The sequence below is a fragment of the Ornithodoros turicata genome, chromosome 7 (assembly GCF_037126465.1).
Source record: "Ornithodoros turicata isolate Travis chromosome 7, ASM3712646v1, whole genome shotgun sequence".
NCBI lineage: Eukaryota > Metazoa > Arthropoda > Arachnida > Ixodida > Argasidae > Ornithodoros > Ornithodoros turicata.
Window position 1 is genome coordinate 3,098,148 of NC_088207.1, and position 139,499 is coordinate 3,237,646.

General features: G+C 46.9%; 1 protein-coding gene and 4 long non-coding RNA genes across 6 annotated transcripts; 4 read left to right on the forward strand and 1 right to left on the reverse strand.

Moving 5' to 3' along the window:
* Positions 1-19,499: 19,499 nt before the first annotated feature.
* On the reverse strand, positions 19,500-20,281 carry LOC135399458 (uncharacterized). Its single transcript, XR_010424278.1, has 2 exons — positions 20,153-20,281; positions 19,500-19,675 (listed from the first exon to the last, which is right to left on the reverse strand). It is a non-coding gene; the product is annotated as an uncharacterized LOC135399458 (long non-coding RNA).
* Positions 20,282-33,685: 13,404 nt separating this feature from the next.
* LOC135399459 (uncharacterized) lies at positions 33,686-34,482 on the forward strand. Its single transcript, XR_010424279.1, has 2 exons — positions 33,686-33,830; positions 34,302-34,482. It is a non-coding gene; the product is annotated as an uncharacterized LOC135399459 (long non-coding RNA).
* A 26,713-nt stretch (positions 34,483-61,195) lies between these two features.
* On the forward strand, positions 61,196-69,350 carry LOC135399460 (uncharacterized). Of its 2 annotated transcripts, none has more exons than XR_010424280.1 (4): positions 61,196-61,240; positions 63,149-63,199; positions 66,987-67,019; positions 69,309-69,350. It is a non-coding gene; the product is annotated as an uncharacterized LOC135399460 (long non-coding RNA). The 2 variants fall into 2 exon arrangements; XR_010424281.1 differs by lacking the exon at positions 61,196-61,240 and adding an exon at positions 61,847-61,896.
* A 3,012-nt stretch (positions 69,351-72,362) lies between these two features.
* LOC135399703 (uncharacterized) lies at positions 72,363-85,128 on the forward strand. Its single transcript, XM_064631436.1, has 9 exons — positions 72,363-72,434; positions 72,513-72,554; positions 73,043-73,084; positions 73,598-73,639; positions 76,058-76,087; positions 79,991-80,059; positions 80,986-81,027; positions 82,725-82,760; positions 85,018-85,128. Exons 1-9 carry the CDS (start codon positions 72,363-72,365, stop codon positions 85,126-85,128), a joined length of 486 nt encoding a protein of 161 aa, XP_064487506.1.
* A 2,903-nt stretch (positions 85,129-88,031) lies between these two features.
* On the forward strand, positions 88,032-102,930 carry LOC135399461 (uncharacterized). Its single transcript, XR_010424282.1, has 9 exons — positions 88,032-88,063; positions 90,651-90,692; positions 91,742-91,774; positions 93,545-93,580; positions 95,311-95,346; positions 96,076-96,108; positions 98,182-98,223; positions 98,391-98,426; positions 102,846-102,930. It is a non-coding gene; the product is annotated as an uncharacterized LOC135399461 (long non-coding RNA).
* Positions 102,931-139,499: the final 36,569 nt, after the last annotated feature.

The following is a 139,499-nucleotide window of genomic DNA, read 5'->3' on the forward strand; positions in this document are numbered from 1 at the left end:
TCACTGGGTGCTCAGGTTCAAACAAAAACCATTCCTGCGATCCTATGTTGACTTCCATCATGAACTACGCAAGCAGGCAACCAATACCTTCGAACGTAACCTGTACAAGTGTTTAATTAACTCCGTATATGGGAAAACATGTATGAATGTACGAAAGTTCGTCGACTGTCGCTTAGCAACTTCCGAGGAGCAAGTGTTGAGATTCTTGCGTAAACCGAACCTCAAACAATTCAGGGCTCTAAGCTCTAACGTAGTCTTGTTTCAGTTCGCTCAATCGATAGTCCGTATGCGACAGCCTCTGTACCTGGGGTTCACTATTCTCGAGCTGTCTAAAGTCATGATGTATGACTTTTATTATAACAACTTGCTTCGGGTAGCCCCGGACACAAGGCTCTTGTATATGGACACAGATTCTTATATCGTGATGCTGAGCGATGAGAAGGCCCTTGCGGAGCTCGCCGATACCCACCTTAATACATCTGGTCATTCTTGTGATGACTCGATGTATTCTACGAAAAACAAGATGGTGCTAGGAAAATTTAAGAACGAAATGCCCCACGACCACATCCTAGGGTTCTGTTGCCTGAAACCAAAGCTCTATGCACTAGACCTCCATAGTAAAAGACGATACAATCGTGCTAAGGGGGTGAAACAATGTGAAGCCCAGAAGTTGCATTATTCAATGTACATAGACTCTCTGAAGCTTGGTGAAGTGTACAAAGTTTGTCAGAACCTCATTGTGCGCAAAGAAAATATAAATAAAAGTGTATGTGATACGAAAGTAGCTTTAAATCCCCTAGACACAAAGCGTTTCATTTGTGAGGATGATATCCACACGTTACCCTTTGGGTACGCATCCAATGGAAAGATGTAGACAGTTTTTATGCATATGTTGCCCTACCTGGCTGTTGTTGTTGTAATGCTGTTTTTTATATATATATATATATAAGATTGTGCCTGTAACGACATGGAAATAAATACAATTTTATTGTGTCAAAGTACACTGCAACATGACATGTTGTCTGTCTTTCTTGGGAATTGCTTCCGTACAAGGACGGGTACCAGCTTGTCGTTCAGTGTGAAGTTCGTTGACGAAAATCTCTGAGTGCACTCTCGGAGCAAGAATCCACAAGCGAGCATGTTGCCTACATACAGGCAGTAGAGGCCACATGTAGCTGATCCATAGCCCTGAAGTATTTTCTTGTTATAGTAAAATGACCTGGTAGGATGAATGAATTGGTAGAATTCTTTGTAGACGGGCTGAATGCCGTAACTATCAAAATACGTAACCACATTGTCACCGGAAACATAAGTCATGGTCCAGTGTTCACCGTTACTGCTCCTTGGAGCTGTGTTAATCACATAAATCCCGGGTATGGCTTCCTGTCTTGCGATTTCATTGCATGCAAAGGTTCCCCGAAACAGTTCTCTGGTGCAGTAGTGTCTACTGAATGCTGCATAGAACTGCCACTCCTCCATGTTTATTTTTCAGACAAATTTCACTCGTCTGTCTTTGTTGATTTCTAGCATACGTGGTGTTTCGGATACAAACAACACCGTAACTGCTTCTGTTAGATTGGCAGCAAACGTTAGGGTCAGACGAACGTTGGCTTGAACAACAGGACAAAGAGCATTCACTTCTGCATCTGGAGTCAGATGGTAATAAAGCATAAATGTCTCTTTTGCATACGCAGCTGGAGCTATTGGTATATCCTTGCGTTTTAGTTTGTGAAGCAGGTGTATATAGGCTTTGGAATAGATGTCTCGTTGGAAGTCGAACTCATCCGTGTACTGTTGTCCACCAACGTCCAGTAGTGCTCGTTTTAGTTTGAAGTTCTCAAGCTTGAATGGGTTTCGTGGTCTGCTACCTTGGTAGGCATCGCTCCTGACCATCAATACTGTTAACTTGGAGGGAACTCGCTCGCTGTACAAGTCGTCAAATATCACCTGAGATTGGTTAGGGGCGATGGTTCTGTACTTAATTTCCAGTCCTCGGAGAACGTATACTGCAGGTGTTGTTTGAAGTCTTCGTTCTATACCAACAAGCATACTCGGCGATAACTGAACACGTCGGAGATACAGCACGATACGTGACAATTCCACAGTGTGCTTTTCTGTTGCACCATCAGCTTGCAAGAGACGAAAATCGTCCGACGCTTGACGTAGCACAACTCTTATGTCGGTTCCGTTAAGAATGAGCTTCTGTTGTTGACATATGTCGCTGAAGATTGGGCTGTACATGTCACACAGTGCCGATCCTTTGGTTCGCTTGTAACGAGCGAAAACTCCTTTTGAATCAGATGTGGGAGCATATACCTCACTCGTGCCTAAAGGGTCTGGCTCGTATAACATTGCTGAAAGGGTGTGTGTCTGAGTTACATTGTTGGCATTCGTAATGATGTCCAAGTAGGAACGGTAGCCATAATGTTCGAAACTCGAAACCAAGGTTGAATTCAGGTAGATATGTACGTGTTGAAACAATGATGAACCAAACGCTTGGACAGGTATGACTGCATCAGGTGTTGTTGAAGTGCTTGTTGTAGTTACCGCTGGATCTCCATTCTTTCGAATGATCTTGCACTGAATATGCAAAAAGCTGGATTGAAGATCAAAGAAGCCCCCACCGAGTCCCGGAACATTGTACTCGATCAATCCGCTTGATGTCGGAGCAGATACTGGGAAAAACTCGACGTATTCAGACTTCTCCAAAGCAAAGTTTGTAGGTGGAAGAGAGAAGAGTTCCAGCTGGTTTGTAGTACACAGACAGGAATCTTTATGCACTACTGCAATAGACATTTCTTTTTTTTTTCTGTCAAGTAAAGAAGTCAGATTTCCTCCGCTTCTCCGCAGGTCGAGCTTTTTTAACGGCCTTGCGTTTTCTTCCTTTCCCTGTGAGTCTCTGAAGTAACTCGTCACGAGTTTTATGCACTGTGCGGTCTACTCCTTTCTTGACGGCTTCTCGAAATGATGCTCCTTGCTGGACTTCCTCGGCTATATGTCTTCCAGTATCAAGGAGCTTTCTTCCAACGTATGGCACTACCTTCTTGGTCAGTATGGGCAAGAAACCCCTCAATACGTCACCAAATATGCCTCCTCCAATCTGATAAAGCTCGGGAGCAGTATAGTGTGGTAGATGCTCTCGCTTTCCTGCACCAAAATGTGCTATGCAACATGGTGGGTGTGTTATATACATTTACGTAGGTGGATCGTCAACCCGACACGTCCAGAGCCAGAAATGAATGGAATGAAATCACCTATCTCGTTTGCCAACTCGATTTGAATGGTTGTGAATTCCTTCGCAGATACATATTTATAGTACAGGTTTGTGAATAAATAAGACATCACATCATTCCTACCCTGGACTCTGAACGGTATCGATCGAAGAAGTGGTGCTGTCACGTCACCCACAAATTCGTTCTCGATGACATCGCAGTATATGAAAATATAGTTTTGAGCAGGGAATAGACAAACGTCTCGTTCGGCGACTGCATAACTTGAGAAAGTTGTCCTCTTTCCGAAGCCCAACATCAAAGCCAAATAAGGATGAAAGGTCACATAGCCATCGTTCATGCGTTCCAGGTGACAAATTCCGTTGTATGGGTTACATACGAGGAGACGAGCATATTGCGACAAATGAAGTTTTGTTCGATAGGCATGGTTAATGGAATTAACGAGGTCCTTCCCCGATTCGTAGTAGCCTTCTGGAACTTCATACTTTACCGTTCGTGAACGATAGGTAACTATGTTAATCGTTTCTTCCGTATCCACCTGGTATTTGAGTAGCTTCACGGGTGACCCTCTGTCCAACTCTCCACAGCCGATTATCTTTTCAGCCATGCCAAGCTTAGCGGCAAGAGTTGCGCTAATTTCCAAACCATAGTTCAGAGGAAGTTGTATCTCATAATGACCGCTACCACGTATAATTCTTGTCTTATACTGCAAATGTTTTGCTAAAAATTGTCTCAAAGACAAGAGAATGTTTTCATTAGCGTTGAACTTGACCTTCTCTGTTGCTTCAATCGTAGAACCAAGGAATGTCGTTTCCGATATACTATTGACTGTGTTAGTTAAATTTTTAATCGCAAAAGGGATGTTGATTTCTGTTAAAGCGGCCTCCCACCTACCCTCCAACGTCTGTGGATGGGCTAGCTTTACTCGGAACGTGCTCATTGTGTTGTCGGGAAACACATCCAAAGATGCATTTGAGAGCAGGTTCACATAGAACTGGTCAACCATGTTTTTTTTTTCTTTTTCTGATGAAATTTCTACGCGTACGCTTAATTTATATCGCCAGAAAATGCGTTGACGTTGTCACAGCGAAACTAGCGTGCTGCGGTTTGAAACCGAAATTACAGTCGGTCAATAGCTTGAAACCAGAGGGCATCTGGCAACACCTAGGAATTCGAAACTGAAACCAGAACTACACGTGGAGCAACCAAGCTTGGCGTCCATTCATTTAAAACCGAAACCGAAACTACAGACGGCCAAAGCTTGAAAACTAGAGGGCGCTTGGTGGGAACCGAAACTACCTGGCGCTCTGACGCGGCAACCAAACTAGGTGACGGACTGACGTCAACCCGATCGGAAAAATACTATTAAATGTCATCAGATGTTATTGCCTGGTATTAAATGTCATTTGTGTGTTATTACATGTCATTTGCGTGTTATTACATGTCATTGTGCGTTATTACATGTCATTGCGTGTTATTAAATGTCATTAAACGTGCATCCAGGTGCCCATCAAACACTATCGACACGTGAGTTCCCATTGTTTACCTGAGTTAACCGTTACCTTATCCTGGCGGCGCATGTTATTGAAACCTGGGAACCCATTGTTCACACTATCGATACATGATTTCCATTGTTTTCTGATATATCTTATCGTGCGTGTGCGTGTCGCATGTAACCTGAGTGGCCCATTGTTAACAAGTGCTATATCTATCACTACTAATATGGCATCGCAAAAAACAATGTTCTGCTGTCTGAGACATGCCACAAGACGGACAACCGTCCGTCCGACACATCCGAAAACGGTGCAAACGTTCACGCAGTGGGAGGACACCATGGGCCAGCTTCCACTGGAGACTAGCGCGCCGTGCATCAGGCCAGCCAGCAGTGATACGCCGCCAGGCGAATTTCGTTGGCACCGCTGGCCTTGCGGGACCCGGTCGCATTTCCCTGTAGGCGGCGTAGAAATCACGGACGCTCCACAAGGAAATGTCTTCATCTGGGCATTCGACACGCAAGCGCCGCACGACAGCAACACAAGCACACAAATAAGGAGGGAGTACTACCGCCCTGGGGCGAAGCTTGGGACTTTCGAGGAACCACCTGGTGGCGTATCCTAGGAAATACTGCACTAATGCGCAGGCCGGGTGCTCTGATGCACGGAGCGCCTCAAAGAGAATACGCGATTGAAGCGCCAAACACCTTTCTGGCACAGCCGGTACTCCCAAGCCACCCAGATCACGGCTTCCGTGGAGTTGAGACCTACAGACCCATTCAACGGATCCGCCCCACAGGAAGCGGAACGCGTGTCGTGTGATAGCTGCTTGTATTACCGCTGGCGGGGATGAAACAGCCGCTAAAAACCACAAGCGACTGTAATACCATGCTGCTAACAGCCGTGCCCGGAAAGTGATTGGCAGTTCAACAAACTTAAGTTCTCGCAGCACAGCACTACAGCGGCTGAATACTCGAGGCCAGTTGACAGCTGAGACCCCTGCACTGTCAAAAACAACTCCCAGGATTTTAACCTGAGGTCTTACAGGAACTTGAAATGGTGCAGCACAGGTTGGCTGAACATTTAAAAAAAGAGCGACACTTTTGGACCTATTCAATCTTGCCCCAGAAACTGTACCGTAGTCTTCGAACGCTTTCAACACTGGCTCTAGGGAACTCTCGCGCGGTAGTATGACGGAGACATCATCAGCGTACGCAAACACAGGCGGTGGGCATCTAATAGGTAGCCGTAGGATAACTGAGAGAGAACAGAGCCTCCCGAGGAGAGGGTTGATGGCAAGGGCATACACGGCGGGGGAGAGAGGGCATCCTTGTCGGACAAACGTAAACGTGTCGTCAAACGAAGACGATAGACCACCAGCTACGGAAACGACACTTTTTGCGCCTTTGTATAGCACCTCAACGAAGCGCACCCAACCATCGGCGAAACCATATGCCCTCAGTGTTGAAAATAAGTACATGTGGCGCACACGATCGAGTGCCTTCGACTGATCGAAGGAAGCCACCACTGCTGCTGTGCGTGAACACATTATCCAATGGATGGCATCACGTAGCGCAATCCTGTGGAGGTCTGACGACCTGCCAGGGACAGAACACGCCTGGCACGGGTGTAGCACCTTTTCTAAGTGCGGCGAAACACGCAAAAGAAGTGCCTTGGCTAAGATTTTGTAGTCGCATGCCACTAGAGTGATAGGCCGGTATGCATCCGGATCTCGTTTTCTGGACGGGTCCTTGCACAAGAGGACAACAACTCCACTCTGCATGCTAGAACATAGCATTCCTCGGGACAAGCATACATTAAATACCCGAGTCAAGGAGTTACCAATTACCCGCCAGAAACGTTTGTAGAACTAAACTGGGAGGCCATCAACGCCGGGACACTTTCCGTTCGGCATTGAGGAGAGAGCTGCTAGAATCTCTTGTTGCGTGAGCGGCCCTGAGCCTACATGCTCTATCTTTTCCTCCGGCAGCGGGCACTTTCGGCTGATAACGGGCTCGTCGGGTGATGACTCCTCGTAAAGGGCCGCCCAATGCTCACGCATCGCTGCTTGAATGTCATCAGGCTCGGTTAGAAGTCAGCCGTCAGCTGACCGAAGCTCGGATATACTCGAGCCCGGATTTCCTGCCACATAGCGCCGCAATAACATGCGGGAGCAATAAGCTTCCCGACACCAGCGCTCGACGTTTCTTTGCGCTACGAACTTGCGCCAAGAGTGCATACGAAGAGACGCAAGGCGCCTTTGCACATCCTCTATCTCAGAGGCAGTATCATGGCTGCGAGAGCCAGGGTGGCGAAGAATAGCTAATACCTGCCTGAGTGCATCTCTACACTGTCGATGTTCACGCGCACGCTGTCTCCCCCAAGACCGAAGACGGTGTGCTGCTCCCTGCTTCAAAGCCTCCCAGTGATCTGGCCCAAAATCGGGTGCGGAACACTGTTCCGATAGCCAATCTTGCATATCACTTCTAATTTCGGGATCCTCGAGCAAGGACACGTTCAGCCGCCAAAAACAACAACCAGATCGAAAATTTAGCAGGCCAGATAGGGACAAAAGCACGCCGTGATGATCTGTAAGATCCCCAGCAGGTCGGGTCGCACAACTAGAGATGAAGTCTACCAAGCCTGGCGAGACATAAAATCTGTCTAGTCGGCTGTGATGGCCACGTGTGTTAACCCAGGTGAACTCATATGCGTTACCATGCACGTGGGACCAAGTATCAATTAAACCAATCGAGTTCACCAGGCGCTCCAGCTCTCATCATCCAGGTGTGTATTGTCATCAAGCAGGAGAGCTACCTATCGAGGTTATCATCCAGGTCATCGTGACATTGTTAGTGCGACGACTGCCGCAAACGCTGTGTTTCAGCCTGCCCACTGCTACATATTATCAGTGCTAGTTATCCAACTTTGCCGGTGCGGTGGAAGCTTAACAATAAAAGTGTTCGCCTCTCACGCCACTTAGCGGTACGCAATGAAGACGCCATTGTACTTTTGAGAACTGAAATAGCTGTTGATAGTGGTGTACCCTGAAAAAATGAACTTCACCACATAGCACGCACGCAGCCAACCATCATGCCCAATGACATCGCTCTTTCCCCTGATTTGCTGAAAACGGGGGCGTGCGCTTTCTTTTTTTTTTTTTTACTTGATGACAACACGCCATTTTTTGCACAAAAGGCTTAAACGAACCAGGAGCGAGTTGATTGTGACAGCGTACAGTACAGATTTTTTGCATAAAAAATGGCGTACGCCGTTCGTTTTTCATCAAATCAACCGAAACAACGTCGACATACAGGATGGTGGTGGTGGTGGACGTGACGTTTATTAGGAAGAGACGCCTGCAGCAGTCTGCCTGCTCAGAATAGTGGCAGCAGTTACATTTCCAAGGGAGGGGGGAGGGGACGAAGAGATTAAGCTAACACTTAGGAAAGAGGAAGGAGAGGGAATAGAAGGAAGATGGGGGTTGTCGAAATAGATACGAGGACCTGATTTGGACCTGGTTTCGCACACGCTCTTCAGAAACTCCTCAAGCCTCACATTCCACTGCCTAACTGACATGTCGGAACCCGTACAAACTCCTCTTCAAAGGGCAGACGTCATCTCAATTTCCTTCATGAAACATGTCTGGTAAAAGCTCTGGAAACAGAGCCTGATATTCAAAAAACACTCTTGGCGGACGCCCTTGAACTTCCGGTTATGTACGAAATACGCGTTCCTCCACCTCGGAGGGCGGCAGGTGCAAGACCTCATAGGTCTGCGTCCTGCTGTTATGCCTATTGATATCTATGATTCACCTACACACTCGTTGGCCAAACTCTCAAACAGACGTTGCTGCACCCACAATTTATGTTGCAGAGCGGCATATCGCGAACACGTTGCAGGTAGCTTGCTATAGGAAGATGAAATCACTGCAATGTTAAAGACATGCACTGGCTTGTTCTGGGGCCGTGTTTAGTTATGTATTCCCTTGTCACAAACCAATGGGCTCTATGCACCACCCTAACTCCGAACAGGCCCTTTTATGCGTTCAGGCCCAATTACTTTTCCACTACTGGAAAGAAGATGGCATTGGCAGGAAGTAGTGGTGTATCTCGTAAATTTGGCTGCAAAGTTGAGCACAAAAGTAGACAACATCATCATCACCAGCAAACATTCCTCCCGATTTTCAAGGCTGGATTATTGGGCTGCCAACGAGTGTGTCGGTGAATGATTGATATCAATAGGCATAACAGAAGGCAGACCTATTGATCCTTGCTCAATAATTTGTAATTGTCACTGCATATAGACCTTGTCGCGTTACTCTCAAACCACCAGTCTGTGTGCGCTCTGTAGCCTCGTTCCCAGCGACGACACAACAGGGGTGGACTGCAAAAATCACTCTTCCCATTGGGATGAATACTGGTGGTCGCCGTCTTTAATGACACTAATGAGTATGATCGATAAAAACGTACCATTCCCTATAACTAGTCATCTGGGCAACATCTGAGTAGCGTTCGAAACATCACGGAAAAAGAAGACTGCTTGCTTCCGCGTGCGATATGCACACTTGTTCACGTGAGGATATCTTTTCTACACAGGTTCCCGAGCGGGAGAAAATGAAAGGACATGAAATAAACACGAACGGACACGGAAATGAACGAAAACACACACGGGAAAATGAAAAAACTCGGCAAACGGCAGTCCAGATGTGCACAGTTCCTATGACTACCACGGGGTGGCAGCACTAATGGCGGCGCCCATTCGTTGAATCGCGTTTTTGTGTATACCTACAAACTAGGGCATGAAGGGGTAATGCTGGCCCCGAAATTGATTGCGGTGGAGACACACAGCACAGGTCACCGTCACCCCTGGTGCACCGCCTAGAGAAGGTGGTAAAGCTTACACCCACTTAAGCCACCCACCCACTTTGTTACTATACCATGTGATGAGAAATACACTCTTTCTTGTCAATGCGTATCTTTAAAAAATAAAAATATGCTGTCTCCTGATGAAAAGGTAGCCAATCTACAAACAGGTACGTTTCGTGTTCAATCCATTCCCAACAGACGCAGATTCCGTTCTTCAAGCTGCTTCAGTCGAGGCAAGCAACAATATTTCAGTTAAATCAGAGAACTTTTATGCCAGCAAAGCTATTGGCAGCGCGCGCAAGGCGGCAGGGACCTCCACATCTCTTTACTTTTTTTCTTTTCTTCTTAGCTGTGTGCGACCTCCGAACGAATGATATTCAAACTCCTCAAGCACAAGGAAGAAGATCCTCAGTTCCTCGCGCAGGCCACAAATGATTCCAATTGTGCGTATTACCGTAGAAGGTTTCCCTTGCGTTAAGTCACCTTAAGAGGTGCATGCTTGGCCGTAAAATTTCGTGATATCTCGAAGCTAGCTTTTGGTCATGAACTCTGCTATGTACCTGTATCAATACCAGATGCTGGTGATGTTCTCAGAGTTATCGAGGTTCTTTGATGGTGGATCTTCACCGACGCCGACAAAAGTAAACAAAGGCTCCCTCCGCTGTACACGACGACTTGTCATTTTCTCACTACTGCGTATTCTATGCGCTACCGATTCGGCACGTAAAACCATACGGGCGTCTGCATACTGCTCCTATACACACTCCACAGGCCCCAGCGTAATTAATTTCGTCTTGATGGGGCTCGCGAATGACATTCACCAGCGGGGGAGCTTGCTTATCTCAATGCAAAAATACTCCAAAATCTGGGAGACGACATAACTGGACAAAAAGGTAGAGAACTCCGACTTAACATAACAAAATAACAAGTTTTACTCAGTCGTTTCGTCCGTCATGGGACGGACATCATCAGTGCCAAACTGAATGAGAGATTATACAACAGGCCGCTATTTAAGGAGATGGGAGTATTGTTCGGGAAGGGGGCCACGGTTTTTGTTACAAACCGAGGCTGCACAAATGATGAGGATGATGTTACAAAGCCAGGATGCCCCTTGAGGCCTATTGTCTCGTTCGTTGGGTCACCGACATACAACCTATCCAAATACTTGGTGGAACTCATAGCTCCGGTCACCGGTAACAACAGCCTGACGGTTCGCAATTCAAAAGAGTTTGTAGAGTTGGTCCGGACGCAAGTTCTCAACGAAAATGAGGTTATCCTTTGATGTGGTGTGTCTGTTCACCAACGTTTCTAAGGGTCTTGCGGTTCAGGTGGCGGAGGCACGACTACGCCAGGACAGAAGCATGCCAACTCGAACATCGCTCACAGCTGAAGAGGTGGTTATTCTTTTGCGGTTTTGCCTCAGTCAGACGCACTTCAATTTCAACGGCAGGACTTACCAGCAGATAGAAGGTTATCCCATGGGTAGCCCCGTGTCAATCACTTTAGCTAATCTTGTCAAGGAGCTTATTGAAGAAACCGCCATGGAACGATTTTGCCATCCGGTCAAGTTCTATCGCCGCTACGTCGGCGACACGTTCGTGATTCTCAACAGTGGCCACGTTGGTGACTTCCACTCGGTTCTAAACAGCATTGCGCCATCGATCAATTTCACTTACGAGACGGAACAAAATGGCAAGCTTCCTTTCTTGGATGTGTGTGCGCGCCGATGTAGCTCGGGAGATATTCAAACACGTGTCTATCGAAAGCGTTGTGATACCGGCAGTTTCCTTGGGTTTGACTCACATCGCCCCACGGAGCACAAATGGAGTGTGGTACGAACGTTATTTCATTGATCTGAACAGTTATCATCCTGCACTGAGTTACAAGCTTCTGAGGACGCGACGATCACCGATTATCTGGACAAACGTGGCTACCCACGCAGGTTTATCGAGGACACTCGCAAGCGCATTCAAACATCTGGACCGCGCGACGGGAACCGCACCCGCCATACACGCGTTGTCATCCCCTATGTCGAAGGCGTTTCTCAATCTATCCGCCGGGCTTCGCTTCCGTTGGATATTAGGACTACGTTAAAACAGCATGTTAAACTTCGAAGTGTCATATCGAAACCGAAGGACCCCGTCCCGCCGGAAGACCAGTCTGGAGTAGTCTACAAAGTACAATGCCAAGACTGTGACACGTGCTACTTTGGCGACACAGGCAGAAAACGGAATACTCGTTTCAAGGAACACAAACGGGACATAAAGAGCAAGACCCACGCCACACGGTTTAGCTTACAGAGCATTGGTGGAACACGGGACATTATTTCGACTTTGACAACGCGGTGACCTTTGCTCGCGAGCAAAGATGGGGACCCAGGAAGCTTCTAGAGTCGTGGCGCATACGTGGTGACCCCTCGGTTTGTAACAAAAACCGTGGCCCCTCCCTGAACAATACTCCCATCTCCTTAAATAGCGACCGGTTGTATAATCTCTCATTCAGTTTGGGATAATGTCCGTCGCGTGACGGACGAAACGTCTGAGTAAAACTTGTTATTTTGTCATGTTAATTCGGAGTTCTCTACTTTTTTGTCCAGTTATCTCAATGCGCCGCATCATCGTTCATTTCATCGACGTCTTCTTTCTGTCGCACACCGATGTCTGTCCACTCCGCTTTGAAACACCGTTCATTCAGTTTTCGACATTTCAGCGCACAACCACTGCGTACTCTTCGTTGGGTAACGAACACCACCACGCCAAACAGATATGCACTGCGCTTCCTTCCCAAGTAAGCAAGCAAGAAAGCATACAAGGCGTCCGCTGCCGTCCGCACAGCGGCACAGGCCAACAGAAAACAGCCGCTCCCTTCCACGTGTACCTCTTCACTCTCCACCAATCAGCTGCATCCTTTTCCTCCCTGCGCTCTGCTCTTTAGCAGATCCAAATACGCCCCCGCGTGGGCCCTGTCTTTGAATGCGAGGCCGACAAACGGATCGTCGGGACAGTACCGTTTGTGGGGCAGATTTTTTTAAAAATCAAATTTGTTATCTCCTCCTTTACAGCCTTTATCCATTCGGTTCCGTCAGGCGCTGACAGTGTTTCTTCTATAATTCTTGGATCTAGCACGAAATCGCTTATTTTTACTGCAAAGCACGAATAACTTTGTTTGAGCTTGGTGGCTAGCAGCTCGGAACGCCTGGGCAGCGCTGACTGCGGACCATGTTGAGGGCATGGACGAGTGACGACGTCAACAGTTGGAGGGCACACGTCTGCAGTCGCTGGCGCAACCTCCGGCGGTTCCATTAGCGCTTTCGTTAGGTTTTTACCGTCAATGCTATCACAATCCAAGTGTAAACTCACGGCACTCTCGCTGAATCCAGGTTTACAAGGTGGGGCCAGCGTGTCGTTTATGCCCTTACACTGAAAGCAATTTTTGACAAAGAAAACGCCACGGCTGACGAAGAAACTGTCGTTTTCTCTGTCCGCCAAGTTGTACCCTTTTACGCCCTCGGGGTACGCGGCGAACAAACATTCTACTGTCTTTGGGTCCAGTTTGGACCGTCGATGCTGCTTCTTCATGGCCCAGGGATCTGCATCCAGATGCCCTTATGTGGCCGCTACGGGATTCTTTGCCAAACCACAGCTGGTCTGGCACCTGCCCGCCCACCGAGCTGGAGGAACACGTATTTCGTACATAGCCGGAAGTTACAAGGGTGCCCGCCCAGAGTGTTTTGGGAATACCAGACTCTGTTTCCAGAGCTTTTACCAGACATGTTCCATGAAGGAAATAGAGATGACGTCTGCCCTTTGAAGAGGAGTTTGTACGGGTTACGTCAGTCATGCAGGCAGTGGAATGTGAGGCTTGGGGAGTTACTGAAGAGCGTTGGCGTAACCAGGTCCAAAGCGGATCCCTGTATCTGTTTCGACAACCCGCATTTTCCTTCTATCCCCTGTCCTTCCTCTTTCCTTTGTCCTAAGTGTTAGCTTAATCTCTTCGTCCCCTCCCCCTCCCTTGGAAATGTAACTGCCGCCTCTATTCTGAGCAGGCAGACTGCTGTGGACTTATTTTCCTAATAAACGTCACTACCACCACCACCACCACCATCGTGTATGGCAGCGTCGTTTCCGTTGATTTGATGAAAAACGATCGGCGTACGCCATCTTTTGTTGACGCAAAAATGGCGTAATTTCATCAAGTAAGTGAAAATAGCGTACGCCCCCGTTTTGTGCAAATCAGAGGAAAGAACGATGCCACTGGGGCTGATTGTTGGCTACGTGCGTGCTATGTGATGAAATTCATTATTTCATGGTGCACCCCCCCCATGATCAGCATTTATTTCAGTTCTCAAAAGTGCAACGGCGTCTTCATTGCGTACCGCTAAGTGGCCTAAGAGGTGAACACTTTTAATGTTAAGCTTCTACCACACCGGCAAAGTTGGATAACTAGCACTGATAATATGTAGCAGTGGGCAGACTACAACACAGTATTTGCGGCAGTCGTCGCACTAACAATCCTAGGCAGCAGACAATCTGAACAGGAGACGACATTAGTGTGATATGGGCAAGCTTGTCTCATGCTACAGTTGGCAATACGAACCACGAGACGATAAGGATAAGTTACACAGCTCATCTAATCAGTCAACAATAAGCAGGAGACGGATGTGTACCGCCCTGTAGCACTTTCGACTACCTCTTCTTCCGTGGCTCATCTCATAGAGTCAACAATACAAGAACTTTAGACTTGAATTCTAGCCAGGACACTTCTCCTACGTGTTTCGCCGCAGTTGGAGAAGGTCTTGCACCCATGGCAAGCCTGTTCGGTCGCCTGGTGGCAAAATCACGACGGACGCCGAGGGGAGAATGTGCGTCCAGGGCAGGTCCTACGGTTCTCGGCAGGTCATCGGTCCTCCATTGGATGGCCTTTCCTGACACCATCCAGTGGTTAAACCTGAGGCAGCTAGCAACGGTGTTGGCGTCGTTCGACCAGGCAAAAGCTTTTGACCGAGTGCGTTATTCGTATCCATTCTCCGTGATTACAGCTTAAGGATTTCATGAAGCGTGGATTCGCTTTGTGGAAGTGTTGTACCTCGGTGCGAAAAGCCTGGTCTCGGTTACGGGTGGTCTATACCGTCCAATGGAAATTACAAATTCCAAAGATGTGCGGCAGGGCTGTCCCCTTTCTTCTGTGTTGTACGCTGTCGCAATCAACCCCCGCTCCTGGCTCGTTTAAGTTCCCTACCTGTCGTTAGATTTTCTGGTGGTTGCCCCTCCTGTTTTCGCGTATGCAGATGATATCTCTCCCATGCTACCAGGGGAAGCTCCCCTTCAACATGTGCTGAGACTTTCGAGTATTTTTTAAGATGTGTGGCGCACTACTCTATCGGTCTAAGAGCGGTGCCCTCCCTCTACATCAATGCACGACCTCCTCGCGTTGCTACTTGTTGCGTACCCTCCAAAACCCTATTCAAAATGCTCGGTGTTGCCTTCGATGTTAGTGGGGTACCTCGTGTAAACTGGCCTAGAGTACCTAAACATTCTTCCGCGGTTTTCCGTTAATTCAAATCTGTAGACCTGGCCCTCACTCTCTGCGCCTGTTTACTGACCTCTTGGTACAGCAGCCGTCTGTGGTTCTTCGCCGCTGCATGTCTGCCCCCTGCAGTAATTCGTGTCGCCATAAATCGCAACGCCATCCGCCTCATGTGCTCTGCTTCGGTTGAATGGGAGTAGGAGGTCACATCTGCATGTCACGCGTGATCGGGCCGGGCTGGGCCTGCCGGTTAAAACGGAGCTATGTCTAGCACTTCAGATCCGTGGTCTCTTTGAGGCACTTCACAGGCCTGATCATGCAGCGTGCGCTTTTGTGCAAAATTTGCTACGTCATGCCGTCCGGTGGTTCACCGATAACGTTGACAGCCATTCGAGAGCAGTGGCTCCTTCCTCGCCTTTTCGCAGCTTGTGTAGATGCCGTCTGCCGCGTACGTGAGATGTCCCTGGACGTTGACGTCTCTCTCTGGGAATCCAGTGACTTCTACACGACACTCATAGAGGCAGTGGTGATTCCCTCCAGTCCTGGTGCCGTGGGTGGACATTTCGTGGGTGCCTGGCGATGTATCACACATGGCTGGTTGGAAGCTCGTCGTGTCAGTCTGCAGTGGAAGCTGGCTCATGGTGTCCTGCCGCTCTGCTCCTCCTCCCTCATAAGCGTTAACACGTTTCCTCTTGATGCTGTACGAGGCTTTTCAAGTCCAGGTGTGGTCTCTCCCAAAAGTACCACAGCAATATCGTGTGTCACTGAGGCGTCAGTGTTTTTAGAGTGTATACTTTATGCTTTAGCAGGCAAAAAAAGGTGGCCCGCGCATCAGATCGACATTGCGGCCGTCCACCTGAACGGGTCGTTGCAAGAACGCATCTACATGGAGCAAGCAGCGCAGTCTCATGAAGAAAATTGAGATGACGTCTGCGTTTTGAAGAGGAGTCTGTACGGGTTACTCCATCAGGGTGTGGAATATGAGGCTTGACATGTTTCCTAAGAGCGTCGGTCTCACCAGGTTGAAATCGAATCCTTGTATCTGTTTCGACAACCTGGAAGGTATCGTTGTTGGAGTGTATGTAGATGACACCTTAAGCGTAGCGCTGAAAGGATTTCCGGTTTTCTTATATGAAAATCAATATGGCGGTCACGGCACAGTTACGTCTACCTAGCGCTAGGTAGCCGTAGGTTGCGTCCTTCCAGATCGAGTCTCGATTCTGCGTCAGTGGCACCCCCAGCGGTAGGTTGATGCGACTGTGCTACACCGCTATGTCCCATTGGGAAAACACGGAAAGAAGTTCGCGTTGCTAACGATTTTATTGCGTCAAGTTTGGCTATCACGGTATTTTCTGTTCGATTTGGACCGCGTAAGTGCACCGTCGTGCGCCTCCGCAAGTTCGTACGGTATGCAGGGAACGGGCTATGCGCGAAAATGTGGGGCTACTTTATTTGCACCCGCCCTGTATTATTCTGGCGTCATAAGTGTCCCACTCCAGTGCACATTCAAACATGTGCGCAATATTTTTTTTTACATCCGAAATGGCAAGTTACAGCAATAGAGAGAACCTCCCAGGCTTTTGAGTAGCTCCCGAGAATGAAGTCTTCCCGGCCTATTTTACTTCTTCAATGCGACGTTTCTTCCGATCACGTTCTGCATTTCGTTGCTGTTTCTACCCCCGTTTTTTAACGTCTCCTCATCTAAACTGGCCACGTATACTTAGTATGCGCAGAACCCTTATTAGGAAATTTAAGAATAATATGCAAAAAAAAAAATAGCGTGACGCCAACGCAAACACAAATAAATCTCCTCTTCCTCGTTACTCAGTTACCATTCTTCCCTTCAGGACATCCCCGTATTTCGAGCTGCATTTCGCGCAACGACTGCCATCTTATAGAAGTGGTTCTACGGATTCATCCACCAGGTGGGTCATGGACGCCGATTACCTCACAGTGTGTCTGTTCTGAAAGAAAATGATTTTCTTTTCATATGACCCCTAGCATCTGAGCGCGTACCTGCCACATACATCTGATGTCAGTGCCAGCTGCATGTTTCACCCCTCTCTGAAGTACATACAGCCACATTCTGATTTGCCGCTTGCATGACATTTAAGTATCTCACGCTCAATCGGACGTCTTGGCTACTTCCCCTGTGTGCTTCGTGGGCGCGCACCCTCAACTTTTATGCAAATAGGCAATGTGGTAACCAGGAGGACAATGTCACGATTGATGCCCTGAGGGAATGTCAGTCCTACTCTGACTTAAGGGAAATGTCCCGACATATGTCTGAAAGCGTCTGACGAAAACTGAGGGGATGAAACCTAGACAGCCCAGCCGCCGGCACCTCTGTGATGCCGACAATGACGAGTCCTTTAGCGAGCACTTTTACTGTGAAGCTTCTACCACACGGGCAAAGACAGATAACTAGCACTGATTATATGTAGCAGTGGGCACATGTAACACAGTGTTTACGGCAGTCGCCGCACTAGCAATATTTAGGATAATAATAGAGCTACCTACAGAGGCACGCTTCCACGTGTGTACTAGCGTACCTCTGTAGGTAGCTCTCCGCACTAACATTCGACTATCGCTTGCGGTAGTGGAGAGGAGCCCCTCGATAACGCGGTCTGCCCCCGGGTAGGTCGTGTCTTTGCGCGGCCGATAAAAAAAGTTCGTAGAGGCAGTACTGCTTGCGGTGCTGTTCCGGAAAGATTTTTCTTCAATCTTTCGGTACTGTTTCCGGAAAAGAATTTTTCTTTTGACTACCATCTCATAGAGTACTTGCTGAGTAAGGTACTGTCACCAAAGTTGCTCGCGTGACCTTCCCTCAGAAGGAGCTAGAGGGTATTGAAACGGGCAACCGGCGCGCTCTTATGAAAATGCGCACCCCGGATCCGAACTTCATAAGTGTGTGCATGGTAAACGCGAGACCGTCTACTATGACGGTATGAAACGAGTTTGGCGCAGAGGGTCACTTCAAAAAAGACTGCGCGCTCCCAGTGTGTGCTCGCTGAGGTGATTTTGGGCACGAGAGGTGCGATGCTTCGTCTCTAAGCGCTGTGGTAGGGATCACGCTCTATTCGAAAGTTTGGCTACAACAGGGGCATCCTGTGTTTCTGGTAGCGCTGTGCTATCAACTGCTCCCATTGGAGCACCTCCCGTGCAGGCGCGTGCGGACGAGAGTGTCACGGCTGAGGTGGTATGTTCAGCGGGAGTGCCTCAAGACACCGTTACTGTTGCGGAAGAGCCTTTCGCGGTTCGTGCTGGCAGTCAAAATGGTAGTGGAGACGCAGGTAGTGGTGACGGTGCCGATACCGACGACACCGTCGCAGGTGTCTCGTCTCTGCTGTTAGCGCCGTTACCAGTACTGCTGGTGCTGTAGTAGTCAGTTGTGGTGCCCTTGATGCAAGAGATGCTTCTCCAGTTGAGCACGCTAGTGCTGTCGCTGGTGGCGTTGTGGCAGTGCGTAACTCCCACATTACCGAAGCTATCAGCGACGAGGATGACAGTATTGTGTCCTCAGACTCCGAGCGCTTGGTGATTGATGAGGACCCTAAGATAGTGCACGTGGGAGATAAGTTTTTTCCGGCTTCTGTCGCTAAACGTATGCGTGTGTCCGACAGCTCCCAAGTGCATGGTGACTCTCAAATGGACAATGAGTCATACTTTTAAATTCGCTGCATATCCTTTCTTAATGCCTCTGTTCAGTCCTGCAACCTTAAACGTCCGGGGGATTGGAAGGGAGGCAAAGCTTATGGAGGTTGTCGATTCGGCAAAGCTGGCAGGTGTGGACATAATCTTTTTTGAAGAGAGTGGTTGCCCTTGCGGGCGGGCGATCAAGTCCCTTGACGATTTACATGGACTCACAACTTTGTTCAGTCCTGGCTCGCTACACAAGGCAGGCGTGGGTATTTTAGTGTTCCCGTCATTCCGTGGTACCGTCCGATGGTTCGACACAGTCACCGAAAGTAGGGTTGTGGCGGTGGTGTTAGAGTACAGCAGTAGTGCGTTTCGCATTGTTAATATTTACGCCCCTGCCCGTCGCAGTCAGCGCTCAGATTTCTTTCGCACAAATAACCCTTTTTTCTATGGTAACCAAAATTTAGTCTTTGCGGGCGACTTCAACTGCACGATAGACGGACAGCACGGAGTAGTAAGTACTGACCACGTTTATCCGGAAACGCACATCTGGCCTGGACGCCATTAATTAGCAATTAGAGCTAATTGGGACCCCCCACATTAATCAGCACCCTCCAGGGAGCCATCACACTAATTGGGGAACGTCTATCTTGCGTCCAGACCAAGATGTGCGTTTCCGGATAATCGTGGTCATAAAAAATAAAAAAATAGGCAGAAAATAAAATAAAAAGATAGAAATAGAGTAGAGAGAAACAATTTATTCGAAAATCAACGATGCCGCGGCGAAGAAGCCGCTCCGCAACACCCGAGTGACCAGCGTCCGCCATGTTGGTAGTTTGCACCCAGCAGTTGCAGAGATCGACGACAGGTGGCCACTTAGTTTCAAGGCATCACACCAGATGGCGCCACCATCATAGCTCTAGACGAGAAAGACAGAACAAGATACTAGCGGCAGGTAAAAATGACAGCACTGCTAAGCAAGTCTAGGCATGCGAGAGAAAAGGTCTAACCGCTACTGCTAAAACAGAAAACAGTACACATCGCGGGAAAAAGGCTTACGGGGGGACGATCGCTTAGGCCTAACCCCAACACTACGCAGCTAACACAAGGCGGGAACCACATATCGCTAAACATGCGAGAAAAGGCTTAACACGAGCGCGGTCACCGCTAAACACGGCAAACATACGAGGAAAGAGGCTTACGGGGGGCGATCGCTTAGGCCTAATCCCAACACTACGCAGCTAACACAAGGCGGGAACCACACATCGCTAAACATGCGTCAACAGGCTTGGACACCGCAAAACAAGTCTAAACATGCGAGAAAAGGCTTAACACGAGCGCGGTCACCGCTAAACACGGCAAACATACGAGAAAAGGAGCGCGTCAAATCACTCACCTTTTCCCCCGCGGCAACTTCCAGGCAGAAACTGAGCGAGCGCGGAGAACATACGTCTGCTCCCTACGAGATCCAGCCAGCAACTGAGCGAGCGCGCGGAGCGCACGTCCGTCTTCCGCGACGGTCCGAGAGAAACTGAGAGAGGCGACGCGCGCGCGCCCTCTGCTCCACCCGTCCGCGCATGCGCGCGCGCGCGCTGCTAGCTCCCTCTGCGCCGGCCGCGGGTGTTTTCGGTTTCGGCTCTCTGCTGCGCGCGCGCGCGCTCCTAGCGGCGACGGGTGGCTTTTCAGTTTCGCTTTCATTCTCCGTTCTTTGCGCGCGCGTTTATCTCTATAAAGGCAGCGCGCACCGCGCTCGCGTCATCACTACGTGAAGATGTTCAGCTACCACTCTTTACAAAATTGTTCCCGCACCCACGCTTCTTGGGAAGAAGTGGAGAAGGAATGTTTCAACGGCGAAAGTCCCCGCAACGAGCTCGTCATCACTGCTTTTCGCTACGTGATAGACATGGTAGGCTTTGGCAATATAGGAGAGATCTCGCCGGGGCCGCTGCAGGAGATGGTGCGTCGAATTTACGCCCGTTACAAGAACGTCTGCATAACGGTTCCTGACGGACCCCTGGGACTGATGAGCGAATTTGTGAGCTTGGCCAACGCAGAATTCAACTACATCGCTGCAGACATCGTGGACCTTCTCGCTCGTGCCATCGCTCATATTAAGCACGCCCTGCGGAAGCAGCGACATTTGCAAGCAGTCTACATCGTCAACTTCGTCACTGATTTATTGAAATACCGCTTGGTTATTGACATGCAACGCATTAAACAGTCCGAATAACTTTGACGAGACTCTGTGTGTTCTTTCACTGAAACATCTTTATTGAATACATGCAAAGGACTTGGTCGATAGATGCCTGCACCCTCCCTGACTTGCCTCAAGAGAAAGGATATGGGGTATCTTCATCCGAGCGTCGTCATTGCGCGGGTCACTGCGTCAGCACGATGACGGAATGGTCATTCTTTTCGTACACCCATTCCGCTACCACACTGCCACGATGTCCCGTGCTGCTCCTGTCTGCGAGAGAGAGAGAGAGAGAGAGGGATGTCTCGACTAGAACTTTTATTCTCGATTACATGCGCGTGCAGCTCTTTGTTCCGCGGTTACTCGATGCCTGACGTCGACGGTCTCGGGCTCTCTTCCGGGTTTTCCGGTGCTGCAGAAAGAGGGAGTACTATCGTAATCCTATACGCGTCAAAACACTAGGAAAGCTTACCGTATTCGCAGCTCCCATAAGGGAAGGAGTGTACGGCATCCACGAGATAGCGTTTGTCGTCGTAGGGGACCAAGCTCTTCTTGAGTCTCGAAATGGTGTACATCGTTTGCTTTATACTCTGGATGGTGCACTGCTTCTGAGAGACCGCCTTTTCATTGAACAGAGAATCTCGGTACACTTCGTGCAATAAATGTTTCCTCACCACGTCTTTCTTAACTCCTTTGGCTCTCGCGATCTGTTTGTGTGTCCCAGCCAAGAGAATGCTGTACATTTTCGCTCGGATGGCTACGACTTCCTGAATAACTCCACCCCCCGTCTCGTCTTTGAAGTACCCCATCTGATTCGCGTGCTCGTCGTTGAAAAGTGGGTGGTCCGGCGGATAGGAAGACAGATCTAACTCACTCTCAATCTTCATCAGCTGCTCTTCCAGGCTTTCACACGTGAGAGAAAAAATTACGCTGTCCGTGTCGCTATAGATCAATTGCACTGGACATGTCAAGCGAGAAAAGAGCGACTCGTAGATGAAGCTGTACATTCGGACTTTGGATATTTCAAGAATGGCAAAGCCCACGTAAAGGGGGTGCGTGCATTTGATGCGGCGTTGTTTCATCTCGTACAAGATGCACTTATCACTCAGAATGTGAAAATGCTGACTGTCGACGGAGCTAGCTTTTCGGAGCGCGCTTTCTTTGTCGTAGGCTAGGGCATACTTTTTCATCCGTCTCACATTTTGTATCGACTTACCGAACGTGCTGTTCGACATGGTTTTGTACAGAAGTCGCTCGAATTTCGTGCTCGCGGCATTCCTCAACGCGACGTTTCTCTGCACGAAGGTTCGCAAAAAGTTGTCTTGGCGGAACGAGAGGATGCTGTGAACACGTTTTATTTTCATGCCCAACCTCACGTACAGAGCGAGCAGTGCATAATGAACGACGTAGCGTTCTTTGTCGTAGCACGTCAGCAAGAGTTTCGTTGTGGAAGGGGCGTTCAGCGCCAACGCATCTTTCAGGTGGCGTTGGTAGGGGGAGAGTTCGTTCTCGTCCACGCACCTGTGTTCGGGTGCCAGGGGAAAATCCCTAGTGAGCGCGTGCAGTTCTTCGGGATATGACAAGTCTACCACGTACACGTAACCCACTTCCGAATCGTGAGGAATGTTGAGAAAATCGATCTCGCTCCACCTCGAAGGATCGACCCACTCAAAACCACCTGTCGGGAGATGGAAAGTCATCGCGTACGGGTACAAACTGTTCACGTCGAGGTACTGGATAAAAGTCTTTTCTTGCTGGGGATCGTAATCGTCGCACCCCTCGTGATTAGCCCGACAGTATCTGTGGAAGCTGTTACAAATGCCTCCCCTGATTCCCTTCTCGATCGTTTCGTACATCTCGCGATCGCTCATGAGCTCGAGTTTGACTTTGGTGAGCTTCAGAGCGCTGCTCCACGCGTAACTGGCGAGGGACACTGTGCGTAGGATATCTAACCCATCCGTCTCTAGCGCAATCTTCCTGAAATACAGTACGACGTCGCAGAGCTGACAGGCGTCGAGCGTGACGTAGAGACGCGTGTAACCGCCGAGGTTCTTACATTCGAACAATTCGAAAATCTCGAGGGCGTACTGATAGTCCTCGTCCGTGATCTCTTGGTCGTTCAGGTCGCTTTTGAAAGCTTCCTTTGGCGGTAGTGCGGGCAAATTGTACGCTTCGAAACTGTCGACGAAGGTGTACGGGTAAATGCCCTTCCTGAGGAGGCGTCGGAAACGGTCACCAAACATTTGACGGGTACAATGAAACGCGCTTTCACCACCGCTGGCGAGCAGGGTTTCCACCAGGTTCGACAAGGAGAGGTTGAAAAACTGCGTGGTATCGCGGAAATGGAGATCGCCAATGTTGAACCCTCTTATCTTTTCCGAGCTCGAAGCTAAGATCCACGGCTCGCCCAGATTTAGAACGTGCATGTGGCGGAGAAGGGAGCTCAAATCGTACTGCAGGTTGTGCACGCACACGACGAGTTCTTTGGTGTTACGACACGTAAGGTTACACGTATCACACAGCGTCGCGACAAAATTCGAGAACCGGGACTCTACGAAGCGGGTGTGGTCGTGATGCGATACCTTCCGCGTATGTCGGTTAAATTCGATTCCACAAAATTCGCAGTGTGTAGCGCTCGCGTGCCGAAAGTGGTCTTCCATACTCATGACCAACGGCGCGGGACAACTGTTCAACCTATCGATTTGATCACTAAATCGCTTGAGCGAGAGCAAGCATTTCTCTGCCGCGTTGGGTCCCAAATAGCCATCTACGTCCATTATTTTCCCATCACAACTTCTCACTAGCACAATGCTGTACGAGCTCATCCTGTGCACACTCGAGGCGTCCTTCACGAGCGCGTTTTTTTCCAAAACGCTCTCCGTGTCCAACACCGCGAAATAGGGGTAGGGATGCATGTACTGTATCTTGTTGAAGGAGACACACTCCCCCGCTTTTGGCATTTCGAGAATCACTTCGTTTACGTCTCGACACAGACGTTCGTGTTGCTGCAATGCCTCTCTCGTTCCGTAACCGGACGTGCATTTCTCGCAATAAAAGTAGTCACTTCGTCCCATGAAAGTGCTAAATTTTCGGATCCCATAGAAATGCTCCCTAACCTCGAGCAGGTGGACTTTATCCTTATAGAGCGTGCAGGGAACCCGTCCGGTAGATATCGAACTCGTCTGCTCGTCGAACACGTAGATGTAGACGGAGATTTTGTTTTTTCTCTCCCACAGGGTAATGTCTTCGTAAGTGACTGGGAAGCAGGGCGGCCAGTACGTTACGCGCGTCTCCGGATGGGAAGGATTCATGTACTTGTGGTATCTTACATGCAGGTTTGGTTTGCTCCTCAAAGGATGTAAGAGTGCCAGCACGCTATACTTGAAACACTCGTTTTCGTGATTCGGCGGAAGTTTGACGTTTGTGAGAGTCTTTGTTTTTCTCTTTAGCAGCTCGGGAAGCTCGATCGTGCATCCTATCCGCTTCGGTTTTAAGCGCGTTAGTTTTAAGTCGACACATTGGACGTCGTTCGAGGTGAAACCAGACCCTTCTCTCGCATAGTTTTCAACGCGTTGCGAGGACTCTGCGATGGCAGCATTTATCGCGCCTTCGATTTCTTGGCGGTTATGAACGACTCTCATGTGAAGGTTCACGTGAAGGAGATGCGAAGTCAACCCATCGGCTCCGTCCTTAACCATGAGCGCCTTCGAGCACAGACAAAATTTGAAAGGCATGGGATAAGCTTCGAGGACGCGCGTGATTACTGGAGCTATGCTCGGTAGATAGAGTCGCAAATCGTCGACGTTGTCGTCGTGCGGGGAACAGAGAAGCGTGTACCTAGTAGCCGTTCCGTCAAATGCCTCGTCTGTGACAAAAAAAGGAAGGAATCGTCTCTCCGTGACGGAGGGATGATTCTCTACGACGTGTTCTCTCAATTCAACGATTCTACGACCCTGGACAGGCTCAGCTTCGTTTCGAAATTCTGGGCTTGCATCTGGTGATTCATCTCGAACCCTACCAGACAGAGGAATGAAATCTGCATACGACTGATCCCCTTCCCACATGAGCAATTCGTCGTCGTCGTCGTCCGTTTCAGGTATTACGAAAGGCGGACTACTGACTCTGTCGTCGTCGTCGTCATCTGAAAGGACGACTGGGCTATTACCGAGATTCTCTATTCTAGCTTCGTGCTCTCTTTCTACGGCCACGAGCATGGCATCGATGGGGTCGTACTGACATACGAGACAGCGCGGCACTGCGGTCAAACAAAATCAGTACGAGATTCCCCCTCACGAAACAATGCTCACTTTTCCCTTCAGTTGAGGAACGCTTGAGATTGATGATGATGATGAGAGAGGATGGGATGAGTCCCTGTGGTCAGTGTCATGCGGTGACAGCGGCTATTGGTTCCTGAAAAACAATGTCATACATAGAATACACTCTCACAGCAGAGACGGTCAACTTACATTTTGGTCCACGAAACGCCTCGTGTCGTGGATGGATGGATGCCCCTCGTGGGCTTCCTGTCAATCGTCGTAGAACCAGCGCACCTTTTATAGTCGCTACACCGCTCTCCTCCTCCTCCGCATTGCGACGGTGTCGTCTGTACTTTGACCACCCCGCCTTCCGTCTTTCGCGCCTTTTTGCGATGTCGCATATGACAATGATAATACCATCGACGTTGAATAAAACATTACACTAATTTCTAGCTAACACTCTGGGACGACTTGTACATGACGACAAGAAGACCCAGAGTGGGATTCGAACCCAGGATCCTTCTACACTGGGCGCGACGCACTAACCACCAATCTAATTCGTACTGCGTGACGTTTTTCGTATTGCGGGGTTCGTGTCTACACACGTCACAACATGTTCAAACACGTTCAAACATGTTCAAACACGTTCAATGACGTCATAGAGAGAGAGAGGAAGTAGTGTGTCCAGGGACGACTTCGTCGCCTGTGTCTAAACACGTCCAAACACGTCCAAACATGTTCAGACACGTTCAATGACGTCATAGAGAGGGTGAGAGAGGAACGAGTGTGTCCAGGGGCGACTTCGCCGCCCATGTCCAAACATGTTCAAACACGTCTTAACATGTTTAAACACGTTCAATGACGTCATAGAGAGTGAGAGGCAAAGCTTTACTATAAATGTCGAAGCGAACGTTCGATCGTCATTCCATCATGATCAGCTTGGTAGATCCTCGTAAGTAATACCCATGACGTCATCATCATCGTCGAAATGTTTGAAGAGTTTCGTTTCCAGTGTACAACACTTTTGCTGCGCGTGAAGTCGGTTTTTTCCCGCCTCACATATTTCGGGAGATTGGCAGGGCCCGCTTCTTCTGCACCAATTGCGGTGGATTGTGGTCCAAAGGTACGCTTCCTCGTTATTTTTTTAATACGTTCTATAATCGTTCACATTTTTTTCCAGAGCAAAAGCATTGGACGGACCGATTGATTCGCCCGTTTCTCGGCTGTCGGACGGTACCGTTCGACGTACGTTGCGAAGGACTTCGACTATTGAAGGAAGATGGAGAAGATGGACCATCAGTGTCACTCTGTGACTGAAGAAGATTGTACGTGTGTGTTTGAGATATAAAAACACGCGTTTCTCACACTCCTTTCGTTGCAGATTACGAATGGCTACTGACGGGAGATCTACCCCTGGTCCTAACCTTCAAGCCTCCTCCAAAGACCTTCTTTTTGCGAATCGGCGATCAACTGACTACCTGTCGCTGCGGTGGACTCTGGTCGAGAAACCCCAGCCATTGGTTAGACTCGAGCCTTCGTCCGTATTTGGGCTGCCTTCCCGGCTACGAAACCAAAGCTGGAGCCTAATTCGTGTGTAACGAGAAATAAAGGTTGTCTACTCTCATTCCGTCTCAGTCATGATGACGCCCGAGCAGAGGTTTGCCACCTTTGTGCAAACGCGAATGTATCGGGACTTGCTGCGATTACGCGATTATATTCACGGCGATAGCTGCGAGGGAGACTTTCGCTCGATTCTCAAGACGATACCCTTACGTCTGTTCACCGTCAGTGGGAAGATTGCAAAGAAAATGAAGCGTTTCGTAGATTACAAGCTCGAGCTGTTGGAAAAGTATAGACGAGGAGAGACAGTCGACCCGTGTCTCATCAACGCGGGTTTCAACCGACCTATCGTCCGTCGCTACTGGCTTCTCCACACATCCCTCGACGTCACGGTGCAGACCGGCGACGACGGCGGTGAGCGTCGGGTCAGCACGTTGGAAGATCGTCTCGCAAGGGTCTTGTGTATGTCGTGAATAAATAAATAGTCTATTTTTTACGAAACGAGTTCGCTCACGAGGAGACGTTTTATTGTTTCGTCATTCTCTTCGAGGTTACAGGAAAACATGGATACACAACTTTTCAAGCTGTAGCGTTTCGACATGCGCGTGGCTACGTAGATACAAAAAAGCCCGCAGTAAGGCGAAAAAGGCGATTGAATACACTTGTCGTTATACTCGTCCACTACAGGTAAAGTCCTTCGAAGGTTTGCTTCGATGGGGGGAAGTCCGTAGCTGTCGAAAAACACGGCAGACCCGTCGTAGTTTTTCAGGTAGAGCACCCAGTGCTGCCCGCGTCTTCTTCGCTCTTCCGTATTGATGATTAAATAACCGGGCTTGCGTAAAACGAAGGCTTCGTTTGAAGCGCAAATGCCTCTCAGCATGGAGGAAGCGAGGGGGTTCAGGGACACGAGTTCCAAGATGTCGCTCTCGTACATCTTTTCTTTATGGGAAGGTGACCGTACGGTCCTTGTCGACGTACATGAGCTTGGGACACTCGGAAATCAAGAGGACGGTGACCGCGTGTGGAAGGGCTTTAGCGAAGCGTAATTGCAGGCGAACGTTTCCTTTTCGCCACTCGTTCAAATGCGAAGGAGAAGAACACTTGTCCACGTCCAAGTTAAAGTAGAGAAGGAACCCGTTCGTTTTAAATCGCTCGTAGCTATACTTGAAATGTTTCTCTCCCAGTTCTTGCAAGAAGTTAAAGTAGGGAATTTTGACGAGGTCGTTCTGAAAGTCGTACTCGGCTCGCACTTGCTGGCCGTCCACGGAGAGCATCGAATGAGACAGGTCGTAATGACGGAATTTGTAGGGGTTCGATTGGATGTCGCCGAGAAAGTCGGACGTGGCGAGCAGGGCGACGCATAATTTGGAAGGTACCCTTTCGGGGTAAACGTTTTCAAAGTGAGCGTCCAAGCTCCCGGCACTCAAGCTCCGCACCTTGGTTTCCAATCCGCGTAACACGTAGATGGCCGGCGTGGTCTGAAGCCGCCGCTCGTATTCCAAAAATAGGGAAGGTGCCAGCGTCACCTTTTTCAAGTGTAACGTCATTTCTTTAATGTCCACCTCGTAATTGTACGTTTTCTTGTCTTTGGGGACCGATACGAGTTTAAATTCGTCGTTGTTTAACAGGAAAACGACGCGAATTTCGACGGCAGGTACCATCAGGCGCGGCTGTTGAAACAGGTCGGTATTGATCTGACCGACCAGGTTAAAGTATTTTCCACCCTTCGTCGCTTCGTAACGTTGTTTCGGACCGCGAGACGAGACGTCGTAATCGTCCTTTAAATGTTCGTCGTCCTCGACATAGAGTCCAGCCGCGTGCACTGTTTCTTGAGCCGCGGGCGTGGAATGAAGCACGACGTCCAAAATACTCCTGTAGGCGTACAACTCGTTGGAACTGACGAGCTTGTTGTTCGCATAAACGGTGACCGTCTTAAACATGCCGCTCAACAGGTGGTTTATTGGGAAAACGACATCTTTCTCGTCCATTTCTTCCCCGTCGTCGCGAACAATGCGCACGGTCAAAGACACGAAACTGCCGTAGAGATCCAAGTGTGCCCTTTGCAAATTTTGAATACAAAACTCGATCACGGAATTATTTACTCCGTTGACCGGATAAAAAAGTTGGTACGAAGTATCTTCCACGCCGTATTGAATGGAAGGGGGTTCGAATATCATCACATCACTCGTTAGACAGATCGGCGTCTGTATTTTTCCTTTCGTTGACGTCATGACGGAGCGCGCGCAGCGGATGTGTGACCTTCACGGCGTACCAAAGATATCTGCAGGTGCGTCGTGTGTCGGCGCCTTTTGTTGTCGTTTGCGGCGTTTCTTTCCATTGTTGTTGTTTCCAGAGCCCTCCATGGAATCCAGCACGTCTCTCCCCGTTGCTATGGCCGTCTTTTTTACTGCGCGCGATATTCCTTCGCCATCGGCCAAATTCCGCGCCAAGCGCTTCAACGTTCTCTTGGCGATCGGTTTTATTTGCTGCCAGATGGGAACGATAAACTTGGATATGTTGCTCAACACACCGCCCCCTCGTTGGAAAAGGGGTCCCGTGTACACGGGAATTATTTTGGGGGAATTACGGTACATATTTGAAATGCAACGTTAGATTGGTTCTGCCTTTGGACCGCAACGGCAAACGTCTTCCCGTTTCGTCCGCGAGAACGATCGTCACTGAAGGAATTTCGAATTGAGACAGGTTAAAATACTGGATGTTATCTAACGTGTAGGTGACGACGTGCTTGTCTTTCTCGTAATAAAAGGGTAGTATTTTTAATATCGGTTTTTTCCCGCTCCCCACGTACGTGGGTTCCACGATATCCGTGTACACGATTATGTTGTGAAACGGGGGTTCCAGGAGTACCTCGACGGAGCTCGTAGCATCCTCATCCCCCGTGAACACGGTACGCGATTCGAAGCCCAAAAGCACGGCCAGGTACTCGGAAAGTCTTAGGGTGGAGGTGCCCTCGGAAAGCCGAATTTTACATTTCTGTTCGGTTCCGTCGAAGCTGAAGCGCGCGCGTTCGCCTACGCGCTGATTAATCGCATTTAGAAGTGCTTGCGGCGTCGCATAATAGCCGGGAGGCACATGTACTTGCAAAGATCGAGGAATTTTCGTCTTGATCGTGAAAGAAAATTGACGCGCTATGGGGAGAGAGACGCGTAGCGTTTCTTCGTGTCCCTCGACGGGTGTGAGATGTAGCAGCTTGACAAAGGGTTCCGGTACGTGCAACCCTTTCGGCGTTTTCAGAGAGTACACGTTATCCGCGAATTCTAGCGAGGCGTCCAGCTTGTGCGTCTGGAAATACTTGTTGAGTGTGTTCCGTAGGGACGTGGTTTCCGAATTCAGAGTGACGTCGCCGAAAGCGACGGGTGCGGCGTGCTCCAATAAGATGGAGGTGGCTTCGCGTTCGCTCAATTTGGGGGGTTTCACCGCACGACCTGCTTCGCGGGACGCTAGCGAGGCGTCGAGCGCTTGCGCGAGCCGAGGGTCCAATTCCACGGCTTTCACGTCCACGGGTAAGACGAAGTCGTATCGCGATTTATTGTACGCGAAAGAAACGTCGAATTCCGAAAGGGCTTTTCCCAAATCCCTCTCGAGATCCGAGGTGACACGAAAAGTTCTGCCGGCTTCCACCGTGTCCTCGAAAGAAACCTCGATTTTCGCATCTTGCCTTTCGTACCCGATATTTAAAAAATCGTTACTTATGCTGAGATCCATCAGACCGACTTTATACCGATTCGAGAGCTGAAGCGGACTATCGAAAGCTACCGTGAAGGCGTTGAGTTTATTCGAGGGAAACTTATCCATGCTGGCGTTCGAGAGCAGGTGGACGTAGATGTCCGACATCATTTCCCAATCTTGACCACGTCGCTGCTCGGAACCCAACTGTCGTGTTCTTTGTCGTAACCGAACCAGCGAACCAAGGAGAAGCTCTGACCGTTCACCTGCTTCTTCCTCAGCACTTTCGTTACTGGCCAAGGCTGATTGGCGTCTCGGGTTACGACGAGTACCTCCTCCGGGTAGAAAGATCCGTCCACTTCCTTACCCCGGTAATCTTCCAGGTGTACGACGGGAGGAGAGGTGTCTCTCAGGCGGGAGACGGTGAAAATCTGAGGCGACCAACTCCCTTCCGAGCTCTTATGAAAACCTTTTCTGTGAAGTAGGACCCTCACTTTATCCCCCAGTTTGAGCTTCTTTTTCACGGAGGGTACGACGGGCTTCCCATTTATCTTATTGAACAGCTCCAATTCGTTTTCGGGCGTGACTTCGGACGGGCTGATGCCCAAAGTCCTGTGTTTGGTGGTGTTGTAGTCGCGCACGATCTTGGGAAGCGCGGAAACGAAGTGGTATTTTCCCGTTACTCTAAAATAACGGAATATTCTGTCGCGTAAAGTGCGTATGACGCGCTCTGCCTGCGACGCTTTGATTACTGGAGAGAAGGTAGAATACATCTGTACCTTCTTTCGTGAGAGATACTCCTTGACGGTCTTGTTGTAGAATTCCCCGCCTCTGTCGCAAAAGATGCGTGTAGGTACGTTACCTCCCCGAAAAAGTCTTATCATGGCCCTTTTCATTTCGGCGGGGCGCTTCGTCTTTAGCGGGAGGGTGCGCAGAAAGCGGGAGAGGGAATCGATTGCCACGAGAATGTAGCGGTAGCCACCGTTGAATCTCTTGTATTTTGAAAAATCGGCGAGGTCCATTTGCCACACGTCGTTGATCTTGAGCGCGATGATGCGTCTCCTATTAAACTTTCTTCTGACCGGATGGTGAAGCGTGTAGGCATCCAGCTTTCTGAGAATGGCGAGAGCCTTCTTTTTGCTCAAGTGATGCGCTTTTCTATAGCGTTCCACACCCCCCAAACCACCCTCTGGTTTCTCATATCCCTCCATAAGTCGTCCACGCAATGGAGGCCTGCTGCTGCTGCTGCTGCTGCTGTTGAGGCTCGCGAGATTTGGGTAGAGAAATCAGACGCAATAGTTTCGAGACTTTGGGGAACCAGGAAGGTTTCTTTCCCGTCTTACGTTGCAACAAATAATTGACGAGTTCGTAAACGGAGGAGTGTCTGATGGGCTTGCCCGACACGGAGACACAACCCTCGCGATCCCAGGAAAGAACCTTCTTTAATTCCGAGACGACCCTTTCCGCTTCCTCTTCGTCCACCTCTGGAGAGAGGAGCGAATAGTCAAAGTCATTTGTAGCGTCGGACGCCTTGTTTTTATTGTCGTAGGGGTCAAATCCGTACTGCTTGAGTATGCGATACAGTGCTTGCAGTATGAGTTTCACTTTGACGTCGTCACTCTCCTTCGAGGAAAGAATGTTTCCGATGGAGGTGGTCACTTCAATTCTCTTGGCCATTGGCGAAAAGGTTCAACACGGCGGAAAGCAGGAGAGGAACCACCGACGAAAGAACGCCCTGTCCTCGCTGCTGAGACAGATAGCGCTTCAAACGTTGCGGATTCTTGTGAATCTTTTTGTAGGCGAGCCGTCGTAAAAAGCGTTTGTGCTTCTTCAAACGCGCGAACGTATCTGGAGCTAGAGCCACCTTTCCGTTCAATACATTGAGGCAAATTTCGGAGAGGTGTTTCATGTCGGACGAGGACGAACGTCTCAAGACGTCGCGGCGGCGTGGAGGGGGTAGAGTGGAGAGTACTTTGAGTAAAGTGAGGTGAGGGCGGAGATTCATTTCGGAGCGTAGATATATTGACGTTCTCCCGGAAAGATATTGCTACGCAACCTGTGATCCTCGTGCGTATAGTTGTGAAGATCCACGAGTAAATATGCGTGGGGCGACGACATCGCTTGTTTATATGCGTCCAGAAAATACTCCAATCTTTTTCTGCCAAATAGCTGTTGGCCGAAATGTTCCATCTGGTGCACGCTGCGCACGGTGCGCCACAGGACGACGTAACTGGCGTTGTAGGATATTGTTCTAAAATGGCTACTGTCGAAAAAGATGTTTTGAACGAGTAAGAAGATCGACGCGTTGGCGTGGTGAGAACCCCGAATGAAAAGATCGGTCACCTCCTTCAAGGAACCGGCGTCGGTCATGTGATCGTCGACGACGATCAGCGTAGCGCGCGACGTGTCCCACTCTCGCGGTAGCTCCTTGGTAAATTTTACGGAGTCCCCGAATTCGTCCTGCATGCTCGGCGAAGCATATTTCTGCACGTAGAATATTTGTGACGGAGGCTTGTCTACCACGTCGTTCAGGTTCCTCAACACGTTAGCAACGAACGTAGATTTGCCGCACATGGAGGGGCCGCTTAAGATACAGCGAAAGGGATGACGGAAACGAAAAGGTTCGGGGGAAGACATGTTGCGTGCGTACACGTTGCACGAAGAGAAAGAAGAGACTGAGACTCGAAGAGAAATGCATCGCTTTTTATTTACACATCCTCGTCGTCGTCGTCCTCTACATCGGAACTGCGTTCCCAATACAGATTGTCCAGGCTAAAGTTGGACTTCTTTTTCGCCAGTCTGTCCGCCGCTAAGATGCGGTCGAGCGTCTTCATCTTGTCCTGACACATTTCTTGACGTGCTTGCAACCATTCCAGACGGTGGACTTGAAAGGCTTCCTCCACGATGCCGCGTATAAATTCGCGAAGTTCTTCGTTTTTTGTCTTTTCCTTGCGACGACGAGAAACGCAGGAGAATAAACCACACATGGCGTTTTCCACGTATCGGTCAGAATGATGACGCGAGCGCGGTGCGCGCTGCCTTTATAGAGATAAACGCGCGCGCGCAAAGAACGGAGAATGAAAGCGAAACTGAAAAGCCACCCGTCGCCGCTAGGAGCGCGCGCGCGCAGCAGAGAGCCGAAACCGAAAACACCCGCGGCCGGCGCAGAGGGAGCTAGCAGCGCGCGCGCGCGCATGCGCGGACGGGTGGAGCAGAGGGCGCGCGCGCGTCGCCTCTCTCAGTTTCTCTCGGACCGTCGCGGAAGACGGACGTGCGCTCCGCGCGCTCGCTCAGTTGCTGGCTGGATCTCGTAGGGAGCAGACGTATGTTCTCCGCGCTCGCTCAGTTTCTGCCTGGAAGTTGCCGCGGGGGAAAAGGTGAGTGATTTGACGCGCTCCTTTTCTCGTATGTTTGCCGTGTTTAGCGGTGACCGCGCTCGTGTTAAGCCTTTTCTCGCATGTTTAGACTTGTTTTGCGGTGTCCAAGCCTGTTGACGCATGTTTAGCGATGTGTGGTTCCCGCCTTGTGTTAGCTGCGTAGTGTTGTGGTTAGGCTAAGCGATCGCCCCCGTAAGCCTCTTTCCTCGTATGTTTGCCGTGTTTAGCGGTGACCGCGCTCGTGTTAAGCCTTTTCTCGCATGTTTAGCGATGTGTGGTTCCCGCCTTGTGTTAGCTGCGTAGTGTTGGGTAGGCCTAAGCGATCGTCCCCGTAAGCCTTTTTCCCGCGATGTGTACTGTTTTCTGTTTTAGCAGTAGCGGTTAGACCTTTTCTCTCGCATGCCTAGACTTGCTTAGCAGTGCTGTCATTTTTACCCGCCGCTAGTATCTTGTTCTGTCTTTCTCGTCTAGAGCTATGATGGTGGCGCCATCTGGTGTGATGCCTTGCAACTAAGTGGCCACCTGTCGTCGATCTCTGCAACTGCTGGGTGCAAACTACCAACATGGCGGACGCTGGTCACTCGGGTGTTGCGGAGCGGCTTCTTCGCCGCGGCATCGTTGATTTTCGAATAAATTGTTTCTCTCTACTCTATTTCTATCTTTTTATTTTATTTTCTGCCTATTTTTTTATTTTTTATGACCACGATTATCCGGAAACGCACATCTTGGTCTGGACGCAAGATAGACGTTCCCCAATTAGTGTGATGGCTCCCTGGAGGGTGCTGATTAATGTGGGGGGTCCCAATTAGCTCTAATTGCTAATTAATGGCGTCCAGGCCAGATGTGCGTTTCCGGATAATCGTGGTCAGTACTTACTACTGCACGGCAGACAAGCAAATAGATGACTTGCGCGCTTAGTATATTCTGTTGGCTTCATTGATGCTTTGTCACACGACAACGGGAATACCTATGAACTCACCTGGGTTGCTTCCCGGGGCCGCCACAGCCGATTGGAGAGATTTTATGTCTCACCAGGACTGTCGGATTTCATCTCCCGCTTTGTGACACGACCTGCTGGGGATCTCACGGATCATGTTCGTGTTCTGTTATCTTTAATTTGGCCTGCTAAATTTTCGCTCTGGCTCCAGCTCTTGGTGCCTGAACGTGCCTTTGCTCAACGACCCCTAAATTAAATACGACGTAAAAAAGTGGCTTCCGGATCTTTGTTCCGCACCCAATTTCGGGCCCAGTCACTGGGGGGCTCTGAAGCTGGATGTAGTACGCCGTTTTCAGCATTGGGGCAGACAGCGCGCGCCTGAACACCGGCAGTGTCGAGGTGCACTCATGCAGGTGTTGGCTGTGCTTCGCAACCCTGACTCACGCAGTCCTGAATCTGCGTCCGTTATTGAGGACGTGCGGAGGCGCCTGGCCTCTCTCCGAATGCAGCCCAGACGCAAATTTGTTGCGCAACGCTATGTGGTGCGCTGGTACGGGAGCCATATTTCTCCCGTGTGTTACTCAAGCGCTATGTAGCAGAAAACCAGGACTTACGAATTACTGAGCTCCGGTCAGCTGACGGCTCAATTCTCACTGATCCCGGCGACGTTCAGGAAGCAATGCGTGAGCATTGCGCGTCCCTTTATCAGGAGTCACCTCACGACGAGCCTGTTATCAGCTCAGAGTGCAAACTGCCGGTGAAACTAATAGAGCATATTGACTCAGGGCTGCTCACGCAGAATGAAGTTTTTGCGTCTGTCTCCTCAATGACGACCGGAAAGTGCCCTGGGATTGATGGCCTCCCAGTTGAGTCTTACAAGCGCTTCTGGAGTCTGATTGGTTCTTGCATGACTCGGGTTTTCGACATCTGCTTAACCCACAGGTTGCTATGTCCTAGCATGCAGAACGGTGATGTTGTTCTTCTGTGCAAAGACAAGTCTCGAAAACTGGACCCAGATACTTATCGTGCGGTTACTTTGCTGACGAGCGATTATAAGGTCTTAGCTAAAACTCTTCTATTGCGTGTTTCACCTCTGTTGGAGAAGGTGTTACATCCTTGCCAAGCATGTTCCGTCCCCGGCAGGTCCTCAGACCTTCATAGAATCGCTCTTCGTGATGCCATCCACTGGGTTAACAGTGGTCATGCCCCCACTGTGCTGGCGTCCTTCGATCAGTCCAAAGCATTTGATCGTTTGCGCCACGCTTACCTGTTCTCTCGGCAGAGGGCTCGGATGGGTTCGCTGTTGCTTGGGTCAGGTATGTGGAAACGTTGTATAGGGGCACTAGAAGCCTTGTCTCTGTATCTGGCGTAGTGTCGTCCCCCTTTGAACTTGTGGGGTCCGTCAGGGATGTCCTCTCTCTCCCGCCTTGTACGCCATTGCCATCAAACCTCTACTCGAGAGACTGTGCTCGCTTCCTGTTACATTGCCGCTGCCCAATGGATGCCCCTCACCTGTTTTTGCGTTCGCGGACGACATCTCTGTGATCGTTTCTCGTGAGTGTTCCCTAGGGCCTGTTTTGAAGGCGTTTGAGGATTACGGAGCTGTTTCAGGGGGAAGACTGAATAGATGCAAAAGTGCAGCACTGTTTTTGAACCTCCAGCCTCCCTGCGGGGCTCTTTCTGTGTTCCAGTGAGGACAAAAGTCAATTTTTTTGTTTATTGTTTATTTTGAGGCATTGCACACTCCCGAACACCCGGCCAGCCTTCAGTGGAAGTTGGCCCACGGTGTTCTTTCTCTTCGTGAGCGACTACTCCGTTTTCACATCTCTCGCTCTGACGGTTGCCCGTCTTGCCGGATGTGTGAAACCGCAGAGCACTGTCTCATGCGTTGTCGTGTTCCTCTTTTACCGTGGTGCAGAGTAACCCAGATATTTCAGCTGTCTACTGTCGCCTGGGCCACCGTACAGTTCTTGGAACCGTTGCAAGTTCCGCGCAGTTAATTACCGAGATCAACTTTCAAATTTGGATTCGTCGTTGCCGGCTGGCTTTCGGTGGCCCATACTTCGGAGACGCAGCCATATTTCAGGCTGTCAGGGCAGGGCTTCGTAGCCACATTGTCCGTGAGCAAGCACTGTATGGTCTTGTGGAGTGCTCTCGCTGCTGTCTGACGTCTACTCGTCTTTTCCGCCACGTTCACGGTGAGTGGAAATCATGTTCTATCCAGCTCGCTAGGATCGTACTGCACTCAGCAGCGGCTCTCCCGTGTTTGGATTGTTCGCCTGGTGTGGTCAGTACGAAAAACAACAGTAACTTCAGTACCTGATCAACTTTGCCAGCGCAGTGCACAAGTACTCACTGTTCAAGGTTGCACGGTATTATACGTGATACACAGGCAGACAACATAATGCATGAATTACCGCATTTCTTTTTTGTGTGGTGCTTGCCACCAAAGTGAAAATGCGAACCTGCAGTTACTGCAGGAGGTAGTACTCTACGCGATAAGATTTGGGGTTATCCTCTACAGAACACCCTTTTTTCCAAATGATGTTTTCAATGGATTACGCCCCTAATAAAAGTGTTGTTCTTAAAGAACCTATTGTAGGAGTGATTCCTATATAATATCCTTCAGTAAACGCCGTACAAAATACACCAGCCACTGTGGTGTGAAAAAATGAGTCAGTTATAGGACAAGCAATTTGCTCAAAAAAGGTGTGAATTATTCACTGTGATATGCGCGGCATTATGTAAGCATATGTTCGATAGTCTCGTAAAACAGGACTTCACCGCATATAGCACGCACTCAGCAAACCACCACTTTGGCTAACACCGTTCTGGCCAATAATTGTTTAAGGACGGGCGCGGTACCCCTTTTGCTGACACTATGCAGTTATGTTAGGTGCCATAAAAGAGCATCCGGACCCGCGGATTACATAAATTCGGGGGGGGGGGGTTATCACGAAATTGGTATTCTATGACTCTATGTGTTCCAGCCTCAAACATCAATAGTCTCGTGGTGGTTCTCATTCTGTGCAATGGCTGAACTTCACCGTGCTATGTGGTGAAGTTATGTTTTAAGAGTGCAGAGTGCAATGACTACAATTTCTCTTCGTAATAAGGAACATTCACCACGGCGCCGTGTTTATGAGTAAAACGTGCGCTAGTGACGTGTAAATACCGTGTACGGCCTGCTTAAAATATCCAATTTCGCGCGTGTTCACTTTATATACGGGCTGCCAACACGTGGACAGCAAACACCGTTGAAATTACCCTGTGGCGTTAACATCGCTCAGTATAACAGCAACTGCTCAATAAAGGACGAAAAGAAATTGGGTTCGCCCGGCTGACGTCACAACTTCAAATTAGTATATTCGCGTTAATGCGCAACACCTGCGTGAAGGGAAACGGCGAGCTCGTTTTAATAACTCACTCACAAATGCAGTAACCGTTCTGCAGGGCACCCCTCTTGAAACACGTTTAGATTTCCTCTCGCTGCGTGGCATAGAATTTTCGTCATGTACGCTTCGTTACTACTGCTCTTAGTGTGGACACTCATGCTGGTAAGAAAAACTTGAGAAGATTAGGTTCAGAGGATTCTAGTGGTCGGCTGTACAAAGCAATGTTGAAAGATGGAGGTCACCGAAAAGACTAGCCAGCTGCAGGACTCGAACCCACATCTTCTGGATTACCGGTCCAGGGCTCTACCATGCTTAGCTCAATTGGTAGAGCCCTGGACCTGGTAATCCAGAAGATGTGGGTCCTCACTCTTAATTTTTTACACCGTTTAGTGTGTATTAATGGTGTAATCCAAAAGTGCGATAACTCATTCCCTTTAGGGTGTAATATAACACCCTTTTCCACAGGCTACACCCTCCAAAAAACAGGCTATAACGTTTGGAAAAAGGGTGTTATAGTGCACCCTCAAGGGCGTGAGTTATCGCACTTTTGGATTACACCCATAATACATCGTAAAGGGTGGAAAATATTAAGAGCTATACAGCTGGCTAAACTCTTCAGTGACTTCCACCTTTAATCATTAATTTCTTAGGTAATTGAGGCTTTGTATGTATTTGCCCTGTCCATATGTGTTCTAGCGTCAGAACATCGATTATCTCAGTGTAGTACGTACGCAACGCCGTTACCGTAATCGAAGCGATACTCTATGTTCGGCAACGCAGTGTGGGTCACGATACCTTTTTTCTTTTTCTTTTTTTTAGTAGATACCGGAATAGTATTTCGGCTACAAATTTGTGGTTACGCGATCTCCGTGTCGTTACCGATACATATACTCTAATAGTGCCCCCCCTCCCTTATTCACCGGCCATATTTCTTACTTTTATTCATTGTCAGTGGTTCGCCTGGCGCGTACCAGTGTACGGTTTGGAGAAAGCGTAGTAAGACGGCAGACGAGGAGTTTGAGCGATCCCTATTGCAAATACCAACCAACATATCGAAGAGTCTGTATATGCTTTTGCGATTCCAGTTTTAAAAAGTTCCGAAGGCGGAAGAATGTTTCCTATATGAGTTGTGCCGTTCCTTGCAACGGCGTTATGTAAGACACTGGTATATACTACAGGTTTTCCCGGCGATTTTAATCCAAGTGCCAGCTAAATTAATCCATGCCCCATAAAGTTTGCATGGCACGTGGATTAATTTCGATGGCACTTGGATTAAAATCACTGGGAAAACCTGTAGTGTCTTTAGTAATGCATTGACCTAGTTCATACCTGCTTGTGCACAGGAAGTACATGAATGCGCGCGAGCGCGAACGTTTCTTCTTCTTCTTAATTTTCGGGGATACCATGTATTCTAACTCGTTTTTACCATCCTGATGATCGCACCTCATTAGTCCTGGCCAATCTCCCTTACGGGGAAGCGCCATCCCGCTCAAGGAGCAACAACAACAACACCAGCGACGTTCCCCCGGAAGCGGAAGATGGGAAAAGCGTCATAGCTTTCTGATGTCACGTGAGCGCCAGCGCTCAACGTCATGTCTTCACGTACACTGCTAACCGTGGGGAATATCCTGCTACACAGCCACCAGATATTCCGCAGCAGACGACAGGAAAGCACGCTGACGGTGTCGTCTGCTAAGCGTCGTCTGTTAAATACGCAGTACGCCACTCCAGATATTCCGCACCGTGTGAGTGTTCAACATAACACGAGACGGACTTCGGCTCTGTGAGAAGTGGTTTGGCTTTTTTCTTTCACTAGAATAATCCGTGAGTATGTCGCTCGTATGAATACACGGATGAGTTATATTTTTAAAGAACAGGGTGTTTATGGAGATGGGTAGAAATCCAGCGAACCGGTAGAGATGTAGGAAGGGAGTTGCCTCAGGACAGAAGCCGCCGATATTTCGAACAGAGCCTGTTCTTCTTCTGGGCCTGTTCTTCTTCTGGGCCCAGAAGAAGAACAGGCTCTGTTCGAAATATCGGCGGCTTCTGTCCTGAGGCAACTCCCTTCCTAGGGTGTTTATGGAGGTCTTTAAATCTTGTTATATTGTGTCTTGTGCTGTCGACCTGCTTTTGTATGTTGCGCTCTATATTATTTCGCTTTAAATTTCTTTCACAATTTACAAAGGGGTGTGGTAAGAGCGTAGTTCGACGAACATGTCATGATCATAGGAAGGGAGTTGCCTCAGGACAGAAGCAGGCTTCTGTCCTGAGGCAACTCCCTTCCTAAGTTTCTACCGGTTCGCTGGATTTCTACCCATCTATGTCATGATCATGTCTTTTGTACTCATGTAATTGTTGCCAAAGGGGCCCATGAGAGAGGGATTATACCCAACGACGGCAGGTGGCTGGTCATATGAAGATGGCGCTTTGCTACTCGACGTGAAGGCGTCATCGCGGGCCCAGCGATCCCGTCGGGAGACACACGAGAACATAGACGTGCGAAGTAGGAAACCCACTTCTACGGGCTGCCATTGTTGCAAGGACGCTGCGGACGATAGAGGCTCTCTTGGTATGTGGCGGCGGCGGTAACTCAGGGAACTGGCATGGGCCTGATGCACTGAAGTTTCGCTCGGCGACCGCAGCGCGAACTCCCTCCTCATGTGAAGCGCCCCCTTTCTAAACGGTCGCGTCCGGTGCGTCCTCTGCCTTCGCTGAGCGCGGATGTTATCCCTTTTGTGGAAATCATTGTGCCACGATTTTTCAGAGCCGCAGTTTAGGCGATGCATAGAAACAAACACGCACAACAGGATCCTCAACTTGCGGCAGGCCCCAGGCAACATGAGGCTTGTGTTGTGCTTGTCTGTTTCCATGTTCCAACCTCAGAACCCAAGATGAGTCATTTACAACCATAGTTTTTGGCGCTCTACGGTCTCAGTCGCTTTTGCCCCAAAAACCTCCAATTATCACCATTGTTTAATTGTAGACTGACGACTGTTCAAGATGAACGAGGCAGGTTTAATGAGAAAGGAACGAATGTGTGCGTGAGCGCATGCACTAGTGCGCATGCTCCTTAAAAGGGGCGTCGGTTGTCGGCTTCTTCCAACACCCCCTCTCGACAATCAGCCCTAAAAGACGCTCATACGGTCCCTGTGCCCCTCGAACCGTGGTTTCGGAAGAGGTTTGGTAAAGATGTCCGCGACCATGTCGCTGGTTTGACAGTACTGGAGTTTGACAACCTTTCTCTCAACTAAGTCTCTCAGGTGGTGGTGCCGTACGTCGATGTGCTTGGTCCGTGCGCTAACGCCCTCACTGATCTAGAGCTTGACGCAGCCCTGGTTGTCTTCATACATACAGGTCGGCTCGTCGTCCCTATAACCGAAGTCCGCTAGCAGCTGTCGAAGCCACAGCACCTCCTGTGAAGCGTGTGCGGCCGACACGTATTCTGCTTCCGTGGAGGAAACAGCTACCGAAGTCTGTTTCTTGCTGGACCAAGACACAGGACTACTCCCCAGCCTTACAAAGTACCCGCTGGTTGACTTCCTGTCGGTGACGTCTCCTGCCCGGTCTGCACCTGCGTAGCAGACAAGCATTGCTTTCGACTCCCCTGAGAGCCGCAACTCGTAATCGACGGTTTGCTTAACGTATCGAAATACCTTCTTGACTGCAGTCCAGTCACAGTGGCGTGGGTGGCTAACACGCTGGCAAAGGTAACCCATGGCGCAAGCTATGTCCGGCGTGTTGTCGTGCTCAGGTATAGCAGCTCTCCGACCGCTTGACGATAGTGGTCCTTATCTGGTAGCAGCTCATCACCCAAGAGCTTCGGGTAGTCTGTATTTATGGGAATGGCGCTCCCCTTGGCGTCATCAAGCCGGTACTTTGCTAATAGTGTGGTGATTTTATTGCGCTGATGAAGAAGAAAGCAATCATCACGTGGTCTCTCGATTTCAATCCCTAGGTAATGACTGATGGAGCCAAGATCCTTGAATTCGAAGTGCTTGTTTAATCTTTTCCAGGTGTCGGTAATGGCCGAATCAGCTGGATGACAAATCAGCATGTCGTCCACATATAGGAGAACATACGAGAGCTTCCCGTCAATCCTTTGAGAATACAGGCAGAAGTCGGCGTCACTGCGTTTGAATCCCTCCTCCAGAAGCACCTGGTTGGCCTTGATGTTCCAGGCTCTAGCTGCCTGCTTCAGTCCGTACAGCGATTTTTTTTAAATCTGCAAACTAGATGCTCCTCGCCTGCTGTAACAAACCCTTCAGGTTGCTTCATATATACATGCTCCTCTATGTCACCGTTCAGGAATGCAGTCTTGACATCGAAATGTCGAACGATTAGCCTATCCGCTGCCGCTATGGTCCAGAGGACACGCAGTGTCGTCAGTTTCGCTACTGGGGCAAACGTATAGCGTCATAGTCTTCCCCGTATTTCTAAGAGAAGCCTTGAGCGACCAACCTCGCTTTGTACCGGTCCACGTTCCCCTGTTTATCCCGTTTAGTCTTAAAGACCCACTTGCAGCCGAATGGAAGCTTCCCTGATGGTAACGGCACGAGATCACAGGTGTTGAGCTGATGCAGCGAGTCCATTTCCTCCTTCGCTGCTGCTAACCATTTCGTCTTTTCGCAGTCCGGCAATTTCTGCATCTCCCTCCAGTTAGCTGGATCACTGTCGAGTTCAGTCTGCGTAGTGCTGTAGGCAAGGCGTACAGGCGGCACCCCTTCATTGGATCTCGTCGACCTCCTGGGTATATCCACGGCGTGACCTTGGCCGACAGGCACTTGGACAGCGGGCTTCTCCCGTCCCTGATCACCACTGATAACAACTTAGACCGTCTCAACTCCATTAAGCGGTGTGCCAACACTTGGCGGTGCATACGTTGTCAGACACACGTCCACCATAATGTCATTGTAAGGCCGCCCAAACTCGCAGCTTGACAGATCTGCGGTGGGTTCCTCGCATTTCAGGTCGCGTCGGTGTGTGGGTGCTAGCTGTGATCCCGATTCTCGACAGAACCTTTCCATGACAGGGCCTTCATCAAAGACGACGCTCCGGGCTGTCTTAACCTTATTTGTGCCGGCTACCAGTATCCTGTATCCCTTCTGTGTATCACTGTAGCCGACCAGTGTTCCTTCAGTAGCATGGGCATCCACTTGTCGCGGTGCTCCTTTGGGACGTGCACGAAAGCCCTACTCCCAAAGATCCTCAAATGACCCAGGCTTCCATAACTCATATGGCGTCCTGTCTACTGCTCTACCTGGGACCCTGTTCTGAAGGTAGCATGCCGTGAGAACAGCTTCACCCCAGTACGTCTTCGGCAAACCCGCTCCGAAGAGCATACTTCGAGCACTTTCGCAGAGCGTGCGGTTCTTTCTTTCTGCGACGCCATTCTGTTGCGGACTGTATGGCACTGATGACTGAAGTACGATACCGGTCTGCCAGAGAATTTCCCGTGTCCGTCCCTCAGTGTACCCCGTACCGTTGTCAACACGCAGGATCTTTGGATATCCGCCAAATTTGTTACAAACGTACGCCAGGTACTCCTCCACCTTCGCAGGAACTTCATCCTTAGACCTGAGCAAGTATACCAAGGTGTACCTAGTGAAGTCGTCTGTGAAGATGATGACATACTTGCTCTTGCTTGGTGTCATCACAGACATTGGTCCGCAGACGTCCGTATGAACTAAGTCTAGGGGATGTTCTGACCTCAACGAAATATGCTGAGGAAATGATGCACGCTTCATCTTTCCTTTTATGCAGCTGGCACACTGTAGCAGTTCCTTACACTGCTTCACTACAATTCCATCCGCTAAGCGTTCCTTTTGTAGCCTCTGTACTGCCGCCTGGTTGCGGTGTCCGAGGCGGTGATGCCACACGTGAATGCAGTCATGGTGCCTGTGATGACTCGAACCTCTCGTAGTGCGGGCTGCCCCCGGATCGGCTATCACAAGCTTATAAAGGTTTTTGTGAGCCTCACCTCTAGCGACTACGCGGTCCTCTCTTGTAACGACGCAGTGGTCCTCTCGAAAGGTCACAACGTTCCCCTGCTCAGTTACCGTGTTGACCGAAAGTACGTTGCTCTCCAATGACGGAACGTAGAGAACACTCTGTACTCGTACTTTCTGAATCAGTGAATCATTAATTCTGCAGTACAGTATGCCGTCTCCCACACCTTGAGCCAAGACTTGTTGTCCGTTTGCTACAGTGATAACTTCTGACTTCTCCTCGTAGCTCATCTAAAAAAATCCCTGTCGTTGCACATATGGCCCGTCGCTCCGGAATCAATGTACCAGGCCCCTGAGAGACTCCCAGCAAGAAAGGCGGCTTTTGAAGAGGACGAGTGACTCGACACAGCTTTCCTGGCACGCTGTTTGGCGCCAACTCTGCGTGAGCTCTTCCTTTCTGCATTCCTGGCTGGGCAATCCCGTCTGAAGTCGCCAGGCTTTTTACAGTAGAAGCACTCCCCCGAATCAGCCACACTCGAACGGATCACTCTTTCCTTGGCTTGTGAACGAAGTGCTGATTCAGACTCGCTTGTGGCAGCTGTTAGCTCTCTCTTCCTCTTGTACTCGTCCATCAGCTTGCCCTTGACATATTCCAGCGTGAGGTCTTTTTCCGAGCGAGCATCCAGGGCTGTGACCAGGGTTTCATAGCTGTCTGGAAGTCCACTGAGAAGTAGTGCGGCAACTTGTAAGTCCGTCGGTTCTTGATCAATGCTCCTCAAGCGTTGAACCAATTCCAAAACGCGCCTAATATACGCTTGCATGTCTTCGTCTCTCTCCATCTTCGACTGGTACAACTCTCGCAAAAGGTATAGCATGTTGCTCAAGTTGGCCCGTTCGTGCACCTTACGGAGCTCTTCCCACATAGACTTCGATGACGAACAATTGCAAATATGCACAATCTGGGTGTCGTCCACGCAGAGAGATATGGAGCCCTGGGCCTTGCGGTCCCCCGCGCTCCAAGCTTCCGGCGGGTTGTCTGGCGTGTCGTCAGAAACATAGGTCCAAGTTTCCTCAGTCAGTAACATCCTCATCTTGAATTTCCACGACTGATAGCTCCCATCAGCCAGCCGAGCTATGGCAAACTTGTTCGCACCATCCATCTTCAGGTTGTCCCGAAAGTACTCCACGCTGACTTCTTAGTGACGCAGTGGAAGCGTCCTGGGCCCATAACCTGTTGTAATTGGAGACTTACTGACTGACGACTGTTCAGGATGAACGAAGCAGGTTTAATGAGAGAGGAACGAATGTGTGCGTGAGCACATGCACTTGTGCGCATGCTCCTTAAAAGGGGCGTCGGTTGTCGGCTTCTCCCAACAATCATCATCATCAACCTCAGAACAAGTTCTTCCGTCATGTTCACCAGATGCTTCGAATTTGTGTCTTGTTTATATATCTCGACCATCTCTATAATACCCGACCATAACACTCGATCGCACCTAGTCCCAGCGCCGCTGGTTTAGTTTCGCCAAGCGGCCGCCGAACGTTTTTGGCGCTGAATACGGGACCCTCGGCAGACGACGCATGCTATGCGGATACCGTCGCTGCCGTCATTCGCGTTTGGCTCTTTGCTGGTTTCCACGCGGTGGGCAGTGTTTGTCTCCAGTGCATGGTTTGTCAGACGTGAGACGTGATGGTGTACTGCACCGTCCCGCTTTGCAAGCCGAAGAAGGCAGGGTAGGACCCAAGTATTTCCTTCCACGAGTTCCGCTCAAATGCTGCCCTACGGGAGAAGTAGCTTGAAATATATCGCGGGGTCCTGACACAAGTAACTTCATTGCGATTGTTTCATTCCATATACTGTGTGCTTTACGGACGGCAGCGCGTACCATAAATAGTTTTATCTAGTAGCTGAGTACCTTTTACGCCTCCCTCTCTGAAGGAACGAATGATGAACCATGGCCTCCGACCAGGGATGGGCATAAATACAACTTTTGAGTATTTAAATATAAATATCAAATACTTTGTTGAAGGAGGTGTTTAAATACTCCTCATAAACACTTTTCGATATCACTATTTAAATACGAAATATACATACAGCATTTAAACACCAAAACTACTACCATAAATACTGTGAGGAGGATGTCATCTGGAACTACAGAAATAACGATGATCATAACAAATCAGCAAGGAAAAATAGTATTTATTTGTTTGATTATCATGCTAATTTTAAAATTACAAGTCTTTTGAAGACTGCATCATTTCGGCGTCTTGTGTTCGGCCGTACAATCTGATTCGTAAAAGACATCATCATCTTCGCAGGTGCCGATGAACAAAGGCTTGCATTAAATTTGTCGAAGATGCTTGGTACAACAAGGTTATCAGCCGCGACCTTTCTCTCCAACAACAGGGAAGAACTCCCTATCTAAAATCATTTTTCGGCTGCATGCTAGCCCGAACACTGCGCCCTTCTTCCCAAACGGTCAAATGCACAGCATATTTAAGACATGAGTCAGTATATTTTTAGGAGTATATATTTTTATTTATTATTATTATTTGTATATTTTTGGGGAGTATATATTTAGGAGTAAGTACTTACAAGAATAAATACCCCCAAATGGATATTGGAATATAATTATAAATACGTGTCGTATATATGTATATTTTAAGTAGTACTTTAATTACAATGTATTTAAATACTGCCCATCCCTGCCTCTGACAGACTACTCGACAGCGTGTTCACGGCATTTCAAGACCGAAGTTTAATGATCACGAAGTTTAGGTGGCCTTGCATCTCCCACGAGTGCGAAAGGAACACAAAGAAGGCACCACAAGGTAGTGTCGCAGAAAAGCCACCATCAAGAAAAGTTCTCAAAGTGGCTTCTATCCGAACAGCGTAATAAAGGTTAGCAGAGCCTTGCAATGGCAGACTGAAAAAAAGGACCAATAAGTAGGAAAACAAAACAAGCAACTGCTGATTCAAAACTGAAGCTCTTGCTTATACAACAAATTCTTTTGGACGTCGTAACTGGTGTCAGTCATCTTTTTGCCAGGAACTGTTTCTTCAACGGGCGCATTCACCCATTCTTTGTAACTGCTCTGCATGTTAACATGGAATGCCTCTCACGCGAAACGTAAACTCTGAACGCGCTTGCGTCTGACAATCATAAACGCATGATAACTGGCCCAACACACAAGGTGCTGCTGCTAAGTTTATGTGCACGATGTACGGTACATAGCGCGCGAGTTTCACAGTTTTACATGCCACCTCATGCTTCAGGGCACAGCCCATTTCCGAGTATTTAGTTTCATAACTCTTAGCTTTACATGCACAGAAGACCTGCGACGATACACAAGCATGTACGCACGAAGAATTTTCCACAATGACCACTCATATTGTACACAGCTGAGCTATAACAGGCGCTCTTCTGGGGAACGGCAGGTGGCACCCCTGGCGGGCGCTCCGCGCGTAAATGCGGCACTTCAGCTCCTGGGAGCAGCGGACGGAAGTCCCATAGGCGAACGGGCGAGTGTTATGGTCGTGTAGTATTGAGATGGTCGTGGTATATATACATATGTGTGTGCGTGTGTGAATTACAAGAAATGTAGAAGAGTGTGATGAGAGTGAATCCGTGTACCGTCAGTGAATTTCCACACGATGACGTAAACGTAAATTTTTTCGCAAGTGCTTTGTTGTCACGAATGCGCCGCAGTGCTTGCGCCATGGTAGTGAATTTCAGTGTACATGGTACACAAAGTAACAGAAATGTGGCGTAATGACCAACACTCCAATATCTGCAAAGTGCTGCGCTGGAACACAACTTCATTATGGAGTGCATAACGTATAAAAGAAGGCACCTCCGTAATAAAATCGCACATTCATAAGAAACACTTTCTTTGCTGATACCAAAGACCGAAGCAAACACATGCATACTGCAGTTACAAAAGCTTTCATTCTAAACGTTATTGCGTAGCTTACGCCGCCGTCATAGTAGCGTACAAAAAAATCACGGTGTTAAACGAGCTATGAACTCTACTGAGCTAGCCCACCGACTGTGTCGGCTCCAAACGGCGATTTTAACTTGTTGGCTGTGACCCCTGTTGTATACATGAATCTAATAGGTCCGTATCTTCACCACATGTGGCACGCTGCTCGCCAACCATCATCTCCAATAACAACGCTCTCGCTCCTGATTTGTTCATAACAGGAGGCGGAACTTATTATATATCATTACGTAGGGCATTATGGCTACGAAATAGGCTCCGCCTCCCGTCTTTCAACAGATCAGGGATGACAACGTCCTTTTTCGGGATGATAGTTGGCTACGAGCGTGCTATGTGGTGAAGTGCGTAGAGCAGAACGTTATGTGTACATCGGCGTTGGCGTCTGATTGGGTGCTACAGTTCTTCAAATGACGTAGCAATGTATAGAGGTATCCTGGATGGCACTGCGTCTACTCGCCCGTATCCGAAAAAAAAAAAAAGTGCGTCTTTGCATTAATGCTGCACACGTTATGAAGGAGAAGAATTGAACAATAAATTGTAAGTAGAATTACGAAGCGTAGAGGAAAAGTGTTACACGTATTACACCCGTAACTAAATACCTGCAGATAGGAGCTCTTACCTCCTTTGATGCACACTGCAGTTGCGAACGCTTTGTTAGCCGACTAAAATAATAACGCCTTTTTTTGTTATACGTGCTCAAGAACAGCCGCGAGGGCCTTGGAGTTGGCGCACGCTCGTAAATTTCTACATAATGCTGAAGACTACACATACATAGGAAATGGAGAATACTGTTACGGCTTAAGGCCCTACGTAAGCCCCTACAAAAGAATTTGAGCTGCAGGATTCCGTAATGCACTCGTAGGTCACAGAACATATACAATAATATTGGTGGACGTATTGGTACGTCATCAATAATATATTGCACATTACAGATACGTGAAACTAGAACTAAATATATGAGCGAAAGACCTCATAAATTACATGCAATACTGATCAGAAAAACTACAGGATGTAGTAGCCAGTTATATCATCGCATCCATGGAACACGCCACCGTTCTTCGTGAGTAGCGTACGGAAATACATACGCGCGGATTTCGAATCACATAATCTGTGTGTATCAAAATCACATGGAAAAGGGTCAAAACTTCACCGGCCCAACTGACAAAACCATATCGGTTTTAGGTATTATGTAATATTAACCATCGGTAAACGGAGCGCCAGTGTAGTGTGACAGCGTCCCTGGTGCCGCAGTCGCTCCTCATATCGCAGTCAGCATCCACTATACGCAAACCAGCAATAATTATATGTATCAAAATCAACAGCGCCGTTATATCCTCTTACTGCATACTGCAGTTGCAAACGCATTATTAACTGGCCAAAAGTAAAAGTATCGTATCAGAGTTAAAATGCTCTGCGCCGCTTCGAGTGTCGCTAAAGCACCGTTATTATCTTTACAGCGTGTTTATCGTACCACCATTTACACCATTTTTACACCGTATTATTTTTACCGCGACGGCATCCTTGCTAGTACTCTCCATGCGCTGCTCGCATCGGCAGCATCCGCTGCTGCGCCTGCCGCCACCGTCAGTCCCACATGGATGGCACTCAATGTATTGCTCCGTAGACGAAAACGTTCTCGGCGAACGCAATGCATCCTGGACAGGTCCTGGCAGCAAGCGTAAAGGCACACGTGACCTTAAGGATAGCTGCGCCCGTGATCGGCGGTCACGTCGTTTGTAAACAATGCGGTTGTTGTTTCTGCGCGAGGTTTTGAATGTCTTTCAATCACGGTAATTATTTTTATCCGATAATCTCGCAGTAAAACGCGCAGTTTTGCACATAAGGCCTCGTAATGTTGACGACTTCCAAATATGTGATGACGACCGCGCGTTACGACTCACTGTGCCGATGCGATGTACTTCAACTAATGAGAAATGAGCTACCGCGTTGCGGAAGAAGCACCGCATAGTTTACGCTGGCAACGACGGAGATATGTGGCAGGCGCCAAACGGCATGTAACCAAAGTCATATGACCTCTAAATGACGTTTTCTATAACGTGCGACCAGGACAAGACGGCCGTTTTGCCGAAGACACCCGCTTGAGGGTAGGTACAACAATGGCGGGCGTGTGTCACCTCTGTGGTCGCTACATCTCGCACGCCCGCAGCGCCCCCGACAAGTAACGTGGACTCCCTACTTAGAACCCTAACCACGTACTCTCTCGACAGAATTGCTGACCCCGTGATGACGTTATGACGTCAAGTGGTCAATGCGCCATCTTCAGGTGACACACATTCTGTCGGTGCCCCGTACTCGATAGGTTAAGCCCTATCTAGGCAACAACACCCGAGCTTGGGCAGTTCTGTTAGCGTGCCCTCAGTGTATATCCATGTGGCTTATAGTACCATCCTGTAAAGGTCTTGTGATGACCTTGTTGTACTTGACCCGTCTTCCCTCTGTCCCTCGCCGTCCTTTCCCTCTCAATTTTCCCACGTCTGTGGTGTATGCTATATACGTTCCCTATTGTGTGTGAAGTAAATGATGCAGTACCGTTCTTTATTGCCGAAACTCATGCTTTTTTACTGCACCATTGCGTTCCTTACGAAGGTACTTCTAGCTTTTTTTTTTATGTAGTCCTCTAAGTACCACATATATACTATATATATATATATATATATCTTGTACGCAGAGCCCTGGAACAGCCATCAGCAGTGAAGAATTTGGACTGCATTACGTCAAGGCTTATTTTGATGCCATCGGTGTCGTAAGTTGCAACCACAGTTTTTAATACACCCTTAGCACACCCTAAAAGGTCCCCCCCCCCCCATTAGAATGCGATAACAATTTCACTTCCAATCACGTTCTACGCTATGTTAATTTTCTACTTGTTATCATAATTCAAACCTTTGATTCATTCCGTTACTAGATTTCCATCAAAAATATACAGGACTCTTTCTTGCTTCGGCGCTAACGACTGTGCCTCGTTGCAGCTCGTACATCGGTGTTTTTATTGCATGCTGCGCGTGCACGCGCGTGCCATGCCAGTCCCGGCGAAAAACATGGTTGCACGTTGCGAAGCGGGCTGGCGTCGCTGTCCGAAGGACGTGAAAATGGATGTTGTCGGTGGAACATCTGCGAGAGCTCTAGAGTAGTGAATCGGTATTGAAAAATGAAGCAGTGCGCATCATGCCGCGCATATACGGAACACTACGATCTGACCCGTTCCAAATCCCCACGGCCATGATAGGTAAAGCACGCGCTTGTCCTGTTGTCTCGTTGGATGCCGTTAATCGTCGCTTCCTGTGGATCCCATTCGTTGCCGCCAAAGACGGCTCTGTTTTCACTGCGGTTTTCTTCTACAGCGTAGCGCTGTGGGAACTAACTTTGCTCGCATTATACTGATTGAAACACGTACTTTCATTTCAAAACAAGATGTCTTTGCGTTTTAGCGCTCCTTTAAGCCACCAGAGGATACCTCAGACACCCTTAAGACACCATAATATACGTAACTACAATTGCTGTGTAGCTCATATCATCTTGCACGGCGGGCGATGGTTTGCATAACTATTGAGGAATGCCCTGAAAGAATACATTCTGTGTCGGTAACCTGGTAGATAAAAAGAAGCATGAAGCACAGGAAGAAACGGTGAAATTAAACACAGGTCTACGTTTCTTTTCTTTTCTTCGTTCTTTTCTAACTTTTGTGGTTCATGAAGTGCCGCACTAGTTAATTATTCAATCTGGCTGAGCTCAATCATGACAACGAAATCAGCCGAAGGTACCGACTTTCATGGCACTGAAGGGTTTTCGTGTCGCCGCTTCGTAAATGTTTGTGTAAATACGCAACGAATTTTAATCATTATAAATTTTATAATACAGTTTAATTTTACAAACGTGAATCTGTACACAGTTTCTTCCGTATTTAAAGCTTATTTACAGGCAGCATGGCGATAATTAAATATAAATCAAATAATCAAATAAATAATATTTCAAATAATCAAGTTTTGAAATAATTCAAATGATCAAGTATCTGAATGCCATGGAAAATCACAGAAAACTTTCACCTTGATGGTGATGGTGATGTGATAAAGAAAAAAGTGGGGATAAAACTTTCACCTTGTTCACTTGCTCCTCGGCTCTTCTGTACTTGTATTAAAATACTTGTATGGAACCATTGGACTATGTCCAGAAGTAGATTGCAACTGTTAAAATGAGCAGTGACAGCAGTGTGGAGAGTCAACTTGTCTCAAGCGGTATCCCCACCGCGCTGTAAAAGCCACATCGAGGCGGAATGGGCTTCAACCCATCACTGGAGAACCAGCCTGTGCCCTGCTTCGTAGACGAGGTTGTAAGCCATTAACACATCCATCACCAACTGTGCGGATAAGCATCGGATGCTAGAATTTTCAATTGCTAGCAGCGTCCCATTCCCACGGGATAAGATCAACGACATGCTGCAGAATGAAAGGTATGGCATAGAGTTCCGCAGCTGTGGAGGAGGTTTAATGAGAAAGGCGACGGCCTTCCACTACGCCTTCGGTTGGGACGACGAATGCCGATGCGGACTTGCCATTTCGAGGCTGAGCGCCATCGGTGTATGCTGCGGCAGAGGTAGGAAACTTCGCGTCTACCAGAGCATAAAAACGGGCTCGAAAAACTTGTGGGGGAACCTGACCTCTTCGTTCCAGCTGGTCGGTTGCCACCCGTACCACCCACCGAGGAAGGTGAGTGGCACAGGACGGAATCAGGGGGTCGGTGTGACGCCTTGTCCGGCGGCGTGTCCTCTGCCCAACTCGATGGAAATCGCTTTCAGCACGGTATCGAATTTTCCCGAGGGAAGTGGTTGACCCGCACGCAAGCGTAGGAAGTGCCGAGCCACTTCACGCTCACGGAGAACGTCCACCGGGAGTTCACCAGGTTCAGCCAGGGCTTGCCGTGTTTCAGACATTCTGAGAACTCCAAAGCAGCGGCGAAGGCTTCTGGCAAATAGGGCGCGAAGAGTATTGAATGACGTTGTGGAAATTCTGTGCAAGACTGGAAGGCTGTAAAGCACGTACAGTAGGCCTCACCAAAACCGCGTGAACGGCTAGAAGGGAGAGCTGATCACAGCCCCATTTAAAGTATTGGCATCATCAAAGACGTTTATTCCTGGGAGCCATACTCTGTATTCACACGAAGGACATTCCCCAGAATACAGCGGAGAATGCAAAAAAAAAAAGTCATAGCTTTCTGCTGTCACGTGAGCGCGAGCACCCAACGTCGTGTCTTCACGTAGACTGCTAACCGTAGGGTATCCTGCGACACAGCCACAAGATATTCCATAGCAGACGACAGGGAAAGACGCTGACGGTGTCGTGTGCCAAGTGTCGTCTGCTATGAATGGCGCCGTATGAATTCTGCACGTAACATGGGATGGGACGGGACTTCGACTCCGTGAACATTGTTTTCGCTTTTCGTTCCACTAGAATCTTCCGTGGGGATGTCGTCCGTGTGAATACACGGATAACCACAGATTTCTTCACGCTGTGCGCACTGTGGGTCAGGAATAATGGGGGGCCCAGAAGGAAAGCCGACGATATTGAAGTCAACCAGCTCGCATGGCGTAGCGCTTAGAACGATTGCCTTCCATGTCGAGACTGGGACGTGACGCGGGTTTGTTTCCCGGCACCGGCTGCGTTGTCTGAGGTTTTCCCTGGGTTTTTTCGGAGACTTTCCAGTCGAATATCGGCACAGTTCCCCCTGAAGCCAGCACAGGATACCCCCACTCCTTAATGCTGCCCTCTCTCCACGACTGTATGCCGCTCATAGGCACAGTTGCTTCGCCGCAAAAACTCGGATCTTGAAAAAAATAAATAAAGGATGAGGCTCTTGATAATTATTAACGAAAAGTATCTGTTCACGTTTCTTTATTGGTTCGCTGGATTTTCTACCTTTCAACTACAAGTAATGGTATGTTTATACGTGCACTCTTAAAAGAGAAGCTCGTGGCATAACGGATCATTAAACAGAAAGATCACATCCGATGTCCCGAATAGGCGAGACAACTCGACTATTAAAGGGACACTAAAGTGAGAAAGTTTCCCTTTGCTGATGTCGCTACCTTGACACCAACAGAAAAGGAGCGGAATTCATCCGCTGCGTCTTTCGGGATTTATGAGCTGAACGAAATGAAACTGCAACACGCGCGTTAAGGCCAATATCCATGGAGCGAATGTAGAGCGAAAAAGCTGCGAACTTCGCTCAGCGTCGGATGCCCTGAGCGAGGCGTCAAAAATTTGAGAGTTCGCCGGCGATCCACCCATGCCAGATATTTTCGCCAAGTGTCTGCGATTCCGGAAGCGTCAACTGCAGATGAACCAATCAAAGCGCCCTGCCGCTACGAATCTACGCCGGCTAGGTCTTGTCGTCTGCAAGTAGTCGACTGCTCTCGTGAGTCATCGTCGTCGTCCTCTTCTCTATGGGATGCTGTCGTCTGCTCGCTGTTTCGCCTATACTGCATTGCAAGAACGCCAGGCATTCTCTGCTAAGAAACATGTTTTCCTTTCGTAGTAGTGAATGTGCCTTTCGGTACGTTACTGGGCACGCTTTTTTAGGCAGTTGATGGATTTAGTTGCAAAATTTGCGACATTAAATGCAATTTTTCGAGCAACTGATGAACTGAGCAGCTTTCACCTTGTATTCTGACAACAGTGACTTCAGGGCGTGACTTTCCGACGCCGTCCGCTAGTTTTTCGTCCCATGGAGGTGGTGACGGAGTACAACTGTGGGCGGAACGCGCGTGGCAGTCTGCCGCGCGAACTTCGTTCCAAAAAATTCGCTCCATGAAGGTTGGCCTTTATCCCTCCCAAAATGCCGGATCAGGCACAGATTGGTTTCAACTTAACGACCTCTCTCGATGATTGGATCGATCGTTTGCGCGGACCAATCGGAGGGCCTTTCCTCATTGTGGAACTTCTTGCGTATAGGAGAGGGATAAAGCGTCAGTTGTGGCTTCTTTCGCTCATACATCACTAACGACGTATCAGTTTACTCAAGTTCATTTTGTGCTGGTGTCAAGGTAACAATGTTTTTTTTTTATTTCGCGAGGAGAAATAATTGCGCTCTGGTGCCTTCTAGTGTAATTTTAACATTACGGTTGTGATGGCGATGGTGCTGGTGAAACGGCTCGCCGTTGTCGGCCTCACAGATGTGGTCAACGTCACGACTGACGCCCTGGGCCGACTTCTAAGGAAACTGTGCCGCCATATGTGTGAAAGCGTCTGAGGAAACGTTACTGCATAAGTGTCACATAAAGCCGTACGCTTTCCGTTGTCGAGAAATCAACGGATAGAACGATGTCATTTTGATGATGGTTGGGAAGGGACCTGTTATGCAGTCGATATCTGTTTTAGGAGTGTAAGCTTAGTCTGCCAATATTTGTGTGGCGATGCGCTGCACGCGGAGCGGGCTACGAGAACGGGATCATTTCGATGACCCGGGGTCTTGCGCAGTGCGCCGGAAACCTTCGACAAACATTGCCGGAGGCAAGGTTCAGCTTACCCATATTGTTATTGACCTCGACTTCGTACGATAAGTATTCAAGATATGAAGGGGAGGTCAGATTCAGGGTAATAAGGATACCGTGATGTTACACGTTAGGTTTGTCTGCGCAGTGTGGCGACATGTTGCACGCGCCGCACGGTATAGAACTGCGGATAATTTGGACCACCTGAGGTTCTTTTGACGTGTGCTGGAGATGTCCGACGCACGGTGCTGGAAGCAATGTTCACCTCCCCCCATTGCTGCCGCTCTCGGCCGGGATCGAACCCGCGATCTTGAGCTCGGCAAACCAGTGCGCTACGGACTGAGCTACCGAGGACGGGTAGCAGGTTGCACGTGATGGAAGGGAAGATAAGGAATGGACGTACACGTCTATTCATCTGTACTTGTACGTCTATTCCTTGTATCGGTCGGGCTTCCTTTCCATCATTCAGAATATAGTGCGTTTGTGCTTTTAGACTTTCTTACTTTCTTTAGTACCTCTATAACGCCGCTTTTTTATCTTTAATTAGTGTTGATACCTGTTATCAGCATTAAACGCGATTTCTGGTGACGCGTTCTCCTGGCATGTGACCAAGCTGAACGTTTCACCTGCCTACCGTTTCTACCTGTGAAAAACCGCTCGTATTCCTCAATTAAATACCGAGCACAACATTTGGGGCGTTCAATCGTATCACGGCATTCAATTAGTCTGCTGAGTGAAATTAGCGCGAATCATTTAGATTAATCATATCATCCTCACAACAACAACAACGATAACAACAAAAAAGAAAACGAGAGAAAGGGGTTGTATATGTTCTACCAAAATTGCCTGAATTTGACATATATTTGTACGTTTTAGGAATTCGATGACTCCGCTTGCCGCCCTCAGTCAAGGTACATTGCGTCCACCGGTGGGACCAACATGCCTTTCCAGGCTCATCCATTCTCCCATGTAAGTTGCACGTTGGGTACACGATAGAATACAACCTTTCAAACGTTACTTCGTAGTAGATACTGTGCTTAACAGTGATGCATTGAAGTATATACATGGAATCCCAGCTAAATGCGAACATATTTATTAGAAAATATATACATCATTTTTTCCGCGATGAAATCAATTGCAATATAGCGTATGCTGAAGGGCACCCCTCAGGAGGGCATTAACAAACTCCTAAGCAATGTCTTAATTAACTTTCAATAATTAACTCTTTAGTTATAAAAGCTACGAAGTTGTCCCAATGACAACAAATGATCTATCTCTTCGGTCACCTAATACCGGAGCCGTTTTCAGAACAAAAATCTGTTCGATAGATCGTCCGAAAAAAAGAATCGTTAAGGAACACCATTTTTTTCTTTATTTTCTTTGTTGTGCGTCTTCGGAGACACGACTATCCTCCAACCACAATGTGAGAGGGTGAATGGGCACGCTATCGCCTCTTGCGTCCTGGAAGAAGATTAAAAGAGAACAGAAAACGCAACCCAAGATCAGGGCAGTTCCGCTAGGGTCACCCGATACATTTTGTTTTTGTTTTGTTTCCGCAAGTTAAAGCTCGTCTTCGACGCACGAGGCGGCATTCTGCTCCTTCACCCTCTCACACTGGAGGTGAAGGTAAGACGCATCTCTGAAGATGCGCAATGAACAAAACACTGAAAAAAAAACGGGTTCTTTCACGAATTTTTTTTTGTTTTTTGCGGACAATCTCTCGAACGGATTTTTGTTCGGAAAACGGCTCCGGCATCCGGCGAAGGCACCAGATTTTTCTTGCTGGGTCCACTTCGTAGCTTTTATAATTAAAGGGTTAATTATTAAAAGTGATTAAGAGTTTGCCTTAGGAGTGTGCTAGTAGTAGAGTAGGTGAACTGCCCTCCTAATGAGTGCCCATCAGCATATGCTATAGTGTAATTGACTTCACCTCGGAAAAAGTGATATACGTATATATTCAAAAAGAAAATATGTTCGCATTTAGCTGGAAGGCCCTCTAGGCGGGCACAGCGGAATTACCCTGTCGCATTGACCAGGAAGAAATTCATTTAAAGAGAGAGAGAAAAAAATTGTGTGAGAGAGAGTACGGAAACTCTCTACAGCTGTGATTCTCAACCGATGGAAAATGTCACGGGTGAATAAAACCAGGTAACGTCCGTCTCCAAACGGCCCTTCCGCGCGCACTCTGCGTATAGTGTTGTCGAAGGTATTGTTCTGGGATTATAATGACGATTAAACAGGAAATACAGGCTTTCGGGAGATCGAGGTACTTATCATGCACTAGAATTTTATGTCAAGCTAGGCTAAACTAGCACAGCTCTCTAGCGACTTCCAATGGACTTCAACTGATGCCGCTTGCGTCGATACCGTCGTATGAATGAGTTAGCAAAATGTGTCGTATGAATGTGTCGTATGAGTTAGCAAAAAGGTAAGAGTGAAAGGAGGATGAGTGGGAGAGAGTGGCTGGTTTGTCCCCTCTCATGACGCGCCATTGAAAGTCGCTGGGGAGTTGTGTTAGCTTAGCTCAATTGGTAGAGCCCTGGGCCGGTAATCCAGAAGATGTGGGTTCGAGTCCTACAGTTGGCTGACCTTTTCAGTGACTTCCATCTTTCATCATTTACCTTGGGGGAACATTTGGCCACGTGTGTTGGGTGCAAGGCAGTACTTCCTAACGTCAAGATTACGATAAGGTGATGAGCTTTCTGGTGACCTAGGTGCGCGTCTCGGCAGTTCTGGGATTTTCGACAGGAGAAGGAAGGGGAGAGGGTTGTTCTATTATAAAAGGGGGATGTTTCGCAAATAAAAGTCTTCAGTTGGCAGTACAGTGCTGTGTTTGTCTCGTTCTTTGTCCTTTTCGTTGCCCCATAGCGATGTTTTTTTTTCTCTCGCTTTTAGTATGGATCACCAACCCGACCGGATTTTAACTTTATTTATTTGTATAAAATAGCTTTATACAGCATTTTATTGCATCAAGTTCGACGCACTCCGTTGCTCTCAGGGCGAATATACCCAGGGTTGCATATCATTCGCAGGACATATCCCTCACCAGGAATGCCTTGACGGTATGTTATGAAGGTTCCTGGGTGCGCACGGTATTGGAAGGCTATCTACCGGTTATGTCGCTCACCACACACAAAGGAAAATAACACGGCTTGTCCCCACATAGCATACATTGTATAATATGTAGGAAAATGTGGAGACTGTGGGTGCAATACTGCGACGAACAAATTATCAGTTTTAGTTCTCAGTGGTTCCTGGTTGTGCGGTATCGATATTACACTATCACGAAACGTTCCTTAAATCCACTTTGTCTTTCTCTATATTTCCAGGCTTTGGAAAACTATACACAAGCGGCAGAAAAGGTAATTATCGAAAAGTCAGCAGTACAGTCTCTAGGGAAAAGGAAAAAAAGTGCCAGCAAGAGCTAGTATGGGGATCTGGAGACTTGCGCCATGTTGTTTAGAAATGTAACAAGATGATGATTCTATTCCTGCCGATCAAAAGTACTAAAATGTACTGACACCATTTCGCCGCATTTATCTTTCTGCTGTCTGCCGTATTGAAAAGCAGCTGAACCCAATGGCACAGAAATAGAAAAGTAGCAATTGTCATAGCAATACTGTATATTTATTTGGTAATATTCTCCTCCCTATGTTTGCCTACCCAATCCACGCGCACGTATTGCAAATGTCACTGAGAGCCAGTTGCGGTTGCCGTCCGACAATGCTGCATGCGGGAAGGCCTTCATGCCGCTACGGGCTTTGAAGTCCCCTTCCTTTAAAGGAGCATGGAATTGCCATTTAACGCGGCTTGAAACGGTGCTTCATCTGTGAAGCTGTCCGCTAGGAGTCGCCACGCAAAATATTTTCGCTCTGCGGCGTATTGTCACTGCGCAATAAAATTTACAAAACACAGTCGGGGAAAGCACTTCGCGGACGAGAGACACGATCCCCGCGTGACGTAGAAACTGCTCGGTGCCTTTTTCCTTTGTTTTATCTTCTCGGCTCACGCATCGCTTATACATGCTTGAGCTGTGCCGTTAGACGTCATTGGTCACGTGCCGGAGCCCGTGGTACGTCACGACGTCTTCTCGTTCGCCCATGCGCTCTGGAGAGCACGTGGAGAGGATTTTTTTTTTTTTATGTGTGCGGATCAGAGCCGCCCGCGTGCTCTGTAGGTCACCTGCGCTCAACGTTCTTTCGCAAGAGCTCGTTTTATTAGTTGCAGAGGACGTCGCAGCGAAAAACAAACAATATTTGGGGCGTGACTTCCATGCTCCTTTCACGCCTCGTCAGTGATCGACTGACATAGGTATAAATTAGTCGCAACCTGTAAGGGAACTGTGGGAACTGTAGAGTCTAGGCGTGTATATGCACCACAACTATCTTTTACACTGCGTCCAAAAACAATCCAATCCGGAGGTAATCCTTAATGGAACATGGAAGTGACGCCGAAAATACGTTTTGTTTTTCACTGCGCCGTCTTCTCCAACGCATAAAATGTGCTCCCGCGAAAAAAATGATGAGCGCAGGTAACCTACAGAGCACGCGTAGGGCTCTGTTCCACACACCTTTAAAAAAAAAAAAAACTTATCCACATCCAAAAAGCGCACCGGCGAAGGAGAAGACGTCGTGACGCTGCGCGGGCTCCGGTACGTCACCAGTGACGTCCAACGGCACAGCTCAAGCATGTATAAGCGGCGCGTGAGTCGAGTAGAGAAAACAAAGCAGACAGACACTGAACAGTTTCTACGTCACGCGGGGCTCGTGTCTCTCCTCCGCGACTGCTTTCTCCGACTGTGTTTCGTAAATTTTATTGCGCAGTTACCGTACGCCGCAGGGCGAAAATGTCTTGCATGGTGACTCCTTGATGAAGAGGGATGAAGCAGGGTGTCGAGCATGTGAAATGTCGCTTCCATGCTCCTTTAAAGGAGGTTACGACGCTTAATCTCGACTTATTCCGCATAAACGTAAATGTAATCAGGTTTACATCCATGTTGTACAGTAATGGACGTTGTAGACGCTCAGAAAACCGACAGAGCAAATATACAGGAACTCATGCGTCTCTGACGTCACTGCAGGTCTCCGAGAGGGAGGAAGCGCGGTAGAAGTCACGTGCTTACAAATACCTATAGGAATGGCCGGAGCTCTTGATGTCAGAGCTTAACGCGTACGTGTGTTGGACGGTTCCCATCACGCCAAATATTACACACAGGAGAACAAATCTTTTTCCCCTCAGTGTTCCAGTGTGCAATACGATGTGTGCGTGAGATGATGGACCACATCTATGAAAGTATCACAGCCACTGGAACGCGGCAGCCATTCCTAAGAGTCATCACCGTGATATTTGCCTGCACACATTATCCATTTGGTTCAATGATAATGCTGGTCCTCGAAGAGTGTTTGATATCTATGCCACTACCCCATAATGTGGTTCCTGTCTTGTGCGACATATCTAGGGTTCTCAGAGGCGCATGTATACTGGGATGACAAAAACACTGCCACTTCCCGCATGATCCTAGACCTGGACGCTCCGCCCTTCAGTTATATCAATGAACATAGCACGCTTGTCTTATTCCTTCCAAGGTCATCGACTACATGGCAAGCAACGTGAATGCCTTCATAGAGGTAAGATAATTTCCACGTCTATGTTTCCCCAAGAGATGAGATCCCCCAGGTAAAACAATGTGCTGAAAGTCGAGTGCAATAAGGGTGGACGGTATGTGTCTTATCAATGTTTTTAGTTTCACAAGCCTGTTCAAGGCCTTATATCCACCTACCCGTCCACCCACATTGCACTCGACTTTCAGTACACTGTGCCGCTTTGGGGCCGTCTGTGCAGTCTCAGGTTTTCTCTGGCACTTCCAGACAAACGACGGCACGGTTGCCCTTGCGCTTTTTCTATGAATAAAATGCGCTCGCAATTCTTTCCTTCTTGCCATCATCCTGAATAACGATTTACGAGAGCCGTTCAGTAAATAACCTTAAAGATTGAATTAAAATCCTGAACTCTCTCCCATACAAAATGTTCTTCCTGCGGGCTGTAGTAAGCCCCTCTGTGTGTGTGTGGTGCAGGGGGAGTATTGAGACACCCTAGTGAAAATGTAGTTACGTTTTAATGACGATACAGATGTGCAGAAAGAGAAGTCGCTAGCGCTGAAACGGGCAGATCTGTTCTGGATGCGCTCAATGGACCCGGACAGATAAGTTTGTGAAGGGTCCCACACAGAACAGGCGTACTCCAGTTCTGGTCGTACGCAACAAGTGTGTCCCAGATGCTTTAGGTGAGGAGGGGTTCTTTTAAATCAACGCCTACTGTATTAGTAGAAATGTGTTCAACGTGACTGTTCCATGTACTGTTGGATTAAACGGAAACGCCAAGATATTTATAACAGTAAGGGAAGTGGATCATCGTGTCATTAATTGTGTACGTAAAATCATCCGTGGCACGAGGACTATACGGTGACCACAATAGGGAATGTTACATTTATGTGGAGGTTTAATGGCACACTCTAACGAAAAAAAAAGGCGTGAAAAGGCGGGAACTTCTAGAGTTATCACCTAGGTGAACGTAGCGTCTGATAAAGGGCTTTAAAAGGGTGGTAAAAGCAATTATCGTATCTCTAACTTGATACAAAAAGGCGTACGCCCTCCTCGCTCACCAAATCAGAGCGGTAACCCTATCGTTCATAGATAGCAGGTAGAATATTTTCAACGTTTTAGGCACAACATATGCGACAACCTATTTCCTCTTAAAAGGTGTAACTGCTCCACCCTTTTTGCTAAGAGTGCGTGTGCATTGTTACGCACCACTCGTGTACACGTTCACAAGGTCGTCTTGTAACATACGCTGATCAAAGGAAGACACAATTGTTCGGTAGATAACTGAATCATCTACGAACAGCCTGACAGTAGACGAAATATTAGTTGGTGGGCCATTACTTCATATCAAGAATAACACGGAGCTTAGTACACTCTAAGCAAAACAGGAACAACTTTACTCCTTTTGGGGACTATATGCATTGACACCAAAATAGTCCCTTTCGGGACTGTCACAGAGTGGAGGCTGCGTTTCACAATCTGTTCTAAGAGTCCCAGGTACATAGCTCGTGTCCACGCATGAAAATACTCTAAATCAAAAGGTCAACCATGATCTATCGAGTCATATAAAATCTTGCGACATACATTTTGCGAAGAAAGAAGCGCTGTTTCTTACTCTGACTGGGCGGAAAATTGATAAGTTGGCTGAGTTATGCAGCCATATGCCATCAAATTAATTGACCAAGAGCACATATTCACGTAGTCTGTTTCATTCGGAAGACCATTTGCCACGTTCAGTGACAATTTGCGCTCCTGAGGAGTAAATGCCGGGTTTAAGGGACTAAAATTGGGACTAATTGCAGTCTAGGGGACGAGAAGCTGCAATTACTCCGCATTTTACTCCTTTTTGTCTTAGGGTGTACGGAGCCTTGGGTAATGTCTGATTCAATAGAAATATTGTCGTTAGCCTGGTTAACATTGTGAATTTACTTTCAGAACGCTAACCAGTCCCGTGGACCCATGAAGGATCTGCAACTGTTTTTGGAGGTAAATCATACTGCAGAATTTGTGACACCCAAGTAATAGAATGGGTGCTCGGCGTTGATCACGTTCGCACTAGCATCTCACCAAAAGTAATCACATTTTATCAGATCAGTATGATGAAATTAAACGTACGATATGTAGTTGTAATACAGGGTGCTCCACGAGAGAATGCAACTGAATTCCTGAAAGTGTGTTTTACTTCAGAAAATTATGGAACCACTTAAAATACATTCACACGGACCTTTGCCACACATTGAGGTCGTTTGCGTTCGTGGTACGTATTAATTAAGCTGAGTTGCATAATTAATCTCGAGAAACTGCCAAGGAAAGTCAGCATTTTTCTTCTTGAATTCGGAAGCGTATAGCCGTAACACGTTATCCCAATCAAAAACACGTGTTTTTCTCAAGATTTCTGCAAAAATTTCACAATCAGTTGCTGGTCGAAGCATGCCCAGTGAAATTTGCGTTTTTGAAACTCCTGGCTCATCCTTTATCGAGGGGAAGTGGAAAGGAGCGACACAGTTTTACTCCGCTCGAGTACCTTGTCGCGCAGTCCGTCGTTGTCAGTGAATGGCGGATGACGACAGCCATGTTGGTAAAGGCGAAAGATGTTATTGTTGCGTAGTTTGGTTCCTTCTTGCACACGGGGGGTGGGAGAGTGGAGGGTATTTGACGCCAACAGTGTCGCACATGTAAATATCAACGATAAAAAAGTGCGTCGAAACTTTCCAGACGGTAGAGCATCTGTATATCGTAGTACATTTAACAACGGGCACGTTAATTTTCGCACTGCTGTGCAGAAAGCGTGCCGATGAGCAACCTGGTATATTTAGGAAGACAAGAAAAATGTTCATACCTTATCCGGTATGCTTCCTGCTGGAATATGCCATGAATATCTGTCTTTCTATATAGAGCAGAACACAATTAAAAACCATACAGTTCTCAGCAGACCGGCTGTCCTGCATTGGATCGTCACATATGCCATACCAGGAGATGCTGAAATGTTCTCGGTCCGGCAAGGAAATGTCATAATTCTATGTTACAGTTCAGCATAATGACCTGTTTAGTGCACGTCGTTCTTGAAGCTTCTTTAAGCTTCGAAAAAAAGACCTTGCATTCGGTCGGGCAAGATCCGGGGAGTACACCGGACGTGCAGTGCGTTAAAACAGCATTGCTTTCAGGACCTAAACGGACCATTTGCATGTACGTGTCACCCCTGGCGCCAGTATTCAAATAAACTTCGCATTTCAACTCAAAATGAGCGCGGGGCGCTTTTCAGACTGGCACGTTGCGTGCGAAAGTAGCCAGAGAAGATTGAAAAAATAATGCGGAAAGAGCGAAAGCGTATTGTACTGATTATGAGTACAAAGTGTCGTCAAGTGTCGGCCTCGAACGTCCGCGCAACCTTGACACCAATTACCTACCCCAAAATGACATGTCAGCTGTCTGCAGGTGGATATCCCAATGTTTGTGGTGCAGACAGTCTAGGGGACGAACAGACGGACATATAACACGGGACAAGACAATCGTTAGGTTTGACATCGTCGTCAGGTATCGACATACACAAGTCGTTAGGCACGAACGTCTTGCGTCTGATTGGAAATGCGCTGTCTAGTGCAAGTATCTCTGGTTGGCGGTGCTACACTGTTAAAACAGAACTTCACCACATAGCATGCTCCTAGCCAACCATCATTCCGAATCATATCATTCTGTGTCCTGATTTGTTCAAAATAGGGGGGAGGCGTCTATCTGGGACAATGTGACATAATGTTTTCAGATAGGAGGCTCCACCCATTTTCAACAGATCAACGCACAGAATGATATCATTCGGAATGATGGTTGGCTATGAGCGTGCTATGTGGTGAAGTGCTGTTTTAACAGTGCAGAACTTACACACTCACTTGCCCGACCCCTGTGGTTCCTTGCTGAGCACAATGTAGTTCCTTGTATAGCAGTGTTTCAGATGTCAGCAATAAAAAAATAAGTGCGACATAGTACTGAAACTGGTTTTGTCACTTCGTTACATGGCGGTTGTATACTGGCAGTCGAAGGACATGATCGCCATTCTGTCTTAACATATCTCACCGTGCCAGTAAAAACAATGCATGTGAACTGACGCTCCGTACAGCAACTAGGCGGCGATTCCTACGACTGTTGGTTCTATACTCGAACTCGCTTGGCGTGGAATACTCGTTGCCCTTCTAGATGGGTAGAAATCCGGCGAACCGGTAGAGATGTAGGAAGGGAGTTGCCTCAGGACAGAAGCCGCTGACATGTTTCTGTTCTTCTGTTCTTCTCCTGGGCACCGTCCTCATCATTGGCATGGTACTTCAAGGGTTTGGTGTGACGTGTTTAAAGGTTCATGCGAATTGTGGGTCAACAGCCCGGAGGGAAGAAAGGGTCCGTACGGCGCTCTACGGCCGAAGTCAATGGTCGCTTTGTTAGAGTGTGGAGGGGATTATGTGAACGAAGTGATCTAGGCTCCAGACCTGTTACAGAAAAATGGGAGGTTCGCGAACACGTGGACGAAACGGGGCAACAGGCAAGAATTGGCAAACATAGCGAAAGGTTAGTGGTTACGTAGGGAAAATTCCAGAACGAGCAAAGTTTTTTTTCTTTTTAGGATTTATAATACAAAGTTGTGGCATGCAATAAAGAAAGCAGAAAGCAGAGGCCATCATCATCTGTTATGTTCTGCATGGCCACTGCTTTCTGCTTCCTTTATTGCCTGCCGCAACTTTGCAGGTACAAATAGTAAAAAGAAAAGAAAAAAAATTTGCTTATTCTGGAATCTTTCCCACGTAACCGCTAACCTCGTTATCTTTCGCTATGTTTGCCAATTCTTGCCTGTTGTCCCGTTTCGTCCACGTGTTCGCGAACCTCCCATTTTTCTGTAACAGGTCTGGAGCCTAGATCACTTCCATCCCCTCCACACTCTATCAAAGCGGCCATTCACTTCGGCCGTAGAGCGCCGTACGGACCCTTTCTTCCCACCGGGCTGTTGACCCACAATTTGCATGAACCTTTAAACACGTCATACCAAACCCTTTAGGCACCATGCCAATGATGAGGACGGTGCCCAGAAGAAGAACGCTTACCGCGCCTACCCGCTCCGATCAGTTTATTTCTTCTAACCGGACCAATTAGCAATGCCTTTCTCCGCTGGGTTCTGTATGGAATAGGGTCCACAAAATACGGTGCCGGATGCAGGAACACTCTCATAAGAGAACTTCACCACATAGCGCGGTGAAGGGGAACCATTGCGCAAAAATATACAGTTATCACTCCTGATTTGTGGAAAGCACGGGGAATGTGCAGTTTTCCTCAGACGTTCACTGAGAAGTTGGCCCAACACGCACGCACCCTTGCGTGACGTTGCTCGAGTGAGCGTGGCCGGCTACGACAAGTAGTTCCGTCACAACCACCAGCACCACCACCACCCTTTGACAATTAGGATAACCGCATAAGTGTCACAAAAAGTCGTACGCCTTCCAATCAGGGGGCACTGTCACTGGGGATGGTGGTTGGCAAAGAGCGCGCTATGCGGTGAACTTCTGATTTAAAAATGCAAGATCTTGGTTGAAGCGCCATTGCTTTTCTGGTGCATTCCCTGGTCCGTATATGTGCCCGATTTTGTTGCTCCGTAGCGGACTCAGGTACTCGCTTGCGATTGACCAGTGGAATTTGCGATCATGCTGGCCTTCAAGTTTCTTTTTTTTTTTGTTCTTCATTGTGCATTAATAATATAAGTAGATGGCTTAGATGCAGCTTCCGTTCCCGCAACACACAGGTGACCCTGCAGGATGTCATCAACGAACCCAAGGTATGTGAAATATATCCTATTGGTGTAACGTTGTTGGTCATTCATAACTTCATTCGATGCTTGAGGGAAAGAGTGCCGCTTCCCGCCTAGGACTTAGATTGAGAAAAAAAGTTCGAAAGGAATACATTTAATAAATGGATGACTTTTTTTTATGAAGTCGAGCACGTAAAAGTAAGAAACTATTCTTCCAAAGCAGGGCGCCAACGATTTCGAGACGAAACGGTGGATAAACCTGTAATTCCATAATCCTGTAGCACAATGTTTCCACGAAAGCTTATTCCCTTCGTTGTCGTGGCGCATATATCGAGATTGCTAATCACAGAGAGTGTTGTCAAGTGTCGGTAAAATTTAACACTGTTGTGCCGCACTGGTGTATGTGTGAAATGAGGCTCTACACAACAAACTATTTCATTCTGAAAATACGTACCTTGAAAGTGGTATACAGTGTTGGCACCATCATACACACACAACATTCCGCGCACACTGTCAAGAAGGGTTTTACACACGCACACAAGCTTCAATGTCACAAGACATCGGACAATGGACAGCCATTATGACTCGGTGCAGTCCGCGCGTGTTCTTCTGGTGACCTACGATTAACCACGGGACATTTAATATCCAATAGACATTTTTTCACAGCTGCGCATGCGCATGCACGGCGGCGCCGATCACCTTGGGTTTGCGCTGGAGCAGGTTATCTCCGTGTTCAATAGATGGCGCTGAATGGTAACTACTGGATGGGGACCAGTGACACACAGCGCGAACATGTCAGCCTTACTCCAAGACCGGTTTTGGTCCTTTAAGCTATACCCACGTGTGATTGTTTTGGCGCACGCCGAGTGTGGTTCGCTGGAGCGCCGATGGGATACGACACAAATGTGAAAAAAGTCAATTGGATGTCAATTCGTCAAATGGCATAAAGAAAGCGAAGTTTCTGAGCAACTGGACCGAAAGGTGTCTGAAATGGAGTGTTCAAGCACAAATTAGCAATGTTCGAACCGTACAGCTGAGTAAAATCATCACAGCAACAAAATGTTGGTTTAACCAGCTTTGCGCTTCACACAACGATACCTGCAAAGTCGAGACTGAAATCTGCGGAGGCAACACGAACTAATACCCTAGACAGACGGCAAACTTAAGGCCATAAACGGAGCAGCCGTAACTTCACCGGTATAGCCCAGCCATCGTCTCGAATGAGATGCCGTTACTCTGGCAGAGCGCGATCTGGAGCTGCTGCTCGATAGGATATACAGCACAACAGTCCTGGCTTGAATATAACTGAAGCCTGATCAGCACCTCGGGAAAGCTCAGAGACGGCCAACAAACACAGAACCAGCTTACCCCTTACGACGCAAAATCGCATCCTCGCTTGCTCTTTCATGGTCGACCACCAGGCGAGCATTGATCTGATGCACGCCTGTTGCAACATACATTCCAACAACCTTCGGGTGATATCGATTGCGATGACAGCTCCGCAGCAATGCTAGGCACCGAGTTTCCTGTCGCATGCGCAAGAAACGGACGGAACTTTGAATGATATAGGATATTGAAGTATTAATCAAACAATAAACCACCTTTTCAAAGCACAGTCCAAACTGTAGTTTGGGATATACAGGGTGTGTCACGTAATTTTCCAGAATTTTCATAAATTCGCGATTTACTTTCTTTTAGAAGAGTCGTTCAATATATATATACTCTTGTTAGAGTCTGCTCAAAGGTATCAGTGTGATTATCAAGGGTGTATCAGTAATTAATGTAGCCGTTAATTAACTTTCATAATTAACCTTCATAGTTAGTGGTGAGAATAGATTGACCGCGAAATTGCAAAGTTGTAGAGCCCAACCTCGAGGAGCCGATTCCGCTATGGAACCGAAACTCTAGCGCTTTTCTGTGTCTCTAGTAGAAATATAGAAACTGCACAATTTTCGAGCGGTGCGCGAGTTTTGCGACCGCTTTTTTCCTATCCCCCTCTCGCTGTCACCCTCTCTCAACAGACCGGTTGTGTACCTCATCCTTCGGGTCCCACTGCTTCCGAGAGGTACACAAAAGGTACGCAACGGGTGTCAGATTTACAGTGTAGCTAACCCTTCCCGAACAGCGTCCACCGTTTCTTACACTACATCAATCCTATTGATGCGGCGAAGTGACATTGCCACCTAACACAGAATTAGCTACCCGCTTGCAGATACCGGAGTTGAGATAGAAATAGCTAGCGGTGGGGTATTTCTACATGGCAGAGATTCTCGACCCACTATTGCAGGGAACATTATTCTTTTATTTCTCACCTAGGTTAACGCATGCGAGGGCACATCTCTGTTCAAGCATGTTGTGGTAAGTCCTTCCGTCCTCTTTTCAAGAAGACACCCTGCCCGTGCAAGGGTGCAAGAAAATACAAACAAATTTTACTTCCACTAACGTTACAACACCACATTTTGAGCCAATAAGCTTGTTGCAGTTATTTGAATGAAAGAGGGAATTTTGAGCTCTCTCGCGCTGAGTGTCTACGCTTTCTAACACCTTGTTGGAAACCATCCTCAATCTGGGGAGTGTATCCTGTACCTCGTGTATGCTGTCTCGCTCCTTGCGCTTCCTCCACACAATGAATACTCCCTCTTGTTCACCCAGTCATGCAAAGAACTGTCGTACACAGCAGCGCACGCTGACAGTCAGTCAACTCATTACTTTTGCCTTCAAAAAAATATAAATGTAACCATCAAAGAAGTTCATCTGCTTTGCAACCAACACCATCGACCCAGAGCAAGAACACATGCAGTGGCGCCATCTCGCGTCGCGTCCGTTAATGCTTCAATACAAACACACAACCATGGTGGAAAGAAGAAAAGGAGAGGCCCCAACGGCTCTTCGACAGAAGAGAGAAGCGTGGGGCAAGTGACGTCAGCATAGGAGATGAGCTGTAGCTTCATTGGAGCCGCGAGAGGGTCACGTTACCTGAATAGCCCAATGAGGTCGCTTTGCACATGCCACTTTGGGGCCACTTCGGCGCGCTACCACCACACCTCTACAAGTACTCCGAAACTATACAGGTTGTCCCACCGAAAAAGGGCCAGGGGCTAAACAAAAAACGTGAGTGCTCTACACAAATGGAACCAACTGCATGTGATTTGCAGTGGTGTGGTCTATCCGAAAATATATTTTTTATCGCCCCTCGTCAATTAATTAGAGGTAATTAATTTTCTAACTTTTCAGTTGTCGGTTTTAGCTTCCAGATGTCAATGAGGAAGTTGTAGTACATGTCGAAAAAGACGCAAGTAAAGTGGTTCGACGTTGCTATGGCTTGTGGTTTCGTTTTTTTTCGCGAGTTTAAAAATTGGTTTCAGAAGCCGGTGTGCACCACAGAGCGCTCTGCATAATTCGGCGCCCGCGGGCGACAATTCCAGTGCACTCTGACAGATGTGCCGTGCAACTGGTGAAATATCTTCCTCTTGTGTGACGTGGCCCAAGGATGGTCTCCAGGTGCTAATCTCAAGGTGAATGTACGCCGGAGGGCGCTGGATTCGTCACGCGCGGGAGCCGGTTTGTGGGCAGCGATCTGCCCAGCATCTCAAACCACCTTTTAAACAAAAAAAAAAAAAAAACGAAACCACAAGCCGTAGCGACCTCGAGCCACTTCAGTTGTGTCTTTTGCGACATGTGCTACAACTTCCTCATTGATATCTGAGAGCTAAAACCGACAATTAAAAAGTTAGAAAATTAATTACCGCTAATTAAGGGGCGATGAAAAACATATTTTTGGATAGACCAGACAACTGCCAAGCACGTGCAGTTGGTTCCATTTCTGTAGAGCAGTCCGTTTTTGCTTTAGCCCCTGGCTCATTTTCGGTGGGGCACCCTGTACATGCGTTGCGGGCTCCCATAGAGATGTATGTAACTGAAACCAGAAAGCGAGCGTTGATGTTACTGGAGTGCCGCCAATCTCGGCTTCACTTCTCCGAGCAGTAGGGCTCCTCCTCTCTTTCCTTCCTCCATGCCCACGACGGAGCAGGTCGTGGGTTTCAGATCTAAAATACCGATTCGGCGGTATGATTTCAAGCGCAATATGACTTAACGTCTGCAATGTAGTGCTTGCCCGCTTTTCTGTGGGTTCATTGCTTCATGCTACCTTTACCTTTTAACTATTACCCTCTACAGATCGAACCCCAGAAATACTCGGCGGAAGATGACTCCGAAGCGGTAATTATTGCTCAGATTTACAATGGCTTACATCTAGATGCTGGTTCATGTTTTCAAGGTCGCACAATCTAGCTTGTCCCATACATGTGTGTATTGCTCGCTAACATGTTCGAGGGCGCTGCGTGTCTCTGGATACAACTCGATCCGAATAACACCAACAGAGAACAGGAAGAACGAACCTAAATATTTCAACACGTCCCACTAATGATGACAGGGGAGATGTAATTCTATCCCCAATTTCATCCTGTAAACTTTTTTTCCTGAATCCTGAATTTTTTTTCCTGAATCCTGAACTTTTTTTTATTGGCCAGAGAAACACATCTTTTTCACGCTGTTCTAAAGACTGATTCACACACGAGTTTGAAAATACGGTGCCGCCTCTGCATTATGGGTTATGGCCAGATGCGGCAGAATGATTGTGGTAGCATTCTATCCTACATAACGGAAAGTTACAACGTTCTCAATGCCAACTGGCGCCACCTGCGCCAATAATAGTTTTTTCCGCCTGCGATAGAATATTTAAATAATTTGTTCGGCAATTGCCGGGGTTTTAGGAATCACTTGCTCTCCTTTGCTTGGCCCTCCAACGAAGGAGAACAATGTACGACACTCGCCCTCCATGATGATGTTTACTGTATCACTTTATCTCAAAGTGCATAAAACTTTCCTCAATGTTCGATACGATTTTGACAATCATTTCGCTGCCATTGGAATTGTTGCACTTGTACCACGAAAAAGTGCGAGGACAAGTGACAGCCACTTGCTACATTTTTCTTTCGCTCCTTTTTTTTTCTTTTCAGTTTGAACTGCGCAACTTAAGAGAAGGATGGGATAGACGAGAATATCGTGAAAGACTGCGCAAGCTTCCACTACTTATTAACGAAGGCCAGTGTCTTTCGGTTCTTCGCCGCAAATGTACATACATCACCATCGTGCATCTTTCGTGTGTTATTCTGGCATGCCCAGCCCTTCTCGTACTTGGCGCATTTCAAACTGAACAGATTGCACCAACGAGCATCAGAACAGCCGTGTTGACAGTCATCCGACCCTGCACTTGTCATATGGAGTGCACGCGCGTGCTCGCGTAACGGCATGCTTTCTTCAGTACGGATTTGAATAGATTAACCAATTATGTAATCTTAATTCGTTCACATGATACAGGAGAAGAGCAGACGATGTTTCTCTACGGTTAAGTCCAATGTGTTGTTCACTGTCGAACCTTTGGTACGGGACAGAAAGAAAGACAAATACTCCATCTTCATTGTTGCCACTTAAGCGGAAATAAAACTGGTTCTTTTACAGGCTTTGTTCGACTACGTTGCAGCCCTCGCAGAACTAACAAAGGTAACTTAGGTGGTGGTGTGAACAGCTTACCCTTGTCTTCACCAGTCACGGGGCTAACTTACAGCATCTGCAGTAAATACTGCAGGACATTGCAGCAATGCTCACTTACTTACGGCACGTCCTTGCCGTAAGCGGGAGCGAGGGACAAGAAGATATATGATGGTTTCATATGCTTTTTTTTTTTTTTTTTTTTTTGCAAAATGATATTTTCCTTGTTCGTTCTCTCACTGTCGCGTGCATTTGACACATCAACTTTCGCTCATGGGGAGATAAAGGAAGTGTTGACCTCTACACTGTACAAGATATGGATATGTAGCCTTAATCATTCACACCTGTCCCGCTCGACATCGAAGTTAGAGGCGAGAATCGGTTGTGCAAGTCTACATCCTCTCAGCATAGCTCAGTCGTAATTCCGTTGGTTGTAATTGAATTTCAGTGATCACGCTGTGCAATAATGCAATTCCGAGAATGAATCGTTCTATTTGCAGTTCGTCAACGCGGAGGCTGTGAAGGTGGAGACAAACGCCTTGGTACGCATATATTTTCAGAGACACTTTCAACTACTTGGAGACTCAAAAATATACATGCGGCGTTGTCGTGGGCTAATCGCGGTTACTCACCGGCCATATATTTGCGTGCATTACAGTATTGATTTCAACGTGTTAATGCGAACATTCCCGCGACCCGTTTCTTTATTTAACTCGGATATACATTTTTAAAGGGGGCAGATGTATGCCAAAGAATAATGAGATATATCGTTTCTTCAAACCCTCACCATAGTCGGTAGTGTGCAGTAGGTTCCGTTCATTAACATTAACTAAGTGAAAAAGGCGAGCTTATCTTCCAATCTTGGGATCTCGGGTTGTGAACGGGACTGGTTCATTCTTTCTGCACCAATGTCTGGCGAGCCTTAAAATGATGAACTCGTGAATTTTCGTTCCACTGACGGCGAACGGCCGTTGTAATACCAATGCGATAAGCAATGTCCAATTTCGGTAATTACACACGGCAGAGTATGACTGGGTTTGCGACTTTATTTGCAGGTTATATCTCTTTGGACTGGGCACGTGTCTCAGGTTCGCAAGGTAATGAAGCGAACCCGGAGCGGTTTTGTGAAGGATGAGTCAATGAATATTTCTAGTTATTTAGCCATTTAAGAGCCTCTAGTAATAATATAAGTTGGTGAGGTCGTTGAAGTTTTCTCTTTTATTTATGCCATGACTCACCCCATTGTTGCACGCGTTTTGATCCTCTATAGGCAGCGGCTGCAATCGGAGAGGAAGTGACCTCGGTAAGGGACACACATGAGGCGTTTTGCGTGCTATTCAAAGTATAGCAATTTTTTTTTCCGTAGCTTTGGAGTAATCGCCAGTCAGAAAATTATGTCCCACGGATGTCTATCGGATATACTTTGACGGAGGTAGGGATATCCGTAGAATAATGATATTGCTCCAGCGGATACACTACGGAGATCCATTAGGCCGGGCTTCGAACTTCCTACGAACGTCCACCTTGCAGACCTACGGCTACGGATGTCCCTCCATAAATATCCCAGTGGAGCCCCACAGAGGTATTCCGATATGAACATTGGGATCTGTTTCGGACAACCGTGGGAGATGGTTTTCTGTCTTTTGCCCTATTTTCTTTGCCCTCTATCTCTGATTTATAATGTCTCGACTGTCTCAACCAGGCTCTCCTAACAATGTCTGGACAATCTGGAATTCCAATTCTAGAGGTAAGCTGGACGTTCCACTTTGTGCTATATTAAAGATTTTCAGCAAACTGTTCTCGAACGGACAAAATGCGAATGCAAAGGCAGCTATACCTGATCGTATCCGACGTGCGTGAAGTAAGTACGTTTAGCAGACCGACCCCAAACTTACTGACGCTATGAACGGCGACTCTCCCGGCACCTAAAGGATGGAATGTTAAAATCCCTGCCACCAGGTCCTTCGCACGATACGCGTACAACTACAGCTCGCAGGATGGGTGTGGGTTTCAAACGGCAAAAGGGTGACAGCTTCTCTTGATGTCATCTCTCGTGCTGAGAGGCGGCTTCTCTGTAGGGACAGTCGACAGGGTGTTGCAGGTGCGCCATCGCGTTTCAAGCGATAAATACAAAATTAAAAAAAAAAAAGTCCAAGCCCAAGGAGAGGCATGTTCGTCCCAAAAGTACACTCCGTCACTGCATCATAAAAATGATAAAATACTCATTGTTATGTTGCAGTGCCGGAGTGTACTTTTAAGTAATACAGAACAACACAACGGTGATCCAAATCACAGGAGAGGCGTCCGCATTCTTCGCACGTTGTTTACCTGAGATGCCAAAAGCTGCTTTGTCTTTCCTCTTTCCTTGTCATCGTCCTTTACATACTTTATAAGTGTGTAGACCGTCTTCCGTCTACACGCTTTTGAAAGTCAGAAGTTTACACTAGAGATAAGCAGCCGTAGAACATGATGTTTTCTAGATTACTTCAGTTCTCCACGAAAGCGTCACTGTTAAATTATGTGCCGTAAATTTATATAGACAGCGTAACGAACCACAAATATCTTCCTCGCATAACAAACAGATTATTTTTCAACCGGGTTTTCTAACAGCTGAATGCATGATATTCAGATAAAGCAACGAATAGCACGTATTGACGTGAGTTGTAATTTAAGTCGGGGTTATAAGCATTCAGCAAGAAAATGAAAACGCGATAAGGTGAGACGTTCAACAAATTTTCGTAATGCTTTCGACCCTTGTTTATCCCGCATTGACTGTTTCTAGCGAGATTTCCGGATAACGAGGAATCTGGATAGATGAAAGGCAGACACGTCAGCGGCTTTCAATCAAGCGTACGTTCGTTTGGAAAGTTGTCCGTGGTCCATTTGCGCATAGAGTTATTCCATCTCCATTGAGCAGTTGCGGTTGACGCTAAGCCGATCATTGTGTCATCATGGATGCAGCGTAGAGATTCCATTTCGCCGTTCATGGTCACCCGAGAAATATAATAAATAAATAAAATAATAAATTATTCATCTCTTCGAAAAGTTTAAGAATTGATCTCGCCCTATTGATTGGGCCCACCCTACCCAAGGCCCGACGGTTGCCAGCACCAGGAGACATGAGGAGGGGGCCTGGGGCAGGACTCATCCGGAGTCACCCCTGAGAATCGTAATTTCTCTCCTGTCTTGCTAATAATGGTAAAATAGAGAAAAAGACCGCTTCTAGCGGATATCGTTGTTCTAATGTCAATAACACAAATTGTTATTTTGCATGGACCACCCCGTATAACATCATGCGATCTCTCTTGTTGAACTTTTACTTTTCTGAGAAATAATTCTACGCTTTTTGTCAAAATAGTGTATCACACAACTGGGCTGTCCGTAAATAGGTAGACATAATTTGATTAATGAAACAGTGTTCCGGAGCCTTTGTTAACAAAGACACAGTACTACGAAACATAACCTAAGCCTTACGTGTGAATCTCATTGTTTTCTCTTCTTGCGAACCTGCAAAGGGCAACGAACTCGGTGAATGGGCCAAATGGGTAAGCAAAAGCCGAAGGCTTTCTCATATTTCTAAAAAGCATGCTCTTTAGAGGTATTAAACATACCTTATTTTTTTGACGAAACCCTTCGGAACTTGCATGGTATGAGAGAACTGATTAATAAGCATCCTGAGAGGATGTATATATCCTGACAAGTAAAACACATAACTGAAACTTAGTGACCTTGAAATATTTATTATCCGAAGTCGCACACTTACCCCAGCGTTTTTCGAAACATTATGTGAAGTCGTTCTTGGAAATAACAAAATGTCGCTTCGTCATATTCATTTGAATGTCCAAGCTTATTGCAAACTCTTTCTCTGCAAGTTCACTTTGATATATGCGAGATGAAATTCAGGAGACTAGATGTGAGGAATAAAACAAACAACGAAAGTGTGACTCAGAATTTTATCTGTCAATAGAGTGCGATATAGGCGCGGTAGCTTACCCGACTACCGGTAGCGGTCTACTAACGCTCGCTATTATTCAGGACACTGACAAACAAACTCAGATTTGCGAACACGTGCGAAAAACAGGTCACACGGTAGACTTAGACACCCCGAACATTCTGGCAAATGAAGTGCGTTGGGAAGTAAGGAAGCACCTCGAATCCTGGCATATCAAAAAGAATAAGGAACGCACGAACAAACAATCGCGTCCACTTCCTGATTGCTATATGCCCTGCTTGACAAATAACGGGATTGGATGTCACGGTATTTCATTTTTGATGAAGAAATCGGTATGGGTTTCGAAAATCTATGATTTTAACTGTTTTAAAGTGGTAGTTGCCAGTGGAGTTTTAATAGTTTAATTGAGCATAAGTACACCTGGCACCTGCTCCACTTTCATCAACTCAAGACGTCATAGCTTTGTGCTGCCGTCATGTCCTTGCTCTTCTAATCATGGGGAACATCTTGCGGCTCAACCACAAGATATTCCATAGCAGACGACAGGAACTATGGTGTCGTCTGCTACGTGCACGATACGCCGTTTCTGATATTCTGGCGCCGTGCGAATGCTCAACATGGCACGCATTGGCGCATCCTCATCGTGAGCAGTTTTCTTCTTCTTTTTCTTCCACTAGAATATTCCGTGGAGATGTCACTCGTGTGAATACACGCATACTGTATCGCATTACTGCTGGGTAACTGCTGTACAAGGTGTATGCATGAAACTATCCATGGACCCCCCCCCCCCTTGCCACTCGTATGAAATACCCAACTTTCCAGCAGAACTTCGTACGGGAACTCCACAAAACTGGACACTGACCGTGTGTTCACACGAGCGATGTTCTTACGGAAGACTGTAGATGCGTATACGAAGAGAGGAGTCAAGTCCTGTAGATCACATAAACCTGATCACAGTACCTGAGGAAGCGTGGACCTCCACGCGAAAGCTTGTACAAATTAAACTTAAACAAAAATCTTCAGTGTCGGCTTCTGTATTTTGTTTATGGAAGACTGGAGTGGAAGAAAAAGCAAAAATACTGCTGACGAAGCAGAAGTTCCTCCCCGTATTATATTGAGCATTCACACGGTAACGAAATATGAAGAGTGGTGCACTGCGCACTTAGTAGATGACACCGCTACCGTCTTTCCCTGTCGTCTGCTACAGAATATCCTGTCGCTGTGTCGCAGGATATTCCCCACGGTTTGCAGTGCACGCGAAGGCACGACGTTGAGCGCTCACGTGACAGCAGAAAACTATGATCGTTTTTCGCAGCTTCCGATGGAGTGTTATGGGAAACGTCGCTCGTCTAAAGGCACGGTAACACTCCATGGACGCTATATCGTGCGGTTGTTAGGGTGGAATCCAGTCTGGATATTTTTTTATCCTTCCTGGTTTGCCCTGAAGGTTACGTCATGTTACACTGCGCTGGTCCTAGCGTCTGATACGATGCAGTCCTTTTCGTTCTGTAAAAGTAAAAAAAAAAAATCGTCAATTTTTTTTAAAGCTCAGCACATATACTAGGAGCTGTTGTGATTGACTAGTGAGGAAGTCAGAAAACGGGTTGGTTCTGGAGTGAGCCTTAGTGGCTGTGCAGGGAAAATGCCACCATGTTCAAAGACTGCGCAATCCTTTTTAATTGGCTACCATCACGTCCCAGAACATTAAGGGTATGAAGGACTCTCCTATCAGAACCGTGGGTTCTTAAGTGTTACTGATGGAGAGGACGTCGAAATTGCCGCCACGCCCCTCATGATGGACTGACTGACAATGTTGTTTATAGAACCATGTATTTGGCATCCTAGGTGGGTGTGGGGAGCATGTTTATTTAAAAAAAGACAGGACCAAGAAACCAAGCACACCCTACTCGGAATCATGAATAATCCACCCTACGAAAAAGAAGGGTTTGAAAAGGTGGAAGCTTTAGTTACCACCTAGGTCAGTATAACGTCTCATAAAGGTTGTAAAAGGGTGGTAAAAGCGATTATCATATATCCAAATTGCTACAAACAGGCGTACGCCCCCCTCGCTCACTGAATCAGAAGGGGTCACCCTATCATTCGTGGCAGTGAGTGAGGTAGCACGTAAAATTTTGCAACCTTTTAGGCACAACATGTGCGACAACTATTACCTCCTAAATGGTGTAACTGCTCCACCCTTTTTTCTGAGAGTGTGGGTACGAACAACGTTGAATGCGGTTTGGGAAAAGAGCGTACTGTCTCGAATTACGCGTTCTTTTCCTCTAGGCGTGACCCCGTCGCACCAGGCTGTCGTTCAGGAGGCATATATATTCAAGAGTACCCCATTTGTATGCCAGATATCCTGCCGTAGAACGCGAAAGCAAAGAAGCGCGTTAAACAAACTTGCTTATGGACGTGGTTCGGTTGCGTCGATCAGCATAGAGACTATTTCGGTGAACACTTCGGATAACAGTATCGCTCTCTCACACACCATAAATGGGCACTAAAATGCAAAAACAAGTTCATTAGAAATCGCGTTCCAAGCTATGTGAATTTCGTACTTGTTATCACAATAGGCGATTTCAGATATTGCCCTTGTGCTCCGCATGGGGGACCTCCGTCGCCCAAGTCACGCGCATCGCACAATGCGTCGTGGGAAATGGTTTACATTCGTGCTTGCCTGCCTGTTACTCGAAGGAAGGAGGGAACACCGAAACCGTTTGCGCACTTCTTCTTCTGTCTGACTCATTCAAACTAAATCCCAAGGTACAGTGGGGCATTCACAGCACGGCGCTGTCTGGCGGGCCATCCATGCAATTTCTGAAATCGTCTATTGAAAACTTTGGTTCCGTTACGGAGCTACAATCCACATTATACCGGACTCTTTCTCGCTTCTGCGATAAGCAGTGAACGTCGTTTCAGCTCGTGCATCGGTCTTTTTAGCCCATGCTGCGAGTGTACGCGCGTGCACGCCATGGAGCAGTCCCGGTGAAAAACATAGTGCGCGTTGCGAAGCGCATTGACGTCGCCGTCCGAAGGACGTGGAAATAAATGTTGTCGGCGGAACATTCGGCGAGAACTGTTGTAGGCTACAATTCAGTGAATCGGTATTGAAAAATGAAGCAGTGCGCATCATGCCGCGCATGTTCGGAACAATACGATCGGACACGTCACGAGCCCACACGACCCCGATAGGTAAGCGTGCGCTTGTCCGGCTGTCTCATTGGATGCCGCCAATCTTTGCTTCCTGGGGATCCCATTCGTTGCCGCCAAAGACGGCTCTGTTTTCACTGCGTTTTCCTTCTAAACGATAGCGCTGTGTGAGCCAATTTTGCTTGTATTATGCTAACGGAAACACTGACTTTCATTTGAGATCAAGTTGTTTTTGCATTTTAGTGCCCCTTTAACATCAGAATAGCGCTTTAGAATGAGAAACATAACTGCCTGAACGTATGCTCTTGGAGCGATTTTACTAACTGAAAGTGTAATGATGTAGACGCTGTGCAATCAACTACTAAGGCTGAGACCGTCAAGGGAGCTTCGTGAAACTCTCACCTTGGCCAGGGTAAGCCACGTTATTACGTTTCTTCATTGTCAATGCATCAAGTTTTAACATCTGGGTTTTCAAAAGCGACGTTGTCAATTGAGAACATGAACGAACTCTAATAGGACATCTTTCCATCATCCACACTTTCTCATCCCTTCCAAAAGCAAAAGTAATCCCTTCCACAATGGGGCAGTGCAGCGCGATAACGGCGGGGAATGACCCACCACATCATCATCTCATTAATGCGTGTGCGTGTGAGAACATGGGTAGTGTTTTCATAATTTCCACAAAGCTTCATCGCAATCCCACTCACATATTAACCCAGACGCGCTGAGGTAGGGTATCGCAATTCCTGCGGTGAAACACTTTATTCCTGTTTGTTGTTGTACCCTTTGTTGCCACGGAGCTAACTTGAGAAAACGTGTCAGTTTGTATTGTCGTTCTCAGGATCTCGCGAACCTTCTCAAAATCATGTGTAATAGCCTGCACTCCAAATCGTAATGGCAATGGTTCTGTCGGTATTTCTAGATACATCCTTCTCGGTTGCCCGCCCTACGAAGCTTTCAGATCCACACTTTCAGTGTCTCTAAATCACCTGCACTCTCGCCCTCTCATTATGCCAAGATTGCTTGCTCCGTGGCCAAATCCAGCCCATCACCGTTCTGCACTAAAAGCACTTCTAAACTTTTTTGGATCCCGTAGCACTTCGGCCCTCACTGTGAGGTGCCTCATTATTCCATTGCACCCACCAGCAATGGCAATGGTTGGCTAGGAGCGTGTTATATGGTGTAGCTCTGTGTTAAGAGTGTGGTTCAGTTGCCAATGTGTTTTGCCAGTAAGTTTATTCTTTATCTAGCGGATCTTCTTTCCCTTTCAATGCCATTTGTCTTGACTTGCCATTCATAACGTTGAATCCTCATCTTTGAATTGATTTGCCCACACAGGACTTGCCAACTTGGAGGGACTTTGGAAACTATAGCTTGGAGGTAAGATACGGTTACACGTAGCATCCACGTAGACGGGAACTTGTGCGCAATCTATGAAGGATACTATTTCGAACCTGATTCTGAATTCATCGTTTCAATCATAATCATCACCAGGACATATGGTCACTTCGAACTGTAAATAGTTTTAAGTGTGTTAAATCCTCATGTATCACGCCGTCGCTATAAATTATACGTTAAGTGGTAACCTGACGTATGTTAGATTGGGTACATGTAGAAAACTGGTTCTGTGAACTGAGCCTTCAGTATACCGGCTTGAAAAAAGGAAGACATTGAATACGTCAAACTGGGATTCGTCCGTAACACTCCCGCTTTCTGATCGTAGGGTTGCCGGTTCGTAGCTGGCTGAGAATGCCACTATATTGGTGACTGGGTTTACCAACCTCCTTTCGTCGGACTGAGAGTGAGGGCGCCCTAACAGTGGTCGAACGCTAGGCTATAGGGCGCTCCGTAACGCATTCTGTTAACGCTATTCCTCAATATCCGTGCCAATTACAGTGAACTTGAGTAAATTCGGCACGCGCTTCATATTCACCCTTTTCTTTTTTCTTTTCCTTGATCCATTTTTCCATGTATGTGCACCATTCACAAGGCGCTTTAATGGACTGTTAATGGGCACAATAAAACCAAATCAAATCAAATCAAATCAAATCAAATATTGATGGGGTAAGAAAGCGACCTTAGCAAATTTCCGAGTCCAGTTCGTAAAAACTTACGTAAAACTTAAGTTAGATTATATTCGCATCGGGCGGTGGCAATAACACTGTAAGAACAAATGTCGTTGACCCCGTGATTCTGGGTGGCGTAGTCTCCTTAGTATAATTTATTGACACGCTTTCTGGGACACCCTGTATACGGGTTTCTTAATCCGCAACATATTTTTGAACGAAAGTTATGAGAGGAGCATAAATGTTGTTTTTGCTGTTCAGTTGTACGGCGAGGCGGACATCCTCCCGAACAGAGTGTAACTACTAGATAAATAATTCGAACAAAGTGTAACTAGTAGATAAATAATTACTTACAATTCATTTAACTCAGTAATTATGGGCGAAAATGAGTTAGCAGAATGCAAGACAATCCACGATGAAAGCCAATCTATTGATCTAAACCCTGAAACCAGCACGTACGTTGAAATATCCATATCTGAATTTCGCTATGCTCTCACGCACAAAGCCGGCACCTGTGCTACTCTCATCATTTTTGTATTAAAAATTTGTAACGCTTCAAAGAAAACACCCTGTACGTAGAATGTAACAATCGGATGAGGCTCGTCGGTAAACAATGAGAAATCGCCGAAGCAGACCACAGTTAGAGACGACACAGACACACAGACAATTGTTTGAATTCGAGGCTCGTCAGCCATCCTGCGGTGCGCGTCGCTCTCTGAAATCCAAGATAAGTGATGTTCCTCAATTCACAGATGTGGTTCTTCCACGCCAGAAGTCACGAAATTCGATGAGGACCGAAAATATATTGAAATGATATCGCCAAAGACGCGCAAGGGGGGAAGATAAGCATGAATATGTTCATGTGGGCTGCTGGAGTAAAGGGCGGTCTCACATTTCGCGTCGTCCTTATCTCCGAGGAAATTTAGACTGTGCTTCAGAAATCACTCGGGAGCAAACCTCTTTCAAACTTGGTCGCGCACGCTAACATAGCTCTTACTTTATTTTTTCAAGATGCTCAATGGTGTTATCAGGAGCGTGGTGGAAAAGGTAAGTACAGTAGGAACTTCCTGACCTCCCCGAAGACACATTAGCATTTCTAGATGTGATCCGCAAAATATCGCGAAGGAGGGTCAGAAACCGCTTGTAAAGCAATATAAACCTCTTCATAACGTTACATTCGTTTCTTGTGGGTATCTCTCGCAACAAAGTGTTCCACATGGTTGGTTGGTTGTCTGGTAGTTGTCCCAAAAACAACATTATTTAAATGGTAATGAGCGAGAACTTTCATTGCCAGCGGGTCGACATGATGTAATGAAGCACCTGACAGCATCGAATTTTGCTTTTCTTTTCTTTTTCGGTAAACAAGACTGCCTTGGCAGAGGAGGAAAAGTTATGAGTTTCACCGGGACTTGACAAACATATATTGAAAAATAAGTGAGCATAACGATATAAGAATTTGTGGTTACTGCTGTTCCAGAACCCGTTTGAGCCATATCCTCTAAGATACTCTTAATTACACAGAGAAGGAAATACAATTGAGAATGGTCGAGCACCACTCCGCGGTGCTCGATCGGTGGGTTGGTTTGAATTTTTCTAATAATGACCCAGGGACAATAAACGGAAGGCCACGTCGAGGAAGAGCTGCTTTCGAGTCCAGCCTATTCGGGAGGTCTACTCTCCCATGCTGTAGCTACTATGTGAGCCTGCCATCGCATTAAATGTTTCAATTCACATTATGAACGACGGTACCAAAAAGCAAAGTGATGACAGCCAAAAGCCAAATGGGAGCTTCACTCATATCACATCACACTCATGTGTGTTGTGACACGTCTGTGTTGCAACCTCAGAATAGTTACTTTCCACCATGTGGACGAGATGCCCTTATTTCGTCCTCTCCGTATAGGTATGATTATGTATATATAAGAGACCAGTACAGGAGAAGATGTGAAGAGAGTATGTGCATGTCCTGTTCCTTGAATGAGGTCCCTTGGTATACTGAACGAACGACTTAAGAGCGAAGTGAGCTGGTGACTAGAATACATGACGAACGAACCTCTAGAGAGTCTGCAACAAGGTTAAGGCGGAGGGGATAGTAGGTCAGCTATTGCTTACTGACGGGAGTTCCCACACGGAGCGGATTCAGATGGTTTCTTTCAAAAGCCGCCTGGTCTGGTCATTATCAACAACCCTTACAACAGTATCTTGCCACATAAGAAAACAGCCTTTACGACATACAAGAAGCTTTAAAATTTCTGAAGTTCGATCTGTATCCCAACAAACAACAGATGTCCTGACAAACGTCTGCAGGATGTCCTATCTTGGACAATAGGATATCCCTGGTGGGATCAGCCTGAATATCCTATTGATATCCATGTGACATCTAGGAGACCAGGATACGGACATTGTTTGAACGTCGCAGGTATATCCCTGCGATGTCACTTCAAGATATTGGGACAAATGTGCGACGTTTATGAACCGTACGTTGTTCTGACTGTTAAAATTTAATATAATGTGCACTTACTTTTACTTGATACATCCGCAGTGACGATGCCAGGATGAAGGGAAACCAGAACACTCACAATAGCCTCTGTTGCCATTGCTGGTGGGACTGTCGGGAATTACCAGCCACTTTTCCAAGGCGCCAGACGCTGTTGCGAGTGCTGACATGGCTGCCAGCTTACTAACGCCAACCGTACTAGCCGTACAAACATAGTCAAAGAGTAACCATAAAACGCGGTGCCAGTGAATTAGAATGCTGTCACACCACGGAAGGTCTTGGTATCGGTTTTGGAAAGTACTTTGTGCTAAATATTCACAATGACTCGGGTCGTGCACAGAAAGCCGAGGGGATGGCTTTGCACCTGCTGGTTATTGCGGGTAGACCCGCGTAAACCTCGGAGACAAAGCGGGGTATACCCGCGCCTTACTGGCAACCCGAGATGACACGGAAATGTCTACCCGCGAAGAACAAAATTGCGCGGATATCCGCGGGTATACCGACACCCGCGCTCATTTTTACTCATAACATCTTCATCAAACGACAAAAAGACACAATCAGTGTTCAAGTAGATTTCAGTAATGACAGGAGCTATGGCGGATCAAGTACAAACACCCGTCTTTTGAGCGAACAACTGACCGTTAATGTATATAGCTGTTGATTTTAGATACTGCTCAAGTATGGGCAAAAAGCCAGTAACAGAGATGCCCGCTGGCGATTGGAAACGAGCGATGTGATCTGCCAAATAGATCCTCACCCCGGCCAGAAGCATGGATTCACATGATAGTAAAAATCTTTTATGTCTAGAGAAAAGGTCCCCGGAAAAATGCCTCCGGGGATTACGTCACTAGGAAAAAGGTCACTCAGCAAAAAGGTCCCCGGAGGTTATCTCAGAAGTACGTTCCACGGAGACTCTAATCCGTTCTAATCTCTCTCCGTCTCTCTCCGTTCTAATGCTATAGCGCGAATTTTCATGTCATTTGTGCATTGCTGACATGGTCTCATGCTTAAAGGGGGACTATCGCATCCGCCGAGGTCGATTGCAAATCTACAGTCCCATTTTACTCCTCGTTCACCATTGATAATCACGCCGAAAATCCGAGGCGAGTTAGTGGAGATGTTTCTGTGGAATTGGATCTTACGCATGGCAACAGCAGACGACGCATGTTGAGAGCATTCCGTAATTCCCTCTCTGTAGACGTCACTTGGAAAACGCCAATCAGAGAGCGCCCCTTGGCGGGGACGAGACCAATCAGGGGGCGCCAGAGAGACCTTGGCGTCCGGGAGTGATGGGGTGTGATGGAAGTGATGGCGGGAATGATGGGGACTGTAGGTCGCGGTGAAGTCTGAGATCGGTTCGTGGAATGCTGTTTCTGGCCTGTGTCCTACGTGTTTGTACAGCCAAGAGCGTAACACCACCAGCTTTTGGAGCGAATTTTTCGAATGGGTTGATAGGTAAGGGAACAACCCTTTTTATTTCGGGGTTCATACTTCCAGCACACGTGCTGGTATTCTAGGTGTTGTCGGGTGTACTGCAAACATCCGCCCTCCGAGGCCTCACTCGTAAAGGTGAGACCCCTACACACGCATGGTTGTGAGACATTTGAAGAATATGTTCGACTTCCATTGGAAGAGGATTGGAACAATTTCTGCAACACACCAGATAAGCATCAACATATCTAAACGCGTGGACATCACCAAGGGGCACCAGAGCAGTGCACAGTTGACTGTCTACAGATGGTAGAAAAATATCGCTCAGAATAGGTGCCATGCACGACCCTCTGCATATTCCTGTTGTTTGAACAAACACGTCTTCGTCGTCTCTGATGTAGGTAGGGATTAAATATATCTGCAAAATGTCTAAGGAGTTCTCTACAGATACACCATGCAGGTTCTGCAACTTGACCTTGTCGTTTAGTTGTATGCGCTCCCTCACCGCCTCAAACAGTGCCTTATGGGGCATCGAGTAATCTAAATCACCAACGTCGACTCATACGATGAACGGCATGTCTTCACATCCTTCAGACGAAAATTCTATGATCGGGGTAGAGTTTCGAATTGCTAATACATCACTGACTTTTAACTCTCCTAAGTAATTTTGTAGATACGAGGAGACACATTTCTGCCACGTATTCCTCTTCTTCTGTTGTAGTACCTTATTTTCATATTGAGTCAGACAATGGACCTTTCCCGTGTAAGCGTATGCGCATGCGCAGCCACTTGCAGGCGACTGCCATGTTCGCTGGGGGACACGTTTCAGGCCGTGACTTGTCGACGCTTTGTACTCGCAATGAGTAGAATACGCTTTCACTCTTTCCGCATTCTTTTTACAACGGTCTCTTGCTAATTTCCCACGGAACATGCCAGGCCGAAAAGCGTCCCCATGGTTATAGACGACCCTCTGTTCACAAACATGTGATGTCATGACGAGACTGGTTCGAGGTTAAATTTTGCTGTGCTAGGCAAGAAGCGGGAAAAATGCGTAGGCTGATAGGCTGATAAAGCTGACAGTGCCACCAGCAATCCCGGTGCCGGCTGTGCTGTCTAGGGCTTTTCCTGGGTTTTCCTCAGACGCTTTCAGACATATGTCGGCCCAGGACGAAGTCGGCCCAGGACGCACATTCCCCCAGGGCGTCAGTCGTGACGTTGCCCACCTCTGTGAGGCGGAGAACGGCGAGCGCTTTCACCATCACAACCACCACTACCTTGGCATGGCGGCAAGTCGTAATCGATCACGTAGGGGGTCCGGTCGTCTATTGTGACGAAAGATACGACGTTCGACACTTTGCCGTCAGGGGCGACGCGAATATGGAGATGGTCACTTTACTGTCTGTAACACGTATGTTCAATGTCACTGTTGTTCTTAAAAATTATTTTCGCTTATATGATGTTACACCTTCTGAAAAGACTCAAGCAACCTATAAAAACCATAAGACCTATGTCCAATGTCAGTCAAATGTCATCTATGAAATTTTGCAAGCATGCGGCTTCTGTTACACAGGTCAAACCAAGAGGTGCGTAAACGATTGTTTCAAGGAACATGCGTTGAAAAGGTATATCGTTCATCCCTGTGATATTGCAAAGCATCGTTATGTTGTAACGGCTCGTGTTCCTACGTGGCAAGATACTGTTGTAAAGGCTGTTGGTAATGATCACACCAGGCGGCTTTTGAGAGAAGTCTTCTCAATCTGTCCGTGTAGGAACTGTGTCAGTAAGCTGTCGGCACGACCTTCGGCCCTTTGATGAGACTACCATCCCCTCCGCCTTAAGCTTCTTGAGGACTCTTTAGAAGTTGTATCCTTCTGCAAATAAGCTCTAGCTGTATTTGAGACTTTGTCTGTGTGTATCAGTTTTTCGTCGTCGCCTTAGTCTGTTTTTGTGTGTGTGTGTGTTTTTTTTTTGTCATATCTTCCTTGGTAGGGAAGTTGTTTTCCACGTAGCGTAATGGTTATCAACCATTCGGGACCAGCAATCGAGAGGTGTGTGGTTCGACTCTCGCCACTGTATGGGTTTTTCGACGACTGCAATTATTTCAGTCTTTCAGTGACACTTTATGCAAATTGAATTTGACAAGAAACGGTGTATGACCAGTACGTATGACGTATCACGAGAGAGAACAATTTTGTTGTGATGGTTGCCAAGGGACATTCTTTTCGGCGTTAGCAGTGCTGAGTACCCTAAACGTGAACGGTCAATGAACAACAGATACGTAAAAAAAAGCAAATAAAGGAACTGCTCATAAAAGATGCCCGCGGGAGGGAAAATGAGTCTCACGAGGGTTCGTATACCGTCTGACGTGTTTATTTTTCCTGTTGTTTTTCAGGACTACACATACCAGGCAGCTCTGGCTGAGGTAAGACAACTTGTAGTCCGGTAGCCGTAGTTGAGATGAGACGACACGGAAAACTACCCACTTCCTAGGTTTGCAAGATGCGCACTGTGAGGCGGAAAAGAAATAACCTATCGGACAGAGCTAGAGTAATATAATTGTGCTCTATCAGTACCGTAACTTCCAACTGACAATTGTAACGCACAGAACAAGAAGAATATACCTCCAGCAGTTCCACTCAGTACGATCAGGGACACATTGTAGAACGTTTATATCATTAGCGTATTCCGTATACTTTTACCTGCGGAACCCGTTGCTGCACATATATTTGTGACTGGGAGGGTATCACGTTTCAGTTCGACAGGAATTTCAGATAAGGAACTCAGTTGTTGACACAGTAGCATTTTAATGAATGAGGGAGCAGCTGACGAGAGCTTATATTTGTCAATTTTGTCAGGCTTGCATGACCACCCATGCAGCTCGCGAATCGGTCGAGTAGGAAGCTCTAGCACGCTATCCCAATTTCGTTGAACCTGTGGAGGCAAAATCAGATACAAAGTAGAAAAGTGGGAGTTTATTGGTGTTGCCTGATATGCAAGCACACAAAACTAAACAAAATGAAATGCATCACCTCGGAAAGCGACCAGAATACCATTGTTCTTGAAACTTGAAAAGATGTCACGCCGATGAAACGTTTCTCATGATCTCTCATATGATACACACATCGACTTTTAACCGTATTCAGTGCACCGGCATCGCACTTACCACGCAAAAATAGGGGCGTGACCGACAGACACATCCCTTCCAAGCGAGCTTACGTCAACAACGTCCAGGCCTCTCGGTCAATTGTGGACGATCGGGAGCGCACACTCCTTGGGACCACGTGGGTACATGGTGTCGCTTTGGACAGCAACGACGTCGTATATCTCCTCTTCTCGTCTTCCACTCTTTGTTTTCCCCCATTTGCCTTGTGCGCATTTTTCCGGACTCTGTGGCAAACATTGACCAAAAAATCTTCATTGTGCTCAGCGTTTACTAGTCTTCCGACCTGAGCGGCAAAACTATTATTAGTCGCATGAGGAGAAGATTTGGTTAGAACTGATTTCACGGCGTTTCTTGCAATCCCTATTTTGATGGTCTTAGAGATGTTAGAGTAGAATAGCATGTTAGGTTTCCGGCCCCTCTGTCGGTGCCTCCAGCGTAGATTCTGGCCTTTTCTGATTAATCCCTAGTCCAAGATTCGGAATTTGTCATTGGTTATGTTTTCTATTGTGAAACTAAGTCCCGGGGCTGCTCGCTCATAGAAAATAGCCACTTGATCCGAACAGCTGCTGTCTGTCTCTGGTCTGATTACTAGAATGTCGTCTACGTAGTGAAAAATTTACTAATAAATAAAAAAATACTCATGCCCCTCTACTCTAGCATCTCTAAGACAATCAGAATATAGATTGCAACAGACGACGTGAAGTCAGCCCTAACCAAGTCCAGTCCTCATGAAACTAATAATAGTTTTGCCGCTCAGATTGGAAGACATCCTGCTTGCCACAGAATGCTGAAGAATGCGCACAAGGGAAAGGGAGAAAAATAGCAGAGAAGTAGTTATTCATTAGAGAACTGATATTTTGAGGCTGGAACAACAAGTAGTTATTCGTTATGTGCATGGGTAGTAACACTACTTGATGAAGATAGCTGGCAAGTATACAGTAAAGGTGGTTTGACACAGTTGGCACTTTTATGATTGCTTGTGTTCTTCAGGCTTCAGGAAGCTTAAAATTTTCCGTTCCAGACTCGTGTCACAATTGGTCTGGCACCCGAAGCAACAACAACAACTTTATTTCAGGATGATGGGTGGGGAGTTGGTGAAGCGCGGAATGAAGTATCGGGTCCCGTTACAATGCGGTGAAGTTCTGCTTTTAGAGTATACACTCTAAAAACTGAACTTCACCACATAGCACGCTCTGCGCCAACCATAGCCAGGAATGATACGGTTATCGTTTCTCGTTGGAGTAGAGAGGGAGGCGTACGCCTTTTAATGTCAATTTGGATACAGGAAAATTGCCACAAAAAAGCGTACGCCCCCATTTCTCTTCGAATTCAAAGGGGTAACCCTATCATTCGTGGCAATGGTTGGCGCAGAACGTGCTATGCGGTAAAGTTCTATTTTTAGAGTCCAGCAATGTAAAATCTCGCGGCAGCAGAAGTTGGGCGGGATTGCGTGACGTCACGGCGCGGAAGAGGGAAGCATGGAGAGGCGTTGTTCTACCTAGGTGGTGTTGCAGTGCCGCCGCAGCAGTGGGGGCGTCTGACGCTCGCATCTGACACCTCAGCGCACTGTAGCGGAAGAAGCAGCACTGATCTTTAAAATTCGTTCATTTAATATCTAAGCACTTTTAGGGCAAAACATTTCTCCATAAGCCGGTGCCGACCATATTAACATGTGTTTCATAAATGTGTTTCCGGATGCGAGCGTTCATTTGAAGTTGCATATCACGTTGGAATCATGCTATGAATTCCTCCATTGGTATGGATAATGTCACCATTAACTGTTTACCCCCGTGTGTTTTGCTCTCCCTCACCCTTCATTGATTACACCACATGTTTCCCGTTATAGCTGACTGGCTACCTTGTTCAGGCACCCAGCAGTAGGCAGAACGTACGTACACAAGCCATTATGATGTTTGCTCTCAAACGTCCTGCCAAAACAGACGTATTTTTAGATAATAAACAGACACGAACTGCATGTTTACGGGTTGTTTCGGCTGCACGGTGACGTAAGCATCAGCTACCCACCTTAACGGACATCGCAAGGGTGCACGATCGCGATATAGACGATACACGAGTCTCGAGATATGGGAAACAGTATCATCAGCATGTTTACCCCCGAGTTCGTAGATATGACTTCACTTGAAGCCGCGTCTTGACTCGTGCAAGTCTGCGCCAAGACTTGTCATCGCTCAAAACGTTTTTTTTTTGTCTTTCATGAACCCTCGCGGTTGGCTTACTTCGTCAAGCCGGAGCCTGCAAACTTTAATTACGAGTGGGGGCGACATTTCCGCTCAAGTTAGCGCCTAAAATTTGCATTGCTGTGTGAAAAACGACATTTCTTAGCGTTGACTTACAATATGTGTACACAAATTGATGATGAATCAGCTTACGTAAAGCTAAGCTAAGCCAAGTCAAGATTCTGAGTGTCACGTGACTTCCCGGAGCTGCCGTACTCCAGCGTTATTCAAGTCAGGATCAAGGTAGCCAGAGCGCTGACCTTATATTTTCACCACGCGTGTAAACTCGAGCTCGCTGCGTGAGAACGCTACAAGCCGAGCAGGGTTTCTGAAGTGCACTGGCGCTCTTCCAAAGTATCTGCACGCCAAGTAGAGATCATATCACATCTACGAATTCGAGGGTTAGTCTCGACTCGGTGGATCACGAAATCACTGACAATGCATCGCGGCAGAGCGCGGACAACAAAGTGCATTTAGAACTAGTTGTCTGAATTGCATCAAATTGGAATACTTTGTACGGTGACACTGACCATGAAAAAGAAAGCATCAGAATAGCTTTCTATTTTATTTTTTAAATCTTTGGTATGAGTCGCTTGGGTCTTCGACTGTCGCTTTAGTAAAACGCGTTTGTTCTTCTTGTGGTCCACTATTTGTGATGACTTTACAGCGTGATCATAGTTACCGACAACATGTCTTTCAGATATACTGGACCATGGTTAAGCTTCTACCAAAGGTACAGTCGTTTCGATTCGGTTTTCAGCCATGAGCACAGTGTCGTACTCGAAGGTTTTGCCTAGTCTGGGAAAAACCGAGGGCGAGACGGAGATAGGAAATCACGCCTGGTCTGAAATCAGTGTTGGATTGTCTACTATTTTATAAGCTGAGGACAGATACCGAAAACATAGAGAAAAATTACTGCAGTTACTGGCAAAAACTTTGTGCCAGTAACTGCTGTAATTTTTATTCTTTTTTTTTCGCAGTAGTAATGACCGACCATGCCTTTGTGTCACAAAGTCACGATCGGTCATGGTCTTAAAACTCGTAAAGTCGTAGCACTCGTAAAGTGCAACTCATTACAACCTGCTGTTGTTGAGTGTTGAGCACTGTTACAGAGTTTGTTAACGCTCTTTCGGAGTGTTATGCACCGTCAGTACTGCTATCCGTGCTGTTATTGCATCTCCTGTTTTCGTCCTTATGGGGACAGACAAATAGGTTGTGATGTCTCGTGCTGTTGTATGAACGTCTGTGATCCATTATAATGTTGAATTTGATACTTGTTTGATTTTGATACTTGAATGTGGTACGTGTCGATGGGATCAATGTATCAGGTTTAGTTTTTTCTATTAGTTTGAGCTTAGGCTATAGGACTGGGCATAAGTCATCTTTCCTGTATGTAGTCAGAAGAAGTATCCACACAAGTAACCAGAGTGTAGCAAGTCGCCATTGCTCAAAATTCGATGATACGACAGTCTGGAGGTAGCCAGTAGTAGCAAAGTAGCCAAAATCTGGCGACCCTGAGTGAAGACGCTTGTGTTCAGTGATCCAGTATTTCAGCGTGGATGCTGGCGGCGCTGACGTCAGTACAGTGCACGCGACCCCGCGTTGCGGTTAAATGTGGCGATGCCTTTATGTGTAGCGTGTACAAAGGAAAACCCTAATGTTAGAGCGCGCTAAGTCAACTAAAGGCGCAGATATAGTCCAACGTTTTTGGCGTCGCAGTCAGCGACAGCGGAAGTCAGACACGCCAAGCAAAGCGATCCGGGAAATTTGCGTTTATAGCGCGCGCGCGCGCGCGCGTCAGCAGTGGCCTGCAACCGTTGCGCATGCGCAAAGTCGCTGTGACTGCAGCAGCGCGACTCCGACTGCGCGAGCGCTTTCGGGGAAAAATAAAACATGCTCTATTCTGCGCGGACGACGTCCTAGCGCGTTGAATGCCGCCGGTCGCGCTAACCACTAGACTATAGAGGGTGTGATTTACCCCGGCGTAGCGCAACTGTGCAGCGCGCGTGGAGGATATTCCACGGGAGATGTATCTTTCTAAAGTTAATGATCGTCATCATACTACGCTTTTTCAAAGCAACTCCACGACTTCCCTGATGGTAGTGGTGGTGGCGTAAACCGGCTTGCCGTTGTTGGCCTCACGAATGTGGCCTCCCTGGCCTGTGGCCGTTGGCCTCCCTGATGTCATCGCTGAAGGTCCTCCTCATCGGCCAACACGAATACAACGCTAATACTAGCGCTGAAAAAGTTGACATGAGCTCACCTCCTGCAAGCAGTAATTTTTAGCGATTTGGAGCACTATGGGGAGGAAAATATTGGGCTATTTTCTAGGGCTGCATAAGAAATCGCTATATGTCGGAACAGGCCTTAAAGTGTCTAATGTGAAATGTAGAGCAGGAGGTGTTCCTCTACATATAACCGAAAGAATACGTTCGGAGAGCTCACGACAGAACGTGCGTGTTTCAGCATAACATTGATTTATATAATTTTTCATCCGTAACAGCTAAGAGAGGCATACTACTCCCATTCAAACCAGCAGGTAAGACACATTCCTACATCACAAGTTGGCCAGCAGCACATAGAAAGCTATTTGATGTGGTGCCCATAGTGCTCTCCACACGGCGAACCAGCGCACATCTGCCCGCTCACACTGTGCCAGTGCTATGCTTTCACAGTTACATACATATACAGGGTGTCCCAGCTAAATGCGAACAATTTTCTTTTAAATGTATATCTCACTTTTTCCGAGACGAAATCAATTGCAATATAGCATATGAAGAAGGGCTCTCCTTAGAAATGCATTAGCAAACTCGTAAGAGAAAGTCTTAATTAACTTAATAGTCTTACCTAAGGGCTCTCCTTAGAAATGCATTAGCAAACTCGTAAGAGAAAGTCTTAATTAACTTTCAATGACTAACGGTTTAACTATAAAAGTTATACGAAGTTGTCCCAATGAGAACATCTGGTCCCTTTGGTCACCTGATACCGGCGCAGTTTTCAGAACAAAAATCCGTTCGATAGATCGTCCGCAAAAAATTGGTGAAGTAACACATTTTTTCTTTATTTGTTCATTGCGCATCTTCCGAGACGCGTCTTTCCTTCACCCCCAACGGGAGAGGGTGGAAGAGCACACTATCGCCTCTTGCGTGCTGGAGAAAGATTAAAAGGAAACAGAAAATGAAACCCAAGATAAGGGCAGTTCCGATAGAGTCACCCGATACATTTATTTTTTATTTGTTTTCGTAAGGTAAAACTCATCTTCGACACTGGAGGTGGCACTGTGCTTCCTCACATCGAACCATCACATCTCTTCACCCTCTCTGGTCGAACATCATTCGCATGTATTGCCATTTGGTTTCACTGTGTGACTGGGAACGAATGTCATTCGCTGGGAATGACATTCAATTTGCCGTCAAAGAACGATGCTCGATTGTTAGGACGACTCTTAGTGGCAATTTGTCAATATTCTGTGCGTTATAAGGACCAGTTGGAATAAAAGGTGAACATCACCCTTTAGGTATTGTAAGCTTGATCTGGATAGTTTGTGTATGTTCAAGCTGACTGAAGCTGCCGACTGGTCCAGTGTTACCTCATGAAGTCACAGCCCTTTGCTTGCTTCTTTGGTGCGGCCTGTCGGGAGCTCGTGCCGGTTGCGCGAAGTTTGCTTGACGGCCACGAGGGGCGTTAATTAACGCGGACGGTGCAGAGGTGCAGTGATGCAGTCCTCGACTTTTGCGCTATTGTCATTTTGCTCCGAAAGTGTGCTCGGCTCCCGTACGTTTAAAGAAAATGTTTGCTACAATATAACTTATGTTGTAGCAAAAGTTTCTTCCGGGTTTCAGAGCTTTCGGAGAGACCTCTGGAAATATGGCAAAAATGAACCCAAAAACAAACTACAGTGATACAACATTGAATGGGCTTGTAATATTATGAAACAACAGGATAGGCTCTGTATGTCAGCTACACCTGCCACATTTCCGCGGGTCTAAAAAAATTACTTACTTACTTACTTAATTATTTATTACTTATTATAAGTAATAAATTAATTCTTAGTCGAGACGAGTTCTCCAACACCTCGATATCGACAGCAAACGTACAGAACACCTACTGCGCCAGATGTAATCGCAGATGCCGTCCGCCGGTTGCAACAATTCTTTTACGCTGTACATTAATTGTTTATGGCCATCTTGTTAGTTTCCATCGTTTACGTCCAAGAATCCATCCCACGTATTGTTAATTTTTTTCTTTTTACTTTCCATTCTACCTTAGGAATGGCAGTCGGATCTTGGAGGTATGATATTTGAGGTGAGTGCTGAATACCTTATAATTGTACAACTAAAAGTGAACAAGTCAAGGTGTCTGCTGATCTGTTCTTATATGTCCCGTACGTCAGTGCTTCCCGAACTCTGCTACTCTGCGACCCAGCATAATTCTAACAAAATGCGTCCCAACCTGTCTTCCCGCGGTGCCACGAAAGCATCGATTTCACTGCGTGAACTGAAGGGAAGTAACTGAACAGAACTGATACATGAAACTGACGCTGAAATTTTAGTTGACACTGAAGTCAGACTGCATTTGCTGGGCTAGACACCATCGCGAACAGACACACAATACATGATGGCAATTGATGTTCTGAGGCTGAGATGTTGCTTCGAATCCTACAGCTGGCTAACCTTTTCAGTGACTTCCTTATTTCATCACAAAATACATTCCAGCAGGAATGACTGCACCTGATGACTAAAGTAAGCTTTTAATGATGAAAGAAAGTAAAGTAAGCTTGTCGAACCCAGAGTGGAGCTTGGACACAGCAAAACTCAGTTCTCGCACGATGTTGAACTAAGCTTGCGATGTGGTATAGCTGGTAGAGGTTCGCGCGGATCCTGGTTTATAGGTCGTTCATTTGAATGGTGCTGATTTCCGTAGTGGTTGGTATGCTACGGCTTTCTCCAGGCAAATGTTAGCATAGAAGGTGCGGTATTTTGCGCGCAAACATGAAGCATCATTACGTTAATGAAGTTCCTGTCTAATCTGTAGGTGGGCGCTATCCTTTATCACTACGGGTTCGTGGTGAGTATTCGTGATTGATGCTTCTACTGACAGTATGAACAGAACGACAACACAAACACAAGACTCAAACCAACAACTTTCATTTTGAAATGTTTGCAAAAGTGGTATCCTCCGCTCTCTTACATTTCCCGGAGGCAGTGTTGCCTTTCGGAAAGGGAGACAGTTTATTTCCTCGATTGTGGCGCCATCTTTCGGTCGACAACATATTTAGGGTGGTAACTGAGCCAATTTACCACCCAAGGTACACCAGTCTCTTACATGACACAGCGATAATTTTTGGAAGAGCCGGTATCGTCGTATTTGAGGTGTAATTTAAGTAGAAACTACAGTGAGAAACACGGTTGTAGTTTAATGCGAAATGTTGTCACTTGTTGCGGCATATTTTCCGTTACTACGAAGAGGAAATCTCCGAACCCTCACTTGCAAAGTCGCTTCTCAGACGAATAGGACCTCAGTATTTGGGATGTCGCAGCCTATTAATAGAATCTGTGTTCAGCCAATTGCGTGTGTTCCTTAATTCATGACATGTCTGCACGACCTTGTGTACGAAGTTTGCAATTTTTTAGGCGCGGTTAATTTTTGTTTGCGTATTTGCGCTCGTGATCGGCCGGTGAAGGAGATTTCTTGATTTTTCTGTTTATCATCGGTAACAACTGGTAAGTCGAAGTTTTACGGCGAAATTACGCTATATAGATGGAAATTAGCGAGAAAATCATGAATTTCGTACGCATGTATCATGTTTAAAACGTAAAAAAAGGAGACAAGAGCAACAAAACATACACTATGAGCATATTTCGAGGAAGTCGTACTGTCCACAACTTAAATGTCATATGCCTTCAGACGATCCATTTGTATATTTCAAGTGTATAAATTTGACACAGGTCCATAAAGTTAGGACCCACGTCCAGAGTTGAACCGTACAACTCTGGCAAAGCGATTAAAGTTGACACATTTGTGGGCTAACGTTTGAGACAAGCCATTACCCCGCTAAATGGTATAAAAAGACAACCATTTTTGGGAGTGTGATTACACCAACCACGGTTGTACACTCTTCGACAGTGATTTATCCAGACCCCCCTTCGCCCCCTAACTGCCCCCTCTCCAAAAATCAGCAGGAGACCCCTTAAAAATTTTGTGAAAATGTGCAATATTTCGTCAAATGCGTCAATTTCGTCAATGCGCAATATTTCGTCGCAATATTTGCGCAATATTTCGTCAATTTCGTCATGAGGGACCATCCCTTGCGGATCCCAACGCCCCCCCCCCCCCCCCCCCAAGGACGAAATTCTGGGTAAGCCACTGCCATTCCGTCCCGTCAAAAACCAATCGTGGAAAATGTACTACGGAAAATGTATCACCTCAAATATACGGTTACAAATCCGCACTAAAACACAATCGCTCAAAAATCCTCTTTGAAAAATACACGTTAATAAATATACTGTCAAAAATATACCTCTAAAAATGTGTTTTTCAAAATGCCTCATCGGGGATTGGCGCCTCCGCCATGCGGGGTAAATGGTAGCCAGATTCAAAACCCGCTAGTGGTTCCCAAGCATTAGAATATATATTACGATACTGATAATATATATATATATTGACATTAATGAATATATTTTAAAGTGTTCTGAAAGTCACCCCTGTTAAACCCTCTCTCCTCAATTCAGACGTTACTGCTTGGTCTAGAGTGTGTTGTGTTGTCCAAGTTCTGTTTCTAGAGTATTTCTGAATCTGTTACCTGCAGCCATAACCTTCTAAACTGATCATGCGGCAATGAAACGCCTCACCCAGAGGTTTAGACATCCATTGCAAATAACACACGTATAGTTGTATACTTTGTCGAAAAGAACTATAGCTGTTGTACTTTGAGACGTTAATTTCATTTTTGCAAAGTGCCTCTAACATACTGGAAGTTATTTGCTGTGCTTTCTATGAGGCTTCCCAAATCGCTTTGAATCATCTCGCTTGACGATTATAATGAGAGCGCGGAACATCTCGGTGGGGGCTAATGACGAAGTGAGCCGCCAACGTATGTTCTGATAATTAATATTGCGCATTGTGTTTTTACGTTCCTAGGTCGACCAGAATCTTCGTGACAGCATCTTTGGGATCGGTGAGGTAACGTCGACAACAACGCAAACATTTGAATGTCATTCACCAAGTAGTTGTTGCTTTTCCTTGGTTGAAAAAACTCCCTGCTAGTTGGTTTCCACTGCTTCTGAACATAGTTGTGACAATGGTCGAGTCAGTTCTCAACTTATGAGAGCCTATTTCTGCCTTTTCAGCGACTCGGTGTCCTAGCCGCTGGACCCGAAAAGAAGGTAAGCCCCGATATCAGTAGCGGATAGCATTATGCAAAAACAGTTTGCGGATATAAAGGAAATTATAAGTATCTGTGCTTGAGGTAACAAGTCCAACTAAGTTTAAATCCATCTTGCTTACCTCAACAGTTATAAATGGTTTAAAGACCAACGTAATTTCAACGTGGATGAGGGGTGAGGTCGACATGACAAAGGGACCCTTTTCTTTGAACTACTTTCTAAGCTGTAATAGACAGCATACATAAAGTCTTGTACTGTCTGTCAAAAAAAGTAAAACGGAGGCATATGTGTAAGGCTGAATAAGACGTTACTTGCCATTAGATGAGGTACTTGCAGTCGTTATTTTAAAAATATGTCTTACTTCGAACAAGACAATTAAAAATACGCTAAATGTAAGCACGTAGTAAAAATTGCAACACTTGTGACACAAGTATTCGACATGTATGTGGACACAACACATCAAGAATGGAAAGCATCGCAATCACGCATCATGGAAGCAAACTGTACACTATTTATTTATTTACTTATGATACCCTCAGGGCTTATTAGCATTAGAGAGGGGAGGGGCGTAACAGTAAGTTCAAATATAAGTGGATGGATACAGATACAAAACAAACAACGAACAATTAGACAAAAACAATCGCTATGTGGCGTTCAGATGATCACAAAGGGCTTTCTTAAATAAGGAAGGGTCAGTAATGGATGAAATAGAGCCGGGAAGGTGGTTCCACTCGAAAGAAGTTGTGGGCAGAAATGACCGAGAGCATGTATTAGTAGTGCAAAAGGGAGTTCCAACCTTCTGTTCATGGTCCAGCGGTGAAGAGATATGTGACGGACGAGAAATAAAGAACGTCCGAAGATATCGCTATGATAAAATATTTTGTGAAATAGACAAAGACGAGTAACACTCCGTCGAAGTGAGAGATGAGATAGGTTAAGACTAGCTTTCATGGAGGTAACACTGGCTGTCCTGGAAAAGGCTAATCATTATTCCTGAAAGTGCCACTCCGGACTCGAAAAACAGCGTTTATTTTATTTAGTCCATAAAAAGAAGGTGCCTAAAGGATTCTATACGCGAAATTTCAATCCTGTTTGCGAGCGCTGTGCATTTTGTGCCAATTTTTGAAGATCTGCCCAGCCTCCAGCTTCGATGACGCAAGGAGCGGGTGACGTAATCATAAGCCCACAAATTGCAATGATGTCTTATTCTGTAGAGGGCACTCGTCTCCTAGCAACGACGCCGGCGTCCGGCAGGGTCAGGTGATGGAGAAGTCACATGAACCTGATCGAAAGAGGGGGAAATGGGAGAGATGGCTTCCCATTGTTGTGTTTTCTCCAAGGTCAGACGGTCCGTTGGGTATGTCACGTGGGGCTCCACGAACAGAGTGCAGAACGTGAGCCCCCCAGGAAGACGCGAAGGGCAACAACGTTGCCAGATGAGAGCCGGGTGCTCCGTTGGAGCATAACATGACGTCACAGTTCTCAAAAATAAAAATTATTTTTTCTAGCTTTCGCATTACGCAGAGCCAAAATATTTTGCAGGAATGTAAAGTGAGACAAGAAGGTTTCAGTAACATAACTTTGGTGAGATCCTGAAGACACGAGATTTAGTCCGTAGTGGTACTTTAATCGTCCACTTATGAAACTTATGTGCTTGAACTCCGATCACCTGATCGCTGTCTTTCCCTCGCGTGTGTGTTCCAACGCACTCCAAATGGTCTGAGGCAGATAATAACAATTGAAAATAAATTTACACGTAAGGTGAGACCCCCCCAACACTTACATGGCTACATGCTATATGTGCCGCGGGGCGAGACTGCGGATAATTTTGACCGCCTGCGGTTCTTTAAGGTGCCCCGGCAATCTGGCACATATACCTGAGACAGATAAATCATCGTTGCCGGTGCCAGCCGGAAAGGTCCACCTTCGGTCATACGACAATCATGAACTGATACCAGTGCCGGTTGAGAAGTAACCCCTGGACATCAGCGACGAAGTATAAAAACAGGATAAAACGAAAACCGAAGGGGCACAGCAACAGTCTACTGTACTGTGATACTGTGAGCAAAATGTGAGACAGTTCAATGATGCGTCCCTTATCTAAACTTCGATCCCAAAATGGGAAGAATGTATGTTTCACGGAACACTGTAGACTGGGGGAATACGAGTGCCTAAAACGCACGTACACCACGCTGTTCATACGCAGCGGAAATGAATCGATCAACTACCTAGAAGCGTGTGTCTTTGAGCCAAGTGTCGGTCTGCAGCATTCAAAGGGACCGCAACGGTCTCACTAATGTGCACCATTGCATTCATTATATTATGCTCATTACGCTATACTTATTCATATTAACCAGTTGTCCTATCTAGTGCTTTTTGTATCCGTCTAGTGCGCTGCCTCTAGATATCCATATTATCATATTATGCGTGCATTGCGATACATGCCAGCCATCTTCCATTAAAGCCATAACGAGTGTAAAACATTATTGTTCTACATGTTGCTGAGATACAAGCTCTAGAAGGACTTCGCCGTCAAGCCTAGATTTCAGGAGAGATAGAGGGCCTAGGTCCATCACTATTGGCTCTCTAAGCACTTTTCCCGCCTTCCTACCATAGAATACCTCCCGTGACGTCACGTTTATATGACTTTCTGTATTACGAGTATAGACTTTCTGCGCGTTTATTGCCCCCTTTCAAGAAAATTTTGAATACAAGATGACGTCATAAAAATAACACTCATTTACATTTATCCTACACAAGTTGCGCAGAAGTGTGGGAACTTCTTCAGCATACGTCCTAACTCTTCAAAGTGTCACTCTGGACTCAGAAAACAGCGTTTATGTTATTCAGTCGATGAAAAGAAGATGCCTCAAGCATTTCATACGCAAAAGTTCAAGGCTGTTCACGAAAACTGTGCATTTCTGTCAATGTTTGAAGACCTGCTGAGCCTCCACAAGTTTCGATGACGCGACGACCGAATGAGGTCATCATAAGCGCACAAATTGCAATGATGTCAAGTTTTGGAGAGGACACTCGTAGGGTCACGTGGGTAGGGTCTGGGTAGGGTCACGTGGTGGAGAAGTCACGTGCCACTGATGGAAAGAGGGAAAAATGCGAGAGATGTCTTCTCTCCTCCCTTTGTGTTTCCTCCAAGGGCGGAGCGGTTGGATGATATGTCACGTGGGGCTCTGCTCACGCAGTGCAAAAAGTTAGCCCCCCCCCCCAGGAAGCCGCGAAGAGCAACAACGTTGCCAGATGAGAGCCGGGCGCGGGACGCCGGGACGTGATGTCACAGTTCTCAGAAATAAAAATTAATTTTCACTAGTTTTCGCGTCACATAGAGCCAAAATATTTTCCGGGAATGTAAAGTGCGACAAGAAGACTTCAGTAACATAAATTTTTTAGGATTCTGATAACACGATATTTAGTCCGTAGTGCCACTTTAAACCATAGTTCGAGGTAACTCGTTACTGTAACTAAGTTCCTTCCTTTGGTAACTTGTACCTTAACTCGGTACTTTTGCGCCATGGTAACTTTCAGAGCCACTGGTTCCTTTTTCACGTAACTTTGCCAAAGTAACTTAAGTGCCAAGTTACTTTTAACTCGCTTTTCACTGACGTCCAAATATTTTCTTGTTTCCTCTCCGGTTCCTTCATGGCCATATTTTTTGCCATAAAACGTGATATTCAATCAATGACAGTATTTTATTCAGGAAGTAAGAACCGCTGCCACTGAAATTAAGCTGAACCACTGTGCGCCCACAGGGAGTAAGATGCAAAGCGTTCGAATAGACCTCAGCCAGAGAAACGTTATCATGACATTGGTAGACAGACTGAAACCGAAACAAATCGGAAGGAGCGGGCTGGGTTCCACGAACGGGCACTTGTTCCCTGCCTCCCACTGAAAGAAAAGCAGGACCGAGGGTCACGTCCCTTTAAGGGACCATATTGTAATCCCCTCAAGACGGTGGCTTTCGGGCGCGACTTTGATCACCTCTAGCTTCGAGTGTAGTTCAATTCTACCAAATTTGTGGCGCTGTCGAACACTATGACGTCATTTGTTTACAAACAGAGAGAGGTCTATTGTTGGGCACAAACGAAAACGATCTAAGCGTGTTGCACTCCTCCGCAGGCAGCTCAAGGTCAAACTCAACTGCTCACGCGCTGCACCTGCGTAATACTATTTTGTATCCCAAGTAACTTGGAAGTAACTCCTTCTTTTTTTTAAGTAACTCAGTAACTGCGAGCTACATTTCAGGCTGAAGAACTTCGTTATGAACTTAGTTAGATTTTGCACACAGAAACCTAACTTGTAACGAGTTCTTTTTGACCCGTAACTTCTCAATCTATGCTTTAAACCGTTTTCTAAAGCTACACTACACTATTTATTTTGTAGCAATTTTGTCTTGTGTTTTTGCAGTAACCAACCGGAATGCAAGGGACGCTGTCATTGGGAGAGATGACGTTTCTTTGGCGCTGCGAAATAAAGGTGTTTTGCAAATTGACACTGGTCCATTCATTTTGTAGCATTTTGCAATAACATTTACGAGCCGCCCGATTGGTCACGTTCAACAGAACTCTCGATTGCAGCATCTTCGTGCGTAGTTATGCTCTCCTTCGTCATTGTGAATTGAGGGAGACTGGAACAAGGCGCTGTAGCGTAAAAAATATCCCTTGAGAAATACGGCCATCGCCAGCCATCATCACTCGTCTAGAAAGTTACAAAGCCAGAAAAAAAAATGCAGTACGTAGGCTGTGCTGTTATAGCGCATATGATACGCAGTCCGCTGAAGGTATATTCGGACAAATTATTTAGCAGTTGAAAACTACACTCCGCAGCGTTTTATAGTGTTAGGCCGAGGGTGAAGGAGACCGAATGGGTAAGGCGGGGCTAGGCTGTTTACTGGCGAACAGCTGGAAAAAAGAATGAGAATGACTGGATGGCTGGTGCAGAAGAGCGTGGGCGCGGGTAACACGGGCCTGGTGAAATCTTCATCGTCGGCTAACGCACAGTGCCGCTACAAGCGCCCCTCCTGGACCTAATGTCGCGACGGCACGAGTCGCACCGAAGGCGGGGCGGACGCCCACCGGACCCTTCTCGGCGAAGGTGCTGCAGGTGAAGGTGCTGAAGGTTTTGACAGGGGCATGCGTGACGCAGGAGCCGGGGCGTCCGGCAGGAGGAAGGTCGACTTCACCCTGTCGATGGATAGGACATCTCGGCGGTTCGGCAGTTGGATGGTCACAGTGTTGCCTTGGCGGGCGTGGACGAGGTACGGGCCGTCTTACGGAAGCTGGAGAGGTCTACGGGTGGCGTCGTGGCGCAGAGAGACGTGGGTAGACGTGGCCAGTTCTGGGTGGAGGTATGCGTTGTACATCGCATCACTCTGAGCGAGGCTGTGTAAGCTTACTTGAATTTTCCTAACAACGGGTTGTTTAGCTAAAATGTGAGCCCAAACCACGTTAATATATATTCCACTCTCTACGCCCTTACTTAGTTCGTACTTGCTAAGGTTTATCTTGAAAGTGTACAAAACTTCCAATAATACTACAACTTGTGATGATAAAGCTTATACATTTCCTAAAAATCTTCGCACTTGACTTGAAAAATCTCACGTTAGAGCTTCATTGTTGTGAACTTTGCCCGGCGTCGTCTTGTTAATCGCTAAGCAGGCGATTCTTACAAAGCAAAAGCAAACTAACAGCCACAAAAATTGGAGAAGTCTAGCACTTGCAAGTGAGTAAGGTAAGTAAGTAAGTAAGTAACATTTATTTTACTGAAAAACAAGCTTAAGGGCGGAGTTCGTCGTTCATCAGGTGCGAAGAAGAAGGATGAAGAATTGCCTGATGAAGGAGAGACTCCGTCCGAAAGCTTGTTTTTCAGTAAAACAAATGTTTCAATCTCTTTAAATATACTAAAGAAAAACAAATAGGCCTGCATGTTATTGTTTTTCATAAGAGACGTCGCAGCATTAAGAACGAGCGCTAGAGAAAACACAGTCCTTACAGACCGAAGAAGCAAACCGGTTGGTAATGCCTTCACAAAACGAGCGCGTCAGCAATTTATAATTCCAAGTTCAAGTAGCGTCCACGTCTCCACGAATCCGTCACAGTTACAGAAGAAAACGGGAGCGAAGCAGTCGTCTGCTCGAAATGTCCTACCACGCACTGCGCACAGTGAGCCAATCGGAGAGCGGAATAACTCTGCGGCTAGTCGCATGTAAAAAAAAAACGTGCATTGCCGACCTTCTTTCACGACGTCGGCAATAGCTGCCGAGAACGACAACTGGCGACCAATTAGGTGACAGAAAAAAGGCCACGCCTCTTGAGTTTTCGTATGCTTTGGGCGACGGAATGCCGCTGTGGTGGGAACATGAAAATCGTGCACTCTGACGGGGCGGCGGAAATGCGCCTCTACTTCCGCCGCCCGCTCACGACGCCGCGTCGGGCGTCGCCAAGTGAGAACTGGCCCTAAGACGTCTCGCACTTTGATGTCGTGCTGACTGGGAGGTGGTGAGTTTGAATCCTACCACCGGCTGTGCTGTCTGAGGTTTTCCCTGGGTTTTCCGAAGACTTTCCAGACGTATGTCGGCACAGTTGCCCCTGAAGTCGGCCCAGGACGCATACTAACCCCCCTGTCCGCCACTCCTTCCTGATGTCCTCTCTCCATCTGTCCACGTCTGTACGCGGCTCACAGCCACAGTTGCTTCTCGGCGCTAACACGAAAGTATAAAAAAGAAAGAAAGAGGAAGACTTGGAACAGCCACAAGGGGGGAGACGCTTTGGTATCCCTTCTCAACACGACTGACATTTTGACGCTGACCGTTCTGTGATTCCGTAGCTGAGATAGTGCGCTCTTATCATGGATGATAACGAACGCGCCGGGAGCGCTGTGAACTACTGGGGTGCACTCTTACAAATTAACTGCAACACATAGCACGCTCCTAGCCAACCATCATTCCCAATGACAGCGTTCTAGGCCGATTTATCCAGAACGGGAGCCTTTCATTTTATTTTTATTTTTTGTTCTTATGTCGTGCATAATTGATGAAAAAAAAAGGCGCACGCCTCCCATACTTATGCTATCAAGGGAGACGACGTTGTCATCCGGGATGACGAAGCTTCATCAGATACCACGCTGAAAGCCGCCCATTGTACAGAGAGACACCTCCATCATTCTTGATTTGCGGAAAGCGCAGGGCGTACGCCTTTTTGTGACAATTAGCATTTCTCCATAAGTGTGCCCCCCGTTTTCAACAAATCAGGGGAGACAACGACGTCATTCGGAATGATGGTTGACTAGGAGCGTGCTATGTGGTGAAGTTCGTTTTTAAGAGCGTAGGATGGTGCTATCCAGTGAAGTTCATTTTTAAGGGTGCACAATGATCAACATTTATTTCAGTCCTCAAAAGTGGAACGTCGTCTTCATTGCGTATCGCTAAGTGGCGTGAGAGGCGGACACTTTTATTGTTAAGCTTCCACCACACCGGCAAAGTTGAATAGCTAGCACTGATGATATGTGGCCGTGGGCAGACTGCAACACACCGTTCGCGGCAGTCGCCGCACTAACATTTCATGACGAAACGAAACGAAACGAAACGAAACGAAACGAAACGAAACGAAACGAAACGAAACGAAACGAAACGAAACGAAACGAAACGAAACGAAACGAAACGAAACGAAACGAAACGAAACGAAACGAAACGAAACGAAACGAAACGAAACGAAACGAAACGAAACGAAACGAAACGAAACGAAACGAAACGAAACGAAACGAAACGAAACGAAACGAAACGAAACGAAACGAAACGAAACGAAACGAAACGAAACGAAACGAAACGAAACGAAACGAAACGAAACGAAACGAAACGAAACGAAACGAAACGAAACGAAACGAAACGAAACGAAACGAAACGAAACGAAACGAAACGAAACGAAACGAAACGAAACGAAACGAAACGAAACGAAACGAAAAGAAAAGAAAAGAAAAGAAAAGAAAAGTTACGAGCTGCTCGATCGCTTCTCGCTCGATCGCTTTTCGGCCTTTTGGCTAAGGTCAAAGTTCGTTTATTCAAGGTCATTTCTGCTTAATTGGAAGCCCCGGTCCTTGCAGGAGCAAGTTGCCGGGGTAAAGATGACTTCGCGGTTCATCCCCACGAAGGCACTGGTCTGCACCGTCAACGCCCCACAGGACGCCTCCCTGGTAGACGTCATCAATGGTGTGGCTGAAGTGGTGAGTGTAGAAGGCGTTTTTAGCGTTCAACACGTGGTCGGAACAGAGTTCCAAATCTCAGTTCCTCGTCTCGACGCCATGGAGAAACTACTTTCTCAAGGTGTCATCGTCATAGCCGGAGTACCTTCCACTCTGGAGTCGTTGGGGGCTCAAGTCACCCGGGTAACATGCATGCACCTACCTGTCTTTATACCTGATGAGTATTTAATGAGGGCGCTGGCAACTCATGGAAAAGTGAAGAAAATCGAGTGGGGTTTCTCAGGAGACCGGCCTACAGTGCGGAATGGAAACCGCATAGTGGAGATAGAAATGGAGGTCAAACACCCAGTCCCAAACTTTCTGAGAGTACTAGGTCACAGAGTTACCCGCGACTACTTCGGCATTCGCAGGGTGTGTAGCCGATGCAAACGCGAAGATCATATGCGTGCAGGGTGCACGGTACCCTTTTGCAATCGCTGTTCTACATATGGCCATGAAACATCAGAGTGCGCATCGGCGTGCAAGCGCTGTGGCGGAAGAGACGCGTCGGCGGATTGTTTCCGCAAGAGACTGCTTCTGTCGGATGTTGTCAGACAACCAGCCACGATGGGAGAAATGCGAGACGAGGAACGGGATGGCCCAACTTCGGATGAACAACACAGGATAGAAGTAACGGAGGAGGTTTTTCCGCGGCTTCCTTTACCGGAAAAAGAACAAAGCCATGTGACAGGAAATGGCACAAGTTGTGCGCAGGAGTTTTCTTTGGAAGACATGGATGAGATGCCAGACGCTTCAGAGGCCACAGCATCAGTCCACGATTTTAATTTGGCCCCAGCTTCAGAGGCAAGAACAATGCAAGATACAACTAAAGAGCATGAAATATCAGACACCACAGAGACTTCGTCAACGGAATCTCCCGACAAAGATGACTCTGACGCGAATCAAAACAACGAAGTACGTCTAACGCCGATAGCCAAAGCTGAAGTGCAATCAACTCCAATGGCAAGACGACACATTTCTGCAATTCCCGCACCCACAGCGCCTAGAAATCCCGCATCAACAGCAGCAAAGTTCAGTCCAGACGCAGGACTGGTGAAAAAGCGACAGTATACATCAACATCATCAGATTCAACCCAAGACATCGAAGTGACACATGCAGCAAAAAAGATTGTGGTGATCTCAGATAATGTCTTAAGTGAAGACTTGTCTAGTGTGTCGTCAGACAGTTCACAAGACATGGAAACTGATTAATCTTGAACCGTTTATGGGTATGTGTAGTGTGCCTTTACTCTCCTTTATCGTAATATTTTTACGAATCGGAACGCTGAATGTTCAGGGTTTTAGCAACCTTGAAAAACAAACTGAAGTGATGGGTTTTGCGCGGAGTGTACGTCTAGACATCTTGCTTTTACAGGAGACAAAATTTTTCAGTGTGAATCAGGTAGAGACTTTTAAGGAACGTTTTAGAGTGAATTGTTTCTTTAGTTTGGCGTCCAGTCGGTGTACGGGCGTAGCAGTTGTCATCTTAACCAGGTCTCTCCAGTTACAAGCATTTGCTGTTCCTGATACTGACGGCCGGATTATCGCTGTAGGTATCAGATGTGCCGGGAGAAAGTTGCGAATTTTGAACATTTATGCTCCAGCTCAGTCAGCACATACCAATGCTTTTTTTGCGGCTCTCGATGGGTTTGTGCTAGATCACCAAGATTTCATTTTGGCAGGTGATTTCAACTGCGTGACAGATAGCACTTTAGACGTTGCGGGGCAAGGTCAAGGCCGCCCGATTTGGAACAGTCGAGAGCTAGTTCGCATCATTGATCAATTTACATTGAAAGACATCTGGCGGAAAATCAAAGGCAATAGCTTTGTGAGCACATGGTCTCGTGGAACCAGCAGTTCTCGGTTAGACCGTATATATGCAACTGAAGAGGTAGCAAGTTGTGCGCGAGACTGTGAAGTCTTCGAGACCTCGATCACTGGGACGTATGTATCCGACCACAGAGCCGTTGTAACAACCTTTAATATACCAAGTGGAAGGGCCTCGGAAAGGAAACCATGGAGGCTCTCGCACGCTTTGTTATGTGACCAGGATGTAGTGGCCACAGTAAATGACTTTTTAACTGAACGCCTTATAGGAACACCTCCGTCGTTAACGAATTGGAAAAGCATAAAAGATGAACTGCAAGAGCTTTTCATCGAGCTTGGGAAGGCTAAGGCAAAACAACGCACAAAAGAGCTATGTGACATCGCAATGAAAATTCGAATAGTCCGAAGAGGAGGCATTCAATGTGCTTTAGCACAGGCGGCTTTGAAGCAGCTGAAGGCACAATACTTCGAAGTGCTTCGAACATCCACAATGACAGCCAAGCTCGAATATGCCAGATCGCAACATGTAGGTGGCGCAGAAATGCTCCGATACTTTAGCCATACAAGGTGGCAGGACCCGACAAGTCAGCATGACACAACCGCAGTACGGGATATAACACAGGCAGATCAAGAAGGCTTCCTCCGACATGCAGAGGAGCAATTTTCAGCAAAGTCAGTCACAAATATTCCAGACTATGTAGCAGACTTACTACCTCACCTTTCGCAAGAAAGTAAAGAAGCGCTCGAAAGCCCGATAAACGATGAGGAACTGGAGGTGGTGATCAAAAACATGCGGTCAGGATCGTCCCCAGGGCCGGACGGTCTGCCATACCTTTTCTACAAAGTATTCTGGCCAAAACTACGAATCTTTCTCACCACGATGTTTCGAGACATGTTTGAGAAAAATGCTTGGGAAGAACACTTCAACACCAGCTATGTTGTATACATTCCGAAAAGAAACTCAGTCATAGAAGACCCGTCGACTTGGAGGCCAATATCTCTTCTCAACAGTGACTATAAAATTATCATGGGACTGTTAACAAGCAGGTAACGGAAAGTCTTGCCCAGCATAATACAAGAATCCCAGACGTGCAGTGTAGAAGGCAGAAGCATATACACCACTTTGTCGGGAGTGCGAGATTTGCTAGCTTTCTCCAAAGATCGAACAGGAAGAGTCCTCTCCTTAGATTAGAAACAAGCGTTCGATAAGGTAACACATACCTATCTTTTCGACCTACTTCAGATGTACAATTTTCCATCGAGCTTCGTACAATGCATCCAAACAGCATACACAAGTCAACGAGCAGCACTTCTTTTTATGACACACATCGGAGGAACCTTCAACATAGGGAAAGGGGTACGACAGGGTTGTCCCCTGTCCCCCCTTCTTTTTGTGATTGCCCTCGACCCCTACATTAGAATGCTAAATAACTCTGTATCTGTGCGAGGACTACCGGTCCCTGGCCAAATAGTGTGGAAGACCGCGGTATACGCAGATGACATCACCATCTTCGTGTTACATGCAGACTCAGTGTTCGTGGTTCTTCACCTTTTTGAGCTTTTCGCCAGTTTCACAGGTGCAGAACTAAATATGAGGAAGTGCAAGCTACTCTCATTTGGAAACTTTGATGCAAGAGAACTTCCCATACAGAGGTGTGAGACGATAACGATATTGGGCATCATCTTCAACAGAGATGGTTTGGCACAAGAAAACTGGTTGGACAAGCTTCGTCACATTAGAGAATGTATCCAAGAAACAAAAAAGTTTTCTTTCTCGTTCAACGAAAAAGCCTATTTCATAAAAACGGCTGTTTTTTCAAGATGCTGGCATATGGCACGGGTATGCGTGCCGTCTAACAACATAGTGAGAACTTTTCACTCTCTGGTCTTCGGTTTCTTCTGGGATTACTCTACAGAACTAGTAGCACGGCGTTTCCTACATTGTTCCCCGAAGTCAGGAGGAAAAGGTCTCCCACACTTAGGTACCAACGCTCGTACGTTGGCACTAAAAAGCCTGCTCCAAACTCTCGAGACTGAGGGACCACCTGCAGCTTTAGCACGATATTTGCTGGGACCGTTGGGAAGGTTCGTCCTCCAGGCTGAAACATAGAAGAAGTCCAGCAAGACAGAGACACCGACCCAACACTACGCTTTGCTTGTGCAACATTACAAGAAAATAAAAGCCCTGGACCCGAATATAGACATTTTCAAAACGACGGCTACAGAGCTAGGAGAAAGAATTTCCAATGAGGAGGTGATAGAAGAAGCACAACGGCAGCATAACTGGAGGGCAGTGTCAGCATCGTGGTTGCCAGGTAAAGTACACGACTTAAGGTGGAAGGCAGCCTGGGAAGTCCTACCCACACGAGACCGACTCACACGGTTTGGCATCACACATACAGATGAATGTGTTCATTGCCTGAGTACGGAAACTGTCCAACATGTGTTTCGGGAGTGCTCAGTGGCTCGTGCAACGTGGTCACGGATGTCCAACACCTATAATCTTCAGCTCCCTGCTGGTTTTTCTTCTCGGGATTGGACCACACCAAGAAAGAGACTAAGAGTGCCTCTTACCGCGCTAACCGAGGAAGCTCTATGGGAAGTGCGATGTCGTGACACCTGGCAAAATCGCCGTTTTGTATCTATCAGCTACATAGTGAATATTGTCACCCAGCACTTTAAGCAATTTTTACATAACCGCTGCCGAGTTATGGATGAAATAAACTTTGGGAAAGAGTGGGAGTGGCAGCCTCTAGTGCAAGTCAGGGGAGGGAAATTACGAGTGCTACAAAAGGAACCCTGCTACTGTAGGAAAGCTGGCCGTTTCCCATTTCAACCAGGATAAACTTGTTCATGCCACTCATTTCCTCTTCGTCATAGGGTTTTAATCATGATTCTTAGGAGCTATCACAAAAAACAAAACTGTAGTGGGACAATTGTGTGTGCGACTACATAGATAGAATGGGGTTTCCTTGTTTTGGGGGGTTTGGGTTTTGTGTGTTAAAGAGTGGCCACCTTTAGGTGATGTAAATAGAATACCTGTTAATAAAATTTTCTGAACAGTTACGAGCAGCAGCTGTAAGTCTTCAGTTCCAAGTTCAGCTCCAAGTTCCCATGAGCCCTTGCGTACCACAGGTGGCGCTTGCTTTCCACAGGTGGCGCTTTATTTTTGAAGCGTGATGTGGGCAAGCTTACGCTTGTCCCATCCTACAGTTGGCAATACAAAGTCTTCAGTTTTTAACCTTTTTTTTTATGTAAATAGCTCCTGCCGATGTACCGCGTACACCGCGGGGATCAGGATGAATAACAACTCACCCCTCCGGGAGTGGTGCTTCGCCATCCGCGTAACGGACGTCGCGACCATGGACGACGTCATCGACGCCGTATTTGATACAGTGGGCCCTGGGAACTTCTACGGGATCCTGCATCGTGGTGGCACCCTCTACGAGGTTGACCTTGGAACGTGGTCTGCTTGGATCGTGTCATTGAATGCGGCATTACCGTCGCAGAGATAACCTGCTCGATTGAGCTTTTCGGACCACGTGTTGTGAACATCACCTGCAATATGGTACCGCTATATGCGTGATGAGAATCTTATTCGCGCCCTGAAGAGGTACTGGGGACAAAATGGGGATGTTACCTTCCAGGATCGGAAGGGTCGTGGTACCTTGCGTACCGGAAACAAGAAGGTCGTCTTCGAGATGGGTGAGAGAACCCTGCTTCGCAATTTCGTCCGGGTCGTGGAGGCACTCGTCCAGTGCGACTACGCTGGAGTGAAGAAGATTTGTCGGCGATGCGAGCAAGAAGGACAGTTTATATCGGCCTGCAAGGTCCCGTTTTCTAATCGGTGCTCCACGTTCGGGCCCACTACCGAGGAATGCGGCTCCCGCTGCCGGCGTTGTCGCACCAGACACCCCCATAGTCCTTGCCCCGAACCCGCATCTTATGCTTCGGTAATCCGCACAGACTTCCCCGAGCTCCCTGACGTACAGAGGGCCACGGATCCAGTGACGTCTGGCCAAGTACAAGCGACGCAACAGCCGGAACCTGAACAAGTTACTGGCCATGCACCGACAACCGAGGACAGCAGCTCCGGGTCTGCTGTGGTCTCGCCATCATCATCCACCGTTGAGCCGTCCGTGAACGACTCAACGTCGTCTGTCTCGTTTCCTGCAGTGTCACAGTGTGGTGACCCTTCGAACGCTGATGTCGACACAACCATGCGCGAGATATCCGCCACGGATCAAGGAATGCAGAGGAACACCGGAGACGACGGGCTGCAAAGGAAGCGACGAAAGAAAGTTAAGTACCACTGGTTCACGAGCTCTCCGGCTCGGACTCGGACAGCTCTTAGGTTCGTTGTTTCTGCTTTTTCTATAATGAACTTGGCTTGTGCTTGTGTACTTGTCTGCCTGCTTCTCATTATGCGGGTTAAGATAACCAACCACCTTAAATGTCAAGGGACTCCTCAATGTTCAGAAACAGGCGGATGTAGTTAGTTTTGGACGTCGCCTAGGTTTGGATATTTTCATGTTACAAGAGACACACTTTTACTCCATGAGGAATATTGCACAATTCAAAGCCCGTTTCAACATTTCAGTTTTTGCGAGTTTGGGCTCACCAAACTCCTGCGGTGTAGCGGTGATCATTTTTAGCAGTGCGTGTCTGAACCGCTTCTTTTGCACGTATGATGCAGACGGCCGTGTTTTAAATTTTGATTTTTTCTTACGAGATGTGAAGTACCGCAAGCAGCACAATGTACTGAAAGTCGGGTGCAATAGGGGTGGACGGTATGTGTATTATCAATGTTCTTTAGTTTCAAGAGTCTGTTCAATTCCTTCCGCCTACCCGTCCACCCCTATTGCACTCGACTTTCAGTACATTTTGCTGCTTGGGACACGATTGTAAACGTTTACGCCCCAGCCAGGGTGAATGAAACGAATGGCTTTTTTTCGTCTCTTGATCACAGACTGTTATCAAACGGGAACGTCCTGCTTACAGGCGACTTTAACTGCGTGGTTGACTCTAACGTCGATGTGATAGGTCAAGGTCAAGGCCGGCCGATATGGAATGCTCGCGAGCTCATTTGTATTGTCAACCAATTCCAGTTGATCGACGCTTGGCGCGTGGTCCATGGACCTGGTCAGCGTTACGTGGCAGAGGGGACCATCAGGCTCCCGCTTAGATCAGTTCTACGTACCGGACAACTTACGCGAGAAGATCGTGTCGTGCGATCACCGCAGTATTCCATGGGCTGCCGCATACAAGTTCGATCACTCGGCTGTGACCTTGATACTTGATCTTGATCATCCGCCTGTTTTGCATCATCCCTTTTGGCGTATTTACATAACTCTCTTGTAAGACGACGTGTGTGTTACCGCTGCGAATAGCTTGCTTGGTCAGCCTATCGCGCATACCTTGCACGAGTGGCAGTGCCGTAAGCAGGATATGCGTGCTCTTTTCACAGAGTGGGGCAAACGTAGAGCTAGAGAGTGTACGCACTACTTTAACAATTTATGCGACAAGGCTGTTCGGAGAGGTGGCCCTCTATCGAAGCTCTCCCGGGAGTACCTTGACAGCTTGATAACCAAACGTGATGAGCTGCTCAGAGCCACTTCTGCAACCACTCAGCGGGAAAGGGCGCGCAGTTGTTCAGTGTCCGTTATTGATATGTATAATTTCCTTCGGGAACGTAAGAGGCAGTACAACTTTGTGCAGTCATGCAGATTACAGGACGGTTTCGTGACGACGGACACAGGTGAAATCTTAAAAGCTTTCAACGAGGATCACTCCCGAGATCTTTCAGCTGGCGTCCCTCCATGTAACCCCGCGGAGCCATTCTTTGACATCTTGCCTTGTTTATCGGACGTAGATCGGGAGGTGTTAAGATCCCCATTGACCCTAGAGGAGTTGGATAGTGCGCTGAAGAGAATGCGTCACGGAAACGCCCCAGAAGCAGATGGGCTAACGATCGAGTTTCACCGCAATTTCTGGCCGTCGCTTAGGACGTACCTTCTCGACCTCCTGACGTCCTGTTCAACACGGTTATCGCGAGTACTCGCATCCCCACTTTTTCCACGCACCGCAGGGTCATACTTGTTTCCAAGAAAGAAGTAGACCTGTCTCTTCCCAGTTCTTGGCGACCAATAACGCTTTTAAATTCCGACTAGAAGCTGTTGATGGCCGTCCTCAGTGGTAGGCTCCGAGATGTGTCTCCCACAGTAGTTCACCCGCCCCAGTGTTGCTCCGCGCCAGGTCGGGGAATATACCCCGCCTTATCTCTGATACGAGACATGCTACAGTACACCACCGTGACTGGAGTGAGCGGTGGTGTCCTCTCTTTAGACCAGAGCAAGGGCTTTGACAGGGTGGTCCACTTGTTCTTGTTCTGTGTACTACGCAAATACGGTTCCCCCCCTGAGTTCTGCGCAATACTGGAAAACATCTACAGGTCCCATTGTAGCAGTCTAGTGTTTAACGGCCGAGAAGGACTTCAATTTAAGGTCACCTGCGGCGTACACCAAGGGTGTCCTCTGTCACCCATACTTTTTTTTCTCACTCTGGATGTTTTTGTACGCCATGTGATCGCCTGTCAGGGCATCCAGGGCTTTCCGTTGCCAGGGAGCGGTGCCATAAAAGTGTCTGCTTACACGGACGACGTTACTTTGTTCGTGCGGGACGAGACGTCCTTACGCAATGTTTTTAATCTCTTTCAGCGGTACTCCGAGCTATCTAGTGCTCAGCTAAATGCTTCAAAAAGCAAGATTATGGGGATAGGGTATTTTGCACTGCCCTCCGCGTTTAGTATTTCTACGTGCACGTCCCTGCGCATTCTTGGCGTGTTTTTTGATGGCCACGAAGCGTTGCCTTCAAACTGGGACAATGTAATGATATCGGTACGGGCCGCTGTTGCGGCAGCAGAGCACTTTTCTTTCACTTTCGCAGAGCGCAGTTATTTTATCCGTTCGGTCGCTTGCCCCCGTGTCCTGCACTTGGGCCAGATTCTTCGCCCGCCGCCCTCGATAGTACAGAGTCTAAACGCAGTCTTGTTCCCTTTCTTCTGGTCAGGAAGACAAGCAGTTATGAATCATCCGACTCTGCAACTTCCGGTTTCTTTATGGGGCTGGAGCTTTCCTGACATAGGGGCGGTCTGCGAGTGCCTTGCGCTAAAGTTCCTAATTAGCATGCTCAGGGACAAAGAGAGCCCTGCCCACAGACTTGCTGTGTTATTCAGTTCCGTTCAGACTCGTCCCCTTCCTTATCTTCCACCCCTGAGAACTACACTCCGAGCTGAGCAACCTCACAAGCTGCACGGCTTCTTGATCACCTTTTACCGTCACATTGGGCCTCTTCTCAGAGATTGGGATATTCTCGGCGTTGCCGCTGTCCGCATCTCCGAGCGTTTGGCTTTGACATCGAACGAAGCTCGAGAGCGACTTCGGAAGTTGCGTATGCCTTTCCGATCTCGCACGTTTGCGGATGTTCGGGTCGAACTCGTTATTTCATGCGGCAGGCCTGGTGGGGGCCCTCCCCACAGTTAACAGATAGTGTAGAATCGGCATCACAAACACTCCCTTCTGTTGTCTCTGCAGAGCACAAGAGACTCTGGATCACCTACTGTACGATTGCCGTGTTTCAAGGATTTTTTGGTCCCGAGCTGCCCACAGCTGTTCTCTTCGTGTCCCGTTCCTGTGGGGTGCGCTTCGTGTGGCGCCTCGATCTCCAACGCATCGACTGTGCAGGCTTGTGACATTCATGGGGTTTCATGTCTTGTGGCGGGCTCGTAGCAGGTCCATGGTTAAGCATACGAGGTTTTTGCCCGTCTTAGCGGCCGTGACATCGCTTCGCAGGGAGGTGCAAGAATTCCTAACGTAGGAGCTCAATAATACAAACTTTGATAGCTTTGTCCACGCGCGGGCAGCTGAAAATGAGTTCACCATCAAGAATGGGATCATTATCCTTCGGCAACATTAAGTGCCCGAAAGACGTGCTGACATGTGTCTGTGTAAATCTAGAGGTGTTTGCGCACACTGTAAATATACGGTTTTAAGGTGTGCATTTTATAAATAGGTGATTACTTAAGTATGTAAATAATTAACTGTCCACTCTAAGCTTAATTGATTGTTGTACTCACTGTTCGCTTGTTGTTGTATTCACCGTTAGCTTGTTCGCATTGTACATTCCATTGTACTCATTGCCGCTCATGTCAATAAATTTTCTTTGATCTCGCCAATCAGTACTCTGTGGCTTGATGACAATACACAAAATCAGTACGCGGTGGAGGGAGGCAAAGGGGAGCCGGTTCTTCATATATTGGAGAATCAGTAAATTAAGGATATAGGGAGTGGTAGGCTAAAACGATAAGGAAGATGGGCTCACTAATTTTGTGACTCATCTGACCAGTCAACAATACAAGAAGGGCCCCCTGATAACGCGGTTCACCCCCAGGTGGGGCGTGTCTTTCAAAGAACGGCTGATAAAAAGGCCGTCTGGCAGTATCGCTTACGGTGCTGTTCCGGACACGGACACAGACGGATGAACACGAAATTGACAACCGTAGATGTCATGCAAAGAGCGCACTGGTGTACTCCTCAAGAAACATGTAAACTGAAACAAATTAATCACCTGGAAAAATTACGAAATGCCGAAGCCTTTTTTTTTCTTTTTTTGAATAGTTGTCGATAAAGGTCCCGGTCCGTAGAACAGAGGTTCCGTAAGTGTGTGAAATTAAACACCCGCTACTCGGTTCATAGCCAATGTCCCAAGGATTCTTACTAATGACAAGTCTCGTCGCTAGCGTCAACTGTTCACGAATTATTGAGCCCGGGAGGGGGGGGGGAGCTTCATGAAACACCCGTTATAGACATCTAATACTTTCGCTACCTGAGTAGTTTAACGAAAGGTCTCAAATTATATTTCTGTCCTACGCGATAAAACAACGAGTTCTAAGAGTCCGTTTTCATTTAGGTCCGTGAGACGGTGATGACGGTTGACGGATGACGGTTGGCTAGGAGCGTGCTATGTGGTGAAGTTCATTTTTAAGAGTGTAGTCGGAGGACGGCTTGCCAGGCGGCGGGTGGATAATCCAGGGGGCGGAATATATTTATTAAGAAAAAAGAGGAAAGGTCAGCCAGACGGAGGTCGGCTTGCTATTCCAAAAAAAATGAAAAATGGGGGAAGGAAAAAGGAAAAGTAAAAGAGGAAAAAAGGGGAAGAAAAGAAAAGGCAAAGGAGAAAATAAAGAGGAAGGAAAGAAAAGAGGAGGAAGAGAAAAGAAAAGAAAAGGGGAAGACAAAGAAGAAAAGAAACGAAGAGAAAAAGACAAAGAAGATAAGAAAAGGAAATGAAGAACACAAAACTAAAATTGAAAAGGACCTCTTCGGCGAACCACGCTCTAGGCGCGTCCGAACAAATCCACGTGGGTACCACAAAAGGACCAAAATCGGTCCCGAGTTGCGCCGTTCGTGCGGTCTCCCCCACTGGTCCCCCGCTTCTCTCGTCCCCGTACGTGGTCAAAGAAACGCTTGGCGCTAACAGACGAGGCACGGACAAAGCACACACAAAAAAGGGCGCTAAGTTCCAACACATTTATTTGAGGAAATCACCCCCACATTTTACAACCTCGACCGTATATACCGGGTATTCTTCCAACGCCACGTGTCAAGATATGCTAGTTCGTTATCGGATAATGCAATAGATGGCGCTAAGCATCCCTTTGACAGTGTACCAACAAGCCCGATTATTTCAATTGCTGTGACACCTAATGCAGACGAAGATAACCCTTTCCGGCGCGTCATGGGCATGCGCATGCGCTAAAGCCTTTGTAAAAAAAGAGTTTCATCGCCGGGGGCGATACTCTATCCTATTGCTGGATGTGAAGCAATGAATGACGGAATGGGTCCCGTTACAATGAGGATCGAAGTCCTGTGGCGTCCAAAAAGGCGAAGAGAGCCTTGAGGACAGAGCGTTGGTGTGCTGGATGCGGCCAGGGGCCAAGCGATCTTGTGAGGGAGAGGGGACGGGAGTCAAGCTCGTGCAGGAGGCGGAGAGTACGGAGCGGAAGGGTGGTAGTGTAGGCAAAGAATGTGCTCGAGATCTTCAACAGCACCGCAGTGACTGCAGTGGGGAGAGTTAACATGTCGCAAGCAGTAGCGCCACTGAGCTGTGAAGGCCACGTCGAGGCGTATTCGATGAACTACTGCGGCGTCTTGACGAGAGATATGTGCTGCGATGCGGAAAGCGAGCACTGGGTCAACTCTGCTGAGTATGGCGGGGTGTAGTATATCGGCGGTCCGTTGGCGGGTAGCCAGAGGAGTCACAAGGCTTCGAAGTGTGGACCGCCGATCGCCTCTGAGCAGTGCAATACGCGTCCGTGTCCGAGACGAGAGAGCTGCTTCGGCGGCGCTGTCCGCCAGTTGCCTTCGACAGCGCAATGGGCGGGAACCCATTGGAGAGCGAGCCTATGTCCTGCTTCGTAGACAAGTTTGTAAGCGGTTAACACATCCATAACCAACGGGGCGGAGGACCCTCGGATGCCAGAATTTTCAATTGCTTGCAGCGCAGAGGTTGAGTCAGTGAAGACCACCCAATTCTGGGGGCGAAAGGAACGATGTGCTGCAAAAAGTATGGCGTAGAGTTCCGCAGGTGTGGATGATGTACAATGCCAAAGGCGACGTCCTTGAACTACGCCTTCGTTGGAGATGACAAACGCTGACGCGGACTTGCCATTTCGAGAGGCGCCATCGGTGTAAGCGGCGGTAGAGGTGGAAAACTGCACGTCTACTGTGCGTGCTTAATGTGGCGAGCCCAGCGCAGGTGGGAGTCCAGGACCACGCCAAGGGAGCAATGCGAACGCACAGGCTCGAGCTTCCGTGCACCAACCCAAAGAGGGAAATTACTCATAGCCTTGTGGGTGAAAGGGAGCTCGACGCACTTTTCGGGCGAAACGTCCATTCCAAGTCGCGTAAGGTAGAGATGAACGTTGTTTAAGGCTTGTTGTAAACGGCGCTGAATGGCTGGTCGTAACTTGCCTACTGTCCAAAGGGCAACGTCATCGGCATACACGGAGAATGCGACCTTGCGTGGGACTGTCGATTTTAGTCCTGCCATGACCACATTAAAAAGTGTAGGACTGAGAATGCTTACTTGGGGTACGCCTTGATGAACAGGGTGCTTGGGGCTTTTGCCGCGGGATGTGCGGACAGCGACAGTTCGGTCCGTAAGGAAATCGTCAAGCCAGCTGAAAAGTCGACCAGAGACTCCAAAAGACCGCAACCCGTGGAGGACACAGATGTGCGAGACTGTGTCATAGGCAACGATTCACATGCAACGATTCACCGATGAGCACGAGCATGTTGGACTGTAGAGACGAGATCGAGAACTGGATCCATAGAGCTCGGGTGGCGGTGAAATCCAGCCATTTCTTGAGGGAACGCACCTTGTTTTTCGAGCCACCAGTCGAGGCGATGCAAAACCATTCTCTCCATGAGTTTGCCCAGACAGCTTGTCAGGCTCACGGGGCGAAAGGAGGATATGGCATTTGGGGGTTTGCCTGGTTTCAGGATTGGAACAACTAAAGCCTCCTTCCAAGAAGATGGTACGGATTCCTGTCGCCAAGACGTATTATAAACATGAAGGAGAGCTAGGAGTGACGGCTCGTCATGGTTTCGCAGTGCGGCGTAAGTGATTTTATCTGGTCCTGGGGACGATCGCACATTCACAAGTTTGAACGCAGTCTGCAGCTCAATGAGAGTAAAGTCGCGGTTCATAACCGCCGGTGGACGGGACCAGTCTTGGTGGATTTCTGTCTGCAGGCTCTGGACGAAACTGTGGTGTACTGCAGACCTTGAGGCAGCCGCTGGTGTCGTTAGACGACGGTGAAATCTGTCGCGAGCGTAGTTTCGTCTACACCCTGAACGATAGCCAATGCGACGAGAGGATCCTTTTGTGGGGGCGCATCCTTCAGAGCTCGAATTGTCCTCCAGATCTTTGTGGCGGGGTCAAATGGTGAAAGGTGGTGACAAAACTTACGCCAACGCTACCGGTCCTCGTTCATAAGTTCTCGTGGTACTTTAGCTTTCATCCGGCGGTACGCCACAATGTCAGGAAGTTGCCCAGTTCTGCGAGCCGTTCTCTCGGTTCGGCGATTTAATGCTCTGAGGTGGTTAATTGCGGAAGAATGACCGATGTGACCGGTGACTCGTTTAGACATGACTACCGCGTCCTGCATGGCGGAACGAATGCCTTGAGAGAGGGCCTCTGGGGACATGCCGGTGCGCACAGATGTTCGGAGGCCAGCACCAAAGAGTGCCCAATTCGTGAAAGGGAGCAGTCCAGTAGTGGGCGACAAAGGCAGCCTTTCGTGCGAAATATAGATGGGAAAGCGGTCACTACATCGCGTGTCATCGGTAGCGCACGACATGTAGCGAATTATGTCTGCTGAGCACCAGGAAAGATCCAGGACATCGAGTGACGTTGGTGATCGCATATAAGTTGGCTGTCGGCTGTTTAGGAGGCACGTGTGAGCAGACTCCATTGCTTCTAACAATCTCCTTCCCCGTCCGTCGGTTCTACGACTTCCCCAGGCCGTATGATGAGTATTGAAGTCACCCAGTACAAGAGCTGGGGATTCCAGTGAACTGAATAAGCGGTGGAGGTCAGTCCCCCGAACCTGTACCGTGGGACGTAGATAGGTACTGACGACGGTTAACAGGAGAGATGTTATCGTAAGATCGTTGACAAGCTGACCCTATGGGAGCAGCAAAGAGGTCATTACGAATGTATAACGCTGTTCGGCTCTCAGAGGAATGATGAGATCGATAGATTGCACAACCATGAACACGCTGTGCAGCATCCATGCCATGTTCGCATACAGCTATGAAAGGAAACTTGTACTGGTAAAGATGAGATTTAAAATCAGGGAGCTTGTTACGTAGGCTGCGAGGATTCCAGTGTACTTGAATGACACTGTACATGAATGATAATATATTATCATCCATGCCATGATTTTGTGATCATCTTTAGGTGAATATTGGTGTGGATGTGGTCGAAGAACAAGCAGCTCTTTCTTTTTTTCTTTTTTGCTATTATCGAGAGTGCATCTTCCCCAATAGATATCTGTTGCAAACGCCTTGTGTGAAAACATCCGTTTTTGAGAAACTCATGCAAGGCTACCTCAAAAACGTCGCTTTGCAACTTAAATAACTGCAACAACAACTTTATTTTATGATGACGGTACTGGGGAGCTTCATTGCCAGCGGTGTACCGTATACCCCATTGCTGGTGGTAATGTCGGGTTGGGATAACGAGTCGCCTCACAGTGTTCGACTTATGCTCACAATGTGCTCTGTGCCTTTGTAGTAAGTAAGTAAGTAAGTAAGTAAGTAAATAAAGGGTAGCCACTGGTTTCTTCGTTATGTAACATGACTGTTTCTTACGATATTAATACATAGAAATATTCAGCTGTTGCAGATTAGTAATGAAGTTTCTCAATGGTCAGTTATTGATCCAACCCCGATACATCCTTAAATGTTTGACGACACTCCTAACTTTTTAAATGTCCGTCCCCTACAGAGGGGTATTACAGCATCAGGCATATGTCAGTGCGATACCTCGAGCTGGTATGACCGTAACTGTAATAATGAACCTCCCTTCAAGTTTCTGCAACACCACTCGTGCTTGGCATCATAAATAAACCACTGCAAGCGCTATCGCGGAACTCGCAAAAGCGACGTGTAGCAAATGTAGAAAAGATTACCTTGTTTTAAAGAAAGCAAGTGGTTGAGGTACCCAATGGTACATGTTTTTACACAAAGCGGAGTATCTGGCGCGAGGTCTTTGGGGAGAATGCACACCAAAACGCAACATAAAGAGTTTGTCCGTGTTGAGTCGTGGGTCCTTTTTTTTTTTTTTTTTTTTTTTGCTCTTCCGTTTTTGGAACACAAACAACGCGTATCAAAGCACAAATGATGGTAGCAAAAAGAAGGGAAAAAAGAACATGAGTGCACATTTCCTCAAGAAAACCGCGCGCTCGTTTTCGCGCAATTCCGCAAAATTAAAAAAAAAAATGACACAACGCTAGGACCTACACTCACACACCACTGCTTATTTTTTGTGACTGTGTTCGTTCATTGGACTCGAGCTACTCGGAAGTCGACACTTGGTGGGCGAAAATACAGCGGCGCGGCTCTCGTTACGTTATCCTTATGGTATGTACACCATCCGTTCTAAAATTCCATTATTCAAAAACCAGAGACGCTCGTGAGTGGAATTCCAGCACTCCCAGCGACTCCCTTCGCCATTCGGGCTGCTTGAGATGACAACGAATACGATGACTCTCATACGTCCCGACCCCGACTCGCGAGTTGAACACTCTCAAAAAAGAGGAAAGGAAAAAAAAACGGAGTTAGGCTGAACTCCATAACGGCAAACCTGAGAGGGGCAAAACACATAGAAGACCAGCTTGCCTGTGTCTACGCAATTTTATGAGTTAGAGTGATTCTCTATGAAGGTAGTAAAACTCTGCCACAAATACAGGGAGTCCCAAAAAGCGTGTCATTGAATTATAATTATAATTAAAAAAAGAACTACGCAACCTAGAATCATGCGGTCAAGGGCATTTCTTGTCACTAGATTTTTGCAACCTCCTGATGTGAATGTCAAGTAACGTAAGTTTTATTGTGTAAATTGTTGCGAACCAAACTCGGAAATTTGCCAAGTATAAAGGTCACTTTTTAAACAAACAAAGTGAAGAGCGCTCTAAATTTCCGCAAATTCACGATAATTGACAGGGATATTGAGGAACTATTCCATCTGAGAGAGAGAGAGAGAGAAATACATGATGACGATGAAAAAATAGCTGAACATCACGCTTTTCGGGGCACTGATAGCATAGCGATTTTGAGGACTTTTTGAGCGCAATCGTTGTCAGCCCGACGAAAGGAGGTGATAAACGCACCCCACAGAGGGATAGTAGAGAGAGAGAGAGAACACAGGCATGGCTTAGCGCATCCGACTTCCGCTGGGATCATGCCTTCCCTTACCCGATTTCAGCAACTGTCGCTTTTTTTTACTATCACTTGGTGGGCCCTCACCTCCTTTCGTCAGACTGACAACGATTGCGCACAAAAAAATCATGAAGCGCTATGCTCTTGGTGCCACGAAAGGCACACGTTCGGCTACTTTTTTCCAGTGGTATAGCTCCTCAATATCCCCGTTAATTATCACGAATTTGTGTAAATTCGGCACACTGTTCACATTGGTGGTTGCCATTACTTGCAAATTTCCGAGTTCGGTTCACAAAAATTTATATAATAAAACTTTCGTTACATGGCATTCACATCAGGAGGTGAAAAGACCTAGTAAGAAGAAATGCCGTTGACCGCATGATTGTAGGTGGCGTAGTTTTTTTTTATTATTATTATTATAATTCAATGACACGTTTTCTGGGACACCTTGTATAATCCCCCTCCTGGAATAACTATGACCCTATCAAGGCGCTATGATCATTTGATACCATACAGGTGACATTTTTTTATTTTTTTATTTATTTATTTACTCGTTGAGGGGTACAAAGTTTGGGTGAGTTTGTACAGAAAGAGGTCCCATAGGTAATGCTAGTTGTGGGACCTCGAGTTATTATCTTATTTTGTTAGCAGCTCTATATGGTGAATATATATGTTAGGTAGGTCAATCCTTCAAGAAAGAATAAACATCAACAATAGATATACAGTGAAATACATATTACCGTGCAGTATATATAGTAGGAATAGCTAAATTATTATATTAGGAAATATACTGCATACAGAGTGATATATCCTATATACATATGCCTCGTAAACATATGGCTCTCACTTATATGTAATTTATGAACAGATAAAAGACAAGATACATAAATATAAATATATGTACATAAATGCACAAACCGGTCAGTAGAAAAAAAAAAAGAAAGTCCAATGTTAAATGGCGCTAAACAGCATTTAACGGTCAAAAAGAGTGTAGCATCTAAAATGGGTGTAGCATAGTGTTCTATACGTTTGTTAGGATATAACGATATAATACTCGTTTGAAGAACAAAAAGGATGATAAGTTTGTTATGTTTGAGGGTAACGAGTTCCAGAGTGTAGAGGAGTAGTGAGCAAATGTGAATACACCGTAATTAGTTCTGCATGTGGTAACGATCAAGGCGTTTTGCGATGATGTTCGCGTTATCTTGGTGGGTTGTTTGTATGTGAGTTTGATGTCTGAAATTGTTATCGTCTTGTGGAGTATTTTGTGGGCTAGAAGCAGAGCGCGGAAATTGATGAGTTTTTCCTATGGGATTATATTTATTGCTGTGTATACGGATGTGACACTGTCAGTGCGCTTCATATGTAGAATGGTACGTATGGCAGTGTTTTGCGCTATTTGAAGGGAGTGGAGCGAAGATTTATATGTAATGCCGTATACAGCTGCACAATATGCTAAGCGAGAGTGAATAAATGAATTACATATTGTTATAAGAGACTTTAGAAGAAGGTATATGCGTAGTTTGAAGAGGAGACTAATGGATTGGTAGGTGCTTGACATCATGGGGGGATTCGCATGATGTCCCCAGGGGGTGAGTACACGTATAAATTATACAAATAAAATACAAATATACAATATAAATAAATACAAATATAAACACAGGTTGGGCAAAGTCACCTCCTTCCTCCGGTCCCGTGGAAAAGAGTTGTCGTAAAAGGTAGTGTTGGGACGACGCGAGTCAAGACCCGCTGGCCGCGGAGGGAGTCAAGACAGTCCAGGTCGCAGAGAAATAACTTTATTACATCTATGTACAGCAAGACGGCTCCTGACGAGGAAGCGCGAATAGGGTCAGATCAAAAGACCTCTGGACGACGGGCCTTTTTGTGTAAACTATGGGCGCCGTCCACGAGGGACACAAACAAAATTAAGCATGCAAATTTTTCACTTTTCAGTCCCAGGATTGTTCCGTTACAGAAAGTATCCAAAATGATCAGATGCCAAGGCCAGCACATTACAAAAGAGAGTTCCCGGAATTAGATAATTGTCGCAAATAAGCAATGTTACAAATCCAAAACGGCATTACTGGCTCAAAGAGAAATGTATACAAACACATGATAGGGCTCGCAGGGTCGAGGTTCCCACGGATGGCAAGTTTTTCCCCAATCCACGTTCCTATTATCCCCCAATGGGAATAAACGCTAGTGTTCCGCGTGCCACAATGCTCATTCATACACGGACGTCCTGAGATAATCCGCAGCTATTCACGGAGGAACGTATTATTGAAAGTGGCTCTAAACAAAACCCTCTGGACAGAAAGAGACGACCGACGGTATAGAGGAATTCTGGCAAACAAAATACAATGCAAACTACGGAGAGGTGATCTGGATGCAGAAACTTAACAGGCAAAGTCGCCATCATGCCATGTGTTTCAACCTATTCCCAGTAAACCACAAACATCTTTTCGACGTACCAGAAAAATCCAAATATCTAAGTCCAAAAGTAACGTTCACTCGATATCCATCATACGTACACTGAACAGAACAGAACTGAACAGAACAGAATACGTACACTGAGTACATTAGAACAGGTGGACGTCCATAGAACGTGCAGTATACAAAAGTTACCGATATCTAATGCACATCTATTCTTAAGTGCGATCAACGTCTAATATATGTGACAACATTTGGCGTTCTCAAAGTGAAGACATAACTGTAATTCTTGGCCATGGGCGCTGATGTAAACGAATTCGTAGTCTCATAGGTTCTTCTGACCCTTTATATATATCTCTCGCTTTCTTTTGTGTGATGTGTCAGTACAATATATCCTCCATATCATTTCCCAGTGGTTTCGGTTGCGTACTCTTCCTATTTTGTCTCATTCCACGGCAAATAATCGTCGACCGAAGTATTTGGAGCCGCACGAGAATAAAAACGCGTCTGCTTGAAACCATATGCTAAAGCCACAAACGTAAAGCTGGGCATATTGAATATCTTCGTGTTATTCACTGGCTTTGCATAAGCGTCATGGTCATTGACATCATAACCCGCCCTGCAGGTGGGAGTAAGTCGCCATCTTCCCATGCATTTCTCCCTATTCAGCGCGTCAAACGGCGGCGGCAGCCATCAGACGTCCCACAGTTATTAGCACAGAAATATCTCTCCCCATACTTGGCGCAAAGTATAAAGTGTCTGGGCACACTGATCCTAAAGTTGGATGATTGTTTGGATCCAAGTGGATCACAGACTCAATCCAAGGCATCCAACTGGCAACTTGCCCAAGCCAAGCCTAAATGCTCCTAATGTCGACAAGAAGCACTGCGAGGGCGAAGATAATGCGAAATCGTCGGTTTGTGAATTGAAGAAACGTATTTTTGGAAGTTCTTGATCTACAATATGCTGCACAGTTTTGTGAAATTGGTGATTTGTGGCTTCCGGGCTTCAAGCCTTGTTTACGTCATCGCGTTTGTTGGAGTAGTGTTGTCGGTGCTGCGACCTTTACATTTGCGTGCCATTTACCTTTTCTACCATGAACGATGACCTGCGTTCGTTTTTGTGAATTCGTTTCAAGTTTAGCGAAGTGAAGTACGCAGCATTAGGATCATCGTGCAAGCTGCATCATGCAATTGAACTATTAACAGATGCATCAAGTTGTTTGCATCGAATGAACTGCGCATGTTGACGGCACTTGGCACAGAGCTCTCCCAGACAACCACCAACGTTCCAGGAACATCCTGTGGACGTTCGTTCTGGGACATCTGGACATCCTAGGGATGCCCACAGAAATCCCTATGACGTCTCGTGGACGTCAAATTTACTGCCAAAGTTGCATCCATAGATGTCCCAGGTCAGTCCAGTGGATGTCCTTACTGACGCTTCAAGGATGTTGTACGGTCATCCTAGCCCACCCTCACAAATGTGATTTACAGTGACTATCAACCTATGTATGTTGCCGAATTACATGTTGGCTCCACTGAACTACACCTAGGTTATTCGAGGAAGTATGCTCTAGTATTACACTCCTTATATACACGACCTCACTTATCCTGAAACAATGCACAATTGCCGATCGGAATACTCCCAGACAATCATGTTTCTGTGTATAATGTTGTAATGTCTGCAATATATGTTTCGCAATATAACTGGTAGTACAAGACACACCAAAAGTCTTTAACGAATGTAGTCAAATTTATTCAGCAAACACATCACATCACATTCCTAGGAATGCCACTATAGCCTTGTGACATACTTCTATAAACTTCATGGAAGTGAGTAAATATCACAGCTTGTGCTAACATGAAGAAATAAATAAATAAATAAAGTTCTTAAAGATTGTAATCATAAGGAACACTTCAATGAAGTAACTGTAACATAGTGCAGAATGAACTGTAGCTTGTTTATCACAGCTCGCTAAACAAAAAAGAAGTTGAAATTATGTGAGCATATAAGAACACATTTACAGATATACACTCCTAAAAAGGATCTTCGCCGCATAGCACGCTCCTAGCCAGCCATATTCTCACATAATATCGTTATCTGCCCTGATTTGTTGAAAATGGGAGGCGTACGCCTTTTTTGTGACACTTTTGATGTTCATAATTGTCACAGAAAAGGCGTACGCTTCCCGTTTTCAACAAATCAGGGCAGATAACGATATCGTTCGAGATTATGGTTGGCTAGCAGCATGCTATGCGGTGAAGTTCATTTCTAAGAGTGTAAGAAAATCACCACCCCATGACGGTACCCTACGTCGTTTGCTTCTCTAAAACTCTACAGCCCAAGATAGCATTCTCTCTTTTATTGGTACGTGTAACAATACTCCAAATAAAAAATTTCACACAAAAAAGCACAGTAGAAAGGAACACAGGGTGGACACTGTTGAGTTTCATTTTATGTTTGCCACGTCTTGGTAGACATACTCCCTTCCGCTCTCGAAAAACATCTCTTCCCCGCGTAGCACGCTCTGCGCCAACCATTGCTACGAATGATAGGGTTGTAGCTTCTGATTCGAGGACAGAGCGGTACGTACGCCTTTTTGTGTCAATTTGGATATATGATAATTGACACAAAAAAGCGTACGCCCTCCTCTCTCTTGGAATTAGAGGCTAGCCCTATCGTTCGTGGCCATGGTTGGCGCAGAGCGTGTTATGTGGTGAAGTTCTGTCTTTAGAGTGTAACAAAGGAATTTTTCAAATCGACTTTTACGGTACAAACTTCGCTTGATAGCACGCTCCCTTGCCTAGACAGGCTCCAACTGAATTTTGTAAAAAATTTCAATCCACTATTCACAGAATATCGGCTCAAAACATGATTACAATATTACATCAACAATAATTTGTCTTGAGGAGACTGAAGTAAATCTGACACAAGATTGTTACCGGCACACTCTTAAAAACGAACTTTACCTCATAGCCTGCTAATCCCGAATGACAGCGTTCCCGCCCCTGATTTTGTTGAAAACCGGAGGCGTGACCTTTTTTGTATCAATTATGCAATTGATAAGTGGTACAAAAAAGGCGTACGCCTCCCGTTCCCACCAAGTCTCGAGCGAGAACGATATCATTCGGGTTGATATGGCACTGATAGCATATGCTTAATGTAAAGCTATACACTCAACGGCCCACTTCCTCAAAGAAGTCAAAATATGCGGTTTTTCATTTACATTTGGCGTGAACGTACCATGTACAGCCGGGCTCGATTCTCTTCTGCCTCGGAAATCACATTGAGTTCTTTGTGTTTCAAACTGTTGAACAGCAAACTGTTCGGACGCCATTCATCATCTCACAATCAAGTTGTTGTTCAGCACTCTCTGACGTCGACGAATAAGTTTCCTCAATCTCCTCGGCGGCTGGAGGGACTGCTGAGAACACAATTCTCATCACTTTCAATTACCATATACACAAAGGTCTTGATCTTGATCCCGTGAACAAGACGCACGACACTCGTGTTGCTCGCGTAGCGTATTCAGGGCGTCAGCCGAAATCGCATGGAGCCTTTTTTTTCAGCCCGTATAGTGCCTTCATGTACACACACCTTTTACCCTTAACTTTCGGCATCACGGCAACTTCGTGCACATTTAATAAGCCCACCTTCAAACTTGGAACAGCTCAACGGAAAGAGCTACTGGAGAAAGCACGCCGGCACAGGCGAGCGGATGATGATGATGATGATCGTCGCTATTGTCGATATCCATGGCGCTTTCTGCCTTGGTCGCGGCGGTGCAGTTAGTGTAGCAGACGACGCTCAGCAGTGGACAGCAGGCAACATTTCTTGCTCTTTGATTCCAGCGAACCTAGCGTGTATTCCGATTTGATACTGTCGCAGTTATATGCACATTCATTTATGGAGGTATTGAATAAATGAAGCTGGAGTAATATTTCTCGCACGACGCCAATCCAAACTGAACATAGCTGCTAATATGAGCAACAAAATGTTACGTTATGTAATTTCAGGCATGTAGTTAATATTAGCTGTGACCAGAATGCACCACTGTTAACTGTTAGCATACATAACATAAAACTGTTACCTCGTTGTCAATTTCAGGACACGTCCAAAATATATATCTACAGGACATCCAGGGGACGTCCCTCTTGCCACGTCACCCCTGGATGAATGTAGGAAATGTATGGATATTTTTGGATATCCATGGAATGTCACCTAGACATCCATCATGGATCTGGACGTTATGACAAAACATGGATGTCCTCGGGACGTTGATGGTTGTCTGGGGTAGGTCGATGTGCGATATCACAATCTGCCGTGATTTTAGCAGAATAGCTATTCGAATGCACGAAGTAGAGGGAAACATGTAGGTGAATGAGAGAGCAACACAAAACTTTGTTGGTACAAAGAAAATCTGTTTATTAATGCGAGTCACGATTTTATTAGAGAACAGTACAGTAAAATTAAGCTGTTTCACGGGGTAGTCAACAGACATGTAGCTGCTGCCGCCAAGGAGCATGTAAAAACGTAGTTGTGGATGGGATGCTGTTCTACAGCGCTACGTCTGAGCAAACTATACTTGCGTCTGTCTTTTTTTTAAGTACGCTCCCTAGAAAAGGGAAGAAAAAGCTGGAGGTACAGTCTTTCAGTTTCCCATCTGTAAATCAGGATGACATCAGGTGCTGCTGATGCATTTCGGTGTTATAAGCTGCGTAATTCTCTGTGCAACTGGACCTCAGGTAAAGGAAGTCAAATATACAGTTATCACAATTAATGGTATCAAAAACTGAATGTTGTGATATCAAACGTGCCTTGCATAGTTTATTTTTGCACTAAAATAATTTTACATCATACATATGCATTCATATTGCCATTAATTAGTAGATATGATACATGATTGGAGTTCAGACAGAGATCATGTTCAAACAAAATTGGGGCTCAACTGATTCGGGGTAATAATCAGTAGGAGGTGAGTTTAACTTGAAAAAGTCAGACCATAAATATAATGTTGCAGGTACACAGGCTGTTCGACACAGGAACACCTCTATATTAAAAGAATGGATGGTGATCATGAGTGGTCTACTTTATTGTATCGAATACAATTAACACACAATTTATGAATGGTCAATATTCCTGCAAAATATTATAATTAATTGAGATTCATAAAGCGAGGCTTATAATTTTGCAATAAATAAGGAAATGGGTTTTGTTTGAGAGGGCACTGTTAATAAAATAAATGAATTTGTGAATTTCATTAATCAATAGATGATTCTTTTGTTACAGTGAAAATACAATTGCATTGACTTTCTCTGTAACAAGCTGTGACTGTATTACACAGGAGCATTCACCACGCCACGCTGCACTGTCACTGTCGGTACTCCCCTTATAAAAGAGATGATCGACTAAGCAGCCACGATGTAGAACATGTTGTAGCACATAGCTGCATGATGTAGACAGTCGTAGTGCCCGCGCATTTTGCTGGAGGTTCTTCCTTGGTTTTCGTACAATTGCACGAAAATTTAAGCCATAGTTTTGTGGTTAGTACATGAATTTCAGTCATGTAACATGTGCTAGATGAATATGCGTCACACAAACTACCTGGCGACCTTTTTTTTTGGCTTTTCTGGCTTTTAAAAACTACACTGATGCAGCAATCATGTACTTTTAATTAGTACTGTACTTTTTAAAGGATTTGAAAACCCTTGCTCAAGCAAAAAGTACGTTGCAAGCAGACTTTCAACTGAATGGCCTAAGTGAAGCCGTTGCTGTGTCATGGCTTCATGGCGAATGCTTGAAGAGGTTTGCATCTGAAACACACTTTGCTGTTGGGAAGGAGTTGCCTGAGGACAGAAGCCGCCGATATTTCGAACAGAGACTGTTCTTCTTCTGGGCACTGTCCTCATCATTGGCATGGTATTTAAAGGGTTAGGTGTGACGTGTTTAAAGGTTCATGCGAATTGTGGAACACAATTCGCATGAACCTTTAAACACGCCACACCTAACCCTTTAAATACCATGCCAATGATGAGGACGGTGCCCAGAAGAAGAACAGTCTCTGTTCGAAATATCGGCGGCTTCTGTCCTGAGGCAACTCCTTCCTACATTCTACCGGTTCGCTGGATTTCTACCCATCTACTTTGCTGTTGGTATACTCTTGCATAACCTGCACACAAGCACAAGCAGGATAAAATTGAGAAAATTCACAGAGAAGTACAGAGGCACACTGACACTAAAAGGAATGAAACAGTGTAAGCTCCATCACCTGAACATGCATACTTTGTTGACTTGGTGCCGGAACGCTAGGGCATGCACCAGGCTTCAATACAGCTCGACTGTGTCCGCCATAAAAGGAGCATTGCTGAAAATGAGTGGAGCACATAAGGTCGTGTTTGCAGTCAGTGTAGGATTTCACATTCACTTCCTCAAGTCGCTGAACCCATTTCGAATATCGTTTGGTATGTTGTTGTGGGAGCCTGTGAGGGCGACAAATTTCCATTAACAATGTTACAGAAACAACAGAACAACAGAAGTAGGCCCTCTTTACCTTTATGTAGCACACGCATAGTACACCTTCAAATGTGTCGGAAAAAGCTATAGGATCTCCAGCTGCAGGTACATGCATCCCCAGAGCCTTCCCGAGTGGAGCTGTTAATGGGATGGTGCAGCATCTGCTTGCCATATTCCCAGAGTGAAAATATCTGAGTGCTTGTATTACCTTGAGGAAAATACAAGGTGCTCCTATATTTGTGTGTACTAGTATCTGAAATGCTAACTTGCACTGCTTCTTTCGGTACCTTTTCTCAGATGATTGAACAAAAACGTGGCAGATGGGATAAAACAAATATAAGCAACTGGGATAAGGTGGGTGCTAAGCGGAATGCTACCTTGCGGCATGTGCCCTCTAGTCAATGCAGTGTTAGTAAAATATTTCTGATGTTGAAATTTATAGGTTTGTGTGAATGTTACAAATATAAAGCTATGTTTGTACATATTGGCACTCTGATGTGCAAAGCTGCACGGCCAGGGAAAGACAAACTTAATTCTCTCAAAAACATAGTGAAAGAATTTCACACACATGAAAGTAGGAAAAGCAGGCTACTTACTTTAGGAAAGATGCTCCTGATCCACCCTCTCTGCACTGCTTGCAGTTCTCTTTTATGCATTTATTGGGCAACAACAATAACAACTATGAATGGGGAGCTCCATCGCCAGAGGCCAATGGGGAGTTTCATGTTTATGTTGCTGACTTCCGAAACAGAGCGTCGAAGCTCTCGGATTTCGGCTACATTTCAAGGCATCGGTAACCACGATATCTTCGAAATCGCCAATAAACTCACTAATTAAAGACACGTTCACGCGTTTTATGGCTTGACAGGTTTGACAACCACGGAATAGAAACCGAACTCTATGTAGGCTCGAGTTAGAAAGCTCAGAGGTGGAGGCCAGTCTAAAAGAATACATCGGAACAATAAAACACACAAGATATGACCCCACTATAGATTCAATCGCTTTTTATAACGTTTCACATGTCTTTGTTTGGTACACACAGTGACAAAACGACAAACATGAACCAAAACCATTGTTCAGATTTTCTCCGCCAAAACTAGCGGGCTCCGCCAGTTCTGGCCTGGCAACACGGGGACGCCTAATGGCGGCTTCCTTACTTTGACGGCAGTTTTGGATGAGCTCCGGTGACCCCCGCCCTGTTGCTTCGGCGTCCTGTCGGGTTCTGTGTCTTCTGCTTTGTGCTCGCGTTCGCACATTGTAATTGCCTACGCTTGGGACTGCAAAGTACGTATGTTTGCCCGATTTGTTATACTAAACTCTCCTGACAGAGATTTGAGGCGTATTTCACTGCGATAACGTGAAGTTTAACTTCTACGACGCCGTTGCTGATTGACCTCTCCCCCACAATGTCAAAATTCCTTACCATAAATCATGTTAGGAAGCGTGCTCGCATGGAAGTTGAAAGTTTGTTTGAATCAACGGGCCCATTGGGACATTCAGGATGCGTTCTCCAATTCGTCGTTGCAAGCGCGCACGAAAAATTAGAGCCCGCAAAGCGATTCAGATAGCTGCGCGTCTACTTGCACAGACGCTTCTTCTACGAGGAGCTACAGTGCAGCTAACACAGAGAATGTAGGTTTTCACGACGTGTAAGCGGAAGATGAATATGCTGTCATTGATACAAATAGATCGTACGCCGGTGGGGTAAAAGATGGTTTGGATTACACGCAAGGTGGAAGCTATGAAAGAACAGACTCTTCCTCACATGAGTTCGCGTTCCTTTCAGCAGACAAAAGTTCAGATGAGAAATTCCCCTCCCGATTGGCAGACTGGGCAGTTAGTCACAACATCGCACACAAAACGCTATCACATCTTCTCAGCCTCTTGGAAGAGCATAGCTGCTTTTCGAACCTGCCAACAGATGCCTGGACGCTGTTGAGGACACCCCGTCGGACAGCTGATGTTGCCAATGTTACAGAACTCCCACCCGGGCAGTACTGTCATTTTGGCCTAAAGAAAGGCCTGATGAATATTTTGGTTGATGGCACCCAGCTTTTGCATGAGCTGAGCTTGTCATTTAATGTTGATGGCTTGCCTTTCCCTATTGAAAAATACTTCAGAAAATCTTACAAAAGAAACCTCTCAGACTGCTGAAGGAATTTCTATGAGGTTATGAGACTAAATCTTACAAAATTTCTCGCAGAGTTTCTTACAGTGATCCTGTAGGATTCCAGGGAGGATTTCTTACAGGCAGTGGCAATGCAGCTTTCTGACAGGGACAAGGTGGCCTGTGAGGCGCTCTTACAGGATTTCTTACAGGCCCCGAGACCCGCAAGAAAGCCTGTGAGAAAGTGTAATGGGCCACCCTGCAAGAAACATCCTTTGAAAGCTGCACTGCCACGTATGATAATCGAAGGATCCCATACTTACTTGCTGAGAAGCATTGAGAGTAAGTCGCATGTCGTCACTGTAAGGAATGTTGCAGAACATTTATGGCCCAGCCAATAAGTTCAGAAAGGCATGACCCAACGCATTGTACACGTACTTGAAATGTCCAATGCGACGACCAAGTAATTTCTTCATGTGATTATGACAAGTTTATGTTTCGCACATTGGGAACGCGTAGGCTTTGTTGCGTAAAAGCATCATCCAACTTTCTCGAGACGAGAATGGGTTACGACCACGAACTCGGATCCAATGCGTTATGTTGAATTCCAATTGCAGAGTCGGAGCAAGTGGCAGACTCTGCAATGGAGCGGCTTGATCTGGCCTAGAGCAAGTCATCGGAATCTGCGACTGGAACACTTTCGCCCAACTTGGAGATTAGCCCTGGCCAATCTCCCTTGGTGGATGACGGCCAGAGACGGAGGAAGAAGAAGAAGGTACTCATGTTCCATTATAACGCCATGTTTTGCAACATCAAGGTCCTTCTAATCTCCTAACGTTGCCATTGTAATGTCTGACTTATCGCTCCGTTCATGAAACAAAATCGCCAACGTACAACGCGAAAGACTAGTCACGGCGAAGACGCGTTGCGAAGCGGCCATGTTGACAAAGCAGAGGCAGGAAATAGGAAACACAAGCGACAAGTGACACGTCACATAGAGTTCCGGTTGCATCTGCCTTCTGAATCTGAACTGAATCTGCGGTTGAAAACTTGCTCCGGAGGCGCTCCGAATCTGCCATTGGAATTCAACATTAATTTCCGCTGGCTGCCGCTTCTTCCGAGTTTAAGCTTGAAGAAACAGCATTTTAAAAAGCACGGTTAAAACAACATGTGTGTGCGTGAGAGATAGGCATAGAAATATGTAACATACCGTTTGCCCAAAGCACAGTTGCTATAACCGTCTCACTACATTCTACCTTCCGATCCACAGAATACGTGCGAACAGGGGTAAAGACGCATAGAGAATGAGAATGCATAGTACGGACGATTATATACCACACACACACGTGCTATATACCTCAAAAGCTACGAAAATCCTGAATTCCAGGCGATATTTGCTTGAGATGCGCAGCTGCGTCCATGCGCTTCATCGTTTCAAAGCAGACTAACTAACTTGCTGGCAGTTGGAATAAACGCTGTTTCTGAATCACGCTGTTTTCTCATAGAAATCACAAGGCCAGACCCTGAATAATCCCACAGGATATTTTCACATTGGTGTGCCTGTGAGGATATGTATACGAATCTGCATCCTTTGTAGGAAATTCTGAGAGACGAAGACGCTTCTGTAAGAAATTCTGAAGGAATGCTATGTTTCTATGAGATTTTCTGAAGTATTTTTCAATAGGGATTTTCCCCTCTCCATACCGTGTCGCAACAGCACGCATTTTCTCGGTTAGGTACGGCAGAATCACCGCTCCCTGAACGTCATCCGGGACACTGAGATTTATGAAGATCGTCTCAACACTCTTAAACCATGCGGGCACCAGCGGTTCAGATACAGGCATGGGCGCGATGACTCCCCTCAATTCCTTCGCATATTCACCCACCCTGCTTCTTGGCATAGCTACCGAACTGACACTCAGTGAACCCGCCTGCATTTGTGCTAGTTTCACACGCTCTAGCTCAAGCTGCAATCTCAGTTTCTCAAGCTCGAATTTTTGTGCTTCCATTTGAGATTTCAAGTTGCTATCTATTGCGCCACCATCCGAATCCTTCCCCAGAACTTCATTGCATTCCCCCTCTACATCCCCATTCTGCGTTTTCTGCGATCGCGTAACGATAGACATGGTAAAGTCGGAGAGAACCGATCAGAGAGTCCACCTTCGGTTCTGATGGCTTCCGTGCAGAGAAGTTCCTAGATCAGGGCCCGTAGCTCGCAGCCTTTACACAGCGCCAGCTTCCTCGACGCACTCGAATCGCCGTACTGGTCGCCTGTTACTGACCTCCTTCAGTGAACTTTACAGGCCGCTGTTCGCAGATTTCACGCTCCAACCTCGATGACTTGTTCAGACGAGGTTTCCTTGACTCAGGGCGGCCCAACTTGCGAAGCTGCACCGCTCTCCAAGGTTGCTCCAAGTTAGTCGACGACGAACATCCTGTCGACTGCGCCAGTAAGATTTTCCCCTAGTCGATGATGGTAATGGCGGGGGAAGGGGTTGGTGTTCGTCGGTGCCTTGACGGCCGTGCATGAAGCAAACGTAGACTAGGAGTACACTATATACAAGTTTATTTACACGGGGAGACCAGTGTCCCACCCGACTGCCAAATCCTGAGTGATCGTAACAATCACATTTACTTTCCGCTACACCTCGGTCTGAGGTCAGCGACAAGGTTGGTTTCGCGTTCCGCGACCTTCATCCATTATGACGAGTCCCTGTTGACCTTCCGTGCGTATTACGGAGTCCTTTCTTCCCCACAGCTCCGCGGCGGGAGTAGCCTTGAGTCGCCACTTAAATTGGTCACTTCGAGGTTCGGTAAAATTCCACTACAAGTGAAGTATGATGGAGGCAATAACTTCACAGTCGTTTTCCCCTACTAGTTCTGGAATAGCTTGCCCCGCGGTGAGCGGGTTCACAGCTTCATTTTTCTCCTATTATCATCATCATCAACCGAAGGTTGGGTGCTTCTGAACAGGGGCCCTATTCTCATCAATGTCGACCTCGATTACTTTGAGTCTCGCCAGTCATTGGTTGTTACATGAAGAGCATTGAAGAACAGAAATGAATGTCATGCGCCCTTAACCGTTAGTCAAACTCTTAATCCTGCAATCTTCGTGATAAAGTAGATAAACCATGAATAGTGCAGGATAAATTGCTTGAATTAATTGAGTGAGGGCGCGTGTCATTCACTTCAGTTCGTCACGCCTTCTTCCCGTAATGACCAATGAGAGAAAAGTCTCAAAGTAATCGAGGTCGATTACTTCACGATAATAGGGTCCCAGGCTGTGGAACTTCCAACGGTGCAGCATTGTCCTGAGAGACTAATTATAAGGTGTGCAATAATTACTATGTGAAGAAAAATGCTGCAAAGTGGGGGAAGCCCTGAAGATGCGAGTGTTTCATTTGAGTTGTGTTGCCCTGCATTTTTATAGGAACACGCATACATGGAGACTCTGGACGTCTAAAGGACATTTCTGGTTTACTGGGTTGGCGGCGTAAAACACTGCAGACCGCCATTAGGTGACCCAGTGTGCTCGTTGAGGATTATAGTAGGCTACAGATCCAATCCAGGTCCAATCGGAGTCGCAGCGGCCGAAGCCAACGCGCCAAAGCGTTTCACGCAGAGAAAACAACATGAATAGGAACACGTCGTTTGTTCCCGATGCTTGTAGGCTTGTATTTGTCTGTTCCAGCCTCGCAACAGTTACTTTCAAGCGTGTTGAGAAGTTTCGAAGTTCATTGATGTCCACATGTCTCTAGTGGTTTATCTGTGGTTGTTGTCTTCGCAGTCTCATTTTGCTGTCGCGATCAAGTTTTCCGGGAGTGACGCGAAGACCGAAAGAAATGGACGTTTGTGCAGTGTGTTCCGATGCTGAGCAGCTTGATACAGTGGGGTTGTTTCGTGCGCATGGCATAAAGACGAGGAGTAAATTCCGTTTCCTTTACACAATTACTTTACTTTCCACAGTGAACCCACATGTTACCCTGCCAGTAAAGCCAGAAAAAGATCACGTATCCATTATTGCGTTGTTGGTTTCGACATTTACTTGAAATATACACACAGAAGCAAAATAAACATATTGCGTCATGTTGAATGCATGAACACTTGTACAGACGGGCAAACCACCTCAAATTGTCTCCCTATTATTATTTTTTTTCGTCAACGTCAACACCAAACTGTACTACCAAGTACGAGTACAGTGAAACCTCGTTAATATGACCACCAGCGTTCCCGCAGATTTTCGTCATACTAACGAGAAACGCACAATCGGCTGACCTCAGAGGCCGCTTCTTTCCGGCCATTCTTAGGTACACAACAGCAGCAACAGCACAGTGTGACCTGGTCTCGTGGTCACTGCTGTTTTAAGCACTACTGTGCTTTGGCAGTCCGAAAAGCGCTATGATTAATTCCGAGGTCAACAACATCAGGAGTCATCTCAAACCTTGGCGCCCTACTTCAATTTTCACCCTCTGCCTGAGGTTCGTGGGTAGCGTCTCACGGGTGCTACTCTGCTGGTCATGTGACGAGGTCAGAATAACGAGAAGATAATACCTGTGTTTGACCCTAGTTGTGACAAAAAATATCAGTCATAGTCGGATAAGCGGATTGTCATACTAACGAGATGGATTTGCGCTCTGTCCCTCAAGGCAGTGTTAGCCATGTACAAGAATTCGTGGAGAAGCGGACAGGTGCCTTTAGAGTGGAAAGTAGGTCAGGTGGTGCCGCTCTTGAAACCAGGAAAGCACCCGTCTCAGCTGTTTTCATTTCGCCCGGTTGCCCTCACAAGTTGTTTGGGCAAAGTTATGGGACGAGTGGTTCTACGGAGACTAGAGTGGTGGCTTGAGAGCCATGGATTCTTTCCCCAGGAGCCGAGCGGCTTTCGCCGTTACCGTAACTCAATGGACTCAATAACTCAATTGATCTCGTCACTGGTGCGCAAGT

Coding starts and splice junctions, on each gene's coding strand:
- LOC135399703 (XM_064631436.1), top strand. CDS start 72,363: ATGATACAGGAGAAGAGCAGACGATGTTTCTCTACGGTTAAGTCCAAT. Junction 76,088..79,990: donor TCGGTGAATGGGCCAAATGG/GTAAGCAAAAGC, acceptor GTAATGATGTAG/ACGCTGTGCAATCAACTACT. Junction 80,060..80,985: donor AAACTCTCACCTTGGCCAGG/GTAAGCCACGTT, acceptor TTGCCCACACAG/GACTTGCCAACTTGGAGGGA.